Raw genomic sequence first — 144,179 nt, forward strand, 5'->3', positions numbered from 1 at the left:
CTGAGTACATATCAGGTCCACAATGTCTTTCAGCTGTAGATTCAACTGCCACACATCATCTGCTGCATCTTTCACTCTGTCACCGATTATGAGAGGCAGCAGCCCTGGATTTCCACTGGACGCGGAACGGCCGCGGAACGGCCGCGGCGCGGTAGCCGTTGCAAATCGCTTCCATTCTAATCAATGTGAGCATTCCCACCGGCCGCGCTGCGGCGCGGATCAGCAGCGGCCCAGAAGCGGCTCGCCGCGCCGCAGCGCTATCGATAGGAATCAGTTCTATTTTTTCCGTTGCCGCTGCTGAACCTCGTAAATTTCAACGAAGCAGATCGCACAAGACAGGAAGTCCGACACAGTATCAAAGTAAAACACTTCCGCCCCCCTTTCAAAATAAAACACAATACGTAGGTCACAACTTCACCTCAACGTTACGTCATAACCGGTGCTCCCAGGTCAACAGTCATTTGATCCGAGGGTCTCGGAGACAATGGACGACGAGAGACTGATTATGGAAGTGGAGAAATGAAAGAAGCTGTGTTGTTGTTGTTTCCTTTATACACACAGTCTATCGCGGGATCTCGCGTCCGTTCGAGATTATCGCGCGATCTTCCGTGAATACCGCTGGCTCCAAAGGCTCCGCGCCGCTTCCGTAACGCGCCCGGTGGGGATTGACGTTTGGGAGAGGACGAAGCAGAACTGCGCCGCGGCCGTTCCGCGGCCGTTCCGCGTCCAGTGGAAATCCAGGGTTAGAAGATTCCAGTTCTGTACGGCCTGTCCTGAGAGTTTAGCTGCTTGACTAACTTCACATGGTTTTGTTGAAGCATCAGAGGCGTGGTATTTGAAGTACTTCACATACAGTGCTACATCATATGACAAAACACCTTCAAAGATGTCATGACCTAGGCAAGGTGGCAAACCTGACTGACAGACATTAAAGTATTTCAAACTGTTAAACACTGACTTGCACTTTACTCCTTCCGCATCTGGGGTGTCTTCAGTCTGGAGGTGCTCGACAGCTGCGTCGTAATTCTCAGCGGTGTGCTCTGGTGCACACAGATTAGGATTGTCACCTTGAAATTGAGATTGGGTTGGATTAGAATATTTGACCATCACAAATGTCACTTCGAACATCTGTGGGAGACTCGGCTTAATGCTCCCCTGATTTCTGCCACAGGTCAGACTCTAACAGACATTTCAAAGGCACATAGTGTGCAAACCTATCTGTTCTGTTCTCATCTCTTCCTAAAAACATTTTCTCAAACTCACCCTGCAAGTTCAAGTAGAATAAAGAGACATTTCTGAGAAAAAGATCACTGAAATCCTCTGATATATCCATATCACCCTCATCTTTAACTGTCCCTGTACTTGTCTCATTCACTTGAGCACCAAAGTTATCTGATTCAGTTTGAACAGATGATGATACACTATGCCTCCGGTAAAAATGCGCCTTCTATGGAGTTTGCAATGAAGCACATAACCCCTCAAAGTCTTAACCGACTTTACAGCTAAACCTTTTTCTAGCATTAGCAACGTTAGCTGTAGCAAGCGACTTCTCAGAGCCCTTAAGTGACTCTTCTATCCTGCAAAAAGCAGATAGCGACACGTCCAGCAACTTTTAAGATTTAGCTACCTGAACTCCTCTGCAGCTAGCTAAAGTTAATCAGACAGTCTCAATGAGCTGTGAATGTGAAGAAATGGCGTTCCGTTAACTCCGCGGTCCTATCTCTCTGCCTCACTCTCCTATCTATCTGTCTCTGTCGTTCTTTCTGTCTCTCTCCTCAATTCAATAAAGCTTTATTGACATGGAACAACAACAAACACTGCTCCTGTGGGCACGAAGAAATGGCGGTGAACTGAAATTCAAAATTTCTAGCTTCCGTTAACGCTGCTGTTCTGTCTGTCCGTCTGTCTGTCGTTCTCTCTGTCATTCTCCTCAATTCAATAAAGCTTTATTGACATGGAACAACAACAAACACAACGTTTTCATTGTCATGTTTTACATATAATAAAATATATATAATATTATTAACATATAATTGCATTAAGTGCTTCCGAACAACGCCCCTTAACTGTGATATAATAAGCACATACCACGGCCTGTCCTGATGTATTGCTTAAATATACCATACTTTTTAACATTCTACTTTCTATAAAAATGATGATGATGATTTAATGGTTGTGTACCGTAAATTTAAACGTAAACACCATCAAAATCTGTAATTCAGACAGAATGATACCGTCAATTTTAGTGTAATTACACGCTCGTGACATTACGCTTATTTACTGGGAATTTTTTAAACTTTATATAACATTCACATTAAAATTCCGTATTTTCTACTTACGAAGACCATAAAATTTAAAGTTATTTACTGTTTCTCGATTTACGGTAATTCAATGTATTTACTACAGTGATATACAATTTTTTTTTAATATTTTACAGTATTTTAATGTTTTACCGTCATTTCTACGGACTTTTCTTACAGTGTGTACACCGCGGCGGTCCGAGTGGATCGATGAACGGAAAACAGCCATGCTGCTCACCATCGCCGGCCCAGAGGCAATTGAAGTCTTCAATACCTTTGTGTTTGCTCAACCCGAAGACGGACAGAAGTTTGAAAAGGTCTTAAAGAAATTTGACGAGCACTGCATGTCAAAGAAAAATGAAACATACGAGAGATACGTCTTTCGCTCACGCTTGCAGCACCAGGTTGAGTCATTAGATAATTTTCTCACCGACCTCAAGATTAAATCTAAGTCGAACTCGGCAAACTTTCGGTAAACTCAGAGACTCTATGATAAGAGATCAATTAGTTTTTGGAACCAATGAGAAGAAGCTCTGAGATAAACTGTTGAGGAAGACGGATCTTTAAAAATATGTTAAGCCAGTGAGCTTGCACGACAACAGGTACAGACTTTCAGAGAGCCTGCTCACGGAGCATTGCACCAAGACAACAAGGCAGTGAACGCGTGGTTGTGAAAGGAAAGTCACGGAGCAAATTTAAAAACAGTGACACCAGGAATAGAAACAATGACAAGGAGATGTTCACTTGCAAGAGATGTGGTGAAAAACACAGACCAAGACAATGTCCTGCCTATGGAAAAGTATGTGCAAAATGTAAAGGACAAAACCATTTTGCCAGAATTTGTCTCTCTAAGGAGAAGGGACAGGGTGTTCACACAGTGCAGGAAGAAACAGATGACAGTGATGATTTGAGTCAAACATTCTTGATGACAAGACGGATCAGAGAGGACTCAGAGGCCTTTTAATTGTCTTTATTGGCACTCGTAAAAACAAATCTCAAGGCAGGTCCTCTTTACTGAGGAAAAACAAAAGCGTGGCTATGAAAACCCATAACAAATGGCGAGTGCAACGCTCTACAAGAGAAACTTTGCGGAACTATAAACGCGGAACAAAAAATCACTCCGAAGAGGAAACAAACTCAGACTAAGGTTATCATGTAAAACTTGATAACCGGAGGAAACGGAGGAAAACACAGCTCTAAACACTTCAAAACGAAAGCTAACTCAAAAGCGCAATCCTAATGATTGGCGATCCTTAACTAACTAAGAATGAGATCAAAAACAAAACGCAATCTAATTGATTGGATCTAATCAATCTAACTAATAAAAGGTAAGTCACAATCCTAGTGATTGGAGTTCCTAAAAGGCTGTGAAAATTAACAAACAAAAAATCTCTCCCAAGGAGGAAAACAAAAGGGGCTATAAATCTTAACTAAGGTATCAGCTAACAGGCTATGATAAGAAAACTTACAAAAGAAAGCGTCGCTCACAAAGAGGATCAAAAACTTGAGGATTCTGTGGCTGTGACGTGGAGCTCGGGTGATCAGGCATGGGCGAAAACACACTGGCACTGGAACAGGGGAACAGAGAGTTTTTAAAGTCCACATGGCTTGATTGTCAGCAGGTGTGTGTAATCAGGGCCGGCAGGCCGGCAGATGAGGGGGCGGGGCAAACTGCCGGAGTGACACTTGATAAAGATGGTGTCACATGATGAAGATTTTAACACACTGTCCTCCAGAATGGATGATTCAGATCAGGCTGTAAATACAGTAGGTAACAGACAGGGGCGGCTGGCCCATAGTGGCCGAAGGGGTGGCGGTTTTATTCGTACAAGTGTAGTTTATATTCGGCCCCGGCCGCAGTGTATCCGCAGCTACAGTAGCTAAGCTAAGCTATTCTGGACGGGGGCTTAAACTCTATCGTTTACGTAGATCACGTACGGTGTTTCTTTCTTTGCTAGTGTAAAGTTAGCTTAGCAGTGATGGCTTTTCTCACTTACTCTCCTGCTCTCTCCTGTGTTGTATGCCACATGTTTAGCTACTCCTCTGCCTCCTTTAGCGATAAAAGTACTTGTAAATAGTGTAGCTTACTGGCTAGGGTGGAGGCGAGGCTTAGTGAAGTAGAAACTCGGCTCCGCACCATAGAAGCTAAATCAGTTAGCCTGTCCCCTGTAGTCGGTGTGGACCACATAGCATCAGCTCCCTCAGCAGCTCCCGTGCAGCCGGGAGACAAACAGGGCATCTGGGTGACTGTCCGCAATAAGAGGCGTAGTGTTAAGTGTCCTGTCCACCACCAACCTGTTCACACCTCAAACAAGTTTTCCCCTCTCAGCACCACACAGACTGAGAAACCAACTCATCCTGAGGAACGTGAAAATAGCGACGCCAGCGACCACAGTCCGGTGTTTTGCCGGGGCCAGAGCAGGCGACATAGAGTCTTATCTGAAACTGCTGGCTACAGGTAATCGTAAATTCAGTAAAGTTATTATTCACGTCGGCAGTAATGACACCCGATTACGCCAATCGGAGGTCACAAAAGTTAATGTTAAGTCTGTGTGTAGGTACGCACAATCTATGTCGGACTACGTAATCTTCTCTGGTCCAATGTAACCAGTGATGACATGTATAGCCGCATGTCATCATTCAATTGCTGGCTGTCGAGGTGGTGTCCAGAAAACAACATTGAGTTTTTAGATAACTGGCAAAACTTCTGGGGGAAACCTGGTCTCATGAGGAGAGACGGCGTCCATCCCACTTTGGATGGAGCAGCTCTCTTATCTAGCAGCTTAGGACATTTTATTAGAAACCCATGACAATCCAGAGTTGAGACCAGGACACAGAGTTGCAGTCTTTCATGCTTCTCTGTGCTTCTTTTCGAGCAGTCACCAATTAAAAACCCCATAGAGACTGTCTGTCCCTCGGCCTACTAAAGTAAAAACTAAAGTAAATAAATCAATAACAAACAGAAGAGGAGTTGGACATTCTAACTTAATAAAGATTAATACCAACAATAATATAGAATCAAATAATACCACTTTTAAATGTGGACTCTTTTATATAAGGTCTCTCTCCTCAAAATCTGTTTTAATAAATCATCTAATTTCTGACAATTGTATTGATTTATTCTGTGTAACTGAAACTTGGTTTCATGAAGAAGATTATGTTGAGTAAATGAGTCAACTCCACCCACTCATGCTAACACCCATATTCCTAGAAGCCCCGGCCGAGGAGGAGGTGTAGCATCCATTTTTAATACTAGATTATTAATCAATCCCAAGCCCGAACCAGGATATTCATCATTTGAAAGCCTTATTCTTAACCTATTCCATCCTAGTTGGAAATCACAGAAACCAATTATGATAGTCACAGTTTATCGTCCACCTGCACCTTATTCAGAGTTCCTATCAGAGTTCTCTGAGTTCTTATCTGAGTTGGTGCTTAAGACAGATAAAATCATAATTGTAGGGGATTTCAACATCCATGTAGATGTTGACCGTGATAGTCTTAGCTGCGCATTTAACTCGCTGTTGGAATCCATTGGTTTTATTCAACACGTTAATAAACTAATTGCCTTAATCACACCCTCGACCTTGTTTTAACTTATGGTATTGATATTGATAACTTAAACATAGTTCCTCAAAACCCTCTCCTTACTGATCATTATTTACTCACATTGTACAATAATGAACTACAATAACATAAATAAGAAATACAGCTACAGCCGGTGCCTGTCTGATAATAATATTAATACATTCAAAGAGACAGTGCAACCTTTGTTTAACTCGGTGCCATATGTCAGTACATCTGAAGGTACCTTTTGTGATTTTACTCCCGCCCTCATAGATAACCTTGTTGATAGTACTGCAGCCTCACTGCGTACTACATTAGATTGCGTTGCCCCTCTGAAAAAGAAAGTGGTGAATCAGATGAGACGAGCACCATGGTTTAACTCCAATACTCGTGCTCTTGAACAGGCGTTACGTAGATTAGAAAGAAAATGGCGTTCCAATAACCTAGAGGAATTTTATATAGCCTGGAAAGATGGTTTTGTAGCTTACAAAAAGCCCTAAACAAAGCTAGAGTTGCCTATTATTCTTCTTTAATTGAAGAAAATAAGAATAATCATAGATTTCTTTTCAGCACTGTAGCCAGGCTGACACAGAGCCACAGCTCCACTGAACCATTTATTCCTTTAACACTGAGCAGTGATGACTTTATGAACTTTTTTTGTGAATAAAATAACATCAATTAGAGAAAAAATTTATCATCTCCCTCATATTGGGACTGACTGATCTTTTAGCACAAGAGCTTTAGAAGCACCAGGTGCACAGTTAGACAGTTTCAGAATCAGAATCAGCTTTATTGGCCAAGTATGTAACACATACAAGGAATTTGACTCCGGTTTTTTCAAACACACGCTGTACATGAAACGTAGACATCAACATAACTTAGCATACATTCGACAAGAGTGAATAAATAAGGTGTCCAGGGGTCCGGTTTATTTTTAAATATATATATATATAAACAATAAGGTGCAGATAGTGAATAAATAGATAAACAAATAAACAAATAAACTGGTCAAGTGTTCAGTAGTGTGACGGCCTGGGGGAAAACTGTTCTTGTGTCTAGCAGTTTTGGTGTACAGTGTTCTGTAACGCCTGCCAGAGGGAAGAAGATCAAACAGGTTATTTCCGGGATGTGATGGATCTGCAGAGATACTACCTGCCCGTTTCTTGACTCTGGATGTGTTCAAGTCCTGGATGGTGGGCAGTTTAACACCAATGATTCTCTCTGCAGTCCTGATGATGCGATTCAGTCTGTTTCTGTCCTGTTTGGTGGCTGATGCAAACCAAACGATGATGGAGGTGCAGAGAACAGACTGGACTATTGCTGTGTAGAACTGGATCAGCAGCTCCTGGGGCAGGTTGTACTTCCTGAGCTGTCGCAGGAAGTACAGCCTCTGCTGGGCCTTTTTGACTATGGAGTCAATGTTTGGTGCCCACTTTAGGTCATGGGAGATGGTGGATCCTAGAAACCTGAAGGTTTCCACAGCAGACACAGTGTTATTGAGGATGGTGAGGGGGGGCAGAGCAGGGGAGTTACTCCTGAAGTCCACTGTCATCTCCACAGTTTTGAGCGTGTTCAGCTCCAGGTTGTTCTGACCACACCAGAGGACCAGTTGTTCCACCTCCCGTCTGTATGCAGACTCGTCACCGTCCCGGATGAGGCCGATGACTGTTGTGTCGTCTGCAAACTTCAGGAGTTTGACAGATGGGTCAATCGAGGTGCAGTCGTTAGTGTAGAGGGAGAAGAGCAGTGGGGAGAGCACACATCCCTGGGGGGCGACAGTGCTGATTGTCCGGGTGCTGGAAGTGATTTTCCCAAGTCTCACCTGCTGGCTCCTATCTGTGAGGAAGTTTGTAATCCACTGACAGGTGGGGGCTGAGACGGAGAGCTGGGTGAGTTTGGAGTGCAGGATGTCCGGGATGATGGTGTTGAACGCCGAGCTGAAGTCCACAAACAGGAGCCTAGCATATGTCCCTGGGGAGTCAAGGTGATGCAGGATGTAATGCAGACCCATATTGATTGCATCATCCACTGACCTGTTTGCCCGATAAGCAAACTGCAGGGGGTCCAGCAGGGGGCCTGTGATGTCCTTCAGGTGGCACAACACCAGTCTCTCAAAGGCCTTCATGACCACAGACGTCAGGGCCACGGGCCTGTAGTCATTTAGACCTGAGATTGCTGGTTTCTTGGGGACCGGGATTATTGTAGAGTGTTTGAAGCAGGAGGGGACTTCACACAGCTCCAGTTATCTGTTGAAGATCTGGGTAAAGATGGGGGCCAGCTGGTCGGCACAGACCTTCAGACAGGAGGGTGACACGCCGTCTGGGCCTGGAGCTTTCCTGGACTTCTGTTTCCTAAAGAGCTGACACACATCTTCTTCACAGATCCAGAGTGATGGGTGATGGTGGTGCAGGGGGAGATGAGGGTTGTTTGATGTTGGATCGGGTGATGGGTGTGAGTGTTGGCTTCTCAAACCTGCAGTAGAAGACATTCAGGTCGTCAGCCAGTCCACGGTTCGCTGCTATGTGGGGGGATGTTCTCCTGTAGTTGGTGAGTTCTTGTAGACCTCTCCACACTGACGCAGGCTTGTTAGCTGAGAACCTGTTTTTCAGCTTCTCAGTTCTCAGTTTCTCCCCTATAGATCTCCCTGAGTTAACATCAGTAGTTTCATCATCTAAGCCATCAACCTGTCAGTTAGATCCTATCCCCACCAAACTGTTTAAAGATGTGTTTCCTTTAATTAACAGCTCTATATTAACTCAAATTAATCTATCCTTATTAACTGGATATGTGCCCCAAACGTTTGAAATAGCAGTTATTAAACCCCTTCTCAAAAAAGCGACCCTTGACCCAGATATTTTAGCTAATTACCGACCTATATCTAATCTTCCCTTTGTTTCTAAAATCTTAGAAAAGCCAGTTGCTAATCAATTATGTTAATATTTGCGCATTAATGGCCTGTCTGAAGATTTTCAGTCAGGTTTTAGATTAAACCATAGCACAGAAACAGCGCTAGTTAAAGTTAGTAATGATCATCTCTTGGCTTCAGATAATGGTCTAGTTTCTTTACTTGTCCTGTTAGATCTTAGTGCTGCATTTGACACCATTGATCATAATATTCTACTGCAGAGATTGGAGCAGACTCTTGTTATCACAGGTGCTGCCCTCTGCTGGTTTAAATCATACTTATCTGATAGATTCCAGTTTGTTCATGTTAATGATAAAACCTCACTACAAACAAAAGTTAATTGTGGAGTTCCACAAGGCTCAGTGCTTGGGCCTATACTTTTTACCTTATATATGCTTCCTCTAGGGAACATTTTTAGAAAGCACAACATACACTTTCATTGTTATGCAGATGACACACAGCTATATTTATCAATGAGGCCGGATGAAATAAATCAGGTAGTTCAACTCCAGAAATGTCTTAGAGACATTAAGTCCTGGATGACCTGTAACTTTCTACTTTTAAACTCAGAAAAAACTGAGGTCATTATACTTGGCCCTAAACACCTCAGAGAAAAACTTTCTGATCACATTGTCACTTTAGATGACATCACCCTGGCTTCCAGTTCCACTGTGAGGAACCTTGGAGTTACTTTTGACCAGGAAATGTCATTTGATTCACACATAAAACTAATTTCCAGAACAGCCTTCTTCCACCTGCGGAACATTATGAAAATTAGAAACATTCTGTCTATACAGGATGCTGAAAAACTAGTTCATGCTTGTGTTACATCTAGATTAGATTACTGTAACTCCTTATTATCAGGATGTTCCAACAAGTCTGTTAGAACCCTTCAGTTAATTCAAAATGCTGCAACACGAGTTCTGACAGGAACTAGAAAGAGAGACCATATAACTCCAGTGTTAGCTTCTCTTCACTGGCTCCCCGTACAGTTTAGAATTCAATTTAAAATCTTCCTCCTCACGTACAAAGCACTTAATGGTCAGGCCCCTCCATACCTGAAAGACCTAGTCTTACCTTATCACCCTAACAGACCAGTTGGGTCACAAAATACAGGTTTACTTGTGGTTCCCAGAGTCTGTAAGAGTAGAATGGGAGGCAGAGCCTTTAGTTACCAGGCTCCTCTCCTGTGGAACCAGCTTCCAATGACAGTTCGGGAGGCGGACACTCTCTCTGTATTTAAAGTTAGACTTAAAACTTTCCTTTTTGATAAAGCTTATAGTTAGAGCTGGTTCAGGGAAACCTGGACCATCTCTTAGTTATGCTGCTATAGACCTAGACTGCTGGGGGATTTTCCTGTGGTGCACGCACATTCACTCTCTCACACTCAGGATATGAATATGACTTTTTGTATGTCATTAACCTTGTCTCTTTCTCTCCCTAGTTTGTGTCTTTCCTTCCTTCCCTCTCTCTCTGTATTCTCATCTTGCAGGTTGCGGGATCAAGATCCAGTTTTCGAGGCTACCCATATCATCACCATTATTATTGTGCTAATTACAATTAAAAGTTGTTATCATTGACTGTATAAACTTGTAACTTGATACAGTTGTTGTGTATCTGCTCCTGGTCCCTCTCTCTCTTCTGTCTCTACCTCATCTCCCTCTTGTCCTTTCTCTCCCCCCTTTCTGTCCCCCACCTCTCTGCTGTCCCCCATTTTCCTTTCACCCCAACCGGTCGAGGCAGATGACTGCACATCTCTGAGCCTGGTTCTGTCAGAGATTTCTTCCTGTTAAGAGGGAGTTTTTTCTCTCCACTGATGCCTAGTGCTTGCTCATTGTGTGAACTGTTTGGGTTCTCTGCTCTCCTTGATGATGTCTATGTACAGTGCCTTGAGATAATGTGTGTTATGATTTGGCGCTATACAAATAAAATTGAATTGAACTAAATTGAACACAGATGGCGACAGCTGTACAGTTAACACCCCCAGAACCGTTCGACTTTTCAAGCCCAGCAGAATGGCCACGGTGGATCCGCAGGTTCCAGAGGATGGCAACGTTGCCATCGATACAAAGGAGGAAGAATACCAGGTGAATTCTCTTCTCTATGCAATGGGTGATGCAGCAGATGATGTCCTAGCAGTTTTACCACTGTCTGATGCAGACAAAAAGAAATATGATGCTGTCAAAGCAGCATTTGAGCAGCACTACATCGGGAAACACAACATAATCTTCGAAAGTGCGCAGTTCAATAGCAGACGTCAGCATGACGGTGAGACTGTAGAGGCTTATATCACAGCAGTGCATAAACTTGCTGAAAATTGTGGCTTTGGTGTACTGAAGGGACAGAATAGTGGTTGGAATAAGAGACAAAAGATTGTCTGAACAACTACAAATGGACTCTGACCTGACACTGGCTAAGGCTATACAAAAAGTCAGACAAAGTGAACCAGTAAAGAGACAGCAGACTATACTTCACGGTGATATAAGGGGTGACATCAAAGCGAACATGGACGCCATCGACACCAAGAAAAAAGAGAGGAAACAGAAATGGCAACAGAAGCCAAAATACCAGACACATAGAGACTGTGGCAGGTGTGGCCGAAAACAAAAACATTCATGGAAAGACTGCCTAGCGAAAGATGTAGATTGTAGGAAATGCAAGAAAAAGGGACATTTTGCTGCAGTATGTCTCATAGGGGATGCAGTAGATCTGTGTGAAGTCACAGAAATTCATGGCGTGACAGACACTGACGATTATTACTTCCTAGGTGACATAGAAACTGACGCATCAGAACCATGGATGGAAAAAATCCAGCTAAATGGGGAGAATGTTAAGTTTAAACTCGACAGTGGGGCAGATGTAACATCAATACCTGAGAGACTGTACAAGCCAGAGAGAGATGGGAAACTGCAGGAGCCCAAAAAGAGACTGGTAGGGCCAGGTAAATACCCACTTAAGGTAAAAGGCTGCTTCAAAGCCGACATGGCAGCAAAAGGACACACCACCTCTCAATACATCTACATGGCAGGACTAGACCATGCACTTCTAGGTAGACCGGCTCTAATAGCTTTAAAGCTTGTAGAGAGAGTAGATGCAGTTATGGAAACAGAGGAAGACTTTAGAGCAGCCTATCCAGATGTTTTCCAAGGACTAGGCAAATTAAAAGAGCCTTACCACATAGTGCTTGACCAAGGTGCCACACCAGTGGCTCTCTCCGCACCCAGAAGAGTCCCCTTGCCCCTCAGAGAAGCAGTGCAGGAAGAGTTGACTAGAATGGAGGACATGGGAGTTATTTCAAGGTCATGCAGCGAACAGAATGGAGTTCTGGTATAGCCGTTGTCCCGAAACCAGGAAAGAAACCACAGAGGATCTGTGTAGACCTCACTCCCCTGAATTCGGTCGTGAAGGAGAACGTCACATCCTCCCAGCTGTGGACCAAACTCTGGCGATGATGAAAAATGCCAAGATTTTCACCAAACTTGACGCCGATTTGGATTTTGGCTGATTCCTCTCACGCCAGAATCACGACCCCTCACGACATTCATCACTCCTTTCGGGAGATACCAATTCATCCGACTCCCTTTTGGTATTGCATCCGCTCCGGAACATTTCCAGAGGAGAATGTCTCAGATGTTGGAGGGTTGCGATGGAGTGCTCTGTCATGCGGACGATGTCCTCGTGTATGGCAGGGACAGGCAGGTGCACAACCAGAGGTTGCATCGTGTGCTTAAGAAAATACAGCAGGAGGGTCTCACGCTGAATAAGAAATGCGAATTTGCAAGAGAAGAAGTCATGTTTGTGGGCCACAAAGTTTCCGGAAAAGGCATCGAGCCTGATCCGAATAAAGTCAAGGCTATCCAGCAATTGCCGCAGCCCACATGTCTGGAAGATGTGTGGCGTCTCATGGGCATGCTAAATTCCTGCCTCAGCTAGCTACAATAACCATGCCGCTGAAAGAACTGCAGAAAGAGAGGAACGAATGGATATGGGCAGAGCCCCAGGAAACAGCCTTTTAAGAGAGTGAAATAGATACTGAGCTCCCCAGATGTGTTAGCCCAGTATTCCAACACCACTGAGACAACGGTTGCTGCAGATGCATCGCCATACGGCCTAGGAGCCGTTCTCACCCAGCAGCAGACTGACGGCGCATGAAGACCAGTGACATACATTTCTAGAGTTTTACCAGACACAGAGAAGCGCTACGCGCAAATAGAAAAAGAGGCGTTGGCAGCTACGTGGGCATGTGAGAGACTTGCATCTTACCTTGATGCGTTAGTTCTGCATTTCACTCTAGAGACAGACCATAAGCCATTGGTTCCACTGCTGAGCACAAGAGGGTTAGATGACCTCCCGCCACGGAACCTGAGGTTTCGTCTGCGGCTGTTGCGGTTCTCCTACACAATCGTCCATGTGCCAGGGAAGCAACTCATCACAGCAGATGCCCTCTCCAGTGCTCCCCTGGAGGGTACGCCTACAGCAGGGGATCTACAGCTCTTTAAAACCTCTTTCTCTACAGAGAATGGAGAGGCAGAGCGCGCTGTACGGACTGTCAAGGATTTGTGGAAAAAAGATAGTGATTACAGCAGAGCACTGCTGGCTTATAGGTCCACCCCACTGGTGCACGGGTTCTCACCAGCTCAGCTGCTGATGGGAAGAAACCTGCGTACATCTCTACCCCAATCAACAACCAAGCTGGATCCTAAGTGGCCAGACCTGCAGGCCTTTCGCACAAGGGAAGAGGAAGGGAGGCGTAGGCAGGCCGCAACCTACAACCTAAGACACCGCTCAAGAACTGACTGCTGGTCAAAAGGTCTGGATTACCACTGAGAGAACCACAGGAGCAGTCATCTGATCAGCCAATACACCAAGGTCTTATATGGTAGAGACCAACAGGGGTCTCCTCAGGAGAAACAGAAGTCACCTCCGACCTATAGGGACTGTTACGAGAGCTGGTCGGGTGACAAAGCCACCTGATAAACTGGAATTGTGAATTAGTTGGACAATGACAGGTTATGGAAAAGAAGCGATAAAAGCGATTTGGGATGTTAAAGTTCTTAAGTCTTGAGTTAAAACATAAACATTTCTAAGGATAAAATGTTGTTAAAATGATACTGTGTTTCAGTCTTAGTTCATAAGAAATTGCACAACTGTTTATTTGAATGAAGCAAGAGTTTAGCTATAAGGGGGAGGTGTAGTAGTAGTAGGACTACTAGTCTCAGGAGGCTTAGCTCCCACAATGCAATGTGTAACATTGTCCTTCCGTTTCGCCGAGGCAGGCGACGTGCAGTGCGACGTGTGCACCGGGAGGAAAAATAAGGCTGTCAAGTCGTGTCTGGTGTGTTTGGCCTCGTACTGCGACGTTCACGTCCAGCCCCACTACGAGTCTGTCGCCTTCAAGAAACACAGGCTGGTGTCTGCGTCCAAGAAGCTGCAGGAGGTTTTCTGCCGCACTGACGGTCAGTGCATCTGTTACCTGTGTCTGACAGACGAACATAAAGGACACGACACGGTGCTGGCTGAGCAGGAGATACAGTACAAGCAGGTAAACGATTGATTAATCGACCTATTCAGTGTGTGTAGCGTCAAATCACAACATACATTATATTGCAAGACTAACATCTTATAGTATTATAGAGAGAAAGAGAAACCAAACAATTCGTCCAAGGAGCAGACATTTAAGTCTGCGGTGATAAAATAACTTTAAAGTTAAATGTATGTATGATATTTCTGCCACTAGGGGGTCTCCCAGTTTAAACAATAACAAAAGACCTTGTTTGATGGCCTCAGGAAGTAGCGTGGAATCATGGTAATTGATGTCTCGTTTGTTCATAAGTATCCAGCTCGTTGTCCAAGTCAGTGACTTTATACTATACTATGAAATATCCTCACCCTTTGTGTAGAAGGCCAAATCAAGCCATTTATAGTGATATTTGTAAGTTATACTGTTAGTTTTTATGCAACGTTGGCAAACGTTTATTTTTTTAAATGCTACACAAAAAAGCTCGATTAGTTAATTACAAATAAATACTGGGTCGTGCAACAACATAATTCAGATGCATGAATTTGGCTTTGTACATGAATGCGGTGGACGAAAAGTGAGCATGTAACCATGCCGACGCGGCGACCAATGACATCGAATGTCGTCACGGAGAACCCGGAAGTTATTTGCATTCATTCTACCGGTTTCTTAGCATCTAATGTTATCGCTTTGTCCCGGGCGCACGGTGAGTTTAAAGTTACAAATGTACACCTCTGTCGAATTTACGGCCAGTGCTGCTTGGATTCCGGGTATGTGAACAAGTAGGGGTGGCGGTTTTATTCGTACAAGTGTAGTTTATATTCGGCCCCGGCCGCCGTGTATCCGCAGCTACAGTAGCTAAACTAAGCTAGCAGATTTGGCTGTGACAGCAGGTTGAGCAGGTGGAGCAGCGTTAGCTCTGCAGCTGTAGCTCTGTCAAGGTTGAGGCGATGACAGGACTTTGCTGCTCCGTGCTTTTGCTTCCACGGAGTGCAAACGCATTGACATCTTTGTTTTCTCTCTGTATCTTCATTGTCACTCATGAACATAAACTGACTTTACTTTATGTCAAAGTAAGACAGAGGTTAGTGCTTATCCTATTAAGTATAAATACTTTAAGGGCGAAAAAAACCAATCTAAATATTTAACTTGCGACGTCAGTCGTGTGAGTGCTTGTAGAGGTAAACAAACGTCCGTCCAGTTATTACTTAAATGATGTTTACAGTAAAACTTTATTTTGTATCCAAAAGTTAGTTTGAAGTTATGTTGCATTTCCGCACTCTGATTGTGAATCGTTCTCTATTTCTCCTTCATTCTTAAACAAGTTAATTTGACAGTTTGTTTGTTTTTATTGCATTTATTATGTTGGTTGTATTCAAAATATACTGATTGTAGAGAGCGAGAGACCATAAGTGATGTTTAATGAATAGTTTGTGTATCATTGTAATTTTTGATCGGTCAGCTTTTATCAACCAGCTAAACGTGTTGGTTGAAGGGCAATATATCGATATTATGACATGAGACAACTCTAAGACCATATGTCTTAGAGTTTGGATGTTGTGATGCAGTATCTGTGATGATTTTTCCTGGTTGTAAAGGCTGTTGCATTGATAATCTTCATATTTGTTATCTTTAATATATTTGTGAAATGTATAAGTATTGCACATTAAATATTATCTATATATTAATTAAAAAAATACATGTAATCAACAGAATGATATATATATATATATGTGTATTAAAGTCACTTAATAACCTAATATTTGTGATATAGCAAAATTTGATAGCAATCGAATTGTTTCTAACTCATGTAAATATCTTGTTCCAGCGAGATGTTGCTGTTGGTGTTGGGAGCCCTCCTCCTGCTCTTCTGCACTCTGGATGTATGGTACTTCCTGCGTGGGGCCCAGGTGTTTTTCGAGGCATGGTTCCAACCCAGAATATGGGACATTCTAGCCGAGCAAAGCATTGATGGCATGGTCCTTCCTCACGATTTGGACTACATGGGCCACATGAACAACTCCCGATACCTGAGGGAGTGTGACTTTGCCCGCTTTCACCATTATATGCGAAACGGGCTGTTCATGGCCTCGCACAAATTGGGAGCCAAAATGGTGGTCGGGGCTTCCACCATCAGGTATCGCCGCTCCTTGGCCTTCCGTGAGGCTTTTGAAATTCGGACCAAAGTAGTGGGTTGGGATGAGAAGGCCTTTTACTTGGAGCAGCGCTTTGTGTCCAAGAAAGACGGCTTCGTATCAGCGATTATGCTCTGCAGGCAGAATGTGGTGCGCTGCAGCCCAGAGAAGATTATTGAATTTGTATGCAAAAGAAAGGTGAGTTCAAGCAGAACATGGAGAGAAATGTGGAAGGCTTGCTATTGAATTTGAATTTATCAAAAGGACATAACCTACATTTAAATAGGCTCTTTGTGTCTGGCTTAGTTAAGGAGAGTTCAGCAATACAATACATTTCATTTAAAAATTTTTTACCATTATTTCAAAGACATCAGAAACTAAAAAAAGGCTGTGTTGAACATCAGTATGTCTTATTTCTGTTCAGTTTTTGAATGCAACTGAATAAAATAATCATAATGATGTGGGGGAGGGTGACATCTAAAATGAACAAAATTAACAATTCTGATAATGGACATTGGTTTGGTTTTGAGTGTTTTTTTGATGATGAAATCAAGCTCTGATTTTTCAGAATGTGAAAATCATTAAACAAGACATTTGAGAACATCAGTAGGAAACACTGATCGACATTTTCCGTCATTTTATGGAACAAACAACTAATCAATCAACAAAATAATGGACTGATTAATCGATGATGAAAATAAAAATGTTATTAGTTGCAGCCCTACACTCCACCACAATTTATGGGGGCGACAAGTAATATTATTAGGAGTCTTTCAACTGGAAGATTGTGGGTTTGATTGCAGGCTCCACTAGTCTACATGCCGATGTGTACTTGGACAAGACTGTTAACTTTACGTTGTCCCTGACAGCTGTGCCGGCAGCGTGTGAATGGGTATGAAAGGTGTGTGATAGACAATGTGCTGCACATAGATACACTGAAGCTGTGAGTGAAAAACAAAACTAGTCTAAAGCAGCTTTGAGTGTTCATCGAGACTAGAAAAGTGCTACAGACTATTTACCATACCATGGTCTCCACTTAAATCATTACATTTAATGACCCTCAATTGTTCTGTATCTTCAAAGTCAGATTATTGCCAATTTACAAGAAGACTCTCAACTAGTTATTTGTGAGCTTGACCACTGACTTTATTCTACCTCATCATTCAGCTAATTGTTCTGTTTGCTTGTGTAGATCGAGTGCCCCGAGTTTCCAGAAGACGTCAAACACTGGATCAGCTACATTTCAGCCAGCAGCTTGGCTCTGAGAGCAGAGAGTGGACTGGAAGAGAAGAACAAGTGAAGCCACACCATGACACTGTGTATCATGAGTGTAGATACATCATTTGCATTGCATGCACATGTACAATATTCGCACATCCACATACAGTACATGCAAACATTTGCAAACATTCAGTTTTACTTGACTTAGAAGAGTCCATCTGATAGGGGTCATGCCTACCTGCTGTATATTTTTTTATCAAGTGAATGGAAGTAATGGACTTACATCAGCTAAATCTGACAACTTGAATTATGGGGTATTATATGTTTTAAATTGCACTCATTCACCGGGTTCAAAGGAAACAATGACATAGCTTTACAGTTGCAGTGTATGAAGTAGTGGACTGTGAATAGACTGGCTTTCAAAATTCCTCTCATTTCAAATAAGCATGTAGAGCAAGAGTTAATCTTCCACTCATATTAATGCATGATTTCAAACAGACCGAGTAATTTTTTGTGCCTGGTTCTCTTGATTAGTCATAGTTTACAGTTATAATTTTTAATAATTTATAAATAGGAATATTCATTTTATGAAAATAACAAACAGTAGGTGTCAAGAAATGTGCTTGGACATACATTAACATGTAATAACAGTTAAGTTTTTGTCTTCACAATATTATTTTGCACAAGGTAACCCAAGTGAGTATGCAAACTGACCTTCTGAGAATGTTTGTTTTTCCTTTGGTGAATAAAGTTTTTGACCAAATTCATTATACATCCATTTAAAGGGTGGGCATTGTCATTGGATTTGTGTGTGATTATAGGTGAAAGTGCTAAAAATTGGACTGGCAGGTGTGACAAACAATTTTATTAAGAAACTTATTTTATGAAGCTGCTGGCAACGCACACTGAAGGTTTGGATGACGCTCTGTTTTTAGGTGAGACACTGTAGAAATGTCGACCCCTTTCCTTTATTGCATCAAAGCTTTACTTTGTGACCAATGTAATGTGTTTGTTCTGTATGAAAGGGAAACTAACAAAAATGCACAAAAGTCATATTTAATTCTTAAGATATATGTTGTCATTTATTCATGTATTTATTATTATTCCTTATTCATGAAGTGTTAAAATTGATTGCTGTATCAGACTTCATTCATTGTGTTTGTTATTTATCAGCATTTTTAATTAAAAATGCTTCGGAACAGGTGTGTGTTTGGGTTTTTTCTTGCCTTGTACTGTACATATTTATTCAGTAATGCTTCATCTTCTGATGTATTGTGACTTTGTGGGTTCCCCTGAGCATCGACCTACAACAAAATATCGATTGTCATCATGGCTCTGTAACAAAGCTTTGTTTGGTCGGTCGGGATAAATGTTTGTTTGGATAAAAGGTAAACATAACACTTAAGCATCAAGGAACCCACCATTCATTTATTTATTTATAAAAATGTGGTTCTAATTTCTGAAGAACTGTTTAAATGTGTATCGCTAAGTTCTGAATTGTGGTTATGGTTAAAGTTATGGATGGAAGTCAGTACAGTGTTCTAAAAATAGTTTAGTCAATGTGTGTGTGAGAGAAAATAGGTACGGTACATTATTTTGACAATCCTGTCCTTTAAATATTAAAGCCCCTTGCTTCCGGTGACTCCCCCTCCCACTTCCTGTAAACAAAGCAAACGTCAGTGCTGTTTTCGCTCGCCCTGTGTTTGTGCTGTGTTCAGAGAAGGAACTTCGGTTCTGGACGATGGCTCAATCCGGTTTGGTTCTGGACAAGGACCAGTTCAACTGCTCGATATGTCTGGACGTGCTGAAGGAGCCTGTGACCATTCCCTGCGGACACAGCTACTGCTTGGTCTGCATCCAAAACTACTGGGACCAGGACGACTATCTGGGGAGCTATGTCTGCCCGCAGTGCCGTCACACCTCCAGCCCGCGGCCGGTGCTGGCCAGGAACACCATGCTGGCCGACGTGGTGGAGAAATTCAAGAAGAACGGTCTCCAAGAGGCCACGACGGACTCGAACCAAAGTTTCGCCGAGGCAGGCGACGTGCAGTGCGACGTGTGCACCGGGAGGAAAAACAAGGCTGTCAAGTCGTGTCTGGTGTGTTTGGCCTCGTACTGTGACGTTCACGTCCAGCCCCACTACGAGTCTGTCGCCTTCAAGAAACACAGGCTGGTGTCTGCGTCCAAGAAGCTGCAGGAGACGATCTGTCCGCGACACGACAAGCTGCTGGAGGTTTTCTGCCGCACTGACGGTCAGTGCATCTGTTACCTGTGTCTGACAGACGAACATAAAGGACACGACACGGTGCTGGCTGAGCAGGAGATACAGTACAAGCAGGTAAATGATTGATTAATCGACCTATTCAGTGTGTGTAGCGTCAAATCACAACATACATTATATTGCAAGACCAACATCTTATAGTATTATAGAGAGAAAGAGAAACCAAACAATTCGTCCAAGGAGCAGACATTTAAGTCTGCGGTGATGAAATAACTTTAAAGTATGTATGTATGTATGTACGATATTTCTGCCACTAGGGGGTCTCCCAGTTTAAACAATAACAAAAGACCTTGTTTGATGGGCTCAGGAAGTAGCGTGGGATCATGGTAATTGATGTCTTGTTTGTTCAGAAGTATCCATCTCGTTGTCCAAGTCACACTGGAACCACAGAGAAAGTCAGCAAAAATAAAATAACAGTGAAAACAGATTGGAATCATATGACTGATGTCACCTCCGAGTTGATCACATTCTAGTTGAGAAGTTGGGAAAATAATGGATGCAAATATATCTCAGGCTAGTCACTGTTGGCAACAATGCTCTACACAGGAGATTACATTTCCATGGATACAAATTGAATATGTGTACAGTTAAATTAATGTCGATCAAATTGAACAAAGTGCAACATGTTTTTTTCCCAGTGGAAAATCACCCTTTTTGCGTTGGAAATCTGAGTTGAGCTCAAAGTTCTCTTTATAATCCCAGAGGGGCACAGCCAGCAGTAACCAAGAATAAATAAAAAATAGACGTAAACGACGATGGTGACAAGAAGTTTGACCTTCCTTAAAGACAGGAAGGTCATTTAAAAGTCAGGGTGCTGATTGATCAGTCTAAAGGCAAGGAATCATGTGATTGATTCACTGTGAGGTGATCAGCTGCTAACATGTCAAAGCAGGAATGTGCTCTCATGTTGCTGTCGGGCCATGTTCATTAAACTGCTAAAAATCTTTCATGGGTTTATAAAACATAAACAAAATTACATAATCTCATACACTTAAAAGATTCTGATCATTTTCGACTTGATTTTAAAAGATATATCCTGCCTTCTCTAATTGCTACAGCGAATTCCTGAAGCACAATTCCCTTGAAGGTGAAGCAACGTAAGATTCATGTTTTCTTCATATTTTGCTCCAGACGCAGCTCAGTGACATGAAGAAAAACTCCCTGCTGCAGATTCAGCTCAGAGAAAAGGATGCTCAGGAGCTGAGACATGCCATTTTCTCTCTCACTGTAAGTGGTAACACTCTTTCTGTTTTAGACACAGCAGCAACCTTCCCTCTTCTTCTATATTATCTTCTATATTTTCTTGGAGCATGTCTTTTGTGACTGTAAAAACATCCGCCCACTAGCGCTACGCTCGGACGGTAGCCGATGAAAGCGACGCCGTCTTCACGGAACAGATTCGGTCAATGGAGCTGAAGCGCTTTGAAGTGAGAGAGCTGATCAAAGCCCAGGAGAAGATGGCCGTCAGCCAGGCTGAGCAGCTGCTGGGCAAGATCCAGAGGGAGATAGCGGAGCTGAAGAAGAGCGAGGCTGAACTGGACAAATTGTCCCAGGCTGAGGACCACATCCATTTCCTTCAGGTAACACACAACTCTTATTTGGGATTTCTGTAATTGGCGACTATTGGCGCATTTACACCGGCTCTCGCTTCACTATAGACTCAAACTTCCCTCCTTCTCTGTGTGTGTGTGCGTGCTTGTGATTGCAGGGCTGTCAGTCTCTCCATGCTCCACCTGTGCTGTCAGCTTTGCCTCCAGTCACCGTTGACCCCAACCTGACCTTTGGCCCAGTGATAACGGCTGTGTCAGATTTTAAAGGATTATTGCAAGATGTCTGCCAGGAAGGATTGGTCAGCATCTATGAAAGAGGTATCAGACTTGTGTTTTTTTTAAACTGAAACCACTTATTCTATCGTCTCTGTTAATGGAGTCATGCTCCTCTCTTTGATTGACAGTGAAGGACGTAGTGATCGTAGGTTCTCCTCATCATGTGACACAAGGAGACACTACGCAGTCTGGGGATATTAGTTCAGTCGCTGAAACAGAAGCAGCACCAGGTGAGGTCACACATTTGTAACTGTAAATATGGGACACGTGAGCAGCGTAACTCTGAAAGTAAACAAGTATTTTTCTAATAAAAATGTATAAAGATGGAAGAAGTTGTTAGATTTTGGTGGTGATTCAGAACTGGATCTGTAGTCAGGAGTGTGTCAACACTGTGGGAAGTCTAGTAGTTTGTATTTCTATATTGATAAGTGTAATAAGTGTATAGCAGTGCCATATTAATAATTCCTGTGCAGTGTAGGCTGCTGCCCCCATGTGGACCTTAACATACTGCACATGTTGGTTGTGAGAGAAGTTTTACATTTTCAAATGTGAAAATATGTAATTTTCTACCTATCCTCTATCTATGAAATAAATGATAATAATTGAAGGCTTTGGCAGGCCCCAGAAGAGTTTCAGTATTCAATATTGACTGAAACATTTGTAGGTTTGGCTGGAAACCAAACCTGTCCTCAGAAGAGCCTCTAAAATGCACACAACAATGCAATACATACATTTCAGCACAAATGAAGTTCAACAGGTCAAAGAAAGTTGTCATGAGGCAACTGAACTGTCTTAACTTTCATTAACAAAGGTCTTAAATCATTTAATCGCAAGGAGTAACAGTACCTATACCAAAGTTACTGTATGTGATTTCTATCAAAACAAGTACTATTGTTCCAGGTTTCTTTTCCAAAACATATTGTGCATATTTATTATTCTTTGACCACCATAACAAAACAGGAACCACATTAAATTTAAATTTGACGTGAAAGTTCTGCTGAAACCAAGTTTGTTTGTGTAAACACAACAAACCCCTCGCTCAACTTGTTTGGAGTTTGCCGAGTTTGCGCTTGTACACAGTGAACAGTGAGACTTTGCTGTGACAGCGACTTTGTTTTTCTCTTTTGTTTTTTTTGTTGTTGTAGTGATTCCTTCTCCTGGACTAGACTCCGCTCCAGTTAATCCTCTCAACCCATTCCTCCCACCAGGACCTGTCGCTCCCATGTTTTCCTTCACACCTTTTGGTAAGTGATCATAAATGACTACAAGCTCATGATATAGAAGCAAATGTGATTTTGACACAAATGTTATTATAATAATAATAGTAATAATAATAATGATAACTTAGATTAATAAAGCGCCTTTCACAAAGCCCAAGGTCACTGTACAATTGAGAACAAAGAAAACAGTCAGGTGGCAAAAGCTTGCTGGAACAAGTGTCGCTTCAACAGAGATTTAAAAGACTCCAGAGTTGGTGCCTGGCGAACAGCCAGAGGGAGTGAGGGTTGGAGCAGCGACACTGAAAGCCCTGTTGCCAAAGCTTTGCCTGCAGGTCCGGGGAACGGAGAGAAGACCTAGGTCAGCAGACCGCAGGTTCCGCGAGGGATGGTGCACATGGAGGAGGTCGGAGAGATAGTGTGGAGCGAGTGAATGGAGAGACTTGTAGCAAAGGAGGAGAAGCTTGAAGGTGATCCGGAACTTAACGGGGAGCCAGTGCAGTTGTTTCAGTGTGGGGGTGATGTGTTGCCAAGGTTTGGTCCGAGTGAGAACCCTAGCAGCAGAGTTCTGGACATGTTGGAGCCTATCCAGGGTTTTCTTCCAAACAGGACGGCATTACAGTAGTCCAGGCATGATGTAATGAAGGAATGGATGAGGGTCTCAGCGACAGAGTCAGTGAGCGATGGCCGGAGTCGAGAGATATTTTTGAGGTGAAAAAAAATGCAGATTTTGTGACAGATTTGATGTGTGTGTCGAATGATAGAGTGGAGTCCAGAATGACACCTAGGTTACGAACCTCCATAGACAGTGAAGTGGTAATGTCGTCAACAGAGGACCAGATCTCCCACCTTGTTGAGGAGAGACTTTTGGACCAACCACTATCAACTCTGTCTTCCGGCTGTTTAGTTGGAGCAGGTTAGAGGTCAGCCAAGATTTAATTTCCTTTAAACAGTTGAGGAGTGATTGTATCATTGGCATAGCAGTGGAAGTTTAGACCATGGGGACGAATAATCTGTCCAAGCAGGAGCATGTATATGGAGAAGAGGAGAGGGCCGAGGACAGAACCTTGTGGAACACCGTGGTTGACTGGGGCGGGGTGGGAGCATGAACCATGAATGGAGACAAATTGTTTCCTGTCGGAGAGGTAGGAGTGGAACCAGGACAGAGCAGTATTGTTGAGTCCAAGGTGAGTGGAAAGGCGCTTCAGCAGAATAGAGTGGGAATCCATGTCGAAGGCTGTGGTGAGATCCAGCAAGACCAGGATGTTGATGTAACCACAGTTGGCAGCCATCATAAGATCATTAGTGATCTTAACCAGGGCAGTTTCGGTGCTATGGTGGGTCCTGTAGGCAGATTGGAATGTTTCGTAGAGCTCATTGGTGGACATGTGGTGATGGAGCTGGGCAGCAACTACTCTTTCGAGGATCTTGCTGAGAAACAGGAGGTTGGAAATTGGCCAGTAGTTATTGAGGTCGGCAGGGTCCAACCCTGCTCTTTTCAGGATGGGGTTAACAGAGGCAGTTTTCAGGCTGATGGGTACAGTACCGAGTTGGAGAGATTAATTAACCATGTCTTGAATGTGGCAGCAGACGGAGGGAAGGCAGGCTTTGACCAAAGCCGTGGGCATAGGATCAAGAGAGCATGTGGAGGCCTTCGCCTTGGAGACGCTGCTGGTGGACAGACTCAACCTTAGCCTGAAAAAAGTCCTGGAACTTGAAGCAAGTCAGGTATGAGTCAGCAGGAGAGTGGGGGGCAGTACGGGTGGAAAGCAGTCTGGTGATGGTGGAGAATAATGACCTGGGGTGGTTTTGCTGGGACTTGACAACAGTAGAGTAGTAGTCAGTCCTAGCCAGGGAGAGAGCATCCTTGAAGGAGCTGACACAGTCTTTGAAAGCCAGCCGTGTGGACAGTGAAGCCAGTTTTTCTGTAAAGCCTCTCTAGCCGCCGAACAGTGGCTTTCATGGAACGAAGTTCAGTGGTGAACCAAGGTGCAGGACGAGTGAAAGAAACAGTCAGGACTTTCAAAGGGGCAAGGGAGTCCAGGCTGCAGGATAAGGCGGCATTGTAGCAGGCGACCATGTCCTCAAGCGAGGAATCTGAGTCCAAGTGTTCGTCTATCAGACTGGACAATGCCGGTGCACTGACAGCCTTGATATTCCTGAAAGTAATGGTTCGCCTGGGTCGCTTCCTAGGCACGTGAGCAGGAACATTGAAAGTGATTGCATGGTGGTCGGTAACAGCTAGGTCCATGCACTGAAGGTTGGTGAGAGGGAAGCCAGTTGAGCAAACCAGATCAAGTGTGTGACCCTTGCTGTGGGTGGGACCCTGTACATGCTGCACAAAGTTGAAACAATCCAGCAGAAACCCGGAGGCACATTTGCAGTTGCCGGAGTCCACATGAATGTTAAAGTCCCCCAGCGAGAGTGTGGATGTGGACATAGCACAGACAGGTGTAACACGGCACAATGGGCGGAGCCATCTACTGCGCACATGGAGTTTGTTGTGATGAGGACACACAGAACTCGGGCTTCTGTAGATCCACAAGGGGAATTTACGCAAACTGCAACTCTGGTGGGACTCAAACCCCACAACCTTTTCAATCGCTTCACTTTAGGAAGTATCAGATGTGCCTTTATTATTAAAACCCTTTTGAATCAGGGCTGCAGCTAACAATTATTTCCATAATCGATTTGTCCCTCGATTAATCAACTCATCGTTTGGTCCATAAAATGTCTGAAAATGTTGATCAGTGTCAAACCTGGAAATGATGACATTCTAAAATGTCTTTGTTTTGTCCTCAAACTCAAATGATTCGGTTGGAATGATTTCTTTGTTTAGATGGCGCAAAGAAACCAGAAAATGTTCACATTTAAGAAAACTTATTTTAATTCTTTAAAAGAACAACACTCAAAATAGTTGACAATTAATTTAGTAATCGATTAATTAATTAATTAGTAATCAGTCCAATTTGAATGGGTATTATCTTGTTTACGTGCAGTTTTCTTATTCAGGCGCCTGAATTTGAAATGGCAGCATATAATGTGGCATAATGGCAAGGAAAAGTGTTGATATACCATCTGTTCTTATTGGCCAGTACAGATCATATTGAGCCGTTGCTACCAAATCATTTATGAGCTTTTCAACGTGTTGTCTCAGCACTGACGTGTTTCTGTCGCTTCAGGACGCTGTAACTAAACGTTTTCACTTGTGTCTGTTCAGGAGCCAAACTGTGTACGGGATCGAGGTCGAGGCAAGTTCAGCGACGCTGTCACTCCAGGAGGAAATAGACTTCTACTGTATCACGACTTCACTCACACACTTGACATGGGACTGAACGCCATCACACATGACCTGCTCTCACACACATAAACTCCTCTTTTCCACGTTACTTTTAATTGTTTTTTTTAATTTGATCTGTGTTAAAGAGCAAAGGGTTGGGGGTTAGGAAAGTGATGACGGTGGACTCACGGTGTCTTTATTCCAGTACTTTTAAAGAAAAAAAGGTTCAAATGTCTTTTGGTTCTTCTGCTGCTTCTTCTTCTTTATTTATTATTGTTAACATAATAACAATAATAATAATAATAATAATAACAATAATAATAATACTGTGTGTTTTTATTTATATTTTCCTTTTAAAAAACAAGCAATTCTTCATTATAATAGATTGTGATTGATGTGTTGATATTAAAAAAGCAAACTGTGTGTACAGACTCCCATGTTGTCAACTGTGGTGTTTATTTGCACGTCCTCAGCGCTCTTTTACTCCACCGTGTTCTCTGTGTATGTGTATGTGTGTGTGTGTGTGAGACAGGTTGACTCCACACAAACAAAACAGGCCCAGGCTGACGCATGTGATTTAAATGTGCCCTGTGCACTCAAGAGGAGAGAGCTAAGGTTGCACATCGCTTCACCTGGGACTGCCCACTCTGTGCTGTTCCACAGGCTGTGATTGGAGGCGTTCAGGTGCAGCAGGAGCGAAACCTGAGAAGCTGCGATCAGCTCACCTGTGAGCCACGCCCATCTTTGTCTCCTTGCAGTTTGTGTTGCGTTGGCGTGCGACAGAGATGGCAGCGGCAACTATTTCTGTCGAGCAGGACCAGTTCTGTTGCTCGGTGTGCCTGGAGATTTTGAGGGACCCGGTGACGATTCCCTGCGGACACAGTTACTGCCTGGACTGCATCGAGGATTACTGGAACACAGCTAAGCAGAAGAACCACTACAGCTGCCCTCAGTGCAGGCAGGTGTTCAACCCGCGACCTCTGCTGAGTAGAAACACAGTCCTGGGTGAAGTGGTGGAAAAGTTTCAGCAGAGTGAATCCTCTCTAGTCGCAGCCCAGCCCTCACTGGCCAAACCGGAGGAGGACGACGTGAAGTGCGGTGTTTGCAAAGGGAGGAAGAGCAGAGCGGTGAAGTCCTGCCTGGTGTGTGTGGAGTCTTTCTGCGCGGCTCACCTGAGAGTGCACGAGGAACGCTTCCGCGGGAAGACGCACAGACTGATCCCAGCGTCGGGTCGGCTGAGGGAGAAGTTGTGTCCGCACCATGACAAACTCATGCGGCTGTTCTGTCGCACGGACCAGCACAGTGTTTGCTCTCAGTGTGTCCGAGAGAGACACAAGGGCCATGACGCAGTCTCTGCGGCACACGAGAGAACGACGCAACAGGTGTGTGTTCAAACTTCACCACAAATGATTCTCATGTGCGTTCATCCCACACACTTTGGCAGTTTCTGCTGCCGACTATCTACAGCAGAGATTAAACTGACTTATACACATTATGTACAAAAATAAGGATTTAAATGAGCATTTTTGTATGGATCTGCTCAATAACTGGTGACACACATGAGCTATAATGTTGCATTCTATTACAGAGAGTGACGTGTGTTGAATAAGCTGTTGGCAGTTTGTGTTTTCAGTGTTAACACGGCTTTAAAATCAACTGCATTTTTTTTTACAGTGCACATAACAGGCAGTTGTTATATGATGCTTTACAAAAATGTATTAAGTAAAATGTTCATCTATAGCGTTTAACCTAGTTATGGACTGTAGGCTCAAACCGTGGCTTTATTTTGAGTCGTCAAAATTGTGTAAAACAAACAAACACAGATGGAAAGTGGAAGTGGGAAAAAAATAGGAGTAGGAAGAAGCAATTTTTTTTTAATCCGACACCACCTTTACTATTTAAGAATTTATGATCACAAGTTGACTCCTTACATGTATAATATGATATGTGATCTAAACAAAATGCGTAAAGTAAATAAATAATGTGTGAGATCCATCAAAGCTCCTCTTCCTGATGAAAACCATGTCAGTTCCACAGCTTTCAGCAATAAAACACTAACTTACTACTTCATCCACACTGCGTGGATAGAGAATCTGCAAACCAGATTATTTTATATGGATTAATGTTTGTCGCTTTGACTCTAGTCTACATATCTTTACAATAAGGTACAAAAAAAGGTTAACAAATCGTCAAGTAAATATTAGGTAATGATGAACTAATATGGTTACTGGTTTGAACTATTATTATATTAAGCTAATATTGTTAGTCATTAGTGAATGTTTAATATTTAACAGTTTGTTTATAATCAGTTAATCATTCACTAATGGTTTTGTGTACCTTTTATTACGTGTTACTGAAACCTTTTTTCAGTCACTTTATGCAATTATCTGGAAAAAAATGTCTAAAAAAAATAAACCGGTTGTGTTTAAGAAAACAAGAACTGAAGCCTTTATTTTCTCCAAGTTATTTAAATTACTCCTTTAAATCCAACCCAACTTTATATATAAAGCACTTTAAAAAAAAGGTAAAATAAAATGATTCAAATATAAAAACACCAGACCTAATAGATCCAGTTCATATTTTCTCATTTTAATGTTTTAATTTTGGCTGTTTTTGTCTCTTATGCTTTAATTGTGAACTATAGTGTCCGAAAAAAATATTATTACAATTTGTTTTTGGGATATTTACAAGCATGTCTGGTGACTAAAGATAAAAGACGAGACTAATGGAAAAGGATTCAGAATTTCAAATGTTGAATCTGGTGTGAAATGGTTGTTTTGTTCACAGGCCGAAGGCTGCATATCTGCAATTTTCTTTTTTAAAGGCCAAACTTTCCGTCCTGAAAGTGAACTGTGAAAAACTAAATTGGACAGAGCAGCCTCAGGGACTGACCTGTGTCACACATTTCATTTCTTCCTGCATCCTCACAGAAAAAACTCCAAGAGTCCTCTTTGAAGTCTGTCCTGAAATTGAAGGAGACGGAGAAGGAGCTGAGGTACATAATCAGATACATTAAGGTGAGCACACGCACTTCCAATACAAGAGCCTCCGATACAAGTGTGCGGAATTCAAAGTGGGACGCGTGTGATGATAAAAGTGTTATCTTTTTCCCCCTCAGCACGCCACAGAGGCGGCGGTGGAGGAGAGCGAGAGGATTTTCTCCAGGCTCATCCGCTCCTTAGAGAAGCAGAGCAGCGAGGTGACGGAGCTGATCCGGGTCCAGGAGAGAGCAGCTGTCAGTCAGACCGAGGAGCGGCTGGAGAAGGTGCAGAGGGAGATGGTGGAGCTGAGGAGGACCGAGACCGAGCTGGAGAAGCTCTGTCACAATGACGATCACATCCACTTCCTCCAGGTACGAAACCAAAGTCTCGTCCGGGGGCAAAGACCCGGATTTAGAATTTTTTTAATACAACAACAACGTTTGACATATTGAAATCTGAACCATCAGTGATGGGATATAAAAGGTTGTAGTCTGAATTTATTTTGCACTGACCCTTTACAGCAGGGGCCTCAAACTCAGGGTCCTTCACTTAAAAGTGTAATAAAAACTGGCCCAAAGTGACCAACTATTATATAATATTTTTTATAATGATAAACAATAATAATAATGCATTTAATTATATATATACGTGTTTGTTGTTTTAATTACAATTGTCTACATGTTATTTTTATTATTTACAGATTCATTTTGCATCATAAATATTTTTTTTTTGTGAACTTTATATCAAAACAAACACTTTACTTTGAAATGCTGAGCAATATCGTCCTATTTAAAATGCAACATGACGATGGATTATCAAGAGGTCGTTTTGAGTTTACAGAGCCGCCATTATTGGCAAGTTTTAGCAGGAAATACAAAAGCCCCCTTTTCCACCGACATATCCAGGAACTTTTTTAATTAACTGTGCAGTTTAGGTTTCCACCTCAAAGTTCCCGGAACATTTATTCAAATTAGGCTGATGACTAAGTGACATGAGGGGGAAACTGCACCACCAGTCCAGTAGGTGGCGGTAAAACGTTGTGACTTCATGAAATGCGTCTGACAAGCAGCACTTTAATAATAACGCCCCCTTTCGCTCTGTTGTTCCTCTTGTTTTTACTACATCGCAGATAAAATTGTGCAGGAAAAAAAAGCATTTACGAATGTGTGAAGGGAACATCTTAAAATGTTTCTTAGAGGCATCAGCGAACTAAGTCCCTCACCAACAGGGGGGCCCCGTAGATCATGTCATCTTTTATTTTATTGTTTGTGCATAACAATAATAACATTACCTAAAATAAGTCATAGTTAAAAAAACGTACGAGGCTACATAATCAGTACAACTCTATGCATTGTGCCATTTTGAATACGAAGTGAAAATCAACACAAGACCATTCTTATTCTGAGATTGTTACTATTTAAGATTAAAGCAATAATATTAAATTTCGCTTGTGGCCCCATGGAGGCTCAGACCCTGAGGCCCTGGTGTCACTGATCACATGAATAATCATAAGTGGGTTCATGTGAGCTCAGCACAGTGTGACGATGAATATCTGCAACGTATCCCCTGAAACCGATGACTAGTGGCGCCATAATTAATTAGATTATTTACACCTGTGGTTTTTCCTACAGTCAAAAGTCCACTGAACTAAGTCAAACACAAAGTGATCTACAAACAAAGACAGCGATGAAAGTCGTAACACACACGTGTTTGTGTGTGTTATGTGATCTGTGTATTGTTGATTCATTTCATTTTCTGCTCCACTGCCCTGTGTCTACACTGAGCCCAGGATAATAGTTTTAAACAAGCCAAGGGAAAGAACCCTGCTTTATTTTGGCAATATCTAGATATCTATATGCCTGAGCCACACTGATAGAAAATGCATGGGGATTAAGGAAGAGAATATTGTATTTAATTTAATGCTACGTGATCATCTGTGTATCCTGTTTGTGGCGTCTTATAAGCTCTTAAACAACGACTCAATTATTAATCCATAATTTATTTTATTCATCGATTTAATCGGCGAGTGTTTGCTGGTTTTTCAGCTTCTCAATTGTGAATATTTTCTGGTTTTCTTTGCTCCGTATAACAAAGAAACCATTATAACGGACTCATATTTGGTTTGTGGCCAAAGACATTTGAGAACATCATCATTCCCCGGTTTGAAAAACACTGATTAACACTATTTAATGTGATCATTGTTTCCGGCAGAAGTGCAAGTCTTTGCATTTCCCCACAAAGACGGTGGAGATGCCCAGTGTGGACACACTTCCATATTTAATGTACAAAACCATGAGGGAAGGCCTGGCTGACGTGAAGGACAGTGTGGATGAAATATTCCAAAAAGAATTCAACAGAGTCTCCGAAAAAGGTACGCCTGTGCGTCACTTCTACCCTATTGTTTTATTTTATTAACAGATAAAAATCTATTCTGTCATTTTTGGTTGCATTTCAGTGATTTCACTGAAGGAGAGCAGCAATCATGGCTCCTCTGAAAAGACCAAAGGTATTTACTTTTCTTTTTGTGTGTGTGTGCGTTATAATTTTGCTCCTAGTTAATTGTTGGTCAATTCTTATATTCAGCAGTTAAAAGTGTGGACATCCCATACAACACGGAACCAAAGACCAGAGGCGACTTCTTACAGTGTGAGTGCAATTGTTTCATAAGTGAATATTGAACACTATTAAAAGATTTAGTGCACGATACACAGAACCAAGAAGAGTTTGGTCAAATGAAGAATAAACTTTGAATCATTATGATGCTGCCGTGTTTGTTTGATTCACATTCTATTACAGAGTCGTATGGAAGCCCATTTCTGCCAGTTAAAAAAAAAAGAGTTAAAACTAAGTCGAAATTGAGATTTATAATTTCGACTTACTTTGAGGATATTTTTATTATCAAGGCTAAATTGTATCTCTTTTTTCTGACAGCAATGGGTTTCCATAGAGTCGGATTAAATTTGACCATCTTTTTTTTTTAGATTTTTTCAGATCTTTTACTTAAAACTTGACCGAAACACAGTAAGTAGGTGTAGGGCAGTGTATTTTCTATTAACGAAGTTAACAACGTCCTGTTGTTGAGGGAATGAGACATTTATTTTATAAGTGGCAAAATCTTTTCCAAGTCACTGTTGTATGAATATTTAAATTCAGGAATCATAAAAAGGTTAAGCTGTGGAACGGTTGTACTTTTTGATCTCTTTTCAGATTACAACGACATAACCTTTGACCCGAACACAGCCAATCCTTATTTGTGCTTCTCCGACGGCCTGAGGGGCGTGACCACACGCTCAGAGCCACAGCCCTACCCCGAGCACCCGGACCGCTTCACCAGCTGGGCCCAGGTGCTGTGCAGAGCCGGCATGGCCGGACGCTGTTACTGGGAGGTAGAGTGGACAGGAAACGGAGGGGCTTCCATGGGCGTCTGCTACAAAAACATGAGCAGGAGTGGAGGAGGCAGCGACAGCAAACTGGGGCACAACTCCAAATCCTGGAGCCTGGACTGTTCCAACTCGCTCTCTTCATTTCAGCACAACAAGGAGAGTGTGGGCATCCCAGGTCCCAGCTACAGCAGGGTAGGAGTGTACCTGGACTTTAGAGGTGGAACTTTAACCTTCTATGGCGTCTCTGACACCATGGTGTTACTTCATAAAGTCAAAACTACGTTCACACAGCCTTTATACCCGGGGTTTTGGATTGGATTAAGTTCAAGTTTGAAGCTCATTTCTCATTAAACTTTGTCAAAAGCATTTTACAGTAAACCTAACCTTGTAAATAAGACATTTCACTCAGAGTAATGAAACTGAAAGATATGCGTGTGCTCAAATCTTTGATTTATTAAACCTGGAAGTGAGGAGCAGAACTGTGGGGCTTAGATCTTGTTGAAGGCAGCTACATCTACACTCTGGACCTGCAGAGGAAAGAAAAACTAAGTCAACATGTGCATGTGAAATTATGCTAATATGATGTAATTTATCAAACTGTTATTTAAAAATCAAATAAAGGCTTTTAATGTCAAACATTTGACTTTGGTTGTGATAATTTAGAGACACCGATTTTAAAAAAAAAAAAAAAAAAAAAAGAGCAACTATGACTTACAAAGTCCTCAAACTTGGTGATCTCCTCCTCCAGGATGTCTGTGCCGACTTTGTCATCCTCGACCACACAGTTGATCTGCAGCTTCTTGATGCCATAGCCCACGGGCACCAGCTTGGACGCTCCCCACAGAAGCCCGTCCATCTGCACCGAGCGCACATACTCCTCCAGCTTTGCCATGTCCGTCTCGTCGTCCCACTGAGACGAAACAGAAAGATGTTCATAGACATGTTTCGCAGCAAGAGAAGAGTAACTTGAATTGAAAGAATGACTAAGCTCAGGTTTCCTCTGATACGTACAGGTTTCACATCCAACACGATGGAGGACTTGGCAATGAGGGTGGGTTTCTTGGCCTTCTTTGCAGCATAGGCCTCCAGGCGCTCCTGCTTGAGGCGCTCTGCCTCCTCGTTGTCTTCGTCACTGCCGAACAAGTCAATGTCGTCGTCGTCGTCCTCATCGTCACCATTTTCTACTTTCACCTCTTTGGCTATTGTAGCCTGGACTGGTGCAGCCTGCGCAAAAGAATAGGAAAAGAAAAACCCATGAGCTGTTCATAATAGCGGAGTGCACAGAACTAGAATCTGTTCCCATGCCCAGCCCACCAGGTTTTCAGAATATTCAGGCCTGAACCCGAATCAATGACAACTTGTTGTTAATGTTGCAGACGTTAAATAGGTAGAGTCTGAGTAATTGGCCAGGTTTGTTTTCACTTATACTTGCAACTAACGATTATTTTGTCGATTTATCGTTTGCTCCATAAAATATCAGAAAACCTTAAAAATGTTGATCGGCGTTCTCAAATGTCTTGTTTTGTCCACAAACCAAAATGATTCACTTTTGATGATTTCTTTGTTATCCAGAGTAAAGGAATGAAGAAAATATTCACATTTAAGAAGCTTAAACAATGAGAAATCTTGTTTTAGTCATGAAAAAAGCTTCAAACCGATTAATGGATTATCAAAATAGTTGTTGATTAATTTAATAATCGATTAATTGTTTCAGCTCTACTTGACTGCACAATTTAAACATTGTAATATAAAATGGCTCAATGGATATGTGAAAGGGAGAAACCCAAGAAATTACACAACAGGTGTCAATCAATTATTAACATCAAGTCACTAAAATGTCATAGTTTAGTATGTCGTCCAACATTTGACAAAAAAGTCATAGGTATGTCGTCCTAAATTTGAAAAAAAAAGTCATAGGTTAGTATGTCATCCAAGTGGAAAGGGAACTAGGCTTATAACCGGAGGGTCGTCGGTTCAAATCCCCACCCGGCCAAAAAGGGCTGGGGTACTACCCAACCCCCCAATGCTCCCCGGGCGCTACTCAGTGTGGCAGCCCACTGCTCCTAATTCTAGGATGGGTCAAATGCAGAGGAATACTTTCCCTAAGGGGATTAATAAAATAAAATTCTTAAAATATGACCAAAATGTCATACTTTAGTATGTCATCCTAAATTTGAAATAAAAGTCATAGGTTAGTATGTCGCCCAAAATGTCATAATTTAGTGTCGTCCAAAATGTCACATACTAAACTATACCATTTAGGTCACATTTTGGACGACATACTAAACTAAGACATTTTTTCAAATTTTGGACGACATACTAGACGTTTTTGAGTGATTTTGGACGACATACTATACTATGACTTCTTTGAGTGATTTTGGACGACATAGTATACTATGACTTCTTTGAGGGATTTTGGACGACATAGTATACAATGACTTCATTGAGTGATTTTGGACGACATAGTATACTATGACTTTTTTGACCCATTTTGGACGACATACTATACTATGACTTTTTTGACCCATTTTGTACGACATACTATACTATGACTTTTTTGAATGATTTTGGACGACATACTATGACTTTTTTTTACCGATTTTGGACGACATACTATACTATGACTTTTTTGAGTGATTTTGGACGACATACTATACTATGACTTTTTTGACCCATTTTGTATGACATACTATACTATGACTTTAGTGAGTGATTTTGGACGACATACTATGACTTTTTTTTACCCATTTTGGACGACATACTATACTATGACTTTTTTGAGTGCTTTTGGACGACATACTATACTATGACTTTTTTGACCCATTTTGGACGACATACTATACTATCACTTTTTTGACCCATTTTGTACGACATACTATACTATGACTTTTTTGAGTGATTTTGGACGACATACTATGACTTTTTTTTACCCATTTTGGACGACATACTATACTATGACTTTTTTGAGTGCTTTTGGACGACAAACTATACCATGAGTTTTTTGACCCATTTTGCACGACATACTATACTATGACTTTTTTGACCCATTTTGGACGACATACTATACTATGACTTTTTTGACCCATTTTGGACGACATACTATACTAGGACTTTTTTGAGTGCTTTTGGACGACATACTATACTATGACTTTTTTGAGTGATTTTGGATGACATACTATCCTATGACTTTTTCAAATTTTGGACAACATACTAATCTATGACATTTTTGTCAAATTTTTGACTACATACTAAACTGACATTTTGGTCACATTTGGACGTTTCAAACAGTTATACGTGTATTGTACCAACTTATAGAATAGAATAAGTTTTTATTGTCCACCAGGGTGGAACATTTTCTTTCTAGTTGACTCAACACAGGGAGGATTCATCACGTTACTGCAGTATTAAACTGCTGGGTGTTTAATAAACTGCCTTAACAGTGTGTGCTTTATGTAAACAAAAAAACACAAACTCTTGGTTATCTACCTTAACACAGGGCACAGCTGCTGTCGCAGGGGTTTTTTCCAGCACAGCTACTCTGGACTCCAACTTCAGCAGGGCTGCTCTCATACCCTCCACCACTGACGAGCAAAACAACAAAGTTAACTCAGAGTTACTCACCATAACAAGTGAGCAAAAGTGTGGAAAATAAACAAAAACAGACCTTTGTGCAGAGTTTGGTTCTCCAGCTCAAGGCTCTTCATGCGTGAAACCAGCTCCTGGTCTCCTCCTGCATGTGAGGATGACTGAGGAAAGATGAAGACTTAAAATCAGCCAAGCATCACACAGCAGACTGGGGGTGAAACTGAAATGTAGCGAAGCAGGTGCATTTGAGATCCAATCAAAGTCTGGGGGTAAAGCAGCAAGCCACAAAAAGTCACAATTTGGGGGGTTTGACAAAAAAAGAATAAAAGAGGCCATGCAAGGTCAAGAAGGAATCAACAAATGAAGTCACACAATGCAGATAAAAAAAAAAAAAAGTGTCACTTCCCTTCATCAATGTCAGCATTAGGGCTGCAACTATTAATCAATTAATAAACAATTACAAATTATTTTGTTAATCACCTGTTTGAGTGTGTTTTAATAATGAAATAAGTTCAAACATTTACAGATTCATCCATGTTGAAAAACCTTAGTTGCAGCCCCAGTCAGCATGCACATATTTGTACACAAACATTCAATTAGGAACCAAGGACTTCAGCCCCTTACCATGAATAAAATGAAAGAATTTCCATTTGAAAAAAAAACAACCAAAAAAAAACAATGTATTAGCTTCTGACTAGCTTATCAAAGACTGAAAGCAGGCAAACCGAACTGTTAATTATATAAATATGAAAAAATATGTCGCCAACATTTAAACTGAGGAAGGCTTTTGGATGAGACGTGAGACATCTTCAAGAACCTGACTGAAGTCCAAGTTGCCTTCATTTTTAGCACCTAAAGAATATATGAAAAACAAAACTTGATCCGGTCGGGTTGGTTAATGTTGACATTTGGAATGATAAGCTACCTTATTGTCAAAAAAAAATTTCAAGTTCAAAACTGGTAAGTTTTAGGATTTGATAAGTAGAGGTTTGTCTGAACAGTGTGAGGTCAGGCTGTTTCCCTGTGTCCAGTCTTTGAGGCAAGCAGTGGCAGACATTACAGTAGTTTCATGAATCATCTGTGAATAAAAATGATTTTACTATTACAACCACAACGCTTTAATTTACTGAAATTAAGCAAAATACCGATAAGCTCATAAACAAGATGCAGGCTGATGATGTGAAATCATGATGGTGGTGCAGGCAGCAGTGGGCACAGCCAGCACACTCAGCTGTCTGTCTGAGTCTTGCAGCATTCATTCAGCCAAACTGAATGTGGAGGACTTACATTTCTGTGCTGCCTCTTCTGCTGGCGCCCTTTGGCCTGATGCAGGGCCGTTTTCACCTGATGTACAGTGTTACAGGTAAGGGAGGAAAAAGAAAAGTAGTGGTTGTAGGAAAGACAGGACTCTACACATCGATCAGAGTCTTCAGTGACGTCATATGCATATTTATGTACTTTAATAATCAATGCACTCAAACAACAAAACATGAGTAGTGCCAAAACAGGAAACACGAACCAGCAGCTCTGCAGCACATAGCCTCAAGTCACTAATTAGGCTTTACATGGAGAAAGTAAAACAAATAACACTGGTGGTCTTATTTTCCTGCTCTGACCACTTTTTTCAGAAAAAAGGATTTCCCTATGGACACTTAGGGCAAAGTCAAGCATGAACATTTTACAGAAATTTAATATTGCCCATAAGTCTCAAGTGTAATCACTTTAAAATCAAAATAATTACTTTGGCTTTATGGAGGCCCCTTATCTTTTACCGTCATGTTCGTACAGCAGACTCAACAGACAAACCAGTCACAGCATGCAGTTTGTATAAGTGGAAGCTTAATACACAAGCAAAGGAGGACAAAGTGTCAATGAAAGCAAACTTAAAGGTTCATGTTCGTAAACAAGCCAAGGTGAAGTGTGAGATTAGCATGAAGCAACTGAGTGTAGCAAGCATCTACTCTCCTTGTATCAAGTGCATGGCTTACATTTATCACAATAACTTGTCTTTTCTGCTTGAATCTCAAGTCTCACTTTTAAATGATCATAGAGCTGATGCACACACACATCGCCATGTACAGTCCAATCAATATACAGAGACACCCCTTTGTATATTGGCTGTGGTCTGCAGCTCATTCATAATATAGTACTCACTCTGTCAAGGGACTGCTGGATTGTCTTTCGGGAATTAGCAATGTCCTGCAGGATGGCATTAGCATCTTTGTCCTACAGGCATGTGTGGGTGAAGCAGTGATGAGGTGGAAGCAATAAGGGGGGGAAAACACAAAGCAGTGTGCAGAACTGACGAGCGCAGGACGGCCCACACATACACTCAATAAGTAAGATGAGGCTTTTATAAAAGGATTTTAAAAGGTTTTTTTAAGGAAAATATCCTGTGAATTAAAGCATCTGGATGAGTCATTAAAAAGCTCTGGGTTATCAAGTTGTGTCTGATGTTGCAATATCAAGGTTAATCAAATTTTGGCAGCCGACACGAGAGGACATGATGACCTAAAGTCCACCTCTCATGGTGCAGTGGTCATTTGTCCTATTTCAGCAGGAAGAGACCTGAACCCTACAATCTTTACTGAAGCTACTTTCTGTTGACTACGCTACCGAGGAGCAGAAATGGCTGCCAGACTACCTGCCCCCTCTCAGTTGGCTGAGTCTCCTCTAAAGAAAGCGTCATGTTGACTTGCATGGAAATAGCTGCTGTGAGCCGTCGAGCGCCGTGACAGATGACGATGACACAACTGCTGCTGATACCAACAGGCCTGTGAGTGACAGGAACCTGTGCAGCCTCCGACTGAGAGCATGAGCTGAGGTGGTGTTTGGCCAGAAGTAGGAAAATAAGATCCAGAAATGTCTCCATTTCTGAGAATGCACATTTACATTTAATAAAGGTTTCGCACTGGTGCTGCAAATAAAACGTTGTACCTTCTGCTGTGGGGTGGAGGGACCATTGACTCCCTCGTAGAATCGCTTTTCCGCCTCATCGTAGTGGTGTTTTTCGAACCAGACACTCTCTGTGGCGAGGCACTGCAGTCCACTCATGTTGGTACTGAGAGGGCAAAATGAAGAGTTATGGATGAATGAAGATTCTGCAAAAACTGTTGACAGTTCTTTTCTCAATTAACAGTTATTTGCAGGAGTTAGAGTTGCAGTGACAGAAAATAAGCAACATCAATTGAATTCATTAGAAACAAAATTACAAGTTACATCATGCATCATCACAGATTAAAAACATGGGTGGAAAAGAGAGATTTGAATTATAATTTAATTTCTTATAAAACACAACCAGCAAGCTGACGCACACAAAAACAATCCATCACTTTCCACCTCTAATTTTGCTGATGTTTGCTTGAGCAGACAGGCGTCTACACTTTTATCAGTCAGTGAAACGGAGTTGCCAAGTCTGCAAAGTCTGGACTAGAGAACAAAACAATGCTCACTGCCCACAGGACAAAGCCCTCTGTGATTCCACAGGCCTGCCTAACCGTTAAAACTCACACTGGTAACAAACAAATGCAACACTGATATGCAATAAATGCTATTATTAGATTAGGTTTATGAGATGCCAAAACACCAAATGGCCATATACAAAACTCTTTAAAGAAATCCATTCCCCCACATGTTAATTATTGCGATAAGGCAGACATCCAGCAGCTGAATAATGTTGCAGGTAACAGCAGTGAAAGTTGGCTGGGGCATAGACCATATATAAAAATAGTGATCGTCTTTTGGCTGCAAAACACACTCCTGTTCTGGAGCCTCGAGGTTCACAGTTCGTGTCCAGCAACCAGGCGACACAAGCCGCCAATCACGCTGATGTCCACTCTTTCGTGCCATACTTCCCAGGCTCCACATTTCAAACCAGACACCTACATCTATTTTTGTATACAGTCTATGAATGTGGGTCAACTTTTGCTGAAGCCCCAAACATTAGCTTGTCAATGGACTGACGAGGGCACACATTCCCAAAAACCAACACTGCAAAATTATACACAATACACAAGTAAGCACAACTGAAACAGGCCAACAAAAATGCAGACAAGACAACAATTAAAAAATCATCATTGATTATAAACTGAAGACATACATCAAGTCCTAATTCCTTGTGTAAAAGGTGTCATACTTGTCCCTTCTGGGCCTGTTTTCCGTCTCAGAGAAGCCTCTCTTCCTCGGGAAAGGCCCCCTGCTGCCTTTTCTCCCCTGCTCGGTCTCAGATGAGGTGCGATTGCGGCCTCTACTAGACTGGCGGTGAGGGATACCAGAGGCCTTCACTGTGGTGACAGGGTGGCCGTGATCCTGCAACTGAGTGTTGGCGCGTCTAGAGTGGAAGGTCAAGGAGCCTCTGGTGTTTGGACTCCGTGGAGAGGAAGACAGTGGTCCGTTGTTATTGGAGGCGAGGCGACGTTGGTAGTTGCCCTCCACCTGCTCATAGGAGTTACGGTTGTACCAGACTCCGTCAACCTGGTGACTTGGGCTTTGGCCATAGGACTTGTTTGCCTCCATGGAGGAGCTCAGCCACTCTTCCTCAGCACCAGAGCTCTCTGACCGTGTACTACGCCGCAGCCTCCTAAACTGGATATTGTCTCCACTGATGATGCCTCTCTCCACAGTGGGAGCATTACCCTGCCTGAAGGCTGCCGCAGGTACGGCACGCTGAGGAGCTCCTCTTTGCTGATGGTTTGGCGAAGATTGATCCATTTTTTTTTTAGTTAAAGGGAGGTCTTCTCTACTCACGTACAAAGCAGGTTTACAGAGAGGGAACGGGGTGACAGCTGGAACCTGAAGCTGTTAGTTGAGTGTAAATTCAGAAGAAAATATCCCTCAAAACACACAGTCAATATGTGATGTCAATGCTGTCTTGAAGGAACAGAGGGATTTAAACTGCAGTTCTAACAAATCAACCAGAGAATGCAGAGAGGACTGTTTTAATACTTTCATGATGTGGATTATTGCCCACAGCGAGGGTGCATCTGTTCATTGACCAATCTCACATTGGACTTTCATAGAGCGCAGCCAAAACAAACAAGGCAAAATCTAATGTGGAAGTACTGGACATAAGGTTAATGATTCTTTCCTTACTATTATGGTATTCTAAACCAGTGTAGACCAATTATCAATGATTTAATTAAATTTTAGCAGTACATTTTCAACTTGAAACCCATTAGGTAAATAATGATGGAATAATTACTCACGGATCAGCTTTTCTTATGAAGGTGCCAGGCTGGCAGAACACAACGTCCAGAAGAAAGTAGAGCCCATAGACTTACTCGACTGCCACTAAAAACTTTAAGGACGTTTCGATCCGGCGTAAAAACCAGTCTGACTTGAGTAAGTAACACTAGTTCGAAATAGTGTCCTCAAATGTTTTTTTTTATGTGGTAATGGAGTAAGTGTGCGGGTTCTACCTCCTCCTGTGTGCTATAGGGCTAAACGATTTTGGTAATTTTAACATCATTATTCTTCTTTACATTCAAAAAGCATATTTAAAATGATTACTGTGCAACTCAACTCTTACTCAATATGCGTGACAATGTCTGGTTCCTCATTGTTTTGGCATGCTGAATGCTAATGTACACTACCTAAAGTGGAATATTAGTTTAAAAACATTTCATGGGTAGAAAAATAAAGATAACTGTACTGAAATGTATTGTTTTATGAAAGATAAGTCTGCAGCAATGTTTTCAAACAGGCAGGCTAAAACATCTAGTGCAAAAAAAAAAGCAATGCACTGGCCAAGCTGCCACTTTAGTAGGTTTAACCAACTTAAAAAGAAAGCAAGTTACAAAAAGAAATGTATTTCTTTAATTGCTTTGTCACTTACAAATTAACATCTATTTTTGTTAAATCATTTTACTTTGTTTTTCAATACTAAATTTGCCTAAACTGTACCCATCATAAATTGTTATAAAAAGTTGAATCAACACCTCTTAGCCAGAAGCAAATAACAGATACTTAACCATTCATGTTCATGAGGATATGATTCATTGCAAAGGTGTTATTAGTTTCAGCATGAAGCATCTGTCCTGCCATTACACCAAAACTGCAATAAACCAGTGCATGTAGTAGCTGAAAAGCAGCATCGCCATGAACACTCACCTTAGGTTAAAGGATTGGCAAGCTAATGTCCAACAGACAATTAGAGACCACACAGAAAAATATCAATAAAAAGGATTATTTTTGGTCCAAAATGGAAAAGAAAAAGTTTACAGTTTATATCACTGTTTCCCAAACTTTCTATTTGGGGACTGTTTTGGTTTTTTAAATAGAAAAGCACAACCCTAATTGCAATATAAATCATGACAAAATCAGATTAATGTAGAGACTAAATAACAGTAGTATGTGTAACCTCAAATATAATTTTGAAATAGTAAACACTAGACCCAAACATTTCATTAAAACTTAATTGTGTGCATTTTATGTCAAACCTATACATATAAATCTCAACCAAAAGTTTGGGAAATTCTGCACATTTGTTTGGGGATCCAAAAAGATCTCCTCGCGACCCATCTGTGGGTCCCGACCCAGTCTCTGGGAATTCACTTTATATCACAGATCAGATCACAGAGATGCAGAGAAGAATATGCACTTTACAACAATTACAATATGCACAATAAGGAAGCAAGTCATGTGCAACACCAAAACAGGGAAAAAAATAAAGTTTAAGTGGAGGGGAAAACTCTTGATTTGATGCATTACATTATACACGCACACAGTAGTTAAAGTGACATGAAGTTTTTTGACAGCCGCCGTCCAACTCGAAGTTAAGTTGAGCACGTGGCGCTTATAAATTACAAATTCACAACAGCTTGTGAGTTTTGCAAACAGTTACACATGATGTTGTGCCATGTCTTAAAACTACAACTTATGTATACTTACTATTAGTCTTTATTCGACGTTTTATGTCTCGGTGACCGTCCTTTGGCGTTGTGCCTCGCTCGTAATCCGACGGTAGAAGAGAGCTGGCATTACCGGGAAGCCTGTATTGTCCGGTGACAGAGGGGGGAGATATGCTACTTTCTTGACTACTTTAGCGTGGATTGTCGCGTTTTTATAACCCCCTACGAAAACAAAATAATCTTAACAACAAAAATAAAACAAATGACCGCCTATATATGCTTCAGATAAAACGTGAATCCATGTTTTGCTCCAGTTAACGTTGAACTTTGAAAGTGGTATGATCCATCTGGAGCAAATACTTCTTCTAATAATTTCCGGCAGGCTGTACACTAAGATGTGTAATGCTGCCCTCAACAGTTCGAAAAACGTAAATATATTATATTATATTATATCAAATGATATATTATATATTCTACTATACTATATTATATTATATTATATTATATTATATTATATTATATCATGTTATATCACATGATATATTATATTATATTATATTATATTATATTATATTATATCATATCATATCATATCATATCATATCATATCGAATTATATTATATCACATGATATATTATATTATATTAAAAACTGCTATTATCCACTGTTATACATATTTTACACAGCTCTGTGCTTCTGTCAGAGAAGCATAATGTTCATTTATCTAATTTTGCAGGTTAGTAGTTTTCAGCATTTTTTTTACTTTTTGTTGAGAGTACAGATTGTGCTATGACATAGAATGACGTTGTATTTCTCTTGTGTATCTGCATGTTTTGATTATGTGACAGTTGAAAATATCCACCCCTTTAATTTAAACTGCTCCAATTTTTAATGAGCCGTTGACCAGAACCTCACGCTACCAGCTCACAGCAAGAAAATCAGATCATTAGTTTTTTTGTAAGTGAATAAATCAATTGGTGAGTGGAATTAAGTTAGAAAAAAGAATTCAGTAAGATTGTTACTGATCGTTAAAAAAGATTGTTCACATAGTTAACATTGACCACTATCAAAGATCAAAACAGCAAAATAACAGTCCCACAATCCTACACAGGAGAGCAGACAAGAGAGTGAAAAAGTGGGGATTGAACCCTCAAAAACTACTGTCTATTGGTCCTTAACCTCTTAGCCATCCTGGTTTGATATTCAACGTCATCGAGACATAACTAAATTGCTATGATCTTGACGTCAAAGGAAACAGGATTTTAAAATGAGCACCATGAGCTTTCAAATGTCTCCTCTGAAACAGACGATTGATCGAGTTTCCTCAGACTCCTGACAGCTTCAAATATCTGACAGCTGCCAGGCGTCTGAACCTCAGCTAAACTTCTGTTAAAAGGAAAGAACATATAGTTTAATCATGCGTGTATCACAGAGCAATGTCTATGTCGTGAGTTTCTGTAAACCAAAGATGACACTGCACATCCCTTCATTCATCTGATCGACAAAACATTGACAACTTCTACATCTCTTATCTACAGTATATTCAGAAAGACTAATTATGTGCTGGGCACACAAAAAAATGAAGTTGAATAATGTTGAAAATGAAGTGGAGCAGTACTGCAAAGCATGACAAAGGCAGTATTTTCAGGAGTTACAGTAGAAGCCACCAAATGCAGGTAGATTGAATTTGGTCAATGCCACCCTTGAAAATCCTGCATTTGAAGGTGCAGTCTTATTTTGGCAGAGCCCTAACTCAGGATTGCAAAGCGTAACAAAGACAGCATTTTCAGGAGTTACCATAGAAGTCACCAGGTGCAGGTAGAGTGAATTTGGTCAATATCACCCATAGAAATGCTGAGTTAGAGGAAGCAGTGTTATTTTGCCAGTTTCACCTAACTCGAAATTGCAAAGTGTGGCAAAGAAAGCATTTTCAGGAGTTACTGTAGAGGCCACCAGATTAAAGTAGGGTGAATTTTGGTAATGTCACTCTTGGAAATCCTGAAATTATCTCCATGGAGACAAATTTGTTTGTGAAACAATAACCTTGAGCTTTAGTGATGACCAAAAAAACCTGATAACATCCTGTCAGCAGGTTGGTTTTAATTTTTTTTTTTTTGAGAAACAATGACCCAGATTCACCTCCTGGAGAAAAACGTCCCTGTAAATCAGTCATTAAATTGCTTTTTCCTTTACCTCATCAAAGGCAACAGGTGAGGGAACATATATATATAGGGTCTTTTCAGTTACATACATCTGAGGTGTAGCTGTGCTTCAAATCAGAAATCCATTTGAGAGGCATTAGGCTGTTGTATCCTCCATGCGAAGCTTATTACACGGACACCATGGGGAAAACAAAAGAAATACAAGAGGCTACAACCTCTCTCTTTTTTCCCCCCAGCCCCTGGTGATAACCTGCAGTCTGAAGCAGTCTCATATACGCTCCCTCCGTTTCATATTCTTTTCAATCCAGTATCATACAATTCCAATCGTTCCATTTTCTTACCCACTTATAGCTTAAGAGCCACAGGAGAGCTGGAGAGACAGTCCCAGTTGACTGGGTGAAAGGCTGTTCAGCTACAGTATTACAGCACAGATATGTAAACAACCAGTCACACTCACATTCATACTTACTGCATGGTCAGTTTTAGAGTCTTCAATAAGTCATACCTAATCTGCACGTTTTTGGTTTGTGGAGAGAGACTTAACAAGAGAGGAATAAGCTACAAAAAACAAAAAACTCCACTACAGTAGATAGGAACAGTGGACTCATAGAGGCTGAGAGTGCCGAGGTGGATCCAAGTGCAGAAGGAGAGGAGGTAGGATAAGTGCCAGGACAGAAGATGCTCTTGGAAGAACTGGGTTTTCAACAGCTTCTTGAAGATAGACAGGGACGCCCCCTGTTCTGGTAGCGCTCGGTAGGTCATTCCACCGGCGTGGAACGAACGACACATGAAAAGAGTCTGGATTGTCTTGTAAGGGGTGTTGGCACTACCAGACGAAAATCCTTTGATGGTGAATCATGATATTTGTCATAAACGTATTACTGCTTTATCCTCCACAGGTCCCAGTCCATCGCAGGGCAAACAAGGAGACAAATAACCATTCCCTGTTACATTCACACCTAATGGGTAATTTAGAACGTCCAGTCAACCTCTGCAATTAAAGCCCTTGTTCCAATGGGGTCACAAACCTGAGTCTTTTTGCTTCAAGACAACAGCGTTAACCATGTGGCCCCAAATGTGTTCAGAATAAAAGTTGCTTTGCTGACTTTAAAGATGAATCAACTAACTGTATTTTACCTGAATTTGTTGGCATGATTGTGCTTTTACAGAGCAGTTCAACCTCATTGGCTCTCAAACTTTTTATACCAAGTAACACGTGAGAAAATATTGAGCTCTCAAAAGAACACCATCATCGCTGTCCAGATTTTTACTGATTGGTCCTTTCAGAACAAGTCATAAAATCATAAATCACAAATCATACGGGTTCTGATGATTAGTAGATAGAGACACATAAAGGTTAACGTATAACAATAGAACGGCGCATGCTCCAAATAATACACAGGTTCTCTTAAACATAATATCTATCACATATAACAATAAATAGAGTGATAGTTTTGCCTGCTGGAAAGTTCAACAATCACCCGACGACGTTAAAATTGAGCGGTGTAAACAGACCGAGCATCCTCCTCTTCCTCACATACACTTTACACACTGGTATAGTGACATTAGATTAAGAAGGAGCGAGAGATAAGGTGAGTCTAGTTATTATTATTTTATTATTATTAATTATTATTTTCTACGCACTCCTCAGCTCTATACAGTAGACCAGTACTTCTGTACAGTACCACCAGAGGAAGCTCACGTCCCACTGGTGGTAAACGTACCACAGTTTGAGAACCATGGGGTCTAGCTGATCAAAACTAATTTACAAGAGCAAAGACTACATTTTATTTCATCATAAATAACTGTATGTATATATGTTTATATATATATGTATGTATATATATATGTTTATATATTTGTACGTCTTTATGTGAATAATTCTCCCATATAAACAACATGATTTTATATTGTTATTTGTTACAATCCATAATAATTCTCTATGGCAACAAACACAGGTTTTTATTAGTCTTACTGTGACTTGAAATCAGGACACTTCTTTTCTCTCCATCTCAGAATGGAGCTGCTCATTCACCTGATATTTTTTTTTAACTCTGTCTTAAAGAGTGTGTGAGATAGAGAGAGAGAGAGAGAGAGAGAGAGAGAGAGAGAGAGAGAGAGAGCGAGTGAGAGAGCACAGCACAGCACAGCACAGCCATCCACTCCTGTTAAGTTTGCAGCTCGCACACTGGGGGAATAGAATAGGGATTCATCTATTTTGGGCTGGCAGTGCTGCATTTTCATACCGACGCTGTAAACCAGAAATCAGAGGAACAAATAACCAGGATATACAGTATATCCATATATATATATTTAAAAAAAAAATTAGATTAAGGTTATATTTTTTCTAACTCTATCACCATCCAATGAGGGAGGATATAATAAGGAGGACAAACAAGAAAATGGAAATGTTCTGTGAGAAGATGCCGGGACAGCAGGAGAAATTCATCCTCCTCGTCTTTTATCTTCATCTGTGGCCTCTGGTGGGTGGATTATTCCTGTGTCATTCATTCATTCATTCATTCTGTTTTATTGTAGACATCGGCACATCTGGGTCAAACTGCGCTCCATGCATGAAGTCGGTGTAGAAGAGGTTTGAAGTGCATCTAAAGTTGGCCCCATTTTTTTATTTTTTTCAAAAGCAGGACAAAAACGCCGTGATTAGACGCTGTCCACTTAATTACATCCTAATGATGCCTTATTATGTGGTGTTCTTGGTGCACGCGCTGCACATGGACAACAGAATTACTGTCCTCGCTCCTCTGCTGGCGCTGATTAACGCTTAAATATCAAGACCCTCGACCTGAATCCACCACTTATGACAAATTGAGAGAAATGACTTGCGCTGATGCTCCATCTGCTCTGGGGCTGCGATTTTCTTTTCTCGTCTGGATGATGTTTTCTACTTCTACAATTTTAGGAATCGTCTGAAACTAAAAAACGAATGAAAACTTCTAATTGAGTGAGCAGAAAGGAAGGCATGATGTGCGCGCGTGTCGATCTGTTGCTGTTGTCTGATGTTTGTTTGGTAAACTGTTGTCTGTCTGCAGCCACTCACGCATCACAACTCCCCCGGGGTGGTGTTGCAAGTGTCGTCTTCAATCTGCGTGTCTTCATTCTCTCGTGGTGTTTGTTTCAGACTGAAGGGATTCACCCGGACTGCGCGATCATCCACCAGCACCTGAGGGCTCGGGACATTTGCAGCCAGACGAGGAGGAGCGAGGCGCAAAACCAGACCGAGCAAAGCGGTGGGTTCATGCTGTGTCGCGATGCACCAGCTGCTGCTGCTGCGGCGGCTGTTGTTGCTGTTGCTTTGTGTGTCTGCGCACAAACACACACACACACTGCCAAAAAGGCTTTTAACAGACAGGAAGGCTGAATTACTGGAAAATAAATAAAGAGTGAAATAGACATAGACTCATATCAAGAGATGAAACTAAGCTTTATAAATACATTCCCAACTCTATTTGGTAGTAGCAAAGATAGTTAGGGGATGTGTAGTGGAGTAAAAGTACAAGTTACTAGAAATATTAATGAAGTAAAGTACAGATATGTGTACTTAAGTACAGTAACAAAGTATTGGCACTTTGTTACATTACAACACTGCATACTCGCTTGACAGGCTTCAAACCTTCAGTCACACTTTGCTCCCCAAGCTGCTCCTGTGTCTCATCCATAGCTCTAGAACAGTGCTATATAAATACAGTATTTAGAGTCTGTAGCTCTCGTCAGTATGAACTGATGTATTATGTATCAGTCAGCTCAGGAGTGCTTTGTGTCTGTTTTCCAGACCCTGCGTTGTCCAGGTTCAACACTTCAGCGAAGACAAATTCCTTCTTGCCAAGCAGCACAGCGGTGTAAGATAGCTGAGGTTAATATATACAGTAAATGACAAGTCTTAATTCAATAATGTATATGGTGCTGCTGTTGCTTTGTGTGTCTGCACACAAGAATACACTGGTGCAAAAGGGACAGGAAAGCTTACGAGTTACGGAAATTAAATAGAGTTGAGAAAAGAGTGAAAGACATGACTCATATCAAGAGATGAAACTAAAAGTTAAGCACTTCAATGAAACCACATGTCGGTAGTTGTCAGGGGCTTGCACAGACATTTCAGGGACCAGGGGCTGAAGTGAAAAAAAGGCCACCCCGTCATAATTCAAGAAACATCTGTCTGTCCGTGTCTTTATCACATAATTGTCCAATGGTTTGCTTGACAGGCTTCAAACTTTGGGTGACAGTGGATGAGTGGTAGAGTGAGCTGTCTTGCAACTGGAAGGTTGAGGGTTTGATTACTGGCTTCGCTAGTCTACATACGGATGTGTCCCCTGGGCAAGACACTTAACGGCAAGTTGCTCCTGTGTCGGCATCGTGTGAATGGGTGTGAAAGATGTGTGATGAGCTGTATGAATGTGTGAGTGAATGGGCAAAAAAACTGTAGTGTAAAGCAGCTTTGAGTGGTTATCAAGACTAGAAAAGTACAAGTACAATAGTAGTATTAATACAAGTATATTAATACAGGCCACTACTCAGCAGGTGACTGACTAAGGACAGCAGTGTGTGCAGTGCTGAGTTAAGTGGTGTTTCATGAGTGGCCAATCCAATAGAAAAGCTACTGTTGTTCAAATTTCTGAAAAATATTAACGCTACGTTTGTCAATATCATATGTTATCATCATACATTTTCTGCAAAGCACACATCAGTGATATCAGTCATGTTTCTGAACCAAAATGTCATGTGCTTATCAGCGTATGTTTTAACCACGTCTGGCAGAAATGAGGGTGGTGATAACCATTTTCTGCTTATGAATGTGGTTAGGCTCTAAATAGGCTCACCTAGATCAGATTTTCTTCTTCATTAGAACATTATCTCCCAACCTGTCCTCCAACTGAAACGTACATATAGGTCGTTTTTTCAACCCCTGAAAACTTACATATAGGTCGTTTTCTGAAAACGTGACCGTGGGTCGTTTTTTTCAAACCCCTGAATGCGACGTAAAGGTAATATTTTCCAACTCGAATATGCACAGATGTTACTGAGGGTAGGGTTAGGGCAAAAAGACAGGGTTAGGTAGTAAAAATAAAAAAAATATTAAAAAGGTGGTATAGTTAGGTACCGAACCATTGTCGACCGTGCTCCGTCGCAGCGCTCGTTTTATTGGAGGACAGTCTCTTATCTCCACATAACGCTGCAACAATCTGCAACAAATCTTCCAATGTTTAGTCTCACACTCGTCTCTAAGTGTGGGGTGCTGCTTTTATCGCAGAGTTATGCTGTGTTAAGGGTCTTCTTTTTGAATTAGCCATTAGAGTAACATTAAAACCATTAATTCTATACAGAGCGTACAATGTAATATTTGCTATGGTTTGCAGAAAAGTAAAACAGCAAAAGATTTTAATGACGACCAAGCTGTAAAACCTTTGCTGATATCTACACTCTTGAAGATACAGTGACCAAATGACCTGTCGACTAGCGCTGCAACTAACAATTATTTTCCTAATAGATTAATCTCTACTTGTTTGGTCCGTAAAATGTCAGAAAATGTTGAAACATGTTGATCAGTGTTTCTCTAACCTGGAATATATGATCAAATGTCTTGTTTTGTCCACAAACCAAAATGATTCAGTTGATGATTCAAAACCAGAAGATGTTAACATTCTAGGAGCTGAAAAATCAGATTAACTTTGAATTATTGGAAAAAACAATAAAAAAAAGTAATATTTAAGTGCCACATGCTGTTGGATGAGTATCACTATATAAATACCATAAACTGATTATAGCTTCAAAAGCCTTCAGTGCGATGACGCATCAGTTTCAACAGTGTAGATTCATTTCTTATTGACAGTTCTTGAAAACGGACTTGTGGGTGAATGTTACATCTGCAAGGTAAAATTCTTACTTAGTTGTCGTGGCCTACTGTAGGCCAAGTGGAGACTGTCCTCCAATAAAACGTGCATATAGGTCGTATGCAGGAATTACGACCTATGTTTACGTTTTCAAAACATGCGCCCCTAGCGGTTGTATACATAACAGCAACCACTCCGCCTTAGACGCCGTATCTAGTGGCTTCGCCGATGTCGGCACCGGCAGTAGGTTCAGTAGCGAGAGCGCTGTGCCGGAACAGGGTCGACAATGGTTCGGTCCCTAACTATACCACCTTTTTAATATTTGTTTTATTTTTACTACCTAACCCTGTCTTTTTGCCCTAACCCTACCCTCAGTAACATCTGTGCATATTCGAGTTGGAAAATACTACCTTTACGTCGCATTCAGGGGTTTGAAAAAAACGACCCACAGTCACGTTTTCAGAAAACGACCTATATGTACGTTTTCAGGGGTTGAAAAAACGACCTATATGTACGTTTCAGTTGGAGGACAGGTTGGCCAAGTGGGAGGTGTAGAACTTTCCAGCAGGCAAAACTATCATAGATGGTATCAAAGCACTGTTGCCTTTAAAGTCTTTTGTTATATTAACCTTTGTATGTGTCTTTGTCTAACTACTATCATCAGAAACGTCTTTGTCTAACTATTATCATCAGAACCGTCTTTATCTAACTACTATCATCAGAACTTGTACGCCTTTGTCTTTGTCTAACAATTATCATCAGAACCTGTACGCCTTTGTCTAACTACTATCATCAGAACCTGTACGCCTTTGTCTAACTACTATCTTCAGAACCTGTACGCCTTTGTCTAACTACTATCATCAGAACTTGTACGCCTTTGTCTTTGTCTAACTATTATCATCAGAACCTGTACGCCTTTGTCTAACTACTATCATCAGAACCTATATGCCTTTGTCTAACTACTATCATCAGAACTTGTACGTCTTTGTCTAACTACTATCATCAGAACTTGTACGCCTTTGTCTTTGTCTAACTACTATCATCAGAACCTGTACGCCTTTGTCTTTATCTAACTACTATCATCAGAACCTGTACGCCTTTGTCTTTATCTAACTACTATCATCAGAACTTGTACGCCTTTGTCTTTGTCTAACTACTATCATCAGAACCTTTACACCTGTCTTTGTCTAACTACTATCATCAGAACCTGTACACCTTTATCTAACTACTATCATCAGAACCTGTACACCTTTATCTAACTACTATCATCAGAACCTGTACACCTTTATCTAACTACTATCATCAGAACCTGTACGCCTTTGTCTAACTACTATCATCAGAACCTTTACACCTGTCTTTGTCTAACTACTATCATCAGAACCTGTACGCCTTGTTCGACAGTAGAGTTGTTCTCGCCGTACTTGTTCTGGTTGCCCCTTCCAGAAGGGATTATTGAGCTGAAAGGACCAGTCATATACTTAAGACTTCAATTTGATTCACCACTTTGGGTTAAGTTTGATTTTCACTGCATTGCTCTCACGTGTTATGGCTTATGTTGATGTCATATGAAGTAGTTGACCACCAAAGTAACTCCTTTGGCCTGTTTTGTTGCAACAAGCAACTGTGAAAAGTGGATTTTTTTGATATATTTTTACTTACTAAATGTCTGACAAGATTGTTGCAATACTTGAGAGATCTGAGGCACACTCAGAAGTGTGATAGTCAAAAAGCCTTTAATATTTTATGGCTATTGAATCAAAATGTGCCAACGCATTTCAGCCATCAAGGCCTTCATCAAGGCAATCGTATAAATTGCCAACCTCTGGTGAGAAAAAGGAGAAAAGGGGAATTGAGTTAGCTGTAGAGTCATTTTCTATCCTCTGACATATTGAATTACTGATCAATACATCAGCAACACTCACTTCTGATGTACTAGAGATGGTAAAGGAGGGTTATCTGTGTTCAATTGCAATAGAAATAGAAGCAGCAAAGACCTAGTGCTTGTAAGCAGAGACAATACGATACTATGAATACAAATATGGTCTATGCACATGACCATAATTCGCTGTCGCAAGGCAACAGTGTTCCTCTTCATTGAGCTTGTCCAAAGAGTTGCGAGGTCAACATGCGGTGTTTACGCGATCACAGCAAGGAGACGCACAGTCATAACAGGTGATACAGATAAGAGACGTAACCAATACATGAGTGTAAACACTTACTGTATACATCAAGAGACACTTAGCGAAGGTACTATGTAAATGTGCGTTGTTGGGACAAAAATATTACCAAATAGTGAATATTAACACAAAAAGCATTGATGAAATTGTAGGTGCTGTATTATTAGTATTAAGGAAAAAAATAGTTCTATGTTGCTACACATTATTTTTATATTTCAATGGAAAATGTAACCAGCGATGGAAAGTAATATATCATGTTCCAAATGGTTTTAAAAGTTAAAATGCCCTGAAACAGCACTATCATATCACTGTTTCTCTTACAGGTGATATCCTGTCTGTGCAATTTAGAAAAATGTTGCGTATGTTATTTAATGAACGATAATGACACTGGACACAGTGTAGCAATAAAGCTTTATTCACATCATATATTTTAGGTGAACAGAATGAACAGAAGTGTAAAACACTGAGGATGATGATTTATGGTCTTTGTTTGTTACTGCTGGTTTTGTGGGTAAAAAAACCCATGGATTAGTTAATTATAGTCTATTCTCTGCATTACAGACAGGTCAAATGTTGCAATACAATTCGTTTAACCCTGATTTGCTCCAAAACTTTAGAATTTCTTTTATACTTCATTGGCCATCATAATAATGTAATATCTGTTTTAAAAAGTCTACAGTGGTCACATTGATTAACAACAACAGAAACACAAGTAACATTTCAATAACCTCAGTCTGTTACCATGACAAACCATTTTCCTCGTCTTTAACTCGGCAACACTGAGTCAAATCAAGTGGAGGAGAGGAGAGGAGTAACAGATCAGACAGTTCAGATCCTTAGGGAGGCACTCAAGTAAAAGATACAACATCATCACTGAGCTCTAAGTAGTTACCAGATGCAATTTATATTGCATCTGATGCATCTGTGATGTCATATTTTAAAACATTATTGAAAAGACCAACCCTGAGATCTTATTCTTTAGCTGCTTCAGTTGATGGTAGCTCAGTGGTAAAGCGAGGCATCTTTCAACTTGACAGTAGTCAGTGTGATTCCCGGGAAACCACTAGTCTACATGCTGATGTGTCTGACGGGTATGAATGTGTGAGTGAATGGGTGAATGGCAAAAGCTGTGGTGCAAAGTGTCATCAACACGAGAAAAACACTATATAAATGCAGACCATTTACCGTTCAGTCTGGCTTTAAAAGTCTGCTCATTTTAGTGTGAAAGTATGACGATAGCTCTCCATGTTACCATCATCATACTGATCATATACACACACTGACCCCTGCTCTACCCCCCGGTGAAGCCTCACTTTCTTGTCCTTCCAATCTGATTCATTGACTTCATTACATACTAATGAAGGTGGCGTCTCACAGAGGGGGCCGCGCTGCGTGTCTCAATACTGGGCTTCATCACGATGCTGAGCTCTGTGTCACTTCATCAGACAGCGACACTCTTAACACTGCTACCCCCCTCCGTAAGAGTGATGAACTTTAACATTTCCTGTCTGATGTGATCTTATTTACCCCTGAAGATGCACTATTACGCAGATAAACATCTGCGGATGAACGTCACCGTTGAAGTGTGTGTGTGTGTGTGTGCACTCGCTTTTGTCAGTGTAATGTCAAAAATTGAAGGTGACATGTAATCATGGAGTCATGTAGAGCTTTGTATACTTGACTCCTGTGGATAACTGAATGAATGGACATGAAGCACATTTTTTGACAAAACGTACATTTTTCACAACAAACTGGAGAGACATACGCCTCTGAGGGCAGTTTAATTTATAAAGCACTTTTCCTACACAAGCTAGACTCAGAAACCTAAAAAAATAACAGCACAGTTTAAGCAAAAATGCCAGCGGGAGTGGGCGGAATGTATCGGTTGCATTTTCTTTTCCACATGTTGCCTATTGTCAGCTTTTTCAGACTTAGAGCCCATAAACCACTGGATCCCATTAAGACATACAAAAACCCACTGAGAAAACTCAGCACACACTTAATAATAATATATTATTATAATAATAATAATAAGTCATCACTCTTCTTCCTTCCTCAGCAGTGTTCTGGAAACACTCACACCAAACGCCACTGTCTATGCAAAATGAGGTGACGTTTAAATGTGGCTACGTATCCAGTTTCCTCAAGAGCTTTCTTTTAATAAAGGCTTAAGAAAATTCAATTCAATTCATGCCCTGGGTCAGGCTTGCGTTTCGACTGAGAACAGTACCTTTACAGTACTTGGTAGGAGCGGTGTGGCCATGTCAGTGAGACGATAGAGTACTATTGTGACGACAACAAACGCGACACAACACAACTTTTTTTTCCTGCCCGGTTTGTGACTGTCTCAACAAGACATCAATGCTTTGTGCGAGAATGGACAGTGGGGGCGTTGAAGAGACACTGGTCGCAAGGGAGTTGCGTTTTTTTCTGTCGCCCAATCAGTTGACCGGTCTAGCTCCACCTTGACCGTACCATTTTACTCTGGTAGCCCAAGGGAAGGTTGCTGAAAATGGAACGGTTGGGCTGGTTATTTTGGGACTATTCCCTAATGGAAACAGAGTAAAATGCCTACCGTACCAAGCCGAACTGTTCCACTTGGTGGAAATATGGTTACTTGACATGCTAACACCAAGACCTTTTAATTATTATAGAGAAACCCAACAGGAACACAATGAGCAAGAACCTGGCAGCAGTGGAGAGAAAAAGCTCCCTTCAGAACCAGACTCTCTTCAAAGCTCCCTTCAAACCAGAGGGAAGAAGGGGGTTAGTGAAGGAGAGGTGGTTGTGTAGCAAGTATATTTCATATATTTAACAGTTATCATCATCACTGTCATCTTCATCAATCTGGTCCAGGGTGTGACATCATACATCTTGCCCAAACACCATGTGGGGTTGGTTCCAGCTCCTCATGTGACCCTCAGAAAAGGACAAACTGTAGGTGAAGGAAGGATAAGGATGATATTAACGTTAGAAGTAATGAGTAGCTGTATAGTACGAGTAGTATTTGTAGTATCTGAGCTGTGGTGTTGAAGCGCTGGAGTCGGAGATACCTGTCAATCAATGTGTGATTAAAAACATTGAACGGATTTGAAATTAATCAACCGACTGACAAGGCAGTGAAGTGAGACACATCAGAGACACAACATTAAGTTTTTCCCCCAACATGTTTCACCCTTCGATTAAATCCTGTTTCAGTAAATACGGATGTTAGTCTCAGTGGAACTGTGTCCATTTCATTTTTTACCTCTGTTGTCAATAGAATAGAATAGAAAATGAACCTTTGTTGTCATTACTTCAATATAGCGAAACACATTCACATACATGTTCCAAAGGGAGACTATGTTATATATATATATTATAAAATTGCTGTAGGATTTATTATAATTATTTTTATTTAATTGTCCTTGGAGAGTAGTCGTGTGTGGATACCTTTGGGAAAAATCTGGTGGTGAATGATTTCATTGACCTTTATCAATTAGGTCAAATGATATAATTGTCTGCCTGTCTTTCTTTAGGGACCCTTATCTCGTACTAAGCATCAAATCATGTCTTGGTCAGTAAGTCAATGTTGTCACGTCACACTTGGTTTTCTGTTTCAGTCGAATCCTCAACTGAACAATATTCTTGGGAATATTGTTGCACCACTTGACATCCAGTCAACCCTTCACCTACAATCCAACAAACCAGTAAATAACTGATCATCATCATCATCATCATCAATGTCAGACTTGAGCCTAAATCAATGTCACTCATCAAGAAACAAATGACAACCACCCAACACTAACCGCAGGATGTAAAACACCCACATCCATTGTGTTGTATATGTGAGCCCACATACTGTCAGCGTGCATCAACTCTCCAGCAAAGCTACGTTTTGATCAGCGTTCTCTTATCATAAATTGGCACAAAGGCTGTTCCCTACACGTCCAAGGGGAGCAGCCAGTATATGCTATTTTATTAGAAAAATGTGACGTCCAGTAATTAAATTAGATCCAAATAAATAAAATAGCTGCTTGTTCTTCCACCACCACAGTGTCCACAAATGTGTCTCTATCCGTCATCAAATATGAAATAATTGGAAGCTGTTTTCTCTCTTAATAGGTGTGTGTTTTTTAATGTTTTTTTAAATACAAGTGCCATCTGTAAAAACTCCCACACACAGTATGTCGACAAGATGCTTCCCCTCTCACCGAATACAATTTTCAGAACAATTCTTGGATGTGTGAAACGTGTGGCGTTTATTTAAGAACATAATCTCTTAATCCCTGATATCAATTACCTGAACACAGCTATGAAGTCCTTGCATAAAGTCACTTTTAATTCTCTTTTCCAGCTAAACCCAAACAGACGTGCAAGCTTTTAACTCTAACCATTGTTTTTTTTTTTAAACTGGTACTTCACTGCCAGTTTTGATTGTCTTATCCAGAAGGGATTTCTTCTCATCACAATATGGACTTGACCGTGGGTGCTATGTAAATCTTTTCTTTTATACATATTTGTAGAATTCTTTGGCTTCTTGGACATGGTTACACAAAAAGTTTTTGACTCAATCCATTTTTACTGCTCATATTTTTGCCTTAATAGGAGAAGTACAGGTGTAATTTAATTCAAGTGTCCCAGTAAGGCAGTAAGCATTGTCCTGGAACCGACTCGTCTTAATGTAACGTTTGTGTTATTTATTACAACTGTGTAATAAATTCCTCTTGTAACATATCTGAATGTCTGCTAGTCATAGGCTACACTACAAGCTCTACAGATTGCCAGATTTGTCTAGTGTCAAGTGAATGGTTCGTGGCCTCCAAATACAGGTGTTTATTCATATTTTATACTTTAATTTCACACCGTTCTAGGTCCCCCCTGAAAACAAATGATTTCCTCGTGTGTCACAATACTAAAGTATTTATCTTGCAGCAAAGAAGAAGCAGAAGTACAATTGTTCTTATCTGATGCACACTGGAATTATTTTCCTCTCCTGTTCTTTCCCGTGTATATTCTGAGCTCCTGCATTGAATGTCATTGTATTCATACACAATGGCAATCCAGTAAATATTGCATATGGAAGCATTTTGGAAACTATATACAGGCATTTTTTCCAACTCTTTCCTCTCTGGTGACTAAGTCTCTGATTGCCGACTTCCTCAAACAGCACGAGTGAAATTCCCGCGATGACACTTTGACGTGCAACTTCTCAGCTTTCAGAAACCGTCAAGTAATTATGGTAATGCAAGTGCGCTTGTGCAAATGTGTCGTCTGCGATATACGCTCGCTGTTAAAAGCTGTTATTTAGAGAAACCCTCAAACTGATTAATTAATTATTAAAATAGTTGAGGATTAATTTAGTAATCAATTAACAGAGCAATTGTTTCAGCCCTGTAGCATTTTACTTATCACGTGACATTTTAACTCATGGTAGTACATCCATGTATTGAACTCCATGATAGTTAAACCTACAGCAACAATCTTCACAGATTTCTGTATATATAAGTACGTTGCATATACAGTTGCCACGCACATTATTATTGTGAACAGATATTCCAATGATTCAAACATAATAGCAGCAGTGTAACGTACAAAGTAATGCAGATACAGATCTAGAGAACCAGTTATCTGAATGCCAAAAAAGATGTGACGTCAATGATTTTGTTCTTCTATTTAAATGGCTGCTTTGAGGTTTTTTCACCACGCTGATCTCTAGGGGTTTTCATGCTCAACATTCTCTAAATTTTACTAGCAAGTTCTGTGGACAGAAATACCTTCCCGATGAGAGAGGTCAGAGAAAAAGGGTCGGACTGGTTGTGAGAAGAAGGACTTTCATGCTCCGCAACTATGGTAAACAGAAAAACATTGAAGAATACACAGGACGTCAAACCCTGTTGGCAGGAGACACGCGTCACGTTTAACAGTGTAGTGCCTCATATTTAAACATAAACAAAAGAGTTCCCAAACGCTGATAAAGTGGATCAGCTCCACACGAGTCTTTGGAAGTGATGCATTTTATGTCAAGACGTCAAGTAAAGTTTGTAGAAACGCTTGAGGCCTACAAACACAACACATAGAAGCAACCATGAAAAAATGATAGTATATTCTAATGTTGTTGAGATAAATCCTCCTTACGCCCACCCACCCCTGCTCTGCTGCTCTATAGAAACAAACGCTCCTCAGTCAGGTTTGATAGTATTGCTGTACAGAGCCTGTTTTCACATTAAAAACATTGCATACAAATAATGATAAATTGTTTTGCTCACAGAGGCCAAACAGAGGCTGAAAAAGTTCATTTAAGTTAAATTTACGCACTGCAGCTTCACTTCTTTGAGCAGAGTCAGACTTGTACAGACTCAGAACCTGGACAGAAAAAGAAACATAGGCTGGTCTGATGAATCTGGAGCAGCCTGTGGGATTTAAAACATCTCTGTGGCTCTGACAGATTTCCATCAGTTGAATTCTGGATGTAGATCAGAAGGGGAACAAGCGAGGGGAGGGGTGTGACATCATGAGCCATGGTGACTGAAGACCATAAGATGAAGAGCGAGGGCTGTTTGAATGGTTAACAGATGACCCAAATGCAAAATAATCATGAAGATCATGTGAATATATGTGATTTTTTTTTTAGCTCTGCTTTTCTTTTTTTTTAAAGAAAACCAAGCATTGACATAACGGACAAAATCAGCAGCCAGTGTATGCATGCAGCATTATAATGACATCCGTCATCAGTCACATCCACATGAAAGAGATTTAAAGAAGATATTCAGATTGAATTATGGGAATAAAGCCTTGTTCCCGCAATTACAGTCTCAACTAATAACAACATTAAGTCGATGTCTCTTTATGTCTTTTTAAAACGTCTGTCTGTCTCCGGGTTTGTCTCTGTTCTTGTCCTAACAATCTCTGTTTGACAATCTTGCAGACATGGCTGATTTCCCTTACATACATATATATCTATATATGTATATATATATTCATACAGTATTTTCAAATTTGAATAATTCTCTTGCTCTGTATATATTTCTATTCTTGGTTGAAGCATCTTTTTTTCCCCCACGGGGATCAACAAAGTATTTCTGATTCTGAATTGGAATAAATGTGATGAAATAAACAACAGTCTCAGCAGAAAGTGTCCAACTTACTAAGTGAAGAGAAAGAATCCTAATTTCAGCAACAGGCATCACCATGTCAGCGTTTTATTCAGAAATCATTCCTGGCTCTTTTTGAAAATTTCTCTTACTGGAAACTTACAGTGCCCCGAGGAGAGAGTTCCTATACTGAGGAAACTTTTGACATTTATTTTGCTCTCACATCAGCCTTTGGGGTAAATTTGAAGTAAGGAAAAAATAAAAGATAAAAGATCATTGTTGTCTTTCAAGCATGGATGAAGACGCTGCATCACCACGCTCATGGGCATATTTATGACTAGGATTCACGTGTATTCGTCATTCAATCATCTGTCCAAGTGTCAGAGACGCTGACACGGAAACGACTAAGTGCAGGACAGAAGATGGAAACATCTGGTGTGTTTTGACATTAAGCAAACGCTTTTAACAAAATCCATTTACAGAAAAAATGACAAGGACAAGGTACTTCTGCCGGACTGTGGATAAAAACTGTCAGCTGCTTTCATGCACTTTTATAGATTGATTAGTTCGGGATTAAGAGAAAATATCCTCTTTTATTTTGTAGCCGGAGAACAGGAGTGTGACCAGATCACCGGTTTGTCCCGTAGTTTCTGTGGTTGTAAAGTATGACACACATCAACTTTGTTCCTAATAAAAATAACAGCAACAGGTGAGATTTTCTCATGAAAGATTGACTGGCGTTGCTCATCTGTGTTTGCAGGATGTAAAACAGAATGGGACGAGATCGGATGTTGGCTGAGAGCTGAAGTCGGTCAGGTGGTCAACGTTTCCTGCTCCGAAGTCTTTCAACATTTTTCCAGCAGTCAAGGTTTGTTAATGTCTGTTTGGACTGAGCGACATGGAAAAATAGAGAAAGTATCCAGTTAGAGGTGTAACTCATGATCATTTTCATTGTTGATTCATCTGTCGATTGTTTTCACAAGTAGCTGTTTGGTCCATAAAATGTTAGAAAATGTTTGATTGGGTGTTTCCCAAACCTCAAAAGAAGATGTCCGCAAAGCAAAATGAATCGGTTTAAGTAGAGCAAAGGACCTGGAAACTATACATATTTATGAAGCTAAAAAAATCGATGAATAATAAATGAATAGCTGATGAATCATTACAGCTCCACAGAGACCGCTCAGTTTTGCACTGTCATTACACAAGGTGAACGACTGTTTTAAATTCCTGAATCCACCATGACCCGATCACCACCAAATTCGCTAAGCCATAGACTTTTTTACCAGGAAATTTAATAAAAATCCATTATTTACTTAGTAAATAATACAGTAATGCTGCTCACAAACATAACCTCCTCGGCAGCGGGAATAACAACAAATTCCCTATCTTCTAATTAATACCGTAGCTTAAATATAAGTTCAAACTGCATGCTTTGTGGTGCTACAGTTTTATTGCATAAATAAATAAACACTCTGACACTCCATATTTGTTGTTAGGAGTGTACAGTATGTATGCTGTGCTAAATGTGTTGCAGATTAATAATATAAAACATTGTTGGCACTCAAACAATGAATTAAACCGTCCATATGATACTATTTTTCATTTACTGAATGCACACACGCTCCTCCAGTCAAGGGAATACATTTTTTTTTTATCAGGAATAACTACCTTGGCACGACACCTGTCCAGTTACTATATGAGCAACGGAAGCCGGGGGCAGTTAACCCCCGGAGGCTAGCCACAATTATCTTCATTTTCCAACATTTAACAGGCTGAAAACACAATTAATCTGACTTTCACAATCACAAAGATCTGCTGCAGTGTTAGCTGAACACTGGCTGCTCTCTGCCAGGCAGAAGCAGTCAAACAGGACCAACCCTGCTTTAGGACCCTCCTACTTCATTAGCATATGACACAGAATTACATAATAGAATTTTTATTCTGTAATCATTTCTGTATTTATTCAGTTATTCATTTATATAGATATGCCATGTTTCCACCTCCATACATGTGTTTATGGAGATTGACACATTTTGGCTTAAATTTGGCATGATGTTTAAATCTATTGCACAGCAAAGTGACACCGTTGGGGTTAGGTTTATGTTGAGCTCCTGTAAGTCCTGCTGTTACCGTGTTATTCTCATGGAGAAAAGAGTACGATTTTCACAGAAAAATTACCACTTAATGGAATACTTCACCGATTTGCATTTAGCTTTGTATTACTAGAATAGGGGTAGTATTTTTGAGAAGAAATAACTTCATTCTTTTCTTTGTTACGTGCACAATAACTAAATAACTTCAGCTATTTATTTATTTATGTTTACATAGTCCTTTGTCCTCTCACTGGCTGCATCTTTACGACTGTGCCGGAACAATAATACACCTGTAATGGACACAACAAGATACAGTCTTTTTAAAACTTTTGCCCAACAAAAAAAAAAAGACATTTCACTATTTATTAACTCTTAAAAATCAACATATTGAATAAAAGTATGACTCAGTTATTAAAACCGATTTTTCCAGACATTGCAAATCAATGAAGATCAGCCTGTTTGTGCTGCATTGAATTGCCATCATAACAGGGTAATTAACGGAGGTAAGGTCAGGCTCATTAAGGAATAATGTTCTTTCCTCCTTTAGCTTGATGGGAACTATGGCTCATTATGATCTGACATGCAAGATCACCCACACAGTGGTACAGTTAGCAGCATTTTTTAAAACTCTGCACATTCCTGTTTGCTCAGCAGAAAGATAACAGCAGGGTAAAGCAGCTGACAAACCTCTCCAAATGGACAAAGAGTAGATGTCAGTGGACAAGAACATGATGTTTTTTTGACTGAAAGCTCTAATGCAGTGGAGCGGTCTAAAGAGAGGAAATGTCAGTGTGACGCTGTCTAAATGTACAAATGTCCAAGTGCACAGGAGTTACAACTTTCCATTGCAATGAGGTCACAGTTTGTGATTTATTAAATGGAGGGGGATTAAATGTGAACAAAAAGTACAAGAACAAAACTAGAGAAAGCGAGTGTAAACCTTCTGCTCACTTTACCACAGTGTCGATAGACTCTTCTATCTCACAACTTTAACAACTTTAAAAGTGTAGAGCACAACTTTTTAAATATAAACAAATGTCACCCGGCAACATTTCTGCACTGCAAGGAGGAAGTGATTTGTTTTATGTCAAGACAGATGGAGGAAACGGCAGTATTGGACTAGTGCCCATGGACATTTTCAGAAGGGAATTCTTCAGCTCAGAAAACCCACTCGTACAGCAGTTTGGTGGGATAAACTTGTCTTGTCCGCGCTCACCCTCTGCACAGGGTCTGATAGTATTGCTTGACAGAGCCCGTTTTTGCCGATTCTGGTCAAAACCACTGGATGAAAAATACAATACAATACAAAAATCCTACATATAGCATGAAAACAAAGCAACAGCATTTTAACCAAGTGATGTTGTGGGCTGTTGATTTCTTTGTTATGGGAGAAGAATATTTGTTACACAGTTGGAGAATTATGTCTTTGAAACTGCTTGAAACAGCTTCAATAGTCTAATATGACTGTATCGGACTGGTTTGTGATATCAGTATCGGACACAAAATCAGAATCAAGAACAACATCAACAAAAAAAGGCCACAAAGGACAGCTTTAAAAAGAATATCCTGAATCTGTATCTGAGTCTGAGTTTTCCTAGGATCATAACCCACATCCCTATAAAAGTTGAAGTGCAGGAGAGAACCCTACGTTTTAAATGTAAAATTCTCTATTCAGACAAGTAGCAAATACTGTATGTCAGCGACAGTACTATAACTGTGGCTCCCGAAACCAAAGCCATATGGTTCAACAGATGTAGGATATCAGGCCAAACCGGGACACGACGTGCTCCTGTTGACCTTTTTCCATTTTACAAATGTTTACAAGATTCCAGGAAAAGAGGAAATGGGGTCTCCTCTTTCCCCCCCTAAACTGCTAGCTGTTTCACAATTGGATTTCCAGCAGTATTTCACATCATAGAGGTGCTTAAATATGATCAGACCGTATTCAATTCAATTCAATTCCATTTCAGTTGTATAGTGCCAAATCACATACATTATCACAAGGCACTGTATACCATTACAATATTATAGAGAGAAGAGAAACCCAACTGTTCACACAATGAGCATCAGTGGAGAAATCAAAAAGCCTCCAAACTACCCTACAGAGGAGCAAAGACCAAATTAGAGACGGGAGTGACATTGAGTGCTTTTGAGGCTCATTTAAGGTATTTTGTATCTTTCCTACTTTCTGAAGTGACTCATAGGGTCTCAAACTGTGGGCCCCAGGGCCTTTATCAGTTTGGCCAGTTGTCAAATGTGTTGTTGACTAACGTTACATTATGATATATATGAAGAGACAGGGTTTGCATTTGAATTTGTCCGTGTCTCTTTGCTGTCCACTCCCACATCAGGCTATGTTTACAGGAACTGCACCATGGACGGCTGGTCAGAAATGTATCCACCCTACGAGGAGGCCTGTGCGTTCAGCGACGACAGTGAGACTGAATCAGAGGTACACAGACACAGTTGTTGTACTCACGCCAATCAGTTAAGCTCATTCATATTGTTTCTGCTTCCTCCTCGCACTTCCACCCACGCTGCGTCCTTTACAGTGCGTCCATATTTGTGGGTTGGAGATGCTTTTGTTCCGAGCATAAATGTATTTTAGGAGAGGAGATGTTTAATACACGGTGTGACAACTATTTCAGAAGTTGAACTTATCGGTTATCAACTTTAAAAATTTTTTTTTTTTCAATTCCATACTCCATCAAATCCAAAGTTTGGAAATGTTCCCTGACACTGACTGACACCATCAAAAGTGACTCTTTTTTTTCTTTCTCTCTTTTCCTTTTTTCTGCTCTCTTCTGTCACTATTTCTCCGTCCTCAGACGAGTTACCTCTCTATGTTCAGACAGGTTTACACTGTTGGTTATGCCACGTCACTCATCTCCCTCATCACAGCCATAGTCGTGTTGACAGCCTTCAGGTAAGACACTGTCCTAGATACACAACAACTGAAACAGAGGGCAGCAAAAACAGTTTTTATGGGGCCCTAAGTTGAATTTGATTTGGCCGGTGCTTGACTGTTATTGATACCAATGAAACACTACAGATTGCATTAATTGTAGTTGTGTTATTTACACCAAATGTGTGTCACTATTGTTTTTTAACCTTAGAGGCCAGTATAATTACAAAAGTGGTCTAGTAATAACTTGCACTTTCGTAATTAAAGTGAAGCGCTAAGTGTGGTGATACAGAACCTAAATTAAACAAGTAAACCAGTTTAATGGCTTTGGTTTTTAGAACTTAGAACAGTATGAATATGCACTAAACGACTTAAAATCAGTGATCAGGGGCTTATCAACTTATTTTGCTTGATTTCACTTTCCTTGCATTTGTGTGAAACATGCATGTTGAGAACGTTGGAAACTGAGATTTAAGCTGTTTAAGACTATGCAGGTGAAATATGATTCACAAAAGAGCCCCCTGCACTAAAGAACTAGATAAAAGTATAGTTCAGTTGTTCTGACTGACGAATTATTAAAATAAAAGATCAGTATTCTTCAAGACATACTCTCTCTTGAAAGTTGTTTACATACTCATTGGTGTGAAGTTCTTTTTGCGGATGTTGCCTTTTTCCCATTTGTCCTCCTTTCCCTGTTTTCCACTTCCCAGAAAGTTCCGCTGCACCAGAAACTACATCCACATCAACCTGTTCTCCTCCTTTGTCCTGAGAGCCAGCGCTGTTTTCATCAAAGACGCTGTACTGTTCGCCGATGAGACGTTAGATCACTGCTCCATGTCCACGGTGAGATACATGGGTTATTGATAGTGCTTGCATTCCCACATCGACTGTATATGATTGAGATGGCAAAGCAAAGACAGTATGAGTGTAATATCATCAAAACATCACGTTTTCCTCCTTCAGTATTCCATACCTTTAAATTAAAATAAGATCAAAACTACATTCTAATTCTTATTTACCTACACCCACTAACTGTGCAGTCTGTCTCCCATACTGATGTAACTATATGTTTTCTGTGTCCTGTTCTAGACCGCGTGCAAGTCAGCTGTGGCTTTCTTCCAGTTCAGCATCCTTGCAAATTATTTCTGGTTGCTGGTGGAGGGCATGTATCTGCAGACGCTGCTTGCCCTCACCTTCATCTCTCAGAGGAAATACTTCTGGTGGTACATCCTGATTGGATGGGGTGAGTGAAGTGGTCGTCTGGGGAAGCTCAAGTGAGCTCATTTTTGGCTGATTCCCAAACGGTGGTTGGACGCACACGCAATAAGGGAGGGCCACAAAAAGGTTATAACTTAAAACTAGCCTGGGTGAGTCCAGTCTGCCAGCGATGGACAACATTTTGGCTACAGTGTGGGAACCAATCACAAACAGGTTTATTCCCCTGGCAGGCTAGAGACGGGTTTAAGGCGATGGTGACACAGAAGCGAGGTCTAGCAGCTTTTGTATGCATGCGACATGGTGGCCACAGAAGGGCTGCTGTCTTCCAATTTAAATATTGTTGAAGAAATGAAGGGTTCTGTAAAAGACAGAATACTACAACACATAATCTTAGGACAGGGCCTGGAGACTAGCGTGCTCCAGGTTAGCAGAGACCTGAGGCTAGCAGGCTAAAAGCTAGCCAATTTGGAGACTGACTGCTCATTATAGACTAAAATGGTAGGGATTTTCAGTTACTGTAGTTTTAGTTACAGTAGTTGCAGTTAAGTGTTTTCTTAAATTCTCCATTGCTGCAAAAATGGTAATTGTTCAGTTCTACTTTAAAAGCACCTGCTGTATCAATGCTGGCCAGATCCTAACATCAAATACCTAATGGTACCACTACACAGTTCCTCGTTAATGTGGTCAGTAACACCTGTGCTTTTTCTTGGCAAGATATGTCAAAGTGGCTGCTGTGCAAATGACCCGTTGAACACAGGAAGTATGGTGGAAATAAAACACACAAAACAGGAAATAGATCCAACTACAAAATAAGAGCAAAACAGAAACACAAGTACTACGATAATTAAAGGTAAAATTTAAAATAATAGTCCAACTAAGCACTTAAAGTCATTGAGGGGTCAGAGCCCAGGGGTCATGGTAACTTTGAACAAGTGTTTTCACATCTTCCTCTTATTTACACATAATCACACTTGAGTTTTAGAGACAAAGGTGAAAGCATTGTTTCATTTTACACAAATCACAGCCTCAGCAGGGAAACACACATGCCCTTGTTGCCCTGTCAGCTCTTCCTGTATTTTCTCAGTTATCCGTTGTTGCTTTAAAACTTTGTGCAGATGTATTAAGTGCTTTCCCCTTTGTGTTTATCCTGTGTCGCTCAGTCAGTCTGATTCCCACTGTCTTCCTATTTCCATCCCGCAGTCTTTATGGTTTCCCTTTTGTCGCTTGTTTTCCAGTGTGGGCTTGTGCTCTACAGTGGGTTGAAATTCATTTGGATCCTGCGACTATAGGTTTCAAATGTGGCGTTAAGTGTTGTGTCAAGTTGAGAAAAATGTGTTCCAAATGAATGTTAAAGTACAATAATATGACATCTGTTAATTGCAATTAAAGTCATTCTGATCCATTTTTCCTGGCATGGTAGCATTAGAGCGTGCAGATTTTTAGTCAAAAACAAACTGGTCTGAGAATCTACATTTGCTTCTCTGTGTGTATATATTTGTATTAGCACTGTTCACTTATCTCCAGAGTGGCTACGATGATACTTATCAGCATCTTTCCGGTGCGTGCAATGTTGTTCCCTCTCCTGCCTCCTGCTTTTATCCCACGTCCGTTTCTTGTTTTGACAAGAAGACGCAAGTGGGACGCGGATACATTTAATACACATACAAAGAACATTTTCATGAAAAATGCAGTTAAAATGTGAGCTTGACTGCTTTTTATGTTCATTTTACTTGACAAATGCACAACTTAATAATTGATTTGTGATCTAATGCCGTAGGGCTGCCCTCAGTGATTCTCATATTTTGGGTGTTGACCAGATTCTTCTATGATGACAGAGGGTAAGATGTATATTAAAATATAAACAAAACAACCTCCATTTCATTTACTGTGTAACAAGATGCTTTAACATGGAACCTAGCGTTGCTTCCAGTGTTTGAACTTTGATTTGATTGTCACATAATTTTATTAACTTACTCAATTTGATCTGGCTTTAATTGCAGTTGCTGGGACGACACAGACAATGTTGGTATTTGGTGGATTATTAAAGGACCAATAACAGCGTCACTGCTGGTGAGTGAACTGACTATTAATCACTAATGAATAGTCAATCATTTCCAATCAAGTTTACATTTTGTTTTATCATCAACGTTTGTCATCTATAGGCTGCAGCAGGCTTTTTGTTGATTCCAGTGATTGATCTTTTGTGCGTTTGTCTCCGTCAGGTCAACATAGTCATATTCATCAATGTGATTCGAATTCTGGTTCAGAAGCTAAAATCTTCAGCCATGACGGGGAACAGAGACACTGGACATTTCATGTGAGTCACAACTTAATGAAACTAATTAATAATACAAAATACAGATGATTTTTGTAGGAAATACTTTAATGCTGATTTAAATATACAGTATATCATTTTTTGATTGCTTTCATTTGCTTAAAAAAAAAAAAAAAAAAGTATGGCGACGCCAGAGAAAATTAATTCGCAGCAATGAAGCTGCTGGAAGAACTAATCCACTTTTCACCCATAGATCCATGGAAACTGTATAATTAAATTCAGGAATAAACATAAATCTACAAAAAGTGTATGAAGTGTCAGGATATGAGGAAAAAAAATACTGCAGGCAGCTTCATTCAGCCAATTTAGGTAAAATTTTATAACCCTTTTGTATGAAACTGGGTACATTTACTCTTGAAGTCTGGCCCACGTGTGATTTTCATATTACGTTTGCAAATCAGACAAAAAATAATAAAAAATCCCCCCCCCAGGTATTCAAGATTAAATAATCAAGTGACTTGGAAAAACATTAACAATGAATCATCATGTAATCTTAATGTGTCATCTTACAGTGCAGTACTTCTCAAATAGTGGGGCGCGCGGTGAGGTGTCGGGGGGGGGGGGGCGTGAGAGGCAGGGCAGGACAACACATACAGTGAAAATAATAGAGAAGCACTGTCTTACTGTAACCTGACATTCAGTGATGAATTTTTGTACTGTCTCTTATTCTGTCACGGTTATACTGGAAAAAAAAACCCAAAAAAACTCATTTAAATTTGAAAAATCACTATTTGAAAGTGACACAAAAAAGGACCAGATTTACAGTCAGAAGCAGTTCAACAGCACACAAAGGACTGAGGATTGGACGAGAGAGCTGCACTCACATGATGATATTGTAATTCGTCAAGATGACTTTAGTGAGTTTTGAGAGCGAGTGTTTTCTGCCCCTTCCTTTGATCTCTGCCTGCGAGCTGCTGCAGCTCACGAGAGCAGGAACATCTTTCTCCCCTCTGTTCTTTTTCTGTACGAGACATACTGAAGCCAAAGTCACACATAAATATTCACAACATCTGACTCGTTTGTCGTACCGCGTTTGTCGTTCACTCTTTACATGCAAGCCCTAGACAAAGTCAGGAGTTCAGGACGTGTTGATTTTTCACAAATAGAAACATTCTTATCTCCCTAAAAGCTTAAAGTGGATGAGAGATGTTTAACTGATGAAATCCACAGACAAAACACTGAACTATTTCTTATAGTTTCAAGAGAGAAAAAAGTTGTATTTACTGTATTAATCTAAAGAAAATCTGTATGACGAAATCCCACGTGAATCCTTGCTTCCCTTCCTGACCGTTCAGAATCAGCCCGGCTGAATTAATTTACAATGAAGGGACATAAAAATAGCAGCTTATACCAGAAATAGATGTCTCCTTCCATCAATGTGGGGCAGGATTAATCCACAGGTTCAATGAACACAGTCACACAATAATAATAAAAAAAAACCTCCATTCTTTTCTTTGAAACTTCAATTTGATTCAGACAGGTCTGTGATGTTAACACAAAAGCACAAATCCCAGGTCGGACAAAAGACAAGCTCAATCCTATTATAGGCTAGAAAATAAGAGTCTATTTTTTTTTTTTGTCTAACTGCCAATTGTATGATGTAATTTCTGATTATTTTACATCATCATATTATTCAATTATTATTTAAATATACAGATGAGACTTCATCATCATGTCCTACCATAGACCGTACGCAAAACTGTATGTAGTCCACAGTTTTCTTGCTAAAGCTAACCAGGATGTGGGAATATACTGAACAGCCACCTGGGGGAGACAAAAAGAAGTCTGGGAATCTGTTGGAAACAGTCATTTTGACTCTTGATATTTTTATCTTTCCATGATAAAAAATATATCAATCGCTCTTTCAGGTCTTTTTCAACAGAGCATGATGATGAATTTTGAGAAAATAGATAATTTATGGCACATATGAGTGGGCACAAGTGTGATTGGCACCTGGTATTATCCAATTGGAGCGTGGATGCAGGTAAGGCCTCTAAAATGCTAACATGGCACTGGCCAAAATGCAGTTTTGGAGGCTTTAAAAAGTCAGATTATTATGTGTGATGTCATGACTGGTGGTGTACGTCCTACTAAGCACAACAGCCTGACGAGAAGCTGTTCAACAGAGCTTGAACTATCAATCCATCCATTGTCTACGGCTTTATCCTCCACATGAGGGCTGCGGGGCTGCTGGTGCTGAGCTTATGTACTAACCGAGTACAAAAGAAGAAACCCAGACAGGTTTTCAGTTTGTTTAGAACCTCAGTGACATTCATGAAGGAAAGCGTGGACAGATACGTATCTGTGGGTGGAGCAGAGGTGCAGGGCTGCTCTTTCAAAAATCATATCGCTTGCATCGAGTTGGCACAAAACACAATGTTACAAAAAAAACTAAACTTAATGGCATGACACTAAATGAATGAGTGCGATATTTAGTCACCATCTAAATATAGACATCTGATTTGAATCTCATAGGTTTAAGCAAATGAAACTGGGTCGTGCATTTTGACATTTTAATCTACTCCATTGATTTGACTAATGATGCTGCTGCTGCTTTTTTATGATGTCACTGTAATGAAGATTTCACACCACCAGTTTGGGCTTGACACTTGATGGAATGATGCATTATTATTGCGTTTTTAAATTGTCTCTGACATTAAAAGCTTTGTATCTACCTCAATTTCATTCACTGGCCTCAGGTGTACTGAAATTAAAGCTGCAGTAGGCATAGCTGTTGAGTTTCATCTTATTAAAATAGGTTATTTTAATAAGGTTATTAAAATAGCTACTTCTCATCAATATTACATGAGACAGATGAACTAAGACACCTGACTCCATCTCTGAAACTCTCTGCTGATGTTGACGCGTGTTTGTATTGCTTGGTTTAGACTCCTATATTTTAAGGTTTCTTTGTGTTAGAAGTTGTTGACCTGTATGCAGAGTCTCATGTGATGATACAGAATCAATGTGGGAGTTGTCTCCTCTAAGATCATTTATTTTACAAAATGCAGAAAGGTAATTATGGATTATTATTTAATGTCATGACGGATGGAGGCAAGGCACAAGCAAATGTCAAGAAGTGTCCATGAAAACTTTCCTAAGTGGATTCTAGTGCTAAAATTATACCTATAATCGAATGTCTTGCACAGCAGTCTAAAAACACATTTCTTTCGACTCTACCTCGACTAAGACAACGACGACAGTACAAAAAAAACAAAAGAAGCACTTACTTGTACATCGCACTTATGACTAGCACTTTATAGTTTGGCTTATTTGAAGCACTTACTTACTTCAAGCTCTTGTTTGTACCCAAATGTTGAAATGCACTTATTGTAAGTCGCTTTGGATAAAAGCATCTGCTAAATGACATGTAATGTAATGTAATGTAATGCTAAAGAGTGAAGAGCTCTCCTTATCCTTCTCCCTCTGTGTGTGTGTGTGTGTGTGTGTGTGTGTGTGTGTGTGTGTGTGTGAGAGAGAGAGTGAGGAGAGAGAGGCAGTAGGTGATGTGGTGTCACAGGCATAGTTTTAATAATTACTCAGAATTCATCAGGGGTGCGATAGAGGTTCCGCACTGGAGATTTAATGGTAGCCGTTTCAAACATGTAAAAGCGGTTTCATCATTATCTGGACTATGTTTGTTGAGTTTGGTAATATTATTATTATTATCATTACCGTATGGTATAGTTTGGAATCGTAAAGCGCGTGTCAGGCTTGCATTTTGAGTGAGAACAGTACCTTTACTTGGTAGGCGGAGTGTGGGTTGTGCCCGCCTAGATACGTAGCGTGGTGTCGCACCGGTGCAACCACAACAGACAACAATGACATCCAGCAGCCCTTTTTTCCCTGCTTGGTTTGTGGTTGTTCGTCTCTACGTCGACGTCAAGCTTTAAATGGTCTGTATTCATACAACGCTTTTCTAGTCTTGATGACCACTCAAAGCTGCTTCATGCTACAGTTCTGCCATTCACCCATTCATACAGCACATCTTTCACACCCATTCACACACTGCCGGGTTAGGGTTAGGCCGTCAGGAGCAACAAAGTGTCTCGCCCATGGACACATGGACATGTAGACGACTCTACCACTCAATACCATTTTACTCTGGTACCCCAAGAGAAGGGTGCCAAAGAATGGAATGGTCGGGGCGACTATTCCAAATGAAAACACAAAAAAACCCTGTTCCAAACCAAACAGTTGCACTCTTTAATATATTGCCTGTCTTTTGTTCATTCTGTTGTCTCCACTTCATTTCAGGAGGCTGGCTAAATCCACTCTGTTCCTCATCCCTCTTTTTGGGATGCACTACACTGTATTTGCCTTCCTGCCTGAGAACACTGGGGTCGCAGCCAGGCTGTACATCGAGTTGGGTCTGGGCTCCTTTCAGGTATGAAAACAAAAAAAATAAAAATAAAAGGTGAATTTAACAAGTCTAGCAAACTACCAAAAGCTTCCCAAGAAACATTTCATAAACCGATGGATGTAACTCTCGTCTTTCACAGCAGACAGCTTGACATGTCGTATCAGAAACATGCGTTACAAATAACATCAATGTTCTGTTCCAGCACACACAGTATTAAACTATCATTAGTTTCCATTATTAACAACTTTGTGCTTTTACTACCATGAAAACAGCAACTGGACCTCATCAATAGTGTTGATGGTTGAAAAGTAAAGGAGAGGAAGTAAATCCAACTTTACCTTGAAAATAATCTGGACCTATGACTGGAAAATTTAACTAATTTAACTAATGTGCTTTAAGGATGTCTTTATGAGGTGACTGAGTGAAGTGAGTCTCGCTGGTGCACACAGAGATTGTAAATCCATGTAGTGTGGAGCTTGGGTGAAAGGATAAGGAATTGATTAATAGAAGGATGATTTCCCTACACACTCCAAAATAGAAGTACTCATGTGTACCTAAAAAGCTATTGATGCTTGTCGCTGGTGGTGTAACCTTTTTAAAAGACAATTTTGTACCAGTTAGAGAAAGTACATTTTTGTACCTTATCAGTATAAGTTCTTATAAGTTGAATACCCTAAATGACATATGCACATTTACAATACTATGGCACAGAAATATACCCACTGTGAAGGTTTGATTCAGTTTTTTTGAGACAAAAATGAACAGTAATTGTCCAAATAATAATTGCATTTATTTGCATGAATAAAACACTTATTCATGAGTTAAAATTGCGAACATACACTATGTGCAGAGGTAATGTAAATACATTTTCTAATGAACATTTTCTTTTTTACATTTTAACGAGGAATATATGCACCTTTACCTTTGGAGTGAAAATGGTACAACTCTGTTCCATCTTTTGAATTAAGTCACTTTGTAGCCTTTCTGATTCTGGGTCAAAGGGTGCATTTCTGGCATCTCCAAGCACAATATTGTACTAGTGAGGTAACAATTAAAGCACTTTTCCATGATATAGTAAAGGTAAATAAATATATCTCATTAGTATATGCATCTACATAAGTATCCTAAGGAATAATTTTACTTGTGGGCATCATTCATTGAAATATTGGGGAATATCTGAACCAGTATGAACTGGGTCATACTTAATCTCCAGAGTGTCCTGACATAGCTTCAGGCAAGTTTCAATGGTCTTCTTTCTTTTGACCAAAACAAGAGCACGCCACAAAGTGGACTGTAAAGTGTTGCGTTACAAGAAGCATTAGCAGCACCAACAGGGGCAGAAATAAATGACTTTAGTGTGCTTTAATAAATAAACACATTAAATATGAAGCATGATTTCAAGGTATTTTACGCTTATTTGACAAACAAACTTACTGGTGGCAGCATGGTCTTCAAACAAAAGGAGCACGGCCTAACAGTGTTCGGCCAACACACACCCAAGTCTTATGTAACCTCCCCCTAAGCATAAACTCCTCCCCTGTGAACACTAGTGATCCTCCCACCTTCATGGTCACACAGCAGTGACATTGTTAACAAGCAATGTTTATGTTTTAGGACCAGGAATAAAACAAAATAATATATCTTCCACTTTCCTGGTTTGAATGTTCTCACGGATTGTGAGATTCATCTTCAAAAATCACATAACTTTTAAAGAAACTGTTTTATTTTCTCTTAAAACAGGGTAACCATAAGATTTTAACATTCCTGTCTCTTGTGTTGTAGGGGTTTGTGGTGGCACTCCTTTACTGTTTCATGAATGGAGAGGTAGGTGAATATTTGTCAGTATAAATATTTATTACAGCTGACTTGAGGAAGCAATAATTATATTTATCTGCTGAGCATTTCTGGAGGCATAAAAACACTTTTTTTTATTATATAGACAGTGAAATAAACTACAGTGCCTCAACAAGAAGCCCATACACTTAGAATCAGAATCAGAATCAGAATCAGCTTTATTGGCCAAGTATGTAACACATACAAGGAATTCGACTCCGGTTTTTCAAACACACGCTGTACATGAAACGTAGACATTAACATAACTTAACATATATTTGACAACAGTGAATAAAAAAGGTGACCAGAGGTCCGGTTTATTTTTTAAATATATACAGTATATATAAACGATAAGGTGCAGATAGTGAATAAATAAACAAATAAACAAATAACCAAATAAACTGGTCAAGTGTTCTGTAGTGCGACGGCCTGGGGGAAGAAACTGTTCTTGTGTCTAGCAGTTTTGGTGTACAGTGTTCTGTAACGCCTGCCAGAGGGAAGAAGAACAAACAGGTTATTTCCGGGATGTGATGGATCTGCAGAGATACTACCTGCCCGTTTCTTGACTCTGGATGTGTTCAAGTCCTGGATGGTGGGCAGTTTAACACCAATGATTCTCTCTGCAGTCCTGATGGTGCGATTCAGTCTGTTTCTGTCCTGTTTGGTGGCTGATGCAAACTTAGTGTATAATCCTGCTGTCTCTCACTCTCACTCACAAAAAAAGGACGTGTTAGATATTTATGTTGTATACGAGCCTTATCTGGCGTTGTTTCACACGTCTTGATCTGCAGGTCCAGACAGAGCTGAGGAGGTGGTTGTGGAAGTGTCACAATCAAAATCATCTGACCCCAGGCAAAAGGAGCATCACTCAGGTCTCAACACGAGCCCACAGAGGGCTTGGGCGGCCTCCTTCCAGTGGCAACATCTCCTCTGTATGATTTAAGATAACATCCAAATGTGGGGGAAGTAAAAGTTTTTTGTGAGATTATGAAGAAAATAAAAACAAGACTGTCCTTAAGCTGAACTCGCTGATTACACTGTTTGAAGAAATGTGTCTGGATATAGTTTATCAGTATTTGTCCAAAGCTCCTGCCACTGTAAAGACGGTATATCACGGGGGACACTTTGGAGAAATGTGACCACTGTGGAAACGGCAGAAACAATTTCATGATTACACTTTGGACAACATGGGTTTGAAATGAACAAATGATTCTACACATGCAGTTGGTGGGAAAAAAAAGCAGCTTGGCTAATTCATGTGAAATGAGCTTGACTTATCGTGACACAAGCAGTTTTGTTATTTCAGTGCAGACACTGTGTGTGTACGACTGCATTTGCTGAATTTTCTGTTTAAGATTTGTGCAGCAATTCACCTGCTGCTAGAGACAAAGATCCACATGGTCTATTTATATCTTTGTACGTGTATGTTGGATGTGACAGTTTATTGGTACATTACTGTATGTTACACTTTTTTGTTTCTTTGTCTGCTTTGATGAGCCATCATTGAAACATATATTTGTAAATATTTATGACATTATTTTCACTGTATCGTTTAATTTTTTATTCCGTTCCAAAATGTGCTAAAAACATTTTTTTTTAACTATGTTGCACTAGGCAGGTGGCATGGAAAGTTCAGGGTTCAATCATGCACAGTCCAAAGACACGCAGGGCATTTTTAACTGTCACTATCACAGTATGGGTACATAATGTGTTTAAAACTGTGTTTAATGTGTTTCTAAAACATATGATTTAAGACATGTCAATTGTGTGTCACGCACCTTTGATGGCAGAGTCATTGTCCAAAAACTCAAAATGTACAGGATGGATTTTAAATGAAATTTCCTGGATATACGTTTTACATTTTGCCAACTTGTACATTAAGATTGCCCTTAACATTTCCAACAATGACTTAAATTTCAAGCACACAGTCAATTTTATGTGGTGTCCTGTAATTATTCTGTCCTCCAGGACACAGATGTGGCAAGAAGTCAGGGAATATAACTTAAAATTTGCAAACATTTCCATTCAGCTTCTCTCTTTAGGGGTCGTCACAGTGGATTATCACCCTGATAGATATTGTTCTTGTTTTACAGTACACATAAAACTACCAAACACTAGACTCTCACAAAAGAGTGCCAGCATCTCTTGAGAAGTGCCAGTACTCAAAACAGTAAAAATAAGAAGTGTCTGTACTGTGTACCGGACAGTAGCCGACCACTGTAAGCACTGGAAATGTTAAGTAAACACTGAAGTTACAACCAGCAGCTGCATATCTTAGCTTAGCTTAGCGTAGCATAAAGGAAGACTCATAGCATGTCAAAAGATAATAAAACTGGTCCATGTCAGTAAATAGCATGTCTGTTTAATCTTAAGTAACTTGCCACATCAAATATCAAACACATGTCAGAATTCAAGTATTTTATGTGTCACTGGGATTATTATTGCTTTTATTTTAGGTATGCTAAACAATGCATGCTATAGTTTACCCTGAAATAATCAAATGCTGCTAGCCTAATTAAAGCTACGTGAACTAGCGGCTGGCTAGCAGTTCATCCCTTAAATTTTTTTTTTTGTTTTTTTAAATAAAACAGACATTAACATACATTTATTTTGACAGCAGGGTACTTGGTTGTTATAGCTGCTAGCTTACATACCATAAAGACTTGAGAATTTTTCCTTCCAAAAAGTAGTAACAACCATAACCGCATTCACTATGAACAAAATAAAATGCACATGGTCTTGACATGATTTTAGAGTTTGCTTAGTATAGTTTTGAGTGTTGGGAAATAATACTGTATCACAAAATATAATTTTAAATATTGATTTAGATATTCAGGCCGAAAAAGTCTGATTGGTGCATTCCTGGATTTATTTAAATACATCAACAATAATGCACTATTAACACGAAGCACTTTGACTGACACTATATGGCGTAGCCTACATAAGGTTATGTTCTCAGTCACAAGAGGGTTGGCACAATATATGGTGGTAAAAGTATGATTATGAATTAGACATTTGTGGTTTGTCAAATGTTAACTGTTCTTTGGTGTTGGGTCTTTGTTTTAATCATCAATCATTGTAAACTTGGCTTTCTGTGGATGAAGGGCGACCTAAAAAAGAAAATTCCACATATTTGTGTGATACATGGAAATCTTTTGAACAAAAAATAAATAAAAAAATAAAAAAAAGAAGTGATAGAAGTTAACGCAAGGAAGAACAGCAGAATGTGCTTTTACTGTTTAAAGATTTGATTGTATAGGTCAAAATTTATCATTGGATAACTCAATAAAAATATTTGAAACTGCAAAATGAATCACACTCCTCATCAAGTACAACTTACCACAGATAGATTTATTTTGTTTTCAAATATACACAAATTGAGACATGAATGTTAGACACCATCTTAACACATGACACACTGCCACAGGTGCAACAAAAAATTTTTCTTGGAATTCAAGTTAGCCTACTTACGTATATCCTCTCGAATACTGATCATGACGTACACGTGTGCACAGAAAACAATCTCTCCAACCATTGAACACACTCACACACACTCACACACACACTCTGGTACAACTGGTACATAAATATCTACAAAAACACAGTCACAAACATTACAGGTCTTCATCAAGAGGTGCCCGTGTGCCAAAAATATACAAACACGGTGAATTATATATGGTCAAGAAAGGACATCATTTGTACACCATGGCAAAGTCATAGCAGGCGACATTTAAGAGCAGCTGAGCAACAACGGTACATTCAAAAATTCATTTTGCCATCAAAACCTTTACTCGAACTCAATATGGAATAAATAAACTGGCTCAACAGGCAAAAGTGCATCTATACACAGAGATACGCCCCACAGCAACTAGTCACATTTAGAAACAAACGTTAAAGCAGTTTGGGAAATATGCTTGTTCACTTCACTTCCCAGTATAGCTGTTTAAATATGTACTATCAATGGAGGAACAGCTAGTAGCTGTATTATGATTTAAGTAATGCACATATTGAGGAAACCAGACGACAGAGTCAGACTCTCACATACGTCAGACAAAGGATGTGAATAAGCATCATTTCCATAAATGCCAAAAAATTGCTAAAAGGAAAACATGTCAATGGCTTGTTTGACACTCATGTAAAAGCATAATGCAAAACCCACAAAGCTTACAGTTGTACTGTTAAATTGTGCGCAACACAGTTGAAAAAATTCAACACATTTCTCAAGAAACATTTCAATTTCCTCTGAAACTGTCATATCTCTGTCATAACACATTTGACCTTAATTGGTGTGGAGAAATATCACACACAAATAGACACACAAAAGACACACACAAATGGCAAACCAGTGCTGCTACTGAAACCAAATGAAATCCTAACGCTGTGCCGACACCTTGTGGTTAGCAAAAGCACAGCACAGACATGGTCATATACAGGGTTGTACTCTGTACTCTTCTTCTTTTTTTTCACAGACAGTAACAGCTTTGAGACATGGTCGTTTCCATCTGAGTCGATTTAGACTCAGAGTGACGGCTGGTGATACAAGACGTAAGCAGCAGCAAAGTGTTCCGTCCAGACGCAGCTGAGAGCGCACATTACAACAGCTGCTTCCTCCCACTCGTGTGTATGTTCAGTTTTTGCTTTTTTTGTTTCAATAATACATGTGTTTCCCTTTCATTACATCCTATTCAGCTTTGGACAGTGATTTCTGTTCAGTGTGATATTTCCATGAAGTCAGAAATGAGAGCACGTGGCACAAATCTCCCACTGTCACCACTTATGGCACTACACTTATAGCACTTTCGCGAAGGGAAAGTGAATGGCAATGACATTGCACGAGCCACACAAATATTACACAGTGAAAAACACGTGTACTGTACATTTAAATCATCTCAGATAATACTGTCTTATGGAAAATAAATATACATCCTTATATGTTTTACAATATCACCAATGCATTGTTTAAAGTGACTACATTCTTGGTGGCGGGGGAAAAAAAAACAACCCTCCTGCACACATGAACTTCTATTTCACCATATTTCATAATTTCCACACATGTGCAGTTATTGTTTGTTAGCTTGTAAAAGAAAACAAACAAACCCAAAAAAACTAGTCGTCACAGCGATTGTCAAGAGCTGTCACATTAAAGCATTTTTTGTTGTCTGTTACAGCATGAACTTCATTGCCTCTGAGTTAGAAACTGTTTATAGAGACGGACCTGTAGATTTATTGAAACATTTTATGGGAAAATAAAGTAAAACTCAGCAGGATTTCATATCATGTATAAAACAAATGATAAATGGAGCAAATTATTATTATTATTATTATTGTTTTTTTTCCTCTAATGCATCCTCAATAAAAATGCGTCTGCTGTGTACATTCAGGAAATGAATACGATTAAACCGACACTTTTAATTTGCTATAAATAAAAGTGATAGCTATTTGTGACTAACTAGGCACTTTGGAATGTGAGTCGGAGACGGTTTGTCTCAAAATTAAAAATAGAGGTGCGGTTTAATATGGCACAACGTCATCTTTAATAGCATGATGAGGGTTTGATTTCCACTGCCTACAATAAAGTACTGCACATATAATATAATTCATGGCGTTATGAGAAGCTATGGATAACGGGATCCACGTAATGGCACCGTGAAGTGTTTATGTTCATAGTTATGAAAAAAATATGTAGTTTTCCTGTGAATTTCACTTTGTTTTAAACACACTGAAAACGTATCGTTATCCTGAAAAACAGTACAAAGACGACTCACTTTCCACGTGAGGTGAAAACTCAAGGAAATAATGATTTAACCTTATTAACTCGATTCATTTAAATATTTTTAGGAGCCTGAAGAAGTGAAAGTATCTACTGTTTCACAGGAATAAAATAGAATTTCATTTATCCTGTGTCTTCAAGGTTGAAAAACACTGATTTCAACACAATTTAATTTGGCACCTTGTTCCTTTACATACAGACTGCAGGTGTATTTTTATATATATATAATTAAATTATTATCTAATATAAACAAGTAGTAAGGAGGAGAGTTGGCAGGATACTCTGGGTCTTTGGGATATGTGATGAAATCTACAGATTTGGGCTCCAGTTCCCTTTGTTTGAAAAGGACATCACGATACCGTGTTATGTAGAAGAAAGAAACTTTGATCTCGACACGAAAAAAAGGAGCTATTTACAAAGTCCATGAGTTGCTGTTGCTGTTTTGTTATTATTATCATAATTCTTTTCTTTTTTTTTCTGAAACATCTCTTTTGACATACTTTGTACTTATGGCTGATTGTAGAAAAATGTTCAAATTGAAGATGAGACATTTAAGACTGTGAGCATTTTGTACAAGCAAGGCTAACATTTGGTTGATATTTCACTTTGGACTGTGATGAGATCAGATCCAGTCTGGCAAACATGTATGGCACTTTGAATCACATTTATTTTACACCAACAGCCAAATGTGACCCCCCTACTTTTTTCCACAACTTGTAGTGTTTTTCTTGGCACAAAATCTACATTAATATTATTTATCAATCAATAAATAAAGAGGGTTACGTCTACCGTACTTGTACACTGGCAGAAAATGATTATTACGAATATCTGATTAGAATTTGAGTTTTTTTTTTTTTTTCTTTCAACATAGAGGCAAACACAACAACAAAATACTGCAGTGTAAATCCAAAGCCAGCATGAATCTTTAGAAAATACTCTTGGTAATACTTCATTACTTAAATGCCCAACTACGAACTATACAAGGTGAGGGGTCACTTTGGTCTGTTTCGGTTGGTCAGGATTAGTGGAACGGCACCTTGAAGTTGACTGCAGCCAATCAGACGCTCAGGTTGGGAGGCTGATGTTGGCGTTCTCTGCCAGCGGGCTGGACACGCGTATCTGGGAGCTGCTCTTGCTGAGGATGGACAGCTGAGTCCCGCCGTTCACTCCACTGCTGGCCAACGAAGGATGCCTCTGCTGCTTCAGGTCCACAGCAAAGTATCGGTTGACTGTCCAGCTGCGCCATTTCCTCTTGATCTCGGACTGCACCTTCAGGGAGAAACTTCACAAGGTCATTTTTAATGTACTTTCAGCTGTGCCGGCTCCATGAAAAGGTACAGTCCACTGTACTTTGGCAGGGAACACTGATTATCACCTCTGCGTGGGTTTATCGGTAAGTTTGTCCTTCTGTTAGCAACTTCCTGTGTGATGTTCCCTTTCATTTTTGGGAAGAATCTACCTACTGATCAGTGCTTTGACTGAACCTTCACATATCTGTACAAAAACAAGCAACTTTTACTCTTCATTCACTTTTACTACATTTCCGAAAATGAATTGTATACTTTTACTCCAATACTTTTTGTTCCTCGTTACTACCAAATAAAAAGCAGAAGAAGAAGAAGAGTTGGCAAATCGTCTGTAGCAACGTGTGATTAAATGTCTTGCCCAAGGACACGTCGGCATCGTGTAATCTAACCACAACCTTCCAGTTAAAAGATGACCGCTGTACCACTGAGCCATCGTCGCTCAATTCTAAGTCCTCACTTTTTACTTTTACTTCTAAACCTTAATTACATTTTATATCAGGAAAATGAATTTCGATACATTCAGTAAATGTCATATACTTTAAGACCTTTACCTTTCAAAAAATGTACTTCAACTTCTACCAGTCATTTTCTGTTAAGATATTACACTACTATTACACAAGATGGAAGCAATGAGGCAGATTACAGATTAGTGCAGGGAACATTTTGGACTGAAATCATCATTAAGTCCAATTGGTGTCAATGTGCCTCTAACAGGAATTGTGACTTTTTCTACTCTACAAAAGTTTGAAGAGGAGCGGGACCATTATTTGCTTCTGTATAATGTTTTGTAGGATGACATATTTGTGTTCAGATAATATCTTCTGCTGATGTTTGCTTGGATTAACATGAGCAAGGCTTCAGGGAAAAGTCAGCATGTAAATCACACGAGATGAACTGAAGTTGAGTGTGAGAATGTTTCCTGAACTAATGTCTAACTGCAGCATCACTGCCATCTAGTGTATGAACCTAGTAATGGTCTTAAAATGCTTGTGAGGAGGTTCCATACTGCAGGGCAGAAGCATCAAAATCACTTACAGAGGGGGCCCAAATTAAACTGTGTCCAAGTCCAGTGCCAGATGAGGTCAAATAACATAACTTTTAGAACAAAGAAAGTTTTTAGATTAAATGTCATGTTAAGACAGAGGTCTAAAACTTGCAACAGCCTAATCAATTTCATGCGGCCCGTCACTTAAAATCAAGCTATAACGTTATTTCTCTCTATCTTCTTTTGAATAGATTCAACTATTTTTCATTTCATACGAAAACAAACACTTTTATTTTGAAACTGTGTGAAATATCACCATAATTATATAATATATATAATATATTTATGTGATGGTTAGTGTCATGCTTGGCAAAAACCCTTGATCAGTGATCGGTACCCAAATAATTGCCCAAATAATCCACTTCTCTGCTGTCCTTGCTTATATACTTCAGTTGAACTCTTTCTGTAAACCAGAGGTGAAGATGTGAAGATATCTGGCGTCAACAGTCCCTTCAGACCTTTTTTTAACTGTAAAATGTTCAAACAAATGCACTGTTTTATAATAATTTCATTTTCATTGTCACAATTGTCATTTTTAAAGGCAATGTAAGCAAATCTAAGACATGCAGGGGTGAAATAACATAATATGAGATGTCTGTCACAGGTGGGTTTTGAACCCAGGACTCTGGGTTCAAAGTGCAACTTTAAATACTGACCTAAAGGGGGGGGGGGTGACACATGATTGAGGCCGATTTTCTGTTTGACTTCATCCCGGGCCATAAATAATATATTATAAAACTGAAGCTGCAGGCCGTAAACACTCTGATGAAGAGTTACACATTTCTGTTTGGGATGTGAGTCAACACAGAGATATGAATGTGAATATCAAATGTGAGTATTTATCCTGACGGCACAACATGACAAGTTAATGTAAATAGTTTTCTGCAACCAAAACAAAACACATGTTTACAGACGTCTTATAGCTGTTTAATGTTTAATATAAATACGACATGACAAAGTGAATGAGCGAGTTCATTAACAGGGACAAAATCTTACCTCTCCATTAAGGAAGCAGTAGAGGACGGCTACTACAAAACCCTGAGAGGAGAACGGACAAAAACAAGAGTCAAATTAGCTGAAGATACGCCCTTCTGTTTAAAATATGACAGAGATAATTCATAGCTACAGATAAAAGTCACTATTTGCATATTAAATTGCGGCAGCAGGGAAATGCTGAGAGATTAATCATTTGTTGCTGCAACAAATGTGTCAATACCGAGCTGCGTTGATATACGACAAAAAGGGACAGTAAATAAAACAATAAAAACTTCCAAATGAATCAATAAATGTTTCCAATTTTTTTTCGGAGTGGAAAACAATATACGCTCACAAATCTGACATAAAACACTCAAAGCTATTTGAATAAGTGTTTGAAACATAAACCTCAAAGTGTATTTGCATAATGCATAAACATGATTATATATACATATATATATACATATGTATATATATATACATATGTATATATAACTAAATAAAGTAAACTTTTGTCAGATTATAAAAATTATTGTTACTTTATTGCCGAGACAAAATGTCGATCTATTCATTGATTCCAGTGAAAACTAAGGACAATTGCTTATGTATTTATATTGCTGCATGGCTGTAGATTGTGACGTTTAATTGTCATTTAAATGACTAAATATCGCGACTCATTGCATCCTGGATCGTCAGAGGATTCTTTTATTCATGATATGTGCGTGAATACCTGGAAGGATCCCAGTCCCAGTTCAAAAACCAGCCTCTCCCTCTTGCTGACGTCTTCAGGTGAGAAGGCGAACACAGTGTAGTGAATGCCAAACAGAGGGATGAGCAGGAGGGTGGAGCGAGCCAGACGCCTGCGTGCACACATACAGGTGACACATGACGCAGGTGAGAGTCAAACATAAATCAGAGCGACTTTTTCTGGTCGTGAGGATGTGATGCAAGAACAGACGCACTGATGTAAAACCACGACACAGTTTCTGCCTACTGATGTGACCTTTTGTGTCCTCTGAACACAGAGTTTAGACTAGCACAACTGGCACAAGAGTATTTTAAATATGTTTGAATTTACACCTTTACAGTTTTGTTTAAACATTATTTTCATTTATTGCTTTGTTCTTAATGTCACAAAAATCTCATGAAAAGAATCAGTGGAGCCAGAGTCTGATATATCAGATTTGTCTGTGCTCTTCGTCCAAAAATAAATAAATGAACTCCAAGCTAATATGCTCATTCATTATGATATAAAAATATAAGCACTGTCCTATTATAAATACTGACTCAATTGCCAAATCCACACCTGAAAAATTTAATATATAAAAAAAAACACTTGAACAGTTTATCTATGTTTCAGTGCAATAGAGAGTAACCATTCGCCTATGTTTGGTTTGAATCTTTTAATGAGATTTGATCACATTAATATATAAATTACCCCTAAAAAACCCCCACCAAAAACAGTATAGTCATAGTTTTTACAATGTACACATGTATAGTCACACATTATAGACAGAAAATGTACAAAGAACACACAACAGATGATACTTTACAATTAAAAGACACAAATGTGCGACCCAGTGTTTTTGGACAGTGCAATTCAGTGATGGTCACAGACATTTAAGGAATGAAACAAGAGTGAAAAGCGTGACAAATAGTGAAGAACTGCAGATGAATGACACAACTGTACACAAAACACATGGGACCAAAAAGGGTCGCGTGTGGATGTGAGGAAGGCAGGACTGTCGCACTCACAAATGGAGTAAAGTACAGTATATGCTATACTATGCAGGATTATTGACATGTGCAGTTTTGTTAATGTGGAATTTGAGCAGCTGATAAAGGTCCAGTGCATAATATCTAATAGGGTTTATTGGCAAACCGTTGTATAATTGCTTTAAAATAAAAACTGATTGGTTTTCATAGCCTTAGAATAAGCCTTCTTGTGCCGACATATCTCTACAGAAACAGTAGGTGGCGTCGTAACTGTAGCTGAAACAGTTACTCGATTCATCGATTATTAATGGACTACTAAATTAATCGTCAACTATTTTGATACTCGATTAATCGGTTTGAAGCTTTTTTCATGATTAAAACAAGATTTATGATTGTTTTAGCTTCTTAAATGTGAATATTTTCTTCGTTTCTTGGCTCCATGCAACAAAGAAATCATTAAAAGTCAATCGTTTTGGTTTGTGGACAATACAAGACATTTGAGAACATCATCATTTTCAGGTTTTACTGATCAACATTTTGGACCAAAAAAAAACCTATTACTCGACCTATTACTAATCGAGAAAATAATCGACAGATTCATCGATTATGAGAATAATTGTTAGCTGCAGCTCTTGTCGTAACAAACAAGAGAGACATTTACCTAAATATCCACTTAACTCCTTTCTTGCACAAAATTCAAAGCACTTTCAATGAGCCATGTTTATTTAGGGAGTTTTTCCAAACACCTTCAAGGGCCACAAACTTTCACAAGTCAAAGTCAGGGGGCGGGAACTTGTGTGCCAAAACACACAAAAGAAAAAAAAAATTGCCACTGACTCTTGCTAATGTCTTAAAATCCTTCAGTCAACAAACAAAAAACGACATTTGTGAGCTGCCTGAAGCTAAAAAATAGTCTCCTGGTGATGATCTACGTTGTCTTTAATCACTAACTTGTTACAAAGGCTCTTTTAAGATACAAATGTGTGATTCAGAGAATATAATGTCACAACAATGCACTTAAACTATATTTTTGCATTTTGTACTGTTAATAATTATTGTGTATCATATAAATTTGGAAAATTATAATTTTTTTATGGACATTTAGTCACTGAATGCCACCCGCGACCCTAATGTGGAGGATAAAGTGGTAGAAGATGGATGGCTACTCTCTGAACTGAACTATCCATGACAACAGCAGTGTTTGAGTTTTATTTTTTAGCAAACCAAATACACACTATATGGATAAAAATATAGAATTCAGGTGTTTCAATCAGGCTTTCAGGGACAATCTTTTTTTTTTATTTTTTTTTAGGGACAATCTTAATGCTTCACCATACCAAGATATTTTGGACAATGCTATGCTTGCAACTTTGTTTCGCAACAGTTTGATGAAGGCCATTTTCTAGTCCATCATGACAAAGCACAAAGGACCAAAAAGACGTGGTTGACTGTCCATTTCTAGCAGAGTCTCTATGAAGTTCATATTTTTTCAAAATAAAGTATTAAGTATTAATTAAGTGAATTAAGTATTACATTTAATTGTTTTTGTGAAGGTAAGCAAATCATTTCATGACCATGGCACTAGACCTTTAAAGCTCATTTTTGTTCATCAATTCTCTCCTTAAATTTCTGTTTAGTCCTGCCAACATAAAAACACCCACTGACGACAAAAGACAGTTAGTCCTATTAATGTGAACATTAGTGGAGATTTTGGTTCAATTCCAAATATACGATAAGGTTAAGGTTTGTAAGGATTATGAGTGAGGGAAAGAGTTATGTTCAAGAGGGAGAGAGAGAGAGAGAGAGAGAGAGAGAATGCATCTGTCCAGACATTAAAAAATACTCCTGAAGGGAAACACACACACACACACACATTATTAACAAGTGTGGTCAACACAGACAGACACACGTCCAAGAACACACACAGACACACTTACAGCGTGATGGTGGATAACTCTGACATCCTGCACGAATGCTGAACAGCCTGTGTGGGCTCACTGAAGCATTTCTGAGCACAGCTGCTACACAGCACAAAGACAACACAACAGTACAACAAAGACAGTGTCTTTAGGGACACAGACGCACACTGTCTCACACACACACCTTCACAGTCGGTCACGCACTCGCACATCCAAGCAACAGATGAGAATCACATTATCCGCAGGGCCTTTAAAAAACACTCTCCTGTGGGAGCGGAGCAGCAGTGATGTCTGGATACACTACAACTCCATAATGAGGCTCAAGCTTCCTGACAACAGGTACTGGCCTACAAATGACTCTGTTTCATGACATGAAAGTTACTAAAGATAATAAAATTGACAACATGGCTGTTATTTCTCCTGTTCATTCATTACTGCATGTTTGAAAATAGCTCTTTCGTGTCATTTATAGACAATGTCCAAGGTTCCAATGAACATAAACATGGAAATAGTCCAGGGTGTCAAAGTTTGCTGTTATTCACTTTTCTTCTTATTGACAAAAAATCCCAAAACCAACAATATGCTTTATAAAAATGGTTTTTGTCATACTATAAATCCTGACAAGAGTGACTTTGCATCTTGAACCTCAACTGCCAGCTAAATCTCCAAAGCCTTGTTTTGTTTTCAGTGTCAAATCATAAACTTGAGTCAAACCCGTGAGGTGAGACATGTCTGACTTTTAACATTAATTATTAATTAGTTTATTAGTTATTTTTTACCGCAAAGTGCTTCGCTTGATTATTAGTTATCTGATGTTACAGAAACTTAGTTCTTCATGCAGCCACTGACATCAGAGAATCTTTGCTGTTTTCATTTTCAGTGCCCAAGCAGATTTATCAGTGTGTACCATTATAAATGAAAAAGAATTGATCTTTTCACAGCTGGCTTTTACCTCTTGTGAAAACAAATCAAAAGGTTTGCCAATGTTGGGGACGTTTTCCAGTGACGGGTTGTGGTGGTTGTTCTTAAAATAGTGTCAAAAAGGAACCTAAGGAATCACATCAGCAGACTTGTGTGACTGAGATCTCACTGTCATACTGAGTTGCTTCTAAGTTACTGGACCTGCTTGACCACAGATCGTTCCGCAAAGGAGAAGAGCTGTGTTGGGCTTTGAGAAGGTGGAAGAGTATGTTGATAAGATCTAAATATGAGAGTAGAAAGTTACCAAAACTGTGCTCGACTGCAAGAGGAGGAAAACTAAAGACGTTCACCATAATGTGTCATTTTGTGTGATGAAACTGATTTAATTAGTGCTGTCAGACGATTAAAATATTTAATCGCGATTAATCACATTAATGTCATAGTTAATATAAATTAATCATACATTTTTATCTATTCTAAATTTGAAAAATTTGAAAAATTATCCAGGCTGCGTTGGATACGGAGAGCCTGCTTGGAGACTGAGAAGCGTACAGGGCTCGCCATCCACTCGCCGTTGTTTTGTTTCCGGGCTAGCTAGATAATTTGCTAGGCCAAAAAGAACGTTAATCTCGCAATAAAAAAATTTACGCGGTTAAAATGGGTTTGTGTTAATGCTGTTAATAACTGACTGCACTAGATTTAATTAAAAAAATGGTATTGATGAAAGTATTGTCCAGGAATAGATAGCAAACCCCTATACATAAAACTTAAGTAAGAGATTATTTGGCAACCCTAAACCCTTTATACTGTATATGGTGTTGGTCTTGTACATTGTGGTAAAGGTAGGAACCTTTCTTGTCTAGTCAGATGTTTAAAAAAATACCTTTTTAACCTCTGATGCTGCGGGGTTGATGTGTACGAAGTTACACGTATGCATGTTATAGAAACTCTAAGACACTAAGAGGCTTTGTGAGTTGCTCTTGGACTCTGATTAATCCTACACGGTTTATTATCAGTGCTTCACTTCACTAGTTATTCAAGTGCAACATCTCAGTGGCTTCCAGCGTTTGGCTGGGCCTCCTCTACACCATCTGTGACCCAGACTATGTGAGTGATTACTGTATCTCTCAATCAAGTCCCCCCAAAACTGTTCATTACAACAAATACACTGAAAATACTCTCATATACTAATTTCCCCAAAACAGCTGCACTACTAAATATTACAAACACTTAACTATGTACTTTGACATTTGGCGTTCTAGTGAGCATTCACAGTAGGACACAGGTGATGTCTTACCAATATTTGCAACTTGAACGCACAAGAAGGCACAGGCATTATAAAATAATGTCATAAAATAAAGACATTGTTGGTTTTGGTCTTTTAATGAGATTTGTTTGACGATTAGAAAAATAAAGAATATCACCAGATGGTGAGTAATATTCCTTCAGAGATTGTTGCTCACAGTAAACTGAACCCACAGTTATTTTATTGATTTCTATTGTAAACATTCTTTCAATACCAGTATACACACATACAACACACACACACACACACACAGTATTGACTTCACTGTAACTTACAGGTAAATGCTCGATTCATTCCCTCCGATATCAGGCGACTGCAGCTTCTGCACCAGGATGATAATAATTCCAATGAAGAGGACGAAATTGATCTAAGGAGGGAAAACTAAATAAATGAATTCTATACAGGTGACATGACAGCTAAACATGAGCCAAAATCAACATCAACATCTGTCTCATACCATTATAGAGGCCACGACAGGTCCTTTGATGACCCACCAGAGGGCAGTGTTCTCATTGGTATCCCAGCATCTGCAGGAAGAGAAGTGTGGGTGTGTGGGGGAACGAGCCCATCAATAATCACCCAGTATGCTCAACTTCACTTTCTCTCTACACTTGGCAGCACATGGCGCCCTGCAGTACATCAATCACGTGGCCATTTGCAGAGTAAGGGAAGGAAGGGTCAGAGGGGAGTGGAGCATTTAAAATGGAGAATACGATTAAATGAGAGAAGAAAGTGGAGGGGAGGGGGTCAGCAACAACAACAACAACGTAGATTTATTCTCCTACACTTTTCCTTCCTAAAGAAGATTATGACTTCACAGTTTGCTGCATGTCTAAAATACATCCGCTCTTATATGTTCAAAAGTCACATTTAATGTTTTTATTCCCCGACAGCAGCTGAAGAAGTAAAAATAAATGTACTATTATGTTAAAGCTCGATGATTTTTTACGTCGTTCATGTCCGTTTGCATTATGTTATGTTTGTGCCATGTGTTATCTTTAATTGTAAAGTACGACACTATCGAGACCATTGATTGACCGATTGGTAAAAAGTCAGATAAGCGGCGAGACATGCCGATCACAATTATCCAGAGTCCGACACAACACCTTTGCTCGCTCGATAACTGTACTCCATTAAAGCACTTAGGAAATTTACCTCCAGTATTTATTATAGATTTCTTAACAATACAGCACACGGCAAGGAAGATTTGGGACGTAGACGTACCCAGTGTCATGGAAATGGAGCCTCAGAACTGCCCAGACAGTCACACAGATGGTGGGAGTTCCTGTGATAAACACAAGTGACAACACATCATGAATTCAATTATTAAAGCAGCAGTCCTCATTAGTCGTATTATGCTTTTAAAAAATGGCAACATGTGCTAAAATATGTTCTTCAACTCATACTGTATTCTTCTCTTGGGTTAATATATTGGTCAATAAAGATTTGCAGGGAGCTCACAATGGGACACGATTTGTCCTTATCTCACATTAACATAGTCTTAAGGGGATGAAAATCTTGAATGACATATGCCGCTGCATTTTCTCTTGCTCTCTCTTCCTCCTTATCTAGCCATCGGGTCTTAAAATCTAATTTGGTCAAAGACAGGAAGTAGATAACTCAATATCGATGGTTAAAAATAAACATTAGCGAGGAATGGAGGGAAGTTTAAAGGAATACTTCACCAATTTGCATTTAGCTTTGTATTGCCAGAATAGGGGTAGTATTTTTGAAAAATTGTGCTTCTCAACCTCAGTTTCCGCTGAGTCGAGAAATACCTTCATTCTTTTGTTTTTGTTACCAGTGACACTTGGTCCAAGGCTTGAAACTGCAACGCTAGTTTGAGACCCATCCATAGGGGACCTCATTCCCAGAATGTAAACAGTGTCCGCCATCTTTGCTAACAGCTACGCTAACAGGAACAAGTGTCACTGGTGGCCACGTAACAAAGAAAATAATGAAGATATTTCTCAATTCAGGGGAAACTGAGGTTGGGAAGCAGAATTATTCAAAAATACTACCCATATTCTAGTAATACAAAGCTAAATGCAAATCAGTGAAGTATTCCTTTAAACTCCCCCAATAGTGCGACGCAGCCACTCACCCCATCCTACAATCGTGTACCAGTAGAAGTATCGTCTCTCAGGAAAGAAAGTCTCCACCAGCAGGGTGAACAGATACAGTCCTTCAATGAACAGCCAGAAGTAGTTGGACATGACGCAGTAATGGAAGAAAACCATCACTGCTTTACAAGCCACCTGCACAGAGAAGCACAGAGGGAGACAACAACGTCACGGCCGAGGAACTCGCGTCTAGATTTTTGACCTTTTAGAGGATTGAAAGTTTGACACCTCTGCACTGAGGTCATTGACGAGAATATAAGAAAATAAGAAAAGTAATTAATCAATCAGTAATGAATCAATAAAGATGAGAATAGCTTGACATTTTAGGAATTTGCCTCACCTATATTGTATTTGTGCCTTATGTTTTTAAAGAGAACAAGCCTGTGTCTATAATGTGAAGTTTGAGCCAGAAAAAACACCTTACTGCAACCTGATTCTGTCCAAAGCGCAGCAGCGTCTCTCTCCTTGCTCTCTGTGACACACTTTCAGGGATTTTCAGTGTAAAAACAGCATCTCACTCGTCCCAAACAACACATTGTACAGCATATAACCTCCCGTGAAAGTGCAAGTTTTCATTTTTACATCATCTTTAACAGTAAATGTTAAAGGTCAAGGTCTGGAAGGGTTTACTGATTGACTATACTACCATTAAGTATCCTTGTATAAGTGTATTTATTTTCTTTTATGTGCATTTATTTATATGTATATGAAGAATTATATGTAATTTAGTTTCTACAACAGCATGAAGCAGTGCGAGTGTGTGTTCTGCATTTTTGAATTTTGTATTTAGCTTACAATGCAATAGACAAAGTAGCATGTTTGGGAAAGTTAGTCTCACCATTAGATGTTTGTCCTTCTTACACACATTTTACCCTCTGCAGCATGTGTGAGCAGTTTGCTGAGGTTCCCACTGTAAAATCCCCATTTAATGGTCTGCCTTTATTTTACATGCTCAGGGCAATTAATGTCAGACTGACGAACGTCCTTAATCCAGTAAATCAGTGTAAACAAAGACTGTCGTCACTGCAGCTGCAACACTAGAGCTGACACTGCAGTTTTCCTTCCGTCACATTTTAAATCATTTGATGATTGAATATAAACAACAGTTTGTCTCTGAAATTTCACAGCAAAGAAAAAAAAAACTCCTTCATATCAGATGAGTTCATGGTAATAAATCGAGTCCCTGCTTGGAGTGGGGTCAATTTAATACAGCACTGATCTGATTTCCGGCACTTTCTACCTATGTAGTACAAGGACCCTTGATTGCCATGGCGACAGAGGTAAAGCAGAGGAAATAAAAAAAGGGCAAAGTATCCATTGATATGTTAATGGCCATCCAGTAGAAGATTTCCACTGGCCTTGCTGAAGCTATTAGCGTACCTAATTAGGTTTATTTATCATGCCTGCTTAACAACAGTGAGCAGTGTGTTGTAAGCAGACAGTGGCAGAGAGCGTGCTCCGCGATTGTCATCGGGGACTGTATTAGGCATCTAATTGCGTGTTTACGTTATGTAAAATTTGCATTTGATTAAAGTCCCTTCGAAAGGTTCAAACACATCACTGTGCGAAGCTCAAAGCGCACACAGCACAGGCCTGACTCTCAGACTCTACGCTGTCTACATGCAGTTGTTGCGTCTGGACAAAAAACAAGAAAAACATTTAATAACCATCTCTGGAAGCAATTAGCCAATAATCTGCAAAACATTTTTTACTCCACAAACATCACCTGAACCTGCCAGCAATTATTTTGTCTGAGTAAGGATACTTTAGAATAACACTGGCATCATTTTTGTAATTATGCGCTTCTGGAATAATCAGCCTTGGGGAATAAAGAAGACATTCAGTGCATTCAAACCTTCTCTTTTGATGACAACCATCGACCGCATTTAGCGCATGAATCACAGAGCCTTTAAATAACCGTGTAGCGCGCATGTACTGACTGTGTGCTCGAAGCAGTGGTCGCTGTCTTCCTGAGCGTACAGCACTCCGTCCTTGATGAAGACCGAGATGGCTCTCAGCATGAAGGACACAAAAAGATTCATGTGGATGAAGTTTCGTGTGCAGTGAAGTTTCCTGCAGTGAAGAAAAAGACAAACTAAATTAGAGGAATATCGAATCTTATCTTGTTTTTACACCACGAACTGAGGCAGAGTTTAAAAATGAAAGTGGGACAAAGTGAGTCACAGGATTGTAATTATGAGTTCACCTAGAATTTCACCGTCTCGAAGCATAGATCCAATACTGTATGTCTGGACATATGCGTTTAAAGACTGTACTTTTACGTTTAAAGACAAGAATTAAGCTTAAATAAAGATAGTCATTCTTTAAGATATAAAGGAACACTTTTAAATACTTCAGTTTTTCTGCCCTGATGTGTGAGTGTTTTCACCCCCGAAATGAAACTTATTTTCCCCTTCCTGAATTAGTCTGCCAATAACATTTCTTTGATTAAACTGAAGAAGTCATTCTTGCACTCGACACACCATGCCTGCTTATTTCTGTCATTGACGATCTCAATCAATCACAATCTCTACTTTTCAAACCTCTCGTCTGTTCCTGAATAACATTTAATTAAAATGGCAACCGGTCAATATGATACACTTATGTGTCCACAATGTTCACAGAGACACAGAAAAAATAAATAATGTGATGGAATATTATAAAACTGTCCAGAAATGAATAGTCTCTGGGTAACTAGAATGATTTCAGCAGACGAAACAAAATCAACAATCAATCCAACTAAAAGTGTGTATAGAAACCATTTTGATAAGACATTTGATGCCTTATAATTGTGCAAATACACAACATATTGACAGCAAAATTGTCTTTAGGCTTCTCCCTCTCTAGGAGTCTCCACAGAGGATGATATGCACATTTGTTTTAGCTGAGATTTTTACACCGGGTCTCCCGCAGCCACATGCAGCACCCCAATAGATTATATGTGGCCCACATGGTCCACAACCTCTTCTTCCCTTAAACACAGCGTGTGTGTGGCTGAGGCAGCAAGGTAATAGAATACTCTATAATACTAAATATGTTTGGTAGTGTTTTTTTACAATTGTAACAATAAGACATTTGCCTGTAATTATCACATTATTAAATGTATTACACTTGACATATATTTAGGCTGTTTAATTACAGTTATCCACGCCATTAATTACAAACTGATTTATTTCTGTATTTGTGCATCATAAATATGTTTTTTTATTGTGAAGTATACACCATTCCATGTTAAAATATGTACTTTTACTTTGAAATTCTGTCAAAATATCATCATGAATATCTAATATCTTATATTGCTCACCTGCTCCACCCACTTTAGTCCGGCCCCCTCTTGACCAGACTAGATGCACATTGGCCCCATGGTCTTTTGAGTTTGATACCGCTGATTTAGAGTGTCCAATTAACATTGAGCAAAGGAGACGAGGTACCTTGCCCAGCCCTCAACTTGACTCCAACCAGAAACTCTTTCGTCACAAGGCAAGTTCTCTTTCCGCTCCTCAGTCATTCAAATGGTCAAAAACTATATATAAAACAAGCTTAAATCAAACCACTTCCAAGCCACATATGAACACTCACCTGAATCTGCAGAGAATGGCCATGGCTGTGGTCAGAGACACCAGAGACGTGCTGTAGCCAACAGTGTACAGGGCCTTGACTGACGCGTAATACATGTCCTAAAGGTTGTAGAAAGAGCACATAGCGTTTAAAATGAGTCTGGCATGATTGTTAATATGGACATGCACGTACAGTATGTACGTGAGGTTAAAGATGACGTACGGGTTTGGTGGTGTTGTCATAGGAGAAGCAGACGTCCACGTAGTGAGGGAAGGGTTCGGACCAGCCCTCCTCCGTGCAGTTACGACTGACCCTGCCCATCTCTGCACGGCACAGACAAACAAAAACAGTCCTCAACTGCACTGAAATCCATCCATCCATTAATTATCTACCGCTTTATCCTCTACATGAGGGTTGCAGGGCTGCTGGTGCCAATCCCAGCTGATATAGGGCGAAAGGAGTGTCCAATTAACCTCTGCATGTTTTTTGGACATGTGGGAGGAAACCAGAAAACCTGGAGAGAACTGGCAACAGGGTGAGCCACACGTTTTTTTATTTCACTCACCATCCTCAGGACTCATGAAGTCATGGAAGAGCTCTGGACAGTTGACCACCACCACCTCCCCAATGCTGGCCGCCTGCCAGCAGGTCAGGTTGTCCCACATCCATGGACACACTGAGAAAGAGAAACGTATGAATTCAGCGTGAAGCCCTCACACGGTGTGCCGCTTTAGCGTTTACGACCGAGAGGAAACAATACCGACACTAATTAAATCAAAAAGAAGAAGTGAAATAAATTGAATTCGCTGTAATTGAATCAGCGATAATAGCATTTCATTTACAACGATAACTAATATTTACATGACACCCACACGAACCAAACTACTTCTAACATAAAAGCTGCTTTAATTCCCATCCTGCTCTTTATCGTTGAGCTCAAATTAACAGGAAGTGGGGGTGTAGTTTCTTTGTGATCACTTCTCTCAAAACACGAGCATCAGCACTTTATAAGGCAAACTACATTATATTCACAAAAGCAGCAGTTATGAAGGGAAATGATCCTGTTTCTATCCAGTCAACACATTTTTAAAGTACTTCCAGTGTTCTCTCTTTATGGTCTCTAAAAAAAAAAAAAACTCAGTCTCATTGTTTTTAAACGACTAAATCCTCGTCTGCTGCAGCAGAAAACGCTGCAACAACAGAAGTGATGGGGGAACCACAGGAGCACAGATGTGGGTGGATGAAGTGGAACTTGCTGTGAAGCTTCATATTCCTGAGGGGAGACTCAGTACATTATAAAGTAATGAGTGAATCTGCACTGTCAGCCTTTTTACATTGTCTTATTTTATTATATACACGTTTGCTTGAACTTGTTTAAAGTACGTGCACTAATTCTTCACTCTTGTGTCTCTTAAGATGGAAATCTCTTTTATGATCGAGACCTGACCAAAAGAGTTCACTATTTACTTACTATTTACAATTCAGTTGAAATGAACATTAATTAAACATTAAAATAAATACCAAATCTATTTCAATTAAAACTGCTGCCTATGAAGTTCAGTATAAACCCTTGGAACCTGGTACTGTAGGGGGGTTTGCCACCATCTTCAAGAAGTTATTGACAAAGCAGCTGGTTTATGAAAAATGTGCATCAACCCATGGTAATTTGCCATGGGAATAATACACAACTCCTTATATGGACATTCTGGGGGTGTGTGTTTATAGGTCACATATTCAGTCTTTAAAATATATGTTTTTTTCCATCTTCTCACGTGCTATTGAGTCAGATTTATGATTCATTTTATATCGCATTTTTAGTCGTGATATAACTTAGCAATAATTGTGCAGAAGTCACACAAATTAGACCGATTTTCTTTTCATTTTGTTCATAAAAACGAGCCAATTGAACTTTGAACTGTGACGGATTTCACAAATCTGATTTTAAACATTTTGAGTACACATTTATGCTCAGGTCTGTTTATATAGTTGGTGAAAATTATAGAAATCTTTCATCAGATTGCCGAGGTTGTGCTGGAAAAAAGAATATAAGAAACTCTATTATGGACATTCTGTATATACTGTATGTTTAAACATAGTAATGGGAAAAAGCAGCTGTGTTCTAAGGGTTAAAAAGTGAATATGTGTATCATTAAAACTGCCAAAAAATATTAGCCGATATGAGCCGATGCGATACTCATCGGTCTGATACTGGTCGAAATTACTGGATGAGATATAAATCTGATACAATCCAAAAACTATATACTGTATCTCATGCTTTATGCACAGACTGTAAAAAATGTAAATAAAAGTCAGCAACAGCATATTAGCTGAGTCATGTTGTGGGCTGTTTATTTCTGCTTTATGGAAGAAGAATATTTGTGACACAGTTGGAGAATTTACAGTCGTTTACAACTTTCATGGTTTGAAAGTGACATATAATCCGTATCGAGTTTGAGATAATCGGTATCGGACACAAAAAAAGTGGCATCGTGCCATCCCTAAAAAGTATTTCTTTCGGACACTGAACAAAAAGAAACTTTAAACTGAAGAAAATCCACCTACTAATACATTTATCTATATAGCATTTTCAAAAGGTACTTAAAGGCACTTTACTCAATTAAAAGAACTGATCACAAAGAAAATAGCAATTTAAGCATGAAGTGTAGTTTGAGACAGTGAGGGAGCATTTCTGAGCTTTTTTCAAACAATAACAAATCACAGCAGAACTGATAGTAATGGAGGTTTGATTACATCAGTTAAGTCTGGTACAATCCAACCACCTGCTATCACAAAAGAGGCAGAAAGCATATTTCACTTAACCCACCTTGATGTCTTTGTTTTATTTTTGTTTTGATCTCTCTCCGTTCATCTGCCTCCATCATTAGCTGACTCATGGTCACTACAGCTCTCACCGCCGTTATTTTCCATTGCTGATCACAGCTTTGATTTTTCCTTTCTTTCTGATTGCATGTCCTTTATCCTCAGCACCTCCCCTCTTCCTCTCACCATCTCTCTAGTTTTACCACGTTGTTTATGCTCGGGTGGTTTTATAGTGCTGCAGTGGCAGGTATACAAATCTGATTCACTGCGTTTTGTGCATTTTGAGTGTTTGTGTGTGTGTGTGTGTGTGTTTGTGTATCTGAACATGGACATGTGTGTGTGCTTGTGTGTGTGTGTTTTCAGGTCTTTCTCTTTTCTGCTTGGCTCTTTAATCTGTTTTGGTTCTGTCTGGTGAGCCGGACACAAAGCCAATTACCTTTTAAAGGGCAAATCGGAGCCAAATGAGCTGCACTGAGCTACAGAGGTAACTGACTTAATAAATCGCTCTGTCTGCATCACTGCTCATCTCACACAGGGCCACATTCAGCGTACTGAACCGCCACTGGGCTGCAAAGACACTGAATTACGCTCATACAAATGCACATATTCAGCATAGTGTAACGACTCCAAAAACAGAGAGGTGATATCTTACATAATAACCAAGCCAAAAAGAGAAAATAATTAATTAATTTGTTCATTAATCTTCTATTGCTTCATCGTCCACATTAGGGTCACAGGTCACTGGAGCCGTTCCCAGCGGACACAGGTTGATTTTATTATTTTGTAAAAATGGAATAAACAAGAAACAAGCAGTGCAATTAAAGAAATGTGGAGTTAATGATTATAATCGTCATCACAAACGAATGTTCTGAATATATTTTATTTTCCATTTTAATAGCCTGATCATTAAATATCACAAGAATAGTGAAATAGTGAATGTCACAATGACTTTCAGACAACATGTTAAATGGTGGAGACAATAATAAGTGAAGAAATTGGCAAATCATCACATGAAAGCTGGTTCTTGGTTTGAGTCTGTGTGGAGATTGTATGATCTTCCAGTTTCCTTCCTCAAACCAAACACATACAGATTGGCTAAAGGTTCAATGGACAGTCTAAAATCACCAGTGGTTAGGGACTCTTAAAGAGTAAGCAGTATAGATAATATATGCATGTCTCAGACAAGAAACATAGAACTCCAATCACGTGTTTTGTGTTTCGCCTAAAAGGTTGTTTGCTATCAGTCGACTGATTGACTAACTGAATAGTTGCTTTAAATGAGAATTTATTGTCCCTTTTAATTTAGGTGAAACTGTCATTCAGGTGCCAATTTAATCAAATTATTTTCAATCACAGCGGGAGAAGTGTCCGATGAAGATGGTTTATATCTGGATTGGTACAAAACTGCAGGTCATTCTGTAAACAACAATTCATTCTGCACTTTCCAAATGGAGCTCGTGAATAATTATAATTATGTAGCAATTTCCATACTGGGCAACAGATTAATCTGTAATTAAAAATATAACTAGTAAATCATGAAATATGATTCGAGGAATGAAAGTTGATGAATCAGAACAAGGACAAAATGTCTAAACCGCCTCTTAATTACCACTTCCCTGTCCTCATTTTTCTCTTACATTGCTTTTTTTCCTCAAGCTCCATGTTGGATTTCTGCAAATCAGGCAAACCCTCTTATCTCTCTCTTTTTTTTTTAAGGATTTGCTGTCAGCAGAAACACTGGCTGGATCCTTTATTGTTAAGTTGGGAGTGGAAGTCAGATGTGGAGGACCAACACTTGCAGCTATAAGCAGCTACAATTCAAATTTCATCTGAAAACCAATGACACACTCAATCAAAGCCACTATAGAGCATCAGACTCTGTAAAAGCAACAACAAACATATTCAAAGATCACATGTAGTCTGCAGGGAAACTTCAAGGCCCGACCTTTAGGATGAAAAATGAGCTGAACTAACAGCTTTTAAACAGGTTATCTCACACACTGATGCTTCTGTTTAAAGAAAAAAAACACATGGTTTAAATTTAGGACATTTTCCAGATTCACTTTCACTATAATTCAGAGATAGGCAGAGAAAAGGGCACTGCACCAGAAGCAAGGGTTTTACTCGGTTTTTCTTTCATCAGCCAAGCCCACTATTGGCTATCATTGATACCAACGTAACACTATAAATTGTTGTTTTGGTTGTTTTTTTTTTAACCTTAGAGGGCAATTTCATATTCAAAGTGAAGCACTAAGTGTGGCAATACTGAACTTGAATTAGGTACAGGTTTTTTTAAACTTAGAACAGACGTGCAAATGTGCACTAAGTGAACAATCTTCAACTCCCAAATGAAAACAAATAACATAACACTATTTTATTACCAGATTGTCTGGTAAGAGAATGCATTTCTGCAGAAGAAATATGTAAATATTGATTATCTGTGTGTGTGGGAATTGCCAGAGACACCCCCGTGCGATATTATCACAATTATGGCAAAGTATGGACTATTTGTGAAATCTTATATTTGTCTTTTTTATGCAGAAATAACAGCTATTGCACCACTGACCTCAGTGGTGGTCCTCTCCGTTGTGCAATCACACATCAGTCACTTTCTGGCGACCACACCTAATTTTAAACATCTGCTCTGTAAACAATGCGGGGGCGATGGACGGGAAAATGACAAATGCGTGGGTTTTGAATTGGCAAAGGCGCTCGACGGTGCCCCCCTCTTATGCTTCATGTTTTTCCCTTTTTCAAATAGCTTCTTCCCTTTCAGCGAAGTCGTGAGTCACAGTGCAGTCTGGGAGATGCAGTCTGCTGCACAACTTTTGAGCAGCAGGAGGCCTGTAGCAGTTGCTAATGAAAGCCACAAGCCATAGCCAAGAAAATAATTGCTTCCAGAAATCACATGGCAAAGATTCCTTTGTTTTTTTTTTTGATAGAGGGACGTGTGGGAGAAATGTGAACGCAGCTCAGCGTGACATTACAGGCAGACATTTGGTTTGTCAGCGGCTTATCAGTAGATGGCTGTCTGTTCTGCATATCAGCCCGGCAAGGTGGTGTTGTTGTTGTAATATGAACATGTCATCCTTACATGTCTCCCTGTGACCTTTTCATAACTGACTGGATAAGCTGAAGAATACCAGGCTGCTGAGTATTAAAACGAAAGAAGCCTGTTTTTAATTGATTCCAGGAACGCTGCAATACATCAATCTGAGCAAACAGAGAAGAAAACAATTCAGTCCCAGCAGGCGCGCCATGGCAGGTGGTGGCATCAACTGAGAAAATGTCATAATAATAATAATAATACTAATACTAACAATAACAATAATAATAATAATTATTATTATTATTATGATAATAATAATAACAATGACAATAATAATAATGATAATAAAATAATAATGATAATGATAATAATATAATAATAAAAATAATAATAACAATATAACAATAGACTATATAGCACTTTTCTTAACAATGTTTTAAAGTGCTAAACAAAGTGTTTCAAAGTGTTTCACAAGAAGCAGTAAAACGGTATAAAAATGTTTAAACCAACACAGTTGAATAAAAGTACACTTAAAATGTATGGAAATTGCAAAACCCACTCTTCTTAAGCTAAGTAATGCCTGACTTGTTTAAAAACAATTTGCCAAGAAGTGGGATGAGAGCTGAGTGAGGGCTCTTACACCGCGCTTCCAGCAGTGGTGAGAGAAAGACTACTCGGTGGCAGCTCCGGTGCACAGACGCCAGAGCTAACGCTAACGGTCGACGGACACTCAGAGCAGATGACGTGATTCAGAGCCAAGACGAGCAAATCCACAACTGACAAGCGAACAAACTCACTGTGGAAATGAATTGCAGTGGACTATAGAACACTTTCAGTGGTAGAAGATGACACAGATGTTTTCTAGACACTAGTTGACAAAAACTAAACCAATAAACATGATTTTGTTGTTAAACATAATGCATATGTCTATCCATTTATTCAGTCATTTACAAAAATCTGTTTGAATTTAAAAATGTTGCTAAAAATATTGATATGCAATAAACAAAGGCCCTAATTAATCAGATCCTTTTTTTTTTTAATCAAGTCCCAACACTACTAAATAACAATACTACTAGGGCTGAACGGTTTTGAATAAATATCTAATTGCAATTATTTTGATAGGAATTGCGATGTGATTCGCGATATCAGAGGGAATGGACATTTTCAAATCATTATTCTAATTTTCAGTCGAAAAAAATCCTATTTAAAATGATTACTGTGTAATATTTGTGCAGATCTGTGAGGAACAATGGTGTTCTCTTCAGTGTGTAGATCAAGACAATAATTAGTCTAAAATTATATTTTGAACAATTAATTTTGATTAATTGTTCAGCCCCAATTACTGGTTTTCACTTTGAAAAAACAATGACACTACATAATGTGAGAACACACGTGTGTAACCATACATCCTCTTCTTACCTAAATCGACGTCATCGTTGGGGATGTGCAGCACGATCCTCTCCATGCATTTCTCATGTTCACGTTTGATGATGCAGTGCTCAGACTCTGAGGCCACCTGAAGAAAAGACAAGACAAACACACCGTGTCACGCTTCACACTCGTGCTACTGTGCAACGGCCTCAATAAGATCACATCTGTGACTTTAACACAGCCGCGGTAAAATGATCCATGGACACTTGCAGATTCACCCTCAATCTTTCAGTTCTCCAAACATCGTTGAATCAGAAGCAAACTGGATTTGCAGATTTCCTGAAGATTGATTCATTGCTGATGTAATTCCAACATTTAGTGTCTTTTAGCTGTAGTTTAGCTCACTCCCAACTCCCTAGGAAAGCATCTGTCATTTAAAGTGGATAACTACTTCATTACTGTTTGTACCGTTTGTTGTTTTGGTTAACTAAACAACCAACGGCACAAGCCAGAAAACCGATGCATGACGACTCCACGTGACAGAAAACCCTCAAGTTAATTGAAATTTAATTTAATTCACATTAAAAGTACAAATTAAATGTGAAAATGAAAACTTTAGATGACTCCTCCTCCTGCACTTTGAGAGCCACAGTTTTTTAAAACTGAAATACGATTTTGAGATTAGCTTAGTCTTGTGTTTATTTGTTGATCAGATGAGCGAGTGACACATTTTGAGCGATCAAGTCAAAGCCCCAAGATATTTTCATCAAATACTTGTAGGGCTGTAAAGTCCCGGTCTACTGGTCGATTTATGAGTTGATATGTTCTGGTTCTGGTAATTTCATACAGTCTATGGTTAATTTGATTTCATCTGGAGGAATGTTCCAAGTGCTAATGGGGGTGTTTTCAGAGCACCCCTGTTCCACAGGTAACAGCGCGTCTTCAGAGAACACCCCCCTTGTTTTCAGTATTTTGGATTAGCCCAACCCACACAACACAGAAAGATTAAAGAACGTCTGGTGGTTTTATTTAATTTTGAGCATTTAATTTTAGGCAACAGTCAGTCCTCCTCTAACATCAATGTCAAAGACATCGGCAGTGTGGCAGCATTTAAAAAAAAAAAATAGATGGCGATAAAAAAGTCAAATGCAAAGTTTGCCAGCAACAGTTTATCATATATCACCACTCGACTACAAACATGGCGTATCATATAAAAATGGTAAGCAAACTTGTCTTCATTATGTTGCTCCGTCTGTTTTGAGTACATGAACATATCAGAATTGGCATATTTCAATGTTTTGAAACTGCAGGTGCACTGGCCCGCAACAACAGCAGCAGCCTATTTGTGTCTCAGCCGCGAATCTGAGCTCCTATGTTCAGTCTTGCTCTGTGCGAGGACATGCACAGAGACAAATCATCCTCAACAGTTGATATCGCGCTGATATCAATTGATTGATTACAGCCCTAAATACTTGTTGAATTTGCAAACCACCACAAATTCAGCTTCACTTTGAAACTGTGTCAGTCCCAGAATGCCAGTGCAAGAGAGGAAACACTTTGGAGTAACGGCTTTTTCCTTTTGTGGTGCAGTCAGGTAAAACTATTTACCCAGAGGTAGTGGAGTCACCGTGCATCTGTCAACTTCGCTGTAAATCTCCCTTTCACCAGTCTCTGCTTTCTTGAAAATTCCTCCTTTCACGCTCACTGTGAAATGATAGGTATAATTTGTATTTCCCAGTCCTGTGAGCCATGGCAACCTCTTCACTCCATCTCTCTGCTCTCTAATATGAATTCACTTCAGGCCTCACTGCCTTGATAAGATAGGCCATGAAGGCGACTGCTAAGATGTCCTAAGATTCACTTCCTTTCGCGAACACGCCGCACGTGGGAAGAATTTCAACGTTTCGCACACAGCATTGTATTGGGCCGCGATTACGTGACGCCTCAACAGAGCTATCTGCTTTTATTTGCTGTGATTCCATTTCCAGACAACACACAAACCCTGCTTCACAGTAATGGCTTTACAAAAACAACACTGCCAGTAAAAAACAGGATAGTAAACACCTCTGCTTTTATATGTTGTTTGATATAATTTGATGAAACCAACTCTGGCCTTGTTACAAAGAAAAGACCCTGTGCCCATACCAAGCATCTATGTTGCTAAGCAGCTGGTAACTGACTAGGCAAGGCTTCCCAGAAAAGAGAAATAATTGGATGCAGATGACTAATATCTGTTTGGTATGAGTGCAGACAAGCCTGTATGATTACGGTGTGAGCTTAGTTTTTATTCATTTATATAAATAGAGTCCTGGATAGAAATATAAGTGCATGTTGTTGAGCAATATTTGTCATTTCATACATCACACGATTAGCTTTTTAATCAGGCCCTTTTTGGGACTTAACAGATTGCAAGTGGGAGTGGGAATCACTGGGTATCTCACGATACGATACAGGATACATGGTCCATGATACCAATGATATCTCTCCAACTGAAATAAAGTTCTCAACCGACCGGACCCGCGGGTTTGGGCCTGTTTCGGTCTGAAAAAATCTGCAAATGTGGCGGGTCAGGTCAGCCTCGGACTTCCTTTTTTCCGCTTATAAAACATATTTCTTGCAGTTTGTAAATGATATGTGAACATATGTGGTGAACAGCGCAACATTCTTGTGGCCGAAATTCAACCAATTGCGAATGCTGCCGCTGACCAAAGGGCAAATGTACAACAGTATGTGAAGTCTCGCCTGTGAACTGCACAGCAGCTGGCACCGGAGGAGCCCGATGACGCGAGCTGCAAATAAAACACCCCGTTTCGATCAATGGGAAAATGTATTTCAGGCCGGGTCGGGTTCGGTGGACAATTCATGCTGGTGTATCGGGCTGGGTCGGGCTTAAAGACCTGTGGGCCGGTGTATATTAATGTGTAAGTGGTAGAAGATGAGTGAGTGAGTGAGTGAGTTATTTATCCATAAAACGGAGAAAATTTTAAAAAAATTGGTCAGTGTTTCTCACATATTAAAATGATGACATCCTCAAATGCTCCATTTTCAAAGGTTTACTGTCACAGAGGAGCAACACTTTAATAAGATGAAATCAAAGAACTTACCGCTGATTATCAAATAGTTGGCATTAAATTTAGTGAGTTCTTCAGTTGATTACTTGTTGCAGCCCTAACAATAAGAAGACAGAAAGATTCAATGGCAGCCTTTGCTTTTCTCTAATTGCGTTTCTTCAAATTGAATGTTCAATTTGAAAATGATTAGTTGTTTAGCCTACAGTGCAATGGATTCACTGCAGTGATGCCACAATTACATCTTTTCAGATTTACCATGACATGTTTGTTAGATTTAACACACCACCATGACTAACATGTTTAAACTAAGGACCTGCGAGGGAGCAAACCAGCAAAATAACCAGTGATATTCAGCCAATTGACTAAGGACAGTCAACCTCTCCTCTCCTCTGCTCTCCCGAAAAGATGTCTGTCTTGATAGGCTGTCCATTTTAAAACTGCAAAATTTCCCACCCCCCGGGCAATAGTCAAGCACCAGATAACTCAGTGGCTCCCACAGACAGCCCTGCGACAGCACAGATAATAAAACTCCCATTTGACGTCGCAGACCACTGGCCCTCCACACAGACCCATTTGATGCACAATAAGTACATCACAACAGTCGTATCGGCCACATCAGTCGCTGAAGGTCAGCCCGAGACTGCAGTGTGCAATGATGTCAGCTGGAGGAACACTTCACATGTGTTAGAGGGCGCCAGCGCTAACGTAAAAGGTTAGAAAATAACATTTTTGTGACTGTGACGTCACGCGGGGGAACTCGCTTCAGTCTCGCTCGTAACCGTCAGCTCCAACAGTTTGTCTGCAAAAAAACACACACGAGGAAACTAGGACATTCTCAGAGGACACACACCTCAACCAACATGTTGTATACACCATATTTTGCAATAAACCCTTCTTCATCTGATCCAAAACTCCATAGCCCACCCACCCATAAAATGACATGGTAATCAGTTTGGCTGTTTTTGAGTAAACTAACAGACAGACAAACATATGCAGCCTAGCAGCACTAACACAAGCTCCAAATCTAAATTAAAGAATGAATAGTTATAGTCACACAAGGCCTGTGTATATGCTGTGCTTTTACATATAAGGAAACTGCTGCTGTCGCTTTGCACAAATCTTCTGTTCTGCTTTTTTTATTTCAATGCCACTGCTAGTAAAAGTGAGACAGAGCAGACGGGGTAGGCAGCTCTCTGCTCAGTCTGTTATTGTTTTAACGTGCGGCCGCTCGCCTAAACACAGAGCTGATCCATGCAGGACCTGTAAAACGTATGCCGACGTGCTGATGCGGCACTTGCTGATCTTCATTCTGTCACACGAGCACATCACCCACATCGCTGCACGCATGAAAATAAACCCAAAGAAGAGGCTCAGTGACGGAGACACGTGAACACACTCACACCCTCATATATGGATATACATACATATATATATATATATACATATACATACATATATATATATATATATATACATACATATATATATATACATATGTATATGTATGGTCACGTATAGTCTCATACACACACACACACACACACACATAGTAAACGCATGCACACTCAGACTACTCACCAAGGGCAGCAGAAAGATTGCAGTCAGCAGGAAGCCTCTCATTTGTCACCGGTGAAGTGGTCGTATCAAATCGGCCCTCGATATATGTCTCTCTCTCTCTCTCTCTCTCTCTCTATCTATGTGTGTGTGTGTGTGTTCACAGAGGTGCACTAAATAAAATCGGTCCCCCCGGCGTCAGCACACTTCACAGCATCAAGGACTCTGAAATACAACACAGAGAATACAAATCTGTAAGAGAATAGACAACACAAGAGTTTTCATTACCGTGTTACGTCGCTTTACCTGTTGGTGCCGTATTATGTTATGATACAGTGCAATATGGTGGTGTGTGGAACAGCGAATACTGAAAATTCAGCTATTGATTTGTGACGTTACTCGGTGTTGACGTCAAAGCCATCAGGTCTCTATTTTAATCATATTGAACATTTAAGCCATTTTTTACTAAACACAACTACAGTAATTATGGTCAATATTCATATTTTCTTGTAAAATTCACATTATTCCCCACAACTAAAAAGGGGTCTTATATGGAAAGTAACACATTCCCCACCAGTTTCATCCATTTTGTATCCATTGTTTAATTTCTTATACATGGATGCACTCTAAATGACCTTGTGTACGTGTGTGTGTGTGTAGGAGAACCACATTAAAATGACAAATCAAGTAAAAAAACAATTGCCAATTCTCTTTATCTAAATGAAAGTCCCATTTCATTTAGTTTGGCTAAAATTGCTTTCATTAATCATCTATCATTTTAAGAAAAGCTCATCAACAATAATAATAAGTTCTGCGCACACACACATACACACACACACACAAACAATTTCTACACCAAAATGCAGAGGTTTTCTCCTCCTGAGCTTTTACACGTCATCAGAAAACATAACTAAATTACAATGAATGAATATTTTTTGGAGGAATTACCTATATAGTGTATCAAAAAACAAAGTCATTTAAACCCCACCCCCAAACACACACAACCCCGCCTTTGTGTCTTACTCATCTGCACAGTTTCCTGAAAACAATGATTCACTCCAAACACAGAGCACACACTGGCCTGCATCAACACACACACACACACACAGACACACACACAGACACACACACAGACACACACACACACAGTTTTGCTAGTCCGGTTAGGACACTGCATTGACTTCATTTGTTCATTTATCTCATTATCCCTAACCTTAACCTCCTCATCCTAAACATAACTAACCAGAGCCATGGGGAAATTAGATTTTGCCTCATTAGGATCAGGCTTTGGTCTCCATGAGGAAGACTGGTCCTGAAAAAGGTCACGTTTAAACCAGAAAAGGGTGGTAAAAAGGTTTGTGCATTCATTTAGACAAACAAACCATTATCTTCTACCTTAACTATCACCAGTTAATGCCTCACCCTAAACTTAATCTGTCCACAGCTCAGATCTTAGCTCTAAACCTGAGGTTCTGCCTCATTAGGAGCAGGTTTTGATCTCCATGGTCCTGACAAGGTCAGTGTTTATGCCAGAGAAGGTCCTAAAGAGGTAACAAATACACACACACACACGTATGCACACCTTCTAATGCATGCACACACACACTGACAAATTCCACTCTGTGTCTCTTGCCTCCAGTACTGAATCCAATTACCTCTAAAGCATCTCTCGGATGCTTCATCAAGTAAGAGGACAGACCGTGCTTGGAGGAAAAACCCTGAGATATAGAAAAGGATACTATGTGTCAAGTAGGACTGAAATTAAACTGCCGGGATTAAACGTTTCAAACTAGAAACACAGTCAGACACGAGCTGCAGCAGACAGATGAATATGCCCGTGCGTGTGCGGCATCGGTTTGTTGCTTGAATCTGCAAGTGAAGTTGGCATTAAGGAGGAATCCACATTGTTTTGGTGAAGACGTGCTAACGCAGGAGACAACAGAGGGATTAGCTGACATCAAACTGTCCTGGGGGCAAGAATGCGAGGGAGTGTTTTCTTTGCTCAGCATTAGACACGGTGTTCTGCAGCTCAAATTCTAAATGTGCTTTAATCCAGGAGAATTGGAAAATGTTCAAAACTTAAAATCAGCCTCTTGGTTTCATTGGGTTAGAATTGGGTTTAAGTTAAGTTGTGATGGTTGATGTTAGGGTGAGTGTCTTAATGCTGCACGAATGTGTGTTTGTTAGTGTGTGTGTGTGTGTGGGGACAGATCAGACAGACAACAACAAGGGGGGGGGGGGGGGGGGGGGATCTCTTCAAGTCTGTGCACCATCTTTAATGTTTTATCTCCACTGTGTAAAAAGGAATTTTAAAGATCGGTCTCATCACGTCAGCTCCCTCCTCGTGTGTGTGTGTTGAATTCCTTTGAATATCGCCTTGCATCAATAATTCAGTCTCAGCTTTAAAACGAGCCCACTAAAGACACGAGATAAGCACACAATTAACCCAAATACTAACACTGTTAAAAAAAGAAAAGAAAAGAAATAAGAAAGAATGGAAGAAAGGGAAAAAAAAGGAGGGGATTGCATGTTAGAGCAATAACGCTCTCATTCAGCACTATTACTTCTTGGCAGTTCATATCCATGTGCTGTATTCAAACAGGAAAAACCACCAATGACATTTAAACACCTCTCGATTTCTCTTGTAATTTGTTTAAACGACACCGTGTTTGTAAGCATATGAATGCAGAGGAAAGATACGAGAATACAAAACTGTGTTCATAACAATCAAGTTAATGATGAATGATTTTTTTCTCCTCCCTTGTTGATGCAGAATCAATCGGCTAATTCTGCGCTCCTGCACCCCCCCCCCCCCCCCTTTACCCCGCTTAAATCCCCCAGTCCATGTGGATGACCTTCGCTTTGCACATGGAAAACAAAAGCAAGAGGAGCGTCTGTCTGCAGTCTATTATTCTAAACCACCGCTCCACGTTCATCCACATCTCTCTTATTCCCAGTGTCTGATTGTGATGCAGCAGCCGCGGCGGATAAAGATGTGAGTGAAAAGCGCGCAGCAGGCGTGAAAACAAGTCAAAAAGGAACTTACCGATGCGTAATTTTCACAGGCGCAAATATCTGTACGTGGAGCCATCGGTATTCACGGATCCCCGCGGTGTTTGACTGTGAAATGTTCCGCGACAACGTCTTGTTTCACACACCTGACACGGTTATCAGCTCCTCCTGAAAATGACAGGTGCCGTTACTGCTGCTACTGCTGCTGCTGCGGCAGGACGCACGCACGCATTCACCGCGTTGAGCTGCTGCTGCGGCACCACGACGAAGTGAAGCAGCAGCAGGAGGAGGAGGAAGAGGAGGAGGAGGAGGAGGAGGGGGGTGTCAGTTCCTTCGGGGTTCGCACCTCGTCAGACACAGAAGCAACAAAGTGAGACAACAGTTTAGTCTGCAAATGATTGTAATCTCACGTGAAGTCTCATGTGTGCGTGTTCAGAACCCACCCACAACTATTCTCTGACGTTGATTGCGCCTGCGCCCCTCAGACGCTCAAGAAGGCGCAAGGTCCGGCGTCCTGCTGGGTGTAACGTGTGGTGCAGTGAGTCGTGTGCGTGACTCAGTGCACCAATATTTCGCCAAATTTTGAACATCTGAATGTGCACTCAAAGAAATGCAACAGAGATGTTGTTGGTGGTTTCTCTCTTTCTCTCTCTCTCTCAGGTTGAGTTTGGTGACCTTGTCCAAATTTGACCTCAACCAACTCTGCTTTTCAGGAACCACCGCTGCAACTGATAAAAGCTGGAGGTGGCAGCGCTGAAGATACCGAGAGTGTGGTTGGGAATGACCAGGATTAGCAAAAAGGGGAAAAAAACAAACAACACCAAAAAACAAAAGCCACCGCAAAAAGCAGCCCAGTTGCGAGTAGATGTGTTAGTGACTAACAACTAAACCAAAACCCAAAATTGAAAGAGATAGCCCACAAAGTTGCTGTATTTCCGTGGAAAGGGCGTTCTCAAAACATGTATTTTCTGTGAAATAGAGCTGTTTTCAAACATACACTCCAAAAATCGCCGAGTTTGGACACTGTCCCGCAACTCAGGAGTTTCAAACTCATTTTTAGTTCAGGGGCCACATTCAGCACAATTTGATTTCAAGTGGGTCGGACCAGTCAAATAATATCATATGAACAATGAGAACTCCACATTGTTTCCTTTGTTTTACAATTAGCTCTTCAAAACCCCACTCTTCCAAGAGCATCTTCTGTCCTAGCATGTACCCTACCTCCTATCCCCTCCCCTGCGCTACCCTCTCTGGACCCTGCGGTGGGCCAGTTCTGGCCCACGGGCCGTACGTCTGACACCCCTGGTATAACTCATATAGTGAGAGTTGCTCACACCGTGTAATGCTACAATTAAGGTAATTTCAGTAATCATAGGTGTTATTTAGCACATGCTAGCAGTGTTTATCACTGTCATTAAGGTTGTGTGTTGGCAATACCACGTGTGTGTGTGTGTGTGGGGGGGGGGTATAGATAATATTTATTTATATTTAAAAATAAATGTTACGACACCCGATAAGCATGGCTGATAAGGGGCTTTAGGGTGTACAGGGGACAAAGGTGAGGAAGGATGGTGAAGGGCCCCAATTAGCTTCATTGCCTGGAGCCCCCCTGAGTCTAGGATCACCTCTGCATGTTGGCTCTGTAGGTGAAACTGTCACCACTGTTAATTAGCTCCAGAATGGGCTCAATATCTGTGATTTATTAAATTAATAAGTAATAGTTCAAGACCCAGTCAGACGAGGACCGGCCGGAGTCTCCGTGGACTATGTTGTTTGCAGATGATGCTGTAAACGGTGGTGAGAGCGGGGGACAGGTGGACAAGAGAGTGTGGAGAGGAGGAGGTCTACGCTGGAGAGAAGAGGAACGAAGGTAGAAGGAGCAAGACAGACTACCTGTGTGTGACTGACAGTGAGACAAAGTGGTACAACGGTGAAGATGCAAGGAGTAGAGGTAGAGAAGAAGAGAGTGCAGGCAGGGTGGAGTGGGTGGAGACGAGTGATAGGGCTGGTGTGTGCCAGAAGGACAGAAGCAAAAGTGAAAGGGAAGGTCTACAAGATGGTATTGTGATCTGCTATGATGTACTGTTTGGAGACACTGCCACTGTCTAAAAGACAGGAGGCGGATTAGAAATCAGCATATTCCAGGTAAATCTCAGGTTGAATGGTTTATAGAGAAAGTAAGAGAGTCAAGGTTGAGATAGTTTGGTCGCGTGCAGAGGAGATGATTATAGAGTGCGATTATACTGGACAAAGGATGTTAAAGATGGAGCTGACAGGAGGAAAAGAGCAAGACCACAGAGAAGGTTCATGGATGTTGTGAAGGAGGACAGGAGGAGTTGGTGTAACAGAAGAGCACACAAGGGACAGGGCAAGATGGAGGAAGAAGCTGAAAGAAGAAGAAATTCAAGACATAGTCATAATCTCAAGAAATGCTGAGTGGGAGATTTGACATGTAGAAATTAAAATAAAACCACATTGGAAAGCTATCTTTACAGTGAGGCTTTAATCCTTTCATGGCAGTCATTTTCTGTCGAACAGAGACGGACAAAGAAAGCGCTTCACACTATGGATCCCTGGTTCTATTTTTTTTTTTAACCTCTAAAGGTCATATACCTGAATAGTTATGTTAAACTGTGCCGGTCATCAACCCAGGCACAGTCACAGTCTTAGTTTCAGCTGAGTTGTGGTGTGACTGAGGGTCATTAGTGTCACCATCGTCCCTTTAAATGATTTTAAACATTGATTAAAGGGTGTACCTAATGATAGCTATAGCAGCTTTAAATTGTTATAAATAAATAAATGACTGATTATTGCAGCCTTGTGTTTCCTTCTTCATCTCCACTATTTGTAGCTATTATTGTCTGATTTTATTTGTCCTTAGCACGGTCATCCAGGTGTTTAAATGATGCCGCTAACTCACCCTGCTCTGTCTGCATCTGTCTCATAATAGATCCCAGTGTGACTTCCTGCAGACATAAAAGGTGAAATAAATAAATAAACAAACAAACAAACACTGCATGTTTTAGTCAAGATGTATTGTAGCATTTTTGTACCAAAAAAAAGCAGTGTCTGTGATGTTCACTGTTGCTTATGGCAACCCAATTTACTTTCAGAACCACGGACAGCCGCCTAACCATCGCCTCAGGACATCAGTGAGCTGAAAGACAAAAACGCAACTGAATCATTTAAATAAACCCCACCAAAAACACATAAGGGGCTCCTGCACTGAGCATCTGCAGTCACAGAGTGTGACACAGTCCATATATTATTTGTAAAATCCCAACCCAAGCCAAACATACCTCCGTGATGATCCGTTGAATATTAGCTCTTCCAGGACTTGCAGGGTTATGATAGAACTTTTTCAAGGCCCTGGGTGTCGAGGCTCACGGTCTCGTTTATCTAAACGACCTGTCGTGGTTTCTACTGCGGAGGCTTCTTCGTTCTTTTCATCCTCCACCCAGCTCCAGTACACCGGCGAGTCACGTTCAAGTCTCGATAAAAGGGAGGGCACCGCTGACAAATTCTGTTCGGCTTTGTCTGTGTTTTCTCTACCGCCACTCCAACATGCGGCAATACTTTCTCCTGGTGTCTTCTGTTTTTCGAAGATACTCGCTAAATGTACAGGCGCGGGCGCAATTCTCATATTCTTTGCGCAAAAAGCGGCAACAGTCGTTGGGCTCCATTACTGTAACATTTGTTGGCTTACAGGAATCAAAGTCCATCAAACATTTCTACAACACACCATCGGAACACTTTGCCAATGTACTCTTTTCCATCCATGTGACCAGACCAAACATCTTGATGTAGGTCTGGTTTGCCAGGTTATTGTCACATACAATTTTTCTGCATGGACAACTTCAGGAAAATATCCTGGCCTTCTTGGTTGCAAAGGATCATATGTTGCACTTATCCACAGATATGTGTGCGAGCGCACATTTCTCGACCAAACTGACCTAGCTAGCTATTTATGTTAACATATGTGGGGGAAAATATGCGTTCATAAAGAGGGCGGAGACGCAGGTGCTGTGTTTTTGCCCTTCTGGTCGGATCACATAGGGATCAGAGTTAAAACAAACCTTATTGCATTTCCCTTCATATTTTAACACTAACATTAACTCATTGTCAGATCTGAGAGATGGCATTAGCAAGATGTAAAAAACTAAATAATAAAACAATTAGCTTTCATTTGACACTATGTTGTTGTGACTGTGTTCTAATGATAAACGTATTTTACTTTTTCACTAATCACCTTGATTTAAAAAAGTGTCTACTTGTGGTATCTAAACAACTGTTTAACAAACATTTGGACAAGTCTGTCTGCAAACGTGTCTATAAGAGCAGGAGCAGTTAGTCATGAGTGAACAGGTAAACAGGTTGGAAGAGGAGGTGTTTTTTTTTAGAAATGCTCGAAAAATCCTGAACAGAAGACTGAAGAGAAACAGTCTTTACGCTATAATTATTTACTCCACAGTTGTAATTATTTTCACATGTTCTCAGCCACTATTTTCTAACATATATAATGTGTGAAAAGAAGAAACTCTGCTTTTGCTTTACAGACACTTTGCCAGAAAATAGGAAATGAGTGTGATAAATGACCGTCTCCTGGTTTTGTGTTACGTATGTCCGTACATCCTGGGGTTGTGTGTTTTTCGTTGCCTTATGTGTTGTTGAGTCAAAGTTAAGCTTCATTTTATATCCTTTTTTAAAGTAGTAATAATGGCGCATAAGTCACAATATTGTTTTTCTTTCATTTTTGTTCATGAAAATGAGCCAAGCAATTTTTGAACTGGGACGTATTTCCAAATTTCACAAATCCAATTCGATTTGAAACATTTTGAGTACTTTTTGCTCAGGTGTTTACATAGTTGGTCAAAATAAAGGATATAAGACACTCTATATTGCACATTCGTATAGCCTCTAAATATACTGTACGTTTAAACATAATGGAAAAAAGCAGTTTTCCTGTACAGAATATAGACATGTCCCATGGTTTATAGAAAAGTAAAATTGCTAAATCTTTTCAGGGAGGTGAGGCTGAAAATGGACAAAAATGACCACAAAATTTAATCATTATAGAAAGAAAATAACACAAAAAAATACACAAAACACCTCAAACCGAAGCTCCTTCAGAGTGCATGTGCAGCAAAGGTGGAGGATATTTTGTGTGTCCAGAAAAAGCCAGTGTGATCGTAGACGACATATTCATAGCCTCCATTTGTTGATATTATTTAATATCCGACTATTTGAAGTCAGTAAGTATCTATCATTCTGAATATGCAAACTATTGTGCTGATTAATTTGGTCAAGACTGAGCTTCATGTTAAAATACGTGCTGATTTATTTTCTAAATCCGTGCCGCGTTCCACTCTGCGCATGATTGCCACTGGAAAATGTCCAGAGTGTTTTGAGTGCAGCATGACACCGAGGTGATTGATCATCCAGCTGGGGCCTTTTAATGGGCTGCTCATAAATCAATGAGGCATGAAAAGTATTAAACCTTGCCATTTTGTGGATAATCTCAGGGAACAACACAAGGACAATGACAAGACACAATAACCTCCTTTAAGGCTGGTGTAAAATCAAAATGTGGTAAATGTGGAGCGAGAGAAGGTGAAAGAAAGAGAATAACAACACCCGATTATTGGATGAAGGCTTGCAAGACGTTTTGATCAGAGCATTTTTACAACTGTTCCCAATCTTCCATCCGCCCCAAGGTCACCCATGCAGGAAATGGTCCCATTGAAAGAAAATCTTAAAGAAACATCAGATTGCCATCACACTGCATGCTATTTTTGTCCCATAATAGCGGGTAAGCCAACGACGATGCCTTGTTTCCATGGCAAACAGTGCATTTCTTTAAGTGGCTCCAAGTGTTTTGACTTTGCAACCCTCGATGAACTTTGGACCACACACTGAGACATTCTCTTTGGATTTGGAATTATGGAGCTGAGGAGACAGTCTTAATTAAGGTCGGGAATGAAGTAATGGATTCAGGGTTGAGGACATGGTGACACTGGTGCTGGATACTATAATTTACGTATATGTCTGTCAGGTTCAAGGGTCAAACCAGCAACCTTCTGGCCATGTAATTAGCTTTCTATCTCGAGACAAGCCTCTGCCATTTGTGCACGTTCAGATCAAGCAACTACATCATCATAATTTAAGTAACAAAACAGGGCTGGTGTAGGAGAGTAGGTGAAGTAAGGCCCACATGGGTGGTATAACTGGCTATAGAAGAACTTATCTTAGATCTACTGTTTGTTAACAGCAAAAAAACAGAGAGTTGAATCATTCAGTTCTCATTGAATGCGTGGTCAGAAAGCAAATAAGTGCATCTCCACAAAACGCCAGCATTCCTGTTTTCGCCAGCATGGGTTTTTCTCCTTCCTGCGGTTCTCTTCTGCTTAAGTTGTTAGCGGTGATTTGAATTTGAGAAAACTTATTACACACATGTACTCCTCTGCCACTTTATTAGGTACAAAGGAAACCTTAATAAGTGGAATGAGTGGCACACGTGGTCTTCTGCTGTTGATTCGACATTTGACGTGTCATGCACTGGTCTTATGATTCTAATATGTGTTTATTTGACTTGCCGTTGCCTTTCTATCATTATGAACCAGCCTGACCATTCTCTTCTGACCTCTGACATTGAACAAAACGTTTTTTTTTTCTGCAGATAACTGCAGCCCCCTGGATATTTTTTTGACAATTCCCTGTAGACCCTAGAGGTGGCTGTGCATGAAAATCCCAGTTTATCAGCAGTTTCCAAAATCGGTTGTGGTAAGTGACCCAATGTGCAGAACACTGACCTCAGTCAGATTAAGCAATCTTGGGTAATTTATGGCAAGATCAGACTGTTAAGTCCTCTGCTGGAGGGTGGTGGTGGAGTGGGCAAGCAGTTCTTGAGCAAACAGAAGCAAGGAACTAAAACGGTTATTTGAATCTGAGCAGAAGCCAACAAAGTATTAGAAGCTGGAAAAAAACCTGGCAGTGGTTTAGGAGACGATATACTGCAGGTGGTGAGTATTTGATAGAAGTCAGCTGTGCAGGTAAATGAACAGGTCACCACAGCCACATCAAGGGAGGGGGAAACAAGCAAAGCAGGGAGAGGAGGCACCTGCAACCGTACCCTATATCTAAAGTCACTTAAATCACAAGGGAGCTGGTTTTGACATTGAAGGTCCAATTTTTTTGCACCCTGGTGAAGACCTTCAAGGTCAAAACTGGTTGCACTGAGGTTTGATGTTTTGATTTTGGGGCTACATGGTTGCCTCACAGCAAAACGGTTGTGATCCCGGATTGACCAAGGGCCTGTGTGGAGTTATCTTGCTGTATGTGTGGTGGGTTCTCTCTCGGTATTCTGGCTTCCTCCACTCTAATGACTTTAGTGTGAGCATGAGAGTGAATGGTTCGTCTCTGTATGTTGGCCTGTGATGGACTAGTGACCTGTCCACGGTGTACCCTGCCTTTCGTCCTGTGTCAGCTGGGATTGACTCCAGTTCCCCTTGCGACCTTCATCTGGAAGATAAAGAGGTGGAAAAAGTTTAGCTTTTTTTCCCTCATGTTGACCCTATTCTTAAAGATAGTCTTTGAGGACACCACTATAATTTTTTTTTCCATTTAAATCACCTTTATAAACCCTTTAACGCCAAGTATATCGCTGGGCGACACGTTTGGGCAAATGCTCTTTGTGTTACCATACACGCAACGGTTTGCTGAGCTATAGATTGATGCAGAACGCCGGTGAATCAGCGTATTTCCATGTACACAGAGCGGTGGAAAAATGTAGCAGGGAGCATAGAATTTTTATAAAATTTTGAGAGAAATGCTCAAAAAATTTCATTGGAAGTATGTTTTATACTGGTCAAATTTCAAAATTAAAATTCAAAAATCTCTTAAACATGTGCAAGTACAGTGCTTTTTTCTATATAAAACTATAAAATCAAATTCCATTTTTTGTTTTCATTGACTTTAAACTGTTAATACACTCTCTTAACATGCAGTAAATTGTAAAAAAAAACCTGCCACGTATTGAAAGTTGTAAGTGTTCTGGAAAAATGGGCAAAAGCACTTTTTCTGGCCCTTTTATGATTAAAATAAGGGGAAAAAAAGACGGGTTTTTTAGGCTTAGGTGTTAAAGGGTTAAACATCTAGATGCTCGTTTTGAATTTCAACAGGTCATCTTGAAATGCCTACATGCATAAATGAAGCGAGTAGCCATGTGATTGGCAGAATCACATTTTATCCTCTGCACAATTCCACGTACATTTCACAGCGATTTTTAGATAATTCTCTCAAGAGAAAGGCATGTTTTTCTCTGCCGCAGTATTGATATAACACACAGTCTCTCGAAGGTGTATTTGCTTCATTGTGCCGACACTCAATGAGACTCTCCACAGGACGTCTCGCCCTCTCTGTGTGTCTCTCCCTCCCCATCACGCACCAGTCAGACGGCTGGATATCCATGGAGACTCATCTTCGACACAGTGTGGGAGGGAAGCATCAAGTGGTTGGAGTGCTGAGTCCATACACGCGCTCTGTCTCCAAGAGGACTCTGTGGGGAACCAGGCAAGACCTCATCCTCACCCTCCATCCACTCTATACTCTCCTCCCACGTCTCTGTCTCCCACCGAGCATCTAACTTGTAGGGGATTAATCAATCAACTATACACATGGTAAAAAGCAGAGGGGAGCGAAGAAGGAAAATCCAATTAAAAACGATGGCGGTAGCAGATCTGCAAAAACAGAAAACAGCTCCCGCAATTATTGAGACAATCTTTTTTTCCCCATCAAAGGCCTTTGTTTCAATTATAGTGCTATTATGGTGATGTAGTGTAACACACAAGAAACAAATAGTTCTAAGTGTCAAAAACCTTGTTAAAATTTAAACAAGTCAGGGTGAGAGGGGAAGTGGGACTAGAATATTGTTTTACAACTCCTCAGCAAAATTTTTGTTGCCAAATAAATATTTCAGCCCTTTTGCCTCAAGAGCAGGAATATTTGCATCACTGAATTATTATATTATTATATTTTTTCAGGGGTCGCAAAGAAAAGCACATGTTGCAGTAACAACATGTGTAACAACAACAGCAGCAGCAATAAATCATAGGAATTGGTTTTGTCCTGGACTGTGTATGAACTTTGTGGCTTAGCTGTAAAAAAAAAAAAAAAAAGTTACTCCAAATTGAGTTTACAGATTGAAATAATGACAAATAATAATAATAATCATGTTCCTTCAGAAGCTGTATGTGCCTGCAGGACCTCACTTTTGCATGAAATTTCAAATAAAGTCAAAAGGGTTGTTAAAATAATTAAGATCCCCGTGCAGCATGTAAATATATATATATATATATATATAAAAAACCCTACCAGCATTGATTTAGAAATACTGTATTTCCATAATGACTGAAAACAGAGAGGCCGCTGCCAAAACACATGAATGAGGAGGAGGAAAAAGAAGAGGGACAGAGGGAGCTCATGTTTTCTCACAGAGGCAGATGGTGAAAAATGAAAAAATGTCGGTCTATTACGAGCTCTCACCGCCTTTCTTGGTCTTTAAAAACAAAAGCGTGGGAAAAGATCTCCAGTGTGAGCTGGAGATGGAGATGCAGCACTTGAGCACTTCAGATCTCATTGGCCCTCACTTATCCAACGTGCGAACGCTCATTTCCACGCAGAGATTCGGCATTAATCAATATGGAAAAACCAGGAACATGGCTCCAGAGGGTCATTTTGAGTTATTTATCCACAGCACTATTGTGGATATAAGTGGCTCTGTGGTGTAGTGTGGGTGGATCAGTCTGTTGCTGAATGATGACCATTATTTTCATAACCTGACGATTATTTCCTCGATTAATCGAGTAACCGTTTGGGGTCCATGAAAATGTCAGAAAAGGTTCAATTGAAATGTTGATCAGTGTTTGTCAAACCTGGAAATGATGATGTTCTCAAATGTCTTGTATTGTCCACAAACCAAAATGATTCACTTGACTGATTTCTTTGTTATCTGGAGCAAAGAAATGGAGAAAATATTCACATTTAAGAAGAAGAAATCTTCTTTTAATCATGAAAAAAAAACTTCAAACTGTGGAATGTGGACAAAACAATACATTTGAGAACTTCATTAATTCCAGGATCAACGTTATTTAACAATTTCTGACATTTTATAGACCAAAAGATTACTCGATGTCAACTTCATCTTTCATTTTTCAACAAGCAATTTCGCCAACGGTAACTTTACTTCACCGGCAATAATCTGTTCAATTTCATTCCTTGAAATGACTTTGCGAGTGACACAACACATAAACTGAGAGGTGAGAGACCAATTGGACAGAGGTTCTTCTCCTCCCCCATAACAGATCTTGACCACATTGAATTTCTCTGATATTCTTGGTATTTTAACACTATTTTCAACAAAGTATTTTTTTAAAAATGCCACAGAAATGCCTCTAAAGCTATGCCAACAATGACATCAGCTGTAATTTTCAAAGTCATTAGCAGTAATTTGAGAATGGTCAAATTATATATGGTGGTAAATATGCAGTAAATGTTTTTGAGACTTGAGTAATGTCCAAAATGTCTTCCGGTCTTCCGGTAATTTTCTGCCAGTGTTGGAATGAAAGTGTTGGGCCTCCATTTTGTTCCTGACAGGTCTGTTCAAAAGCCTTTCACTGCCTTTAATGTGCGTCTGGCTCTGTGGACTGACTTCTCGGAGCATGCTGATATAATTGCAGGTTGTCAGAGGAAGAAAAAGGCGGCTCAGTGAAATGTTCTGTAATGGATGACACGTCATCACAATATCCTTTCACCAGTGGGAGACGAGAATGACAAATCACCGGCATCAGAGGTCTCCGGGTGTTTGTTGCCATGTTAAGGCATTTCTACTTCTACCAGTCTCAGCAACAGGGATTCACGACGATACAGATAAGGGAGAACAAATGTTCTCTCTTATAAATCATAAATCACTGATTTTACTAAGATATAAAAATCATCACTCGCATTTTTTTTTTTACATTTTTTTGTGATTTATCTGTGGCATTTCTTCCAATATCTCTTGCATTTCTTATCCAAACAGTTTGTGTGGCACATTCTGATCAGAGCACTGGGTGAGGGTGCTGAAGGTACTGTAGCTGCTGAGTCCATCTGCAGCATCATCGACCAGGCCAAACGTCTTTGACCAGCAAGCCAAAACCGAAAGTCCAGACTGGCCTCTTGGGAACAGCATGGGACTGGAAATTGAGGATGGATCTAGAGAAACAACTCATATTCCCAGAAAATGCTCTTAGACCAGATAAGGTGGTGTTCTCAGTAACATCAAGACAAGTAGTCATGCTGGAGCTCACAGTGCTCTGGTTGGAGGGAATGGATGAGGCCAGCAAACAGAAGAAGGGAAATATTGCCAAACTAGTGGAGGAATGCTGTAGGTTTATGCTAACTGAAGTGGGAGCAAGGGGCTTTGCAGGGAAGTCACTATTCAAGTCCTATAACTTATTTGGCATCATTGGAGCATGAAAACAACAGGCCATCAGCAAAGTGTCCGAAGCTGGAGAGACAGAGGGAACAAGACATGGTGTAATGCTACTTGGCCAGGAATTGATCACCCCTGGTCGGGTCACCAGGGAGAGGGCAACAATTTCTGACCAATTATTCAATCAAAGACTGAATTCTTGCTGTGTTTTGCTTGAATCATTTTGAAAGGGCCTGGAATGATAAAAATAGTCCTTCATTACGGAAAGAAAAACATTCATTCAGAGGGAAGTCTAAAACGGCCCGGTTGGAAGAAGGACCTTTGTGCATGGAGTGTGCATGTTCTCCCCAGGTGTGCATGGATTTTCTCCAGGTTCTCTAGTTTCCTCCCACAATCCAAAAACATGCAGATTTGGGGACTAAGCAAATTGGACACTCCAATTGAGTGTGAGTGGACGGTTGTTTGTCTCTGTGGCCCTGTGATGGACTTGCTACCGGGCCAGGTGTAATTAACACTCGTAACATAATAGTTTGATGAAAGCAGCATGTAATCAACATTTTAAATGTGATCTCCTTTATCTCTGCCTCACTGATGAGATAACAGCGACAAAGATGTTTCTTCACAGAAAAGTTATTAAAGTGGAATTTCCTGCCTTTCATAATGAGTCTATTGTTGAACGCATGCAGGGAGCATATGTGTATGTGCTACTATGGCTTCATTCAGTGTACAATCCTACACCAAGCACTTTACACTAAAGCTTAGCTTTCAAAACTGTATCTCCTTCTAATGATCTGTGTCATCAAACTCCAGCAAACTACACACAATCTGCTCTGGCACTGTTCTATTTTAACTGTGACTGACCTAGTTTACCTTCTTAGCAAAAATTACTAATATTATTTGACTGGGAAAATGTCTCACCCTGTCCATGAGAGCTGCAATATTTTCTTAAATAATAGAACATTTGACTGACTTTATCAGGTTTTGCTTGTGTGTTTGAAAACATCTGGAAGCATTTCTTTTAATTTGTAAAAAAAAAAAAAAGTGTTGCCTTTCATACCTGATTTAGAAAGAACTTGATTAAATTGTTGGGGCTGGGAAATAGTTGTACATTTTTTGGATGCAGTTTAAGATGTAGCACATGGTCGTTATGAATGTTTTGCCCTTAGATTTGAGAAATGTTGTCATGTGTTTGTTGTTTTCTCATTTCTGAGGAGTCTGAGAACATTCACTCAGGGTTACAGCTTGGTCTTTGACTAGCTGACATTGTCTTACTGTGGTTATCATAACTGATTTGAAACAGTTTTGAGTGATTTTGTTCCCCTTTGTTTGCTCATCTTGCTTCTCTTTATCTTTTTGTTTGCTTTGACCTTTGAATGTTTATGGGATTATAATATAATCCCATAGCACCAGAGAGGGGTTGATCAGGGTTAGTTGTGAAAAAAAAGTATTTTTCAAAAGTACGACTGTAAATTGCACTCATTGTGAAAACCCAAGTGTGACCGTACATTAAACTTGTTTCTCCAAAACAACACAACTCTGATATTCAGTGTGTTTGGAGTCTAAAGTACTGTGAGCAACAGGCAGCCTGAAAACCTGTCAACACAGTAAGAAAACCAACAGTTTTCACGCAGACCTGCTGTTGTGTGAAAAGTTGATTGACTTCTCAAAATAGTTTGCTCGTCTGTTACAGCTTTGACACACATTTAAACATGAAGAATTGGGGCCTGTTTACAGCTTCATTGGACAAGTTGTTTGTTTCAAAGTCGGTTCTGGTGAACGTTGACAAATGTGTACTCCTCACCAATGATGAGCCATCTTCATAATGTGGACCTTTGAGGAAGTGCTGTAGCTAGTTCAACTAGCTAGTGTAGCTAGTGAAGTATATGAACTAAGAAGAACACATTAACACAGCTAATGTTTAATACCTAAATGTATTGATGATTGACATTAATAAGTAAACATGAGACAAGAGGGTCTCTTGGACACATGACAAGTCAGACTATACGTTGTACAATAGGCATCCTGTATAGGACAGGAAGCTTGAGGGTCTGTCTTGGATATGGTTAGTTAGGAAATATAGATGTCTCTTGTTTGACTAAATGGTGATATTGTCCAATTTAAAGATCATGGGACAGTATGGTATATCCGGACCCGACTTGTTTTTCAAGTTGTTGCATTATAGAAACTGGAGAAAGGCGGGGGTCGAAACATGTGATGCTTGCAAATAATAATGCTAGAAAATCAATATAAGGTTCGTTTTGCTTTTCTGAGGCAGAATTGTTTGGGGATTCGGCAAGAACACATTCTCCCGAGCTGCTGCAGAGCTTGGTTTTGACGCCTGACTTGTAACTAAATAAAATCCCTTTGTTCGGTACAAGTCCTGTGTCAGTGGGGTCTTTTCCTGCATCATCAACTCATCACCTATCGTTCAGAAGAAGAAGGAAGCCTGACAAAAACGACACTAGTTCAGCTAGCTAGTGCAGCTGGCTAGTGTAGCTAGTGTAGCTAGTGCAGCTTACAGGCCTTTTTAATGGCAGATATTTTGACAAGTCAGAGAGAATATAATTTTGTTTTCCAACTGGTAATGGCATGCCACAGTTTTACCAAACCGGAACTAAAGACACATGGCGGTGAAGTGGCTAGCATTGTTTGCTCAAAGCAAGAAGGTTTCAGGTTCAAATCCCGGCCTGTCCATAGCTTGACCTTTCTATTGCACTGCTTCTTTCTTTTAATTTATCATATATATTTTGTAGTTAGCCTTTTTGATTTGCTTTACCTGTTTCTACTGTGTATTCGCTGTGCCTGTGCACAGCGAATACTTTTTTAAAAAAAATGTGCTATAAGTAAAATTGACATTGACACTGGAAGTGAAGGGTGAGGTGTGAGATTCAGCTGTGACCTGCCACTTCACCAGTGGATGTTTCTCAATCGTATACATTGTAATTTAAATTTCATTGCTAGGCCTACTTATATTTAGGAAAAAAACTGATGATAATCTTTAAAATTTCATTACTTGAAGTATGAAAGTAAGATGCTACATTTTCAGCCTTGCACAGACATGCACATTTACCTTACCACATTTAATGTAATGTAATGTAATGTAATGTGATGTAAAACCTGCATCTGTAATTCCTCTAATTAATTAAAAACACAGGTCTTTGGCTTTTACAAGCCAAAATACATAAACTGTAACATGAGTGACTAATTGGCCTGAAGGTTCTGCTTTTTGCACTCTGTGGTTATTGAAATAAATATGGACCATCAAAGATGAGTCAGACTTGTAGAAACACGCACATATGACCCGTACTTTTGTATTACATCATTGTTTGGAAGACAGAACTTTAATGTTAGAAAACGCTAAATTTACTTTAGTGCACAAAGAGAGACAAACTAATCGCAGGGCATTTGTATGGAAATGGTTGTGATACCGAGAAGCAGAGCAATAGTCAGTAGACATGGGAACAGGAAACTCAAACTGTTATATGCTCACATTTTATATTCAGCATGACTGTTTATTCTAAAACAGTGTGGTACTGATGTCTTTGTTTTCACCATCATGTCTTTTATTTCCTATAGTCACTGCGTAATGGTGGCATTACACACTCCAAATGGCGTTTCACAGGTTGTGTCTAAACTAAATGGTTTGTTTTGAACATTATGCATCTCCTGCAAGCATCAAGTTGAAATACAGACAATTAAGGATAATTCCCACCTCCAGTCAGTGAATAATGGCACAAATGCACCTGAATCTGGACTGAGAGTGGAAACAGAAGGCTGTGAGTAAATCTGGGATATTGTTTTCTCTTTCAAGCTTCATGTCTTACTTTTCTTACGTACGGAAGTGAATTGCATTCACTTAAATTCATTTTAAAGATTTTAGAGATCTGTTTTTCCGAGATTTTTTTTCGGGGGTTTGTTTTTACAAGATTTTTTGTAAGATTTTTTTTCCAGGTCTGTTTCCCCGAGAGATTTTTTTCGGATCTGTTTTTACAAGATTTATTTTTGGTCCTCAACCCCTTACAGTGCGTACAGTTTCAAGAAAAAGTCAGTGAAGGTAACATATGTTGCAGATCTGAGAGTTCTTTAACACCGTTAAAGTCATAATTCTGACCTTTTTCTCAGAATTCATGCAGTTTTATTTTTTTTTTTTTACATGTGGCCCTTATACTCTCCCATACGTACGAGAGTGTACTTTTGTAAAGTTTTTTTTTCAGCTTTTCTTCGTCACGATTTGGTTAACCTCTGTACCTCCTTTTAACATTTTACTCACGACATCTTCAGGCAGGCAAACTCACCAGGTCTGTGTGTGAGCAAAGATCTGCCATATTGATCACTATACTTGCGCCGTTGATTAATGGTTGCCATGCGAAACACGGTAATCACTGTCATCCTGCTTTAGAGAACTAATTACGAGGTGAGAGAGAAAAGCAGCTGCATGACACCCAGGCTTTGTTTGAGCAGCTGGAGTTTGCAATAAGCTACAATGACCATTTGGCCTGAACTGATGACTGAGATCCAATGGATCTCCCGAGGCAAAATTACAGAATTATCACTGAATGCTACTTGTTGGGGATCTGAATATTAATTGAAGGAATAGTGAAAATCCACATGGGATATTTTGCAATAACGATAATGAGATTGATTTCAGATTGTGAAGCCTCACAATGACTCCTTAAGGGAAACCAATGATGTTCCATCTCTAGAGACGCTTTCTCATTCAATCTTTTATATTTGTTTGCTTGTTTTTACTACTTTATACACTGTAGATTAATACTGAAGATACAAATACTATGAAAGAACACACGTATAAACAACAAAAGTGTTAAACAAACCAGCATATCTTTTATATTTCATATTCTTCTCTGTGATATGCTTGCACAGTTCTGTCACTCCATAAATCAGATTCAGGAGGGAGTCACTTGGAATGGCTTCCAGTTGACAGTTGTGTCTTGTCACAAGTTCATTCATTCATTCATCGTGTACCACTTTATCCTCCACATGAGGGACACGGATTGGCTGGTGCCAGTCCCAACTGACACAAGGCGAAAGACATGGGTCACACCCTGGACAGGTCGCCAATCCATCACAGGGCCAACACTCACATTCACAATTATGGTCAATTTACCATTGCATGTTTTTGGACTGTGGGAGGAAACCGGAGAACCCGGTGAAAACCCACGCACACACGGAGAGAACACACACACACACAGCCTTATTCATTTACATTTTTTAATCTCTAAAAACATTGGACAGATTGTTGTGAAAATCTAGTCAGGTATGTTCATGCCCTCCTCCTGGATCGATACAAGACAACGTACATATGAATGTGTGCGTTTGTGACACAGACACAAATATTAACCCTCTGTCATCATCCCCTGTGTGTGTGTGTGTGTGTGTGTTACATTTCCTCATGCCAGCAAAACAGCCAAGTTCTCCCATCTGCCACAGCAGCATTGTGCACCTGTCTTTAATGTCTTTTTTTGGAAAAAAGCTTTTCATTTGTAACTGTGCGGCACAGCTCTTATCTTCATGTCGCTGTTGTTTGTCTGTTGAGTCTCGAGTAATCACTGCTCGCTTTCTATCATTTGTATCACACTGACCTAATCATAGTGATTTCACTCTTTAATTATCTCAGCCTTTATCTATTGGTATTGATTTTATTATAATTCATATCAATTATTTAATCTCAAATATAAATATAACAGCTATTGAGGGGTTTCTACATCATGAAGCTGTTCACACATTCCATAACTGATATTATTTTTGTTTTAATTCAGATGTTGATATGAAATCTTTTAAAAGGGTCTATTTTCTTTCCCCAATCCCAGGATTACTTGGGATCTAATTCCAAATCGGCAACCCACGTTTGAGAAGAATATTGTGTGTCCTTCATCTTAACCAAATGTTTCTATTTAAAGTCAGGAAGTGGAAATGATCTTATCCTTCATGATAACATCTTCAAAAGTCAAGAGTGGGGTTAAAAATCTTCCTCAGCATCTTAGAGAATCTTTTACAAAGCAGTGAAATTTGAAAGAGGAGTTCATGATAAAACATGACATCTTTATCACACCGACGTTCAAATTGAAAGAGAAATCATTCATTTCTGATTATCGTCAGTAGTTGTACTGAAAACATTATTGTTTGTAGGTGCAGCTAATATATAAAGATGAAACAAATGAATATGAAGCGAGAGAAATAAAGACTGTCTGTTAGCATAATATCACAGATTTTGTCACATACAGTATGGATATGAGCATAGAAAAGCATGAGAGGAATCCAGGAACAAAATGATATGGTTGTCATAGAGACTAGTCCTTTACATTTACAGCATTTGTTGTTAGAAGCAGAACTGACATCACTGTTCTCCTTTTAGATGAGCGATAAGGGAAACTGGACTATATATAATCAAGAAGGAAACAGACAAAGACGGACGATTTTCACAAAATACTTTGTAGTCTTCTGTTTACTGAACCTTTGCGGTTTTGTTTTTTTACCCACCTTTTCTTTTAACCTATGCCAGAATAACACGGTTATTTGATTATAAAAGGAAAGGAGTATGTATGTATGCATGTGGTATTGAACAAACGCAAGCCCACAAAATTATTGATCCTAAACACTTAATAAACCTAAAAACACTGCTAAAGAAAAAGAAGAAGACAAAAGCTTTTACATAATTGAATTGAAATGTGTGTCCACTCTGCTGCCGCCGCCGCCGCCGCCTCCTCCTCCTGCTGCTGCTCCCACAGCTAATACAGTTCAGCAATGAGTTTATTCAGCCGTGTGCAAATTTTGTGGGAACGACGCGAGGAGAAAAGACTCATCTTTCTGCCCGTACACTCGTCTATATAAGAAACCCCATTTGCCTTGGGCAGCAAAAGTCTCTATTTATGAAATAAACAGTGCAAGGAAATAATCACAAAAACAATGATCCACACAACCAACAAGAGAGAAAATGCTTGTCAATATTGTGTCATAGCTAAATAATGGATGTCAGAATCTCAGTTAAAAATGGTGGTTACTATAGCAACTAATGCTAAAACCATTTGCTGTGACAGAACATTGATGACATCATGCAGGGGTTGTTTTTTTGCAGGAGTCCTCTGATTTATTTACAGCTTAAAAAGGGGTTCATGTGTAAAATTAAAAAGGTACAGTGTGTGGGATTTAGCAACATCTATTGAGTTGAACGTTGCAGTCAACTCATGTCAATAAAAATCAAAAGGTGTCAATAGTTTGACCATTAAAAACATCATAGAGGAAAACCTGCCCCTGATGCAAATGTAAAGGCTCCTTCTGTGGTAATGAAAACAACAATTTCTATAACCAGAGCTGCTCAACCACTGTACAGTCCATCATATCAATACATACAAGCTCCCTTACGTAGAACTGGATTATAGTTAAATTAATTTAATTAACCAAAAACATTAGAGCAAGAATGATGCAGTTCAATACAGACCTGAATTACTCATGAATATATATATATATATATTTTTTTTATAAATTCAGAATAGTTAAAGACTTAGTGAAATCCAATTATGCTGAACGACAGGAATCTAATTTAGTAACTCCTGAACACAGTGATTGGGGCATTTAAATCAGGGTCTAATTTAATTGACATTAACTGGGCTAGAGAGAAGCATGGGAACGCACGGAAGGTGATTCTAATGTCCTGTTTTTTCTTTTTACAAAGAAAAAATAACAGTCGTCAGTAAAAGGACAGAGAATAACTCAAACGTAATAAGCGGGAAAAAAAACAACAAAAAAAACATTTTAAATCCTCAGGCAGTTGATTGCTAAAGCTCTTAGCTCAACCGACACTAAGAGAAAAAGAAAATATTGATCAAAACAGGCTTTGGGTTTGTGTTCTGTATTTTGACCAACTACAGATCTCAGTGCATCTTACCTTTTATTTATAGAGTTAACATTTAAGCCATTCAGGCACAGTTATATTACTACGAATTAATATTACTACAAAATAGCACAAATGTAAACTTGCTGTATAGATGCTACTGTGTATTAGCCTCTGTAAGAAGATGCACGCATACACACACACACACAGTATTTTAAACTAAAATGCAAGGAAGGCTTCCCTGTTTCATTTTTTGATGATTTCATCGATTGTTCTTGTGTGCGTGGAAGGAATAGTGTGTTATTTTGATTGGGTGCGCAGCTATAATGATATTGTTTCATTGAGAAAAGGGTTTTTGGCCACCCCACTCGAGAACAAATGGATAATTGTTGAAAAGCAGAATTGACTGAACTAGCAAACAAAAGAAGATTAAAGTCCTTGTTGTTGGTTATTTGGAGGAAGTAAAGCTGCTCATATAACACTTCAAGAACAATTCATGTTAGGACAATAAACTATGACCATTTCAGTTAACACACACACACACACACACACACACACACGAAACATTCAAACCTTCATCCACCTGAAGTAAAACACAGAAGTAGAGAGTGTATTTTGTTCCTGTATCACTGTATACACAATATCATAATCCAAGCAGACATTCATTATTTAGTCTACACTACACTATGTAACCTGCAGGTGACTTCAAGTCAGATCTCTAGACGCCAGCTAATTAGATCGGCGAGTGTACTTTCACCTGTAAAAACACATTTCAGCAGCTCCCAGGTTAAAGCCATTGTCACGTACGTTTACCATCAGAGAACATCTCTCCTCTGTTTACATGCAGCACGTTGACCCGTGTGCACTGCGCTGCAGTGAGGCCGTTATACCTTTGCTCATTAGCAGACGTCTGTGTGAGATGTGTGCGCGTGTGTGTGTGTGTCAGAACCACACAGACAATGTAAATCACTTTGTTTCACATCTTGTGCCACGCAAGCTCGATGCGAACAGATAAATGTTCTTTATTAAATCTTAAACTTGGGCCTAATTAACCCATGTGGTGCTCCCACTGTGATGCTTCTATTTCAGTACCAGACTCAGCACTATGGGGGGAAACAAGATTTAAACCATGTAGGTCACACAGGATGTCTTCACAGTGAATACCACTAAGTGCTTGTGGTTGCAAGTGGAGAAAACAGTTGATGTGGCATCATTTTTTTTTTTTTAAATTAATTTGCAGAAAAAGTGGCCAATTTTTTTCCGCACTCTTGTTAATGTTTATCTGACTCAAACTAGTACACACAACTCCCATGCTGGATTAAAGGCCCAGTATGTAAGATTTAGGTGAAATAGAAATGTACATAGAATATAAAGTAATGACATGCTGTGCCCTTAAATAACGGGAATATGAATGGGAGATGAATAAACCACAGACAGACGCAGCTCCTGCCTTCACCGGTTTGTATTGAGTGAGGTAGAGGTGCGCCGCCCCCCTACTGGATCCCCAAGGCATTACTAGCAGATCGACGAACAACTGAAGAGCACAGACAAGGGTCTGCATCTCCAGTCTGTATTCCTGAAAATGTTACATTGCATGTTGCAAGTCAATTTACTGTATTTCCATGCAAAGGTTACAGGAATATAACATTACAGCCAGTGTAGTGCACATTTCAAGAGGTTTATGACCCTGTGCAGTGAGGTGAGACAGTTATTTTTTACTTTTCTCATGTACATGTGTATTCAGTATTCACTTTAATGTAAAACTAGCTGTTATATCAGCGACATAAACATGCCTTTGTAGACTTTTGCAGTTGAGTTTAAGATAATATCAATATGACACCATACACGATCTATCTATTGTATGATAAAGAATTGATATGTCCTAAAACCTTTGTAATCTATCTATAAATTCCAGGAACGTCGGTCTGTCTGTCTGTGTGTGTATAGGTTATTCGCATTTCTCTCTAACCAATGGTCCGATTGAAGTAAGTGCAGTGCCAAGTTTGATAAAATAAGCACACATTGGCTTTCGCTGCTCTACTGCAGCCACTCCCCCTCTCACTCACACAGCACTGTGAGTGAGACAAAGCGCCGTGAAGCTGAGGCAGACAACAAACGCAGTGCCCTCAACCACAAAGCCTATTTCCTGTAGCTTTCACCCTACTGAACTCTAACTCTAACACTGCATCCTGGTAAAGATGTCACTGAACTTTAGCTGTGTAATAGTAACAATGAGCACTCAAACACACCAAGCCAACAATTGCCATAAAACACACACAAAAACAGATTTTACACCAGCACTACACTAGTAATATCAATACCAGTTTTTACAATATAAATAAATGCTGCTCTATTTTCTCTAAGGTTTTTGTGTAACTTCTCATCAGTTAAAAGTAATTAATATATTCACACTCATTCCGCTTCCTGCTAAATCCATTACAATACAACGAACGTCCTAGTTTGCAGTAGTGAGACATTGTTGTCGTAAATGTTATTTGTGGACGTGAATTGCAAGACATTGTATTTCAGCAGCAAGCTAGAAAAATAAATGATTTGAAATGGAGCCGAGGCCATTGTTGTAACCCAGAAAAAACATGTGTGAGTAATTCATTTTCAGAGTTGCTTAGTTTGACGTTGGCAATGTTAGTAATCTATGCAGGGCAAACCTTGATCTACTCAAAAAGAGATGACTGTATGCATTGATTAATGTGCAACAAGTCTGTGAAAAGGGAGACACACATTCAACATCCTTTGAATGTGTTTACTGCTTGAATGAAAATCGTGGTAGAAGCAGAGAAACCTCACAGTGACTGATGTCACGCAAGCTTTCAGTGCTCACCAGAAATAATAATACAGTCAAAATAACCATGGTTATTTATGCAGCATGCTGTGGCAATCAAACCTAAGCCATTCAATCATGACTCCTCATCATCCGATTGCCATAGCAACATGGACGTCTAAGCATGTGTGTGTGTGTGTGTGTGTGTGTGAGTGTGCTTGTTAAAAAACAGAAATATCTTTTTTTATCATTTCAGTAACACGGGTGTCAGATCACCTGACACCTGAAGAAAATGTCATCTGACAAACTGGTACATTCTCATGTCGGGAATAGCTGTGGATGCAGAGATGATGAGATGAAAGAAAGACGGAAAGAAATAAAGAAAGTCTTGTACCTTTTACTACATGACAAGTGTAACTTTTAACACATGGGGAAAAGGACATATCATGCTAAAAATCATGGCTCACTATTGTCCAAGAGGGTTAATTAACAACAGTATAAGCTCATATAAAAACAACAATGGATAAAATGAGCCCTCATGGCTTAAAGCTTACAACTATGCAGGATTTGCAGGTCCCACAGGACCCTCAAGTGGTACAAAAGGATGGATGGAGTCATCTGTGATTTTTCATAACTGTGTGACAATAAATCTGTAGATGATGGATGTTTACAGTGGTGAAAATATTTTATATCTAAACTGTAGGGGGACTTGCAAAGTTCCACTTCAATGCTAAAGGGGGAAGTGACAAAAAAGTGGTGACACTTTACAATAAAATTCACAAAGAAGAGGTTACTTGTCATTAACTAATGAATAGTGTAGCATCAGATCATAAGTTAATGTTTATGGCTAACTAATTATTAGCTCAACACTAGTTAACATTAAGTTATTAATTAAATGTTAACCAATCATTAAATAATGATAAGTTCACCATCAGGCAACGATTATTTTATCATTACTTAACCTCTTTTTCTATACCTTATCGTAAAGTGTTGAGAAGACAATCACAGAAATAAAGTCAGCAGACGTGACAGAGGAGAGTTCAAGAGAGTTTCTACTGTATTGCTGCTATGGACTGAACTGAAATTCTATCTAATCGGCAGGATTGATGAAATTTCATGAATTTCTTTCACAGGACAAATCTGTTGACTTGTTTATCATAGATAAGCCACAGCTCCCCCAGCCATGTTGACTTTGGATGAATAAAAACTGATAAATAAATGTTATTAACATTCAAACTATTGTCTTCCTGCACTGCACAGGAAGATTTCATGTCAAAGCAGACGGAGGCTTGTGAAGGAGGACATGAGGGCAGTTGGCGTAACAGGAGGACAAGATGGAGGCAGGTGATCCGCTGTGGCGACCCCTAAAGGGAGAAGCAGGCAGTAGAAGAAGAAGTGAGAGTTCTGAGGTTTTGATCTGGAGTCACAGCCATTCCTGTCCTAACCATCTGCTCTGCTCTGAGGGTCGAGCTGCTGTCAGTGTACTATGCCCCTTAAGTCTGTATCTGACACATGCGCGCGCGCACGCACACACACGCACACACACACACACGCACACACACACACACACACACACAGTCTGGTTTCCATGACATTACACTGACTTACATTCATTTCCCGGTGACTTACTCTTACCCTTAACCATAACTACTACTGGTCTTCACCTTAAAATATAATGATTTTAAAATATGGAGACCTGCTTTTTGTGCCCATAAGAGGACAAATCCCCATAATGTAACTGTGTAAATGGATTTAGGTCCCCACAACATGTGTAATACCTGGAATACACCAGTGAGGACACTCATACAAATGCCTAACCCTATAGCCGTTCTAATCTAGATCCAATTCTAACCTCAAAACCCAAGTCTTAAATCTCAAAACGTCCTTTTAGGGGGTGCCACAGCCAAAATGTCCTCACTCCCTATGGTGTCCCTACCTAAGTCTTTTTTGGTCCTCACAAAGATACCCATACAAGAACACACACGTCCTCTGCTTCCCTTTCCATCCCTTTTCTTCCTTTTGTTGTCGTCACTCCAGCTGGTGGTTTTCGTAGAAGTCTGTCAGATACTGAGCTCCCTGGTGCGAAGGCGAGGAGTGAGGATAGGAGGACAAATGGATGAATAAAAGATCACAGGCTAGCTCTCACCCTATTCCTACCCTCCAGTGTAAATGAAAAAAAAAAAATCTGACGCAGTTGAACATGAAATGGAAAATGCCACCTTGCTTGGAGTCTGCATGTGTGTGTGTGTGTGTGTGTGTGTGTGTATATATGTGTGTGTGTGTGTGTGTGTGTGAGAGAGAGAGAAAGAACAGGGAAAAGCTAGAGCGGGGAGTTGAATAAAAGATTCCGTTTTACAAAACGGGAAAAAACCACTTCGAAAGCTTCTTCTGCATTGTGATAACAAAGAGCTGTCATCCCCTTTCCAACTGAAATTTGGCATATTTGATGCTGAGTGGCCTTTGTGTACAAATCACGTTTACTTATATGTGGATTTAATTTCTATAATCAATAACATGCTGTTGTCTGATTTTGGCTGCTGTGTGGTTTCATAGAACACTGAAAAAAAACCATTATTTTTAGTCCATAAAGGTTTAGTGTTCAGCAGTTAAATACAGCCAGACCAATGGGGATGCAAGCAGGTAGGTAGATAGATGCGGAGAATTGAACCAAACTCACCGGACAGTCCAGGGGACAGGCAGACAGAAACCAGAGACACGGAGGCAGAAATGTGGCCAGGGACAGAAGGCTGAGGTGAGATCCAGGGTTCAGGCAGAGGCAGAGAGGGAATAAAGAGTCAGTCTGGAGAAACTTGCATGAGGGCTAAGAACAATCCAAAGGAGGAAGTGAAGAGCTGGAGTATAAAGAGAGGGCTGATTGCAGGAGTTGAGGTGCAGCTGTGATCACAGGTGAGAGGTGTTTGCTTGACGAGGAGGTGTGTCTTGGCAGGTAGAGTGGGGTGGAGTCAGATAGTAGTTGATCAAGTTCAAGCAAATTAGTACAACAGTATTACTTGACTTATTTTATGACATACTAGAGGAAGCAGTGCTTGCTGTCAAAGAGCAACCGCCTCCGATATAATGTGCGCATATAAATGTAACTGAGTTTTCTATTTTCTATTTCTATTTTTCCTGTTTTCCCCACCATCCCCACCGATCATAACATTTGCACACACCAGCTCCATTTAGACGTTGTCCTCTGTGTAAACAACGCGTCCTCCCCACCTGTACTCTCCTCAGAATAGAGTAATTGTATGCTTTTCCTCGCCCTGGGGTCCACAACGCTTCATCCCTGCGGTTGAACGTGGAGCTCGCTGTTGTAATTAGCGGGGTTAATATCCCGGGCAGTATCACTAAATTAAATCTCCAACTCCGCAGTGATGTGGCTGAGTGATGCACCTGTTCATAGTAATTACAGATGCGGCCTGGGAGTGAACTCATAATGAGTTGGGATAGTCAAGGTTGAATCACTTTAAAGGCTCATCCCACCACTTTGCCAGTAATGTTTTTTTTTTAATCTGTCTATATGGAAATAAAGGCAGAATAAAAAAAAAAAAGCTTGGAACAGACTCACATGTACCCGTTTTGCATTAGCACTTGATGGTGGGCGAGCCTGGCGCCTGGTGCCTGAGGCGGCGATCTGAGGATAGTATAGTAGAGTCTGTAATGTAGCTGACAATGTAGCAAGAGATGCTGAATGTTGCTGAAGTGATGGAAACGTGATGTCCACTGTGTCGTCCACTGTGTCGTCCACTGTGTCCGACACTGTGTCCGACACTGTGTTGGATGCCGATCCTCAATGGCAGATTTGGCGCAGCCGTGCTACGGCGACCCCACCCCCGTTGAGGAGGTCCTGTGAGTGATGGAAAACAACATGACATGATGACATGATGACATGATACCAAACCAAGCATGGTCGAGTAGTGAAGTCGTGAATGAAAGTGTGTCATTTGACGCCTCCACTGTGAAAGTGTGAGTCTGCCGTCATTGGTGACGCGGTTTTATTTAGCGAAACAAAACCACAAACGTCCTTATTAAGCGACAACCAACCAAGAACCATTAGCATACAACACCAAACATACAAGGCCGTATATATATATAATAACAACATTATAAACAAACCAGAGGAATAAAATCAACAGTCCTGTCATTATTAAGATACTCTTAAGAGCTATGGTTGAGACTGGGACTTTAGACTGATGATTCCCACATAGCCTGGAGCACCACTATGAAGTTCATATGGAGTCCTTTAGGTGAAGTTTTGCAGAATGTCATGTGATCCCACAGGTAATGTGTCCTGATTACTTTGGTAAACATTTTTGTTTTTGAGTGAAATCTTTCACTGGATGGATTGAGAGAGATTCATTATTCGATATTCAGAGAAATAATACTGAAAATAGCATTTGGTTAAAGTAAAGAGCCACAGGTGCTGCTGGCATGGTTTGAAACATAGGGCCATCTTTTAAGTTAACTTTTCTTTGTCCACAAATCTCTAACAAAAGGAAATACAGCAACTAAAACCATGTTCTTGCTCTTCCCAAAACAGATTCATTTCCACCAAAACAGCATACAGTCAGCTATGAAATGCTTATGTCTCACAGAACATATAATCAATACTGAAGAGCTGAATCCAAATCCATGTGTGTTTATATGTGTGGAGATGACACACATGTTGCCTTTATACATAAAGTAGGAAGCAAAAACTCAGTAATTTCACCTGTAAGTACAATAAGAAACACTAAACAGTAAGTTTGTAAGTCTACTGTACACTGAAACACAACTGAAGTTATTTCAATTTCAGTTTGCAGTGGTGTGAGTCAGTCAGAGTGTTTCATTTTAAAGATCACTGTTCCTAGGTGTTCAGAACTGCAATTTGTGTTCAGAAATGTGCAAAAACTGTGATTTAGGATGATATTTGAGTGGGATCAGTGCAACTGTGCTTCAAGTTTATTAACATCACCGTACCTTTTTTTTGACGTGCGAAACCCCCAGCTCTTTTTCTGCCTTTTACACCATTTTTTTATCGTTTTATTGGACGTTTTTAGAATCTCTTTTTCTATTTGATATTTTTATTTGCTCTGTATGTTTTTCTTTCTTTACTGTAATCACTCTATTCATACTTTTCTCTTCTGTATTACTTGCTGAGCCAAGATGTCATGTAATAAAAGTGCTACATAAAAAGAAATATTAACATTTCTGTGCATACACAATGGGGGTGTGGGGGGAGTAATTATCAGCTCAAGCAACATGGATCTACAGTGATTATTTTTTTTAATCATTTATAATGATCATTTCTGTTATATGTCTGCAGTCAATATGTCGTCACACATAGGTCTCAGCTCAATTTGAAATATGACACATTCTGAACTGACAATCTCACAGCATTGTATTGGACGTCATTCCAGTGTAAAGGCTTCTCTGTTGCACCTCGTCGACGTGACCCATGCTCTCAAATCACCCATGCCAATTTTCTCCGACCCTTTGAGGCTGGCTCTCTGTGTAAGTGTGTGCTTAGGCAAGACGGCCGCCTGCACTAATTGAAGTCAATGACTCAAGCTGCAGGGGCGCGTGAACAAATTGCAAATCTCCATGGAAACACATACTGGAAAGTGTGTCCAGAGGAACCTGCAGCGCTTCATTGGAATTGCTGTATAGTCCGAAAGAAAAGAAAAGAAAGAAAGGAAGAGAAAGACATTTTTTATACAGGAGCAGTGTTTTCCAAACCTTCTCTAGGGGACTCAATTTTTAAAGATAGCAAACTATCATCAGCCAAATCACAATATACAAAGACAAAAATAAGAGCTAAATTGTGCATAATGTGGCAACTCATTTACAGCCATATACAGTATGTGAAACTATTATTTTGAATTGGTAAACAAATCTTTCCCTTAATTTATAACTTAATAACTAAAGTTGTATGATACATATACACATGGGATGGGGCAAAATAGAACCAGGTGATCATCTGTCACAACTCCTAAAGATTTAAAACATATACACATAAATCTTGACTTAAAAGAACTAAACTTTTTTTTGGTGACCCAAACAAAATCTCCCACGACCCATCTGTGGGCCCGACCCACTGAATGAGAACCGCTGTACTAGAGTACAGTATGTGGTAGAAGACGTTCTTCCAGGAATTTGGATCGAACACAAAACAAATGAGTCACGTCTGGTAAACAGAGCGTAACAAAAGAAAAGCTGTAGAGGAAGAAAGAAGCAATTGGACCGAGATGAAGAGCAGACACATGCAGGGAAACTCTCTCTCTGACGTCTTTACGGAAACATTCAGTGACCAAAGACATCCACAGCCACCAATAAACTAATGTGGCAGCAGCTCCTGCAAACAAATGTCACATCATTTAATCCACAAAACAAAAGGCAATACCAAAAAGGTTAATAATTCTGGTTAAATCATTTCTTTAGTATTTAAATGTCTTTAAATGCAGTGAATCCGCTGATTATCCACCATAATCACCATAAAAACCTTGTATTAACTTGAAAATAAAACGTGACTTTACTTTACCCACTCCTCTATTTCATGTATGGTCAGCAGTGGGTTGGTTAAAAAAAAGACCTTTCAAGAAAGATACAGAAAAGACAACCACTACACGGCAGAGAAGGATTGACCCAAAAACCCTGGAGAGTTTTATTTATGTACAGGACCAAAAAAAAAGAAGAAAGAATCAGTTTTCACAATGAACTAAGTCCTGGTGAAAAGTGGAAACTCATTCCCGACAACATCTCATCTTAGGAGCAGGATACCTTTAGAAATAACATCTCTGATCTTTGGAAATGTTGTGGGCAGAGGTTGCTCTAACAGAGTTGCCATGGAAACAGTGGCCATCAGTATAGATCTCAGACAGAAGAAAGGCTCTAATGAAACAAATATGCCCCCCCCCCCCCCGTCTGCTCTTTCTCGTCTGTACACGATTGAAGTTTTGTGGGCGGATCGATACGTGATTGGAAAAGTAAATTGATAAATAAATAATTAAATAAATAAATAAACAAATAATTAAGGCTCAGAAGCTCATGGGTTGACTTCCATATGCTTTTATACACAGGAGACACAAACAGGACATATTGTCCTCGCAGCTGTTTCTCGTCGTGGATCTGATTCACGTACAGTATTGAGTCATCAATTGGATCCATATCCGTGACTCTCAAGACATTATAATGATTCTATAACGATGTTTGGCTGAGGTGCCGGGGGAAAACAGCGGCGCAATGAATCATAAAAGGCCAGCGGGAGATTTAAAAAAAAAAACAACAACAAAAAACCCCATCACTGCTTCTCCTCTGACACCTGTGGCAAAGAAATTAAAATGCAGATATAAAAACGCCGGTGTTTGAGGAAAGTGCAGAGCGATGAGGTCACCGTCTTCATGACTCACGTCCCTAATGGTGGAAAATATGCACATTTCCTCATGTGATTTTTAATGACTTTATCTTTATCTCTCCACTACAGCAGAGCACCAGTGTAGCTGAAATGAGTGGTTTTCAATTAATTTAGCACACATTTCAACTCTTATAGCTCTCAAACAATCAACTATTCCAGGTTTAAACAGATGTTACTAACATAACATGCATGGGTGTCGTCTACCATTTGCAAAAAAAAGCCACAGAGATTAAATTCACTATTTGCCCGATGCCATGAAACCTTAAAGGTGACATCGAATGCTTGTATCACACATATATGTTAGTTATGGAGGTCTACTTACATATATTAACTTGTTTTCATGATTAAAAACCTCCTAATCGCTGCAAACGAGCCGATCAAAATATCTCCTCACTGACGCTCTCGTCAGCCGCGCTGTTTCAGACCAAAACCACACCCCCAGAACGTGGACTGTGTTGTGATTGGCCAGCCAACGAGAGCTTTCCCACTGTCCTGTGATTGGCCAGGTACCTGGAAGTGACGTAATAGATAGGCCAGCTCTCAGATACACAGCTCCCCCTCTGGCACGGTGGATCCTCTGCATCTCAGCAGCGACAACGAGAGTAGTTCTTCTTCTTCTGCGGTTGAATGTACGCAACCGGATGTGCCCGGACTAGTGCCGCACCAGGAGGCGCTACGGTGGTGAGAGGAGTGGTGAGGATTTCTGATGACGACATCAACATACGGAAGTGCCGATCCGCTTCGCAGAGCCCAGGAAAACAATAAAACACTATTTTCTCAGCAGTGGCTGAACTGTTTGTTCTGAAACTTTAGGGTTTCATAAACGAGGTAATGACGCAGATACACACACAAACGCAGCGTTAATTGGAGCTTCCGGTCTATGTGGGCTTTAATGCCTCAGACATCACCAGCTACCAGGCACCGATTGGACAATACTCGCTGTCACATGGTGTCCACTCATATGTTTAAAAGTACTCCAAGAAAAATGTACAGAAACTTAATGATGGGGATGAACCTTAATGTGTTTGATTCACTGCTTCTTGTCAAAGCAAATTACCGAGTAATAAGTGATTAAACTGCTGCTCCAGGTTTTTTTTTTTACATTATAATCATTAGTAAACACAACTATCTCATCATTCTCTAAGTAAGCACTTTTATTTTGAAATTATGTGGGAAAATGTCACAAATCATGCTATATCATGATGGAATATTGTGATATAATTTTGAGATCATCTGGCTTAACTCGACTGAACTGTTGTTTTTCACCCCCAAATTATTTTTTTTCCACTCGACATGAAGCAAATGTGGCCCCCAGGCCATTTGAGTTTCAGACCTCCTGCTCTAAAAACCCCATCTCCATCTTTAGTCCAAACTACAATATCGTTCAGTAAATGGCGCCGCATCAAACGGCAAATTTTGGATATGAAATAATGAGTTTATTAATAATCTTTAGAGGAGCTGCATTGTTGATGTACTGATTTTTATTTTTCATGGATTTGAATCTTCTGTGAATCTTCACTTCACAGTTTAAGGTCCACATACATCAAAGCACAAAGCGGCAGGAAGGCATCTGAACACGGAGGTAGAGCATGAAGTTAAAAATAAAGCGTAAATGACATAAAATAAAAAAAAAAAAAAAGGAAAGTTGAGTCCTACAGAGGAAGCAAGTTCTGCTGCTTCTGCTGCTGCTGCTGTGTGGAGAGAGTCTGTGACAGGCCTGCAGCTTGTGATGAAGTGTCCCAGTGCAACAGGAGCTGTAACCATCAGGCTGAAACAATGTTTGACAGGAGCAAACTGCCCGAGAGGGGCCAACACCATGTGCTATTACCACCCCGGGGGCCACACAGCAGCCTCAGGAGAGAAACTGCTAAAAGAGGGAACACATCCACACACACACACACACAACTGTGGAAGGACAGATGGAGGCGCATACAAACACACACACACACACACACACACACACACACACAGACAGCACAGTTTCCACGACTTCAGAGGACATTAAGTTGACTTACTTTCATTCCCTGGAGACTTACTCTACTCAACTAACCTTAAAGAAAATGACCACTGGCCTAACCTTAACTTTTTTAAACAAATCTTAAAACCCATCTTTACTCTTTGGCTTTAGACCCAGTATGAGACTTTGGTTTTATGACTTGTTTTTATCCGTTCTACAGTATTTAATTGTTTTATTGTTTGTTCTTAGGTCTATTAAGTCTAATGTTTTTATATTTTATTTGTTTTATTCACCTCTGTATGTGCAGCACTTTGTTTCAGCTGTTCTTGTTTTAAACATAAAGTTGGATTAGATTAACTCTAACCTCATCTGAATGTCTTCTCTTTAAAAAGCAATCATTGACATTATTGGGACTTGATTTTTTTTTTCGTCCCTATATTGTGACTGTGCACCCTAATCTTAACAAATTAAATCTCCAACCTAACACCAAGTCTTAACCGTCAAAAAGCCATTTTAAGGGGTGACAGAATGTGAGGACCAGCCAAAACGTCTCCACTTTCCCAAAAATGTCCTCAATCCCTATGGTTATATAAATTTTATGGTCCTCACAAAGATACACCAGTGTGTGTGTGTGTGTGTGTGCGCGTGTGCCCTAAACTCACAAACTGATGCACAGACAGACTGCAGGCGAGGGACACAGAGGTGAGTTCATATCAGCGCTGCAGCCTCCGTCAGCTCACTCTCGCCCATCTTTATTCAGTTATGATAATGCAGTGTCACGCAGGTACACCTTATGTTCAAGTGTCTGAGAGGAAAGCTTAAATAAGGACGAGAGCTCTCAAACTCAGAGGATTGTTGTAAGCACTGTCTGTCACACAATACTGCAACACACTTTATAGAGAGGAGTCTCGCTGAATTGCCTGAAAGGACTTTATTTGATTGTTTTATTTCATTTTCGAAGAACAGCGGCGGTTTTATTGACACAATTTAATGTATCTTGGAGTTGGGGAAGGTTACATCAAATGTAGATGTATTATAATAATAAACTTTAGTTGCATAGCACTTGACACATGTTACAAAGTGCTTAAAAATCAAGCCAATCAAGCCTAATCAAATATTACATTACATGTCATTTAGCAGACGCTTTTATCCAAAGCGACTTACAATAAGTGCATTTAAACATTTGGGTACAAATAAGAGCTAGAAGTAAGTAAGAGCTTCAAGTAAACCAAACTATGAAGTGCTAGTCGTAAGCGCGATGTATAGGTTTTCGTCATCGTCTTAGTCGAGGTAGAAGGTGGATATTATAAGGTGTCTTGCCTGGTAAGGCAAGGAAAGAAAGAAGCCTAATAGTTACTTACACATGAGCAAATGCAAGGCATCAGTGGAGAGAAAAACTCCCTTTAACAGAAGAAGAAATCTCTGACAGAACCAGACGCAAAGATGTGCAGCGTCTGGTTCGACCGGTTGGGGTGGAGAAGAACATCGGGGACAGAGGACATGTAAGGGTAAAAGAAAGATGGAGTAACAAGGAGAGATGCAATAATAATACAACAAGTGTGTTCAACTGAAGACAACAAGAGCAAGGGGAACATGAACCAACAGCAAAACAACAAGAAGACAAACCAACAATAAAACACAAAGTAAATAGAACAATAACATAAGTAACCTAGAACAGACTAAGCCTCCACAAAAACCACAAAGGAGAAAGGGAGAGAGAGGATCAAACTTGCGGTCCGCGGACCACATTCGGCCCTCCAATTGATTTCATGTGGCCCTCCAATCCAGACAATATCAAGTTATAACTAATAATTTCTTCATATTTTTTTAGGAATAGATTTTGCATTTTGGGAACAAAATATTGTTGCATATTAAAACAAACACTTTTATTTGAAATTCTCCAATCCAATCCAACTTTAATCAAATAAAAATTGCATACTTCCATGACGCTACAGTCAAGTTAATGTGATACTTTAGGATTAAATGAGGATTCGGTTCTTTAAATTAATTTCCAATTTTTACGATTTTTTAAGATTAAGCTTTAATTTGTTGCTCAAATTGTGTGCGATTGCTGCAAGCTAATCCAGTATCAGCTCCATAATCTGACCAACAAACTATTTCAAATTCAGGCCACAGGTCTACTGTACATTTCACCGTGTGA

The 144,179-nt window shown here is 39.9% G+C and overlaps 5 protein-coding genes across 14 annotated transcripts; 3 read left to right on the forward strand and 2 right to left on the reverse strand.

Annotated features, from left to right (window-relative positions):
- Nucleotides 1-14,184: 14,184 nt before the first annotated feature.
- si:ch73-52e5.2 (protein THEM6) lies at nucleotides 14,185-18,845 on the forward strand. Of its 3 annotated transcripts, none has more exons than XM_058626380.1 (3): nucleotides 14,185-14,314; nucleotides 16,119-16,623; nucleotides 17,618-18,845. In XM_058626380.1, exons 2-3 carry the CDS (start codon nucleotides 16,123-16,125, stop codon nucleotides 17,723-17,725), a joined length of 609 nt encoding a protein of 202 aa, XP_058482363.1. In that variant the 5' UTR covers nucleotides 14,185-14,314; nucleotides 16,119-16,122; the 3' UTR covers nucleotides 17,726-18,845. The 3 variants fall into 3 exon arrangements, with proteins under 3 accessions (XP_058482363.1, XP_058482361.1, XP_058482362.1); XM_058626378.1 differs by lacking the exon at nucleotides 14,185-14,314 and adding an exon at nucleotides 14,926-14,996; XM_058626379.1 differs by lacking the exon at nucleotides 14,185-14,314 and adding an exon at nucleotides 15,003-15,060.
- Nucleotides 18,846-19,284: 439 nt separating this feature from the next.
- LOC131472622 (E3 ubiquitin/ISG15 ligase TRIM25-like) lies at nucleotides 19,285-33,250 on the forward strand. Its single transcript, XM_058649996.1, has 15 exons — nucleotides 19,285-19,984; nucleotides 21,059-21,154; nucleotides 21,274-21,507; nucleotides 21,636-21,795; nucleotides 21,882-21,983; nucleotides 22,899-22,997; nucleotides 24,558-24,663; nucleotides 26,128-26,267; nucleotides 26,983-27,632; nucleotides 29,181-29,267; nucleotides 29,369-29,602; nucleotides 31,443-31,602; nucleotides 31,687-31,737; nucleotides 31,815-31,877; nucleotides 32,439-33,250. Exons 1-15 carry the CDS (start codon nucleotides 19,388-19,390, stop codon nucleotides 32,963-32,965), a joined length of 3,306 nt encoding a protein of 1,101 aa, XP_058505979.1. The 5' UTR covers nucleotides 19,285-19,387; the 3' UTR covers nucleotides 32,966-33,250.
- Nucleotides 33,048-43,239, reverse strand: eef1da (eukaryotic translation elongation factor 1 delta a (guanine nucleotide exchange protein)). Of its 5 annotated transcripts, XM_058626367.1 has the most exons (11): nucleotides 43,088-43,169; nucleotides 42,308-42,329; nucleotides 40,335-40,996; nucleotides 39,137-39,260; nucleotides 38,354-38,425; nucleotides 37,487-37,543; nucleotides 36,279-36,360; nucleotides 36,101-36,195; nucleotides 33,626-33,838; nucleotides 33,330-33,524; nucleotides 33,048-33,141 (listed from the first exon to the last, which is right to left on the reverse strand). In XM_058626367.1, the coding sequence occupies exons 3-11, from the start codon at nucleotides 40,907-40,909 to the stop codon at nucleotides 33,103-33,105; spliced, it is 1,452 nt and encodes a 483-aa protein (XP_058482350.1). In that variant the 5' UTR covers nucleotides 40,910-40,996; nucleotides 42,308-42,329; nucleotides 43,088-43,169; the 3' UTR covers nucleotides 33,048-33,102. The 5 variants fall into 5 exon arrangements, with proteins under 5 accessions (XP_058482350.1, XP_058482351.1, XP_058482352.1 ...); XM_058626368.1 differs by lacking the exon at nucleotides 42,308-42,329 and having other exon boundaries at nucleotides 43,088-43,189; XM_058626369.1 differs by lacking the exon at nucleotides 38,354-38,425 and having other exon boundaries at nucleotides 43,088-43,168.
- A 4,259-nt stretch (nucleotides 43,240-47,498) lies between these two features.
- Nucleotides 47,499-78,300, forward strand: ghrhra (growth hormone releasing hormone receptor a). The gene is made up of 13 exons (XM_058626381.1): nucleotides 47,499-47,693; nucleotides 48,350-48,458; nucleotides 61,067-61,174; nucleotides 64,751-64,851; nucleotides 65,228-65,325; nucleotides 66,015-66,147; nucleotides 66,394-66,547; nucleotides 68,300-68,360; nucleotides 68,523-68,592; nucleotides 68,745-68,839; nucleotides 73,115-73,244; nucleotides 75,003-75,044; nucleotides 75,845-78,300. The coding sequence occupies exons 1-13, from the start codon at nucleotides 47,577-47,579 to the stop codon at nucleotides 75,989-75,991; spliced, it is 1,365 nt and encodes a 454-aa protein (XP_058482364.1). The 5' UTR covers nucleotides 47,499-47,576; the 3' UTR covers nucleotides 75,992-78,300.
- Nucleotides 78,301-78,383: 83 nt separating this feature from the next.
- adcyap1r1a (adenylate cyclase activating polypeptide 1a (pituitary) receptor type I) lies at nucleotides 78,384-111,004 on the reverse strand. Of its 4 annotated transcripts, none has more exons than XM_058626373.1 (15): nucleotides 110,605-111,004; nucleotides 107,583-107,783; nucleotides 102,982-103,078; nucleotides 96,259-96,369; nucleotides 95,916-96,016; nucleotides 95,715-95,812; nucleotides 94,076-94,208; nucleotides 92,117-92,270; nucleotides 91,237-91,297; nucleotides 90,470-90,539; nucleotides 90,288-90,379; nucleotides 87,804-87,887; nucleotides 84,881-85,010; nucleotides 84,172-84,213; nucleotides 78,384-82,105 (listed from the first exon to the last, which is right to left on the reverse strand). In XM_058626373.1, exons 2-15 carry the CDS (start codon nucleotides 107,622-107,624, stop codon nucleotides 81,881-81,883), a joined length of 1,440 nt encoding a protein of 479 aa, XP_058482356.1. In that variant the 5' UTR covers nucleotides 107,625-107,783; nucleotides 110,605-111,004; the 3' UTR covers nucleotides 78,384-81,880. The 4 variants fall into 4 exon arrangements, with proteins under 4 accessions (XP_058482356.1, XP_058482357.1, XP_058482358.1 ...); XM_058626374.1 differs by having other exon boundaries at nucleotides 78,384-82,092; nucleotides 110,605-111,002; XM_058626375.1 differs by lacking the exon at nucleotides 87,804-87,887.
- Between the last annotated feature and the right edge of the window lie 33,175 nt (nucleotides 111,005-144,179).

This window comes from Solea solea, chromosome 1 (genome assembly GCF_958295425.1).
Source record: "Solea solea chromosome 1, fSolSol10.1, whole genome shotgun sequence".
Lineage (NCBI taxonomy): Eukaryota > Metazoa > Chordata > Actinopteri > Pleuronectiformes > Soleidae > Solea > Solea solea.

Bases quoted from the DNA above. Each gene is read 5' to 3' on its own strand.
- si:ch73-52e5.2 (XM_058626380.1), top strand. From the start codon at position 16,123: ATGTTGCTGTTGGTGTTGGGAGCCCTCCTCCTGCTCTTCTGCACTCTG. The intron at 16,624-17,617 runs GTGAGTTCAAGC...TTGCTTGTGTAG, and splicing joins AATTTGTATGCAAAAGAAAG to ATCGAGTGCCCCGAGTTTCC.
- LOC131472622 (XM_058649996.1), top strand. From the start codon at position 19,388: ATGGCTCAATCCGGTTTGGTTCTGGACAAGGACCAGTTCAACTGCTCG. The intron at 27,633-29,180 runs GTGTGTGTTCAA...GCATCCTCACAG, and splicing joins ACGAGAGAACGACGCAACAG to AAAAAACTCCAAGAGTCCTC. The intron at 31,603-31,686 runs GTACGCCTGTGC...GTTGCATTTCAG, and splicing joins CAACAGAGTCTCCGAAAAAG to TGATTTCACTGAAGGAGAGC.
- eef1da (XM_058626368.1), bottom strand. From the start codon at position 40,909: ATGGATCAATCTTCGCCAAACCATCAGCAAAGAGGAGCTCCTCAGCGT. The intron at 36,196-36,278 runs GTCTGTTTTTGT...TTTGCTCGTCAG, and splicing joins GAACCAAACTCTGCACAAAG to TGGTGGAGGGTATGAGAGCA. The intron at 33,525-33,625 runs GTACGTATCAGA...GTTTCGTCTCAG, and splicing joins TCGTGTTGGATGTGAAACCT to TGGGACGACGAGACGGACAT.
- ghrhra (XM_058626381.1), top strand. From the start codon at position 47,577: ATGAGGGAGGATATAATAAGGAGGACAAACAAGAAAATGGAAATGTTC. The intron at 66,548-68,299 runs GTGAGTGAAGTG...CTAATGCCGTAG, and splicing joins GTACATCCTGATTGGATGGG to GGCTGCCCTCAGTGATTCTC. The intron at 73,245-75,002 runs GTATGAAAACAA...CTTGTGTTGTAG, and splicing joins TGGGTCTGGGCTCCTTTCAG to GGGTTTGTGGTGGCACTCCT.
- adcyap1r1a (XM_058626373.1), bottom strand. From the start codon at position 107,624: ATGAGAGGCTTCCTGCTGACTGCAATCTTTCTGCTGCCCTTG. The intron at 87,888-90,287 runs GTAAGTTACAGT...TGTGCTGTGTAG, and splicing joins AATGAATCGAGCATTTACCT to CAGCTGTGCTCAGAAATGCT. The intron at 85,011-87,803 runs GTAAGTGTGTCT...GTGTGCACGCAG, and splicing joins GAGTTATCCACCATCACGCT to GCGTCTGGCTCGCTCCACCC.